The following is a 121,896-nucleotide window of genomic DNA, read 5'->3' as shown; positions in this document are numbered from 1 at the left end:
ACGTCCGTCCTACGCTAGCGCTTGCAAGGCAGACACTTTACCTCTAGCGCCACCTTCCCAGCCCCAGAATTACAATTCTTGATGCCTCTCTTTACTTAACTGTCCACTGGACACACCATACTGCCTGACTCTTGTGGCTACTCCAAAGATGGGGACTTAATACTTTCTTCTTCTTTTTTTTTTTTTTTTTGGCCACACCCGGCAGTGCTCAGGGGTTACTCCTGGCTGTCTGCTCAGAAATAGCTCCTGGCAGGCACGGGGGACCATATGGGACACCGGGATTCGAACCAACCACCTTTGGTCCTGGATCAGCTGCTTGCAAGGAATACCTTCTTCTTACTGGAGAACATTTTTCTAAGTAACAGTGACCTTTGGTTCTTCCAAGTTCTTCTTCTGGAATTGAGACCTAGTGAACAGGAGATAAGAAAGGTAGTCCCCTGACCCCCATGCCCACACATCTTATTTGAGATTGGTGGAAAGAACGGGGCAGGAATTTTTGGAATAAAGGGTTCCATAAGCAGGACTGGCCCTATCATGAAGGGGCTCAATGTTTGATGGGTTGGAGCCCCAGAAATGGAAGGGGCTGCCTTCGGGGCATACCTTAGACACTGAGCCTGTCGGAGGAAGTCTCTGGCCTTGGTGATCTCCTGGGCCAAAATCCTTAAGTCATCTCCTTCAAATTGTGGCAATGTGGGATCCTTGAAATGAGCATAAAGTTTAGGTGATTCAATGACTGACTAGGAATAAGAGCTCAAGAGAAGGATATGGCAGTTAGCCTAACGCAGACTCCCATCCCAGACCAGGCAGCTGTTAGGCAAAATGCAACATTTGGAGAGAAGATGCTTGTAGGTCATTGGAGGGCCAACCCAATATGGAGTCTCTGAACCTTGTTGACATCAGCCCCTCTCGGGGAAGTATGTTTATTTCAGATTATCCAGTATAATTTTCAAGATAATCTTAAAACAAGATGAATTTGCCTGTCTTTTAGCAAGGACAATCTATTCTCATCTATAAATGAGTACGTGACAGGGAATCTAACTTATGTTAACCTGAGAGCCCACAGGTATCAAGTCTGGTTTCCGGCGTTAGAAGAATACGAGTAAATTCTGATGACTGTCACTTGCTGCTCTTTAATGTTTGTCATATTTCACTCTAAAAGAGTGACATGGACAAAGAAATCATGTCACCCACTAGACATCAGAAATGATGCCATGAGTTGAGAAGATTGCTTTGAGGTTAGAGCATAGGCCTAGCATGTGTGAGGTGCTCAGAGCCCTGTTCCTGTCATGTCTGCACTGTCCCAGCACTGGCAGGTGTAGCCTTGATGCCCCCTACACCACCATGAGGAGTGACCCCTATAAAAATATATGTCATAGTCTCCCACAGTGTCTTTAGTCTCCTGAAAAATGAACTTATAAGTGAAATATCTCCTGCAAAGGCCAGAGCTGACAGCTTACAGGTACGAAAGGTACCTGTACATACGTACCTTACAGGTACAATTTTATGCATGGTTTTGCTTTATATTTGGGAAGGTCTGTTGCATTCATATCTCACAATTGTGGTGGGACCTATATTTCATTTTAGAGATTTTTCTTAAGGCCCTCATTTAAAGATCCATGTTTCACAAATTAAACTCAGACAGAAAAGTGCAGGAATTAAAGGATAGAGCTGAAAAGCTTAGGTCACTTAATTAGTTTGGAGGCCACACCCTGTGATGCTCAGGGCTCTGTTCTCAGAGCTTACTCTTGGCAAGGCTAAGGGCATCCTATGCAGTGTCTGGAATCAAGCGTGGGTCAGCCATAAGCAAGTCAAGAGTCTTAACTCTTGTACTATTTCTCTATCCTCTGCTTTACCATTTACTCTAATTTCAGATTTTTTCTTTTTTTCTATTCTTGTATATTTATTGTTTTTAAATTTGGGGGCCATATCCAGCAGTGCTCAGGGCTGTGTCCTGGTTCTATGCTCAGGGATCACTCCTTGAGGTGCTCCAGTCATAGATGTTAACTAAAACCTTGGTATGTTTCTTCATTCAGCTATTGGATGGGGTTGGTGAGGGTGGTGGGTGGAGAGAAGCCCAAGTGTTCACCGAATGAAAACTGGCCTGCTACTGAACATAAACATACCCACTTCCCCAGCCTCAAGGGAAGGCAAGCCTAAAGGGAGACCAGCAGCAAAACATGGTCCTTTTTGACCTCAGCATTGTCTTAGGAGAGGTCTTTGCAGGTAACAGGCAAAGAACACCGCTTCTGACATGCCACTGGGCCACACTGCAAGAGAACGGACTGGCAGCACCACCACTTACCCCTTCCTCAATGAAGCCCTTGGTGAGCAGGCCATGGATTCTTGAGAGCGACTTCTCATTTGCAGGGCAGTGGTAGCGCCCCCCAGTGAGGGAGGCCAAGCATCGTAGGAACTTCATCTCTTCCCTAAGGGAAGAAATGAGGATAAGGCAAGGTCTCTCTGAGTCTGCAGCTCAAGTCTGGTGATGGATTGCAGACCCAGAGGCTCTGTGCCACTGAGATCATTCATGCAGCATAGTCACCACATTGAGATCATTACCAAGATTCCTAGGTACTCCCCCGAGTCCCATTCCCCTGTTGGGTATATTGGAAGGGGTGTCATGGGATTTTCTCACACTGGGAGATACTGGGCCCCCTCTCCAAGTTGCTGGAATAATATAGATTAGAATGATCCAATAATAGCCTCTTCTGTGGGGCTGGAGGGATAGCACACCATTGTGTGTGTAGGGCGTTTGCCTTGCACATGGGCAATCTAAGTTCTATCTCCAGCGTCCTGTAAGGTACCCCAAGTCTGCCAGGAGCAAGCCCTGCAGAGTGTGACTTCATAACTAAAATTAAAAAAAAAAAACACCCTCTATTGTAATTGTGTGTGTGAACTTTCTGTTTATTTAATTAAAGACGCTTGATGTCCAGAGGACGCAGAGTAATTTATTTTCTAAAAAGGGGGCAGGAGGGCAAATCAGTTTGTGAATCTTTGTTTTAGTAGAGAGGAATGCTCATAAGTAATGGCTTTCCCAAGAATATTCTAGTGTTTTCACTTCCTGAAAGAACCAGTTCTCTTTCGTTTCATGCATATCCTGGGCTGATAAAAAAATAAATAAATAACCAGTACCTCCCCCCCCCCCAAGATTCACACATGTGCTTCCAGGAGAGATCAGGAGAGAAAATGTGTCTGTGTGACTGTGGGAATCCATTCAAAACCCTTTCCCCTACTAGACATATCTAGAGTATGAACCCTGCTGGCAAGAGTTAAAGGGGGGAAGAGCTACCCCTTCCCTCTGGGGTACACCTTCTGGGTCTTCTAATTTCTGGTGCACTGGCTTGGGCCTGATCTAGAGTCTAAGGTGAGCCTCTAGGTTAGATGAGATGCTCAAACCAGGCCCCTCAGACTTGGCACCCTAGAGAAGGACCCCCACCTCTGCCCACTCCCTCCTGCCCACCTGGCGGAGCAGCTGAGGGAGATGGTGTGAACCTTGACATCCTTTTCCTCCTTGAGTCTCTGGACAGTTCTGAGGACGAGGCTGCAGCTGGTGTCTGGCTTCCCATCTGTCAGGAGGTATAAGCCCTCCACGTCTTGGAAATTGAAAGCTTTCTGGAAGAACACAAGCTATGCTGACTACAATGAGTTCAGACCCAGTCTCAGGGAAAGTGTCTATCTGGATCCCACTGACTTGTCCTGGATGCTTGCAAGACTTCCCCTCCAGCCTGGACAGACTAAGGCAGTTGCAAACAGCACCACTTGCTTCCTTGCTGGTGAACTACAAGCAAGTCACTTAACTCCTTTGGTTTTTTTTCTTTTTTTGGTCCCACCAGGCAGCGCTCAGGGGTTACTTATGGCTCTATGCTCAGAAATCGCCTCTGGCAGGCACAGGGGTACCATATGGGATGCCGGGATTCGAACCACTGTCCTTCTGCATGAAAGGCAAACAAACGCCTTAGCTCCATGCTATCTCTCAGGCCCCCCACTTAACTTCTTTGGCCCCTGTGTCTTCCTGTCTCACCAGGAGATGGGGATAAAGTCACTGTCAATTTTCAAGTGCTCTGTTTGACACAGTGGTAGAGCACTTGCCTCACACATGTGAGGTCCTTGGGTTAAACCTGGCACCATAAAACTTTTAAAATAAATCAATCAAACAAAAAGGTCTTGGGGCCGGGAAGGTGGCGCTAGAGGTAAGGTGTCTGCCTTACAAGCGCTAGCCAAGGAACGGACCGCGGTTCGATCCCCCGGCGTCCCATATGGTCCCCCCAAGCCAGGGGCAATTTCTGAGCACATAGCCAGGAGTAACCCCTGAGCGTCAAACGGGTGTGGCCCAAAAACCAAAAAAAAAAAAAAAAAAAAAAGAGAGAAAAAAAAAAAAAGGTCTTAGTAATGCCAAAGCAAGGTACACTATCAGGAACAGAGATATAGCTTGAAGGGTCTGTGTATGTGCTTCACAGGTGGAAGTTCCCAAGTTTAATTCCTAATCATCAAGCTAGGAGTAACTCCCAAGCATCACTGGATGTGACCCCCAAACTCAAAAATAAATAAGAAAAAACACTGTGCTGAATTACTGTGGCAGGTGCCAGTGTTTCTGCTTTGCTACTTGGCCACACTCAGGGGTAAAACTTGCCAGTAATGCTTCCAGGACAGAAGTGCTTCCCTCAGCACTCAAGTGAGTCACCCACTGCATCGCCTCATGACAGGCTGCTTCCGTGGTCTTCACCAGCGTGTCCCGCCACAGTTGGAGGTCATCTGCAAAGCTGAGCAGGTTAAAACTGGAAAGAAGGGGGAACACTGATAAGAAAGAGGTGGTCCATGTGGAAGTTGGGGCCCTGCCCATGAGAACTGCTTGTGCTTCTCATGTGGACTCTTACAGTGAGCCCCAGGACCCCTTTGGGGGCTGTTATGGCACCTGAGAGAAAGAAAATGCACCCTGCAGATTCTTGGAGGCAAAGAGATTTCAAGTCAATTTGGTTTGGTTTCGTTCTGTTTTGGGGCACATCTGGTGATGCTCAGGGTTTATTCTTGACTCTGTGCTCTTTGATCACTGCTAGGGGGTTGAACCTGGGTTGATAGCATGCCCTAACTCCTATGTTATCTTTCCAGTCCCAAGGAAGATATTTCATGCTCACCTAAGGCACTGAGTGGGTTACATGCTCTTGGACACATTATTTCATCAAAGTCCTAGTTTCTACTTCTGAAAATTGAGCTAATAAGACAATACTACACAGGGTCATTGGAAAGAATGAGTGAAATAACATGCCATGAGTGTTTGGTACACAGAAAGTTCTTGATAGATATTTACTATGGAGAGGCAAGATGAGGCTCAACCTAGGACCAGAGTGTTCTGCTGCCTTACAGGAAATGCTCTGCATAGAGACCAGTAAAAGCACCAGACCATGAAAAGAGGCTGGAGCTATAGGACAGTAAGTAAGGCATTTTCCTTTCTTGAAGCCAACCCAATTTTGATTCTTGGCACCAGTATGGTACCCTAGACTCTACAGGAATGATTCCTGAGTGTAGAGCCAGAAAAGCCCTGAAGAATAGCCTGAAAAAAGAAAAGAAAAATCAGGTCAGGATTTGGGACAAGGGCTCAAAGGCCTAGAGCTTAACCTGGGCCCAAAATTCAGCTAAGCTGAGTAGCACAGGAGTAGCCCCATGGTCCCTGATTACTGTGTAAAATGTTCTTTCAGAAAAAAAAATGAAATTCTGGGGCCAGGTAGGTAGCTCAGAGGCTGGGATGCATGTTAGCACCTTCAGGTCAGATCAATGGGCCGTGCACTGAACCACCAGTCCCTTACTGCTGAGGCAGTACTGCTGGGAGGGGCAACAGGACCTCAAGCACCACTGGAGAGGTACCCCCCAAGTCCAACTTCAGAAGAACTCCACAAGTCAAGATTGTGCAATGATTTTGTGACTCTGTTAGCAGTTGGTCCTGAATCCAGACGCAGTTCTAAAACCCACCGACCTTTGCGGTTGAATCAAGGGCAACAGGCTTTTCAATGAAATATTTGGGGGGAACTTCCATGTACTCTGGAACTATGAGAAGGAGAAACCTGATTAAAAACTTCTGGCTCACCTGCCCTTACCTGTCACAGTGCTTCCGCAGCTGCTCCCAGATGAGCAGGATGAGCTGGGCCTTCACCTGCTGCAGGTAGGGACCCATGGAGCCTGACGTGTCCAGCAGGATGCACACTTTGCTCTCCAAGATGGCACCAAAGAGTTGGCGGCTCCCTGCTCCACATTGAGGGAGTGGAGAGGCAGCAAAGGAATAAAGGGTTTACTCCCCGTGTATACCAGACAATGGGAGATGATCTTTTCACTCCTGTGAATGAGTTACACAGCTTATGCCACCTCTCACTAAAAGCCCTATATAAGGCCTTGTGAGAAAAGTATGGCTGCAGAATTTGGGTCTGGGATCCTATGCAGTCACCAATTAATAAAACTCTGAAAATTTTATATTTTTGATGATTCTGAGTCTCTTTCTGACACTCCACATTATTGATGAGCAGCTGTTCTTGGAACATGCAGCCTTCCAGAGAAGGTGTGTGGGACAGAGAGAACCCATATGAGGGATCAAATACATGAAGGTAGACAGGCCAGTGTGGGGGCAGGGACAAGCTCTCTAGCTGGTGCTGAGACTCACTCCAAGGAGAGACAGAAAGGGCCAATGACTACTGACTCACACAGTCTGACTGGAGCAAAACAGACTTTCATACTGTGTGTGTGTGTGTGTGTGTGTGTGTGTGTGTGTGTGTGTGTGTGTGTGTGTTTACTTTCTGGGCCACACTCTATGATGCTCAGTGCTTGCTCCTGGTGATATGTGAGTGGTATTTAGGGGCCAAGAATAGAACCCAGGTCAGTTATATGCAAGGCAAACAAATACCCTACCCACTGTACTACTTTTTCTCCCTCCTTTTACATTTTGGTTTTTGGGTCACACCCTGCAGTGCTCAGCTCAGGGGTTACTCTTGGCTCTGTGCTCAGAAATCACCCCTGGCAGGCTCGGGGGACCATATGGGATGCTGGGATTTGAACCGCCATTCATCCTGTGTTAGTTGTGTGCAAGGCAAAAGCCTTACCGCTGTGCTATCGCTCCGGCCTCTTCTTTGGCCCTTTGGACTTCTTCCTTTTTTCAACTAAGTCATGCCCTGAAAGACAGTCTTGCCTCTTCTTTTCCAGGCAGAATCTGTTCATCCTTCTCATCTAAGCTAAAAAAATCCCTTCCTTAAGATGCTCTCTGACTTTCCTGTCCACACTCACAGCACCAGGCTCGTCTCCTCCCTATTCCTATCACAGCTGCAACGTGAAGACTTGCTTGTGAGACTCTGGCTAATGTGCCATAGGCTCAAGGACTCAGGTTGTTGTTGAGTGGGAGAACAATACTTATTTATTGAACACTGAACCCAGGAATCCGTATAATATCCTCTAATTCCTTTGGGAATAGTATACAGTGTTGGATTGACCCTATTGGGGGGTGGGGCCACAAAACTCATCCTCACATGTCTACCAGAGGGAATGTGAATAGGAACTGAAGAGAAACACACAGTTATACTCCAGCCTCTAACCTACTTCTATCTGGACCTCCTGGCCCCTTCCAGAAGCTTTCAAAAGCTCATTGCTACACCCTATGCCATGCAATACTTTTTCCAAGTTAGGCTGCACCAGTTTGAATCTAGTCCAACCCCAGAGGACCTCAGGAAGGCAAGGTGTGAAAAATGGCCAAGCAGGATGTGCATGGAGGGCCCTGGTGTGTTCTCTTTGGCCCCTGGTCCATCTTGTCAGAGGTCAGAAACTCTGTTCTTTGTGGATCATTTCCCAGCCTAATCTATTATTTGACCATTTTGTAAGTTCCTGGCATGGATGAACTCAGGTCCCTGGGGCTGGTCTTCCCTGCTTATGGCTCACCTGATAGCAGCCATTGCAGCCGCTGGACATAGCGCCTCATCAACTTTTCCAGGCAGGAGATGTAGATGTCCATTTCCCTGGGTGTGCACCGAAGGTGTTTCACTGTGCCCTGCATGGAGGCAATGAAAGACAAATTCAACTACTTCTTCAAATCCCTTTTGTGCCACCAAATGTTTTTTCTTTCTTCTTTTCTCTTCCTTGTTTTCTTTCTTTTTCTTTCTTTTTCTTTCTTTCTTTCTTTCTTTCTTTCTTTCTTTCTTTCTTTCTTTCTTTCTTTCTTTCTTTCTTTCTTTCTTTCTTTCTTTCTTTCTTTCTTTCTTTCTTTCTTTCTTTCTTTCTTTCTTTCTTTCTTTCTTTCTTTCTTTCTCTCTCTCTCTCTCTCTCTCTCTCTCTCTCTCTTTCTTTCTTTCTTTCTTTCTTTCTTTCTTTCTTTCTTTCTTTCTTTCTTTCTTTCTTCTCTCTCTCTCTTGTTTTCTTATTAAAGCAGTGAAAACAAAACAAAACAAAAAATCATTCCCCCTAAACCAGAATATAGAGATAATAACTCCCACACCTCATATTATAGCATTGCACTGCCCTAATAGAACTATCATCAGTCTTGAGTATGAACAATTTACATTCTCAGCAACTACTTCTTTTGTTGGTGGGGGGGGCAACATCTGGTGGTGCTCAGGAATTACTCTTGGCTCTGCACTCAGAAATTGCTTGTGGCAGGCTCAGGGGACCTTATGAGATGCCAGGGATTGAACCCGGGTCTGTCCTGGGCCAGCTGGATGCAAGGCAAACACCCTGACCACTGTGCTATTGCTCCAGCCCTCAGCAACTACTTCTAATTCTCACGCCAGTGAACCCTTCTAACCCTCAAGTGTGTTCTTAGATTTTTTTTTTCTGGCAGTGTTCAGAGCTTACCCTGGCTCTGCACTCAATAATTACTCCTGGTGGTGAACAGGCACCATATGGGTTGCCAGGGATCAAACCTGCGTCAGCTGTGTGCAAGGTAAATGCCCTCCCATTTGTACTATCACTCTGATCCCCTTTGAAGGTCTTATTTGGGGCGATCTTATTTGTTTTTGTTTTAGGGCCACACCTGGTGGCCCTCAAAAATTATTTCTGGCAGGCTCAGGGGACTATATAAGATGCTAGATATCAAACTCTAGTCTGCTGTGTGCAAGCCAGATGCGTTCCCTGCTGTGTTCTAGAGCTATTCTTTTTTCTATTTATGGAGGAGGGAAATTTAGGGTCACACTCAGTGGTATTCAGGAACTACTCCTGATGGTCCTCTGAGTCCCGATGGTGCTTGGAGAATTTGAGCATGGGTTATTTTGCACCATTAATTCCTGCACTGCCTTATTGGCCTGGAAGCCTGATTTGGGGGGAAGGTTGGACCACACTCAATGCCACTTGGGGGTTACTCTTGGATCTGCACTAGAGGAATCACTCCTGGCAGGCTCAGGGGACAATATGAGATGCTGGGGGGTCGAACCCGGTTAGCCACTACTGTGCTATTGTTCTGGCTCCCTGGAAGCATGATTTTTTTACTTTATATTTATTTATTGATTGATTGGTTTTTGGGACACATCCAGCAGTGCTCAGGGTTCACTCTCGGCTCTACACTCAGAAATCGCCCCTGGCTGGCTGGGGGACCATGTGGGATGCTGGGAATCAAACCGGATTCCTCCTTCAGGCCTACTATTTTGCTATCTCTCCGGCCTCCTGGAAGCATGATTTTTATTCTACAGGATGCAGCTCTTTTTGGAGGGGGGGGAAGGTCTTAACAGATCAGGAGAAGTAACCATATGTAAGTCTTCATAGAGTGCTCCCTGACACATTTGTACTTTATAGGTGGAAAGAGAAGGCATTTGGGGGCCGACGAAATAGTGAAGTGGTAGGGCATTTGCCTTAGACGCTGAAGGACGATGGTTGGAATCCCGGCACCCCATATGGTCCCCCGAGCCTGCCAGGAGCGATTTCTGAGTGTAGAGCCAGGAGTAACCCCTGAGCATTGCCGGGTGTGACCCAAAAACCAAAAAAAAAAAAAAAAAAAGAAAAGAAAAGAAAAGAGGAGGCATTGAGAGAAAGAAAAACAACAACAACACATGACTTACATTGATTTTTGGAGGGGGGGGTGGGCTGAGCCACATCCAGCCACACTGAACCTGGGTCCATCCTGGGTCAGCTGCATGCAAAGCAAATGCTCTACCACTGTGCTATCTCTCGGGCCCCCGACTTACGTTGATTTTTATGCTGGGCAAGATGCTGCAGTGTTTGGTAGATGCTGAACTCTGAATGGTATTTTGATGAGTGCATTTGGGACCAATGTGCCTGGAGATCTCCATCTTCAGTTTCTTCAGCCCATAATTTGCCAGCCACTTTGGGCATAAAGGAGAGAAGCATTAGCTTTGACAGTTCTAGCTTACTTGAGAACTTGCCTGATTAGTCTCTTCAAACCTCATGATTGAAATGTCTCATGTTTGAAAGATCGTTTTCTTAGTTCTAAGAATATGAGACACATCCATGTCCTTACCTGGGACAAAGAAGATGTAGGGGAAGAATATTTGTTGATTACCTACTACTCTAAGCAGCAATGCCTTCCCAATCTCTATTTTAAATCTTTGTACACAAAAAGTTTGAATAAAAAATCCCTGTTGGTCATTCTCTATAACATCACCTGGAGGCAATCCTCTACCAGGGAAGACCCTACTCAAAAGAGACTTCCCTTAACACTGAGACGACTTAACAACAATATTGTCCTGCTTACTGGACAGGGCTCTCTGCATTGCCCTTTAATTGTGAGGTGAAACTAGAGGACGCTTGACATTAGCCTGACTTCAATGTAGGATATTCAGATTCCAGGATCTTTTGCCAACAACAGAGACTGTTTGAAAAATAAAACTGTATTGGCACTACAGACAAGGACTTGAATTAGACAAACTATTTTGCCAAAGCCTAGAGAGCTGGTCTTATGCCAGGAAACTTATGGGGTAGGGTCTCCTTGTATTTAGGCCAAGGCTTTTCCTTTCCATGTCCCCCATATTTTGGTGAGCCTATGCAAACAATAATTGCCACTCTAACACTGTTTTTACTTTACTCCTTTGACTCTAAACCTTAAATAAATAAAAAAAAAAAACTACTTAAACTTTTGAGGTTTACATAAACTAATATGCATATGCATGGAAATGTAAAAAGTACTATGCCTTCAATGTTTAAGGAGTTACACAAATATCATGGCTTTAAATTGCTTTGTGTACCACTAAGAAATGTTATAATGTACATCTGGAGACTTGAGGGATAAAGTAATTGTACATGGGTTCTGTTTTATTTCTTCTTTTTTTTTTTTTTTTTTTTTTTTTTGGTTTTTGGGCCACACCCGGTAACGCTCAGGGGTTACTCCTGGCTATGTGCTCAGAAGTTGCTCCTGGCTTGGGGGACCATATGGGACACTGGGGGATCGAACCTCGGTCCGTCCAAGGCTAGCGCAGGCAAGGTAGGCACCTTACCTTTAGCGCCACCGCCCGGCCCCAATTTTTTTTTTGTTTTGTTTTTGGGCCACACCCTGTGACGCTCAGGGGTTACTCCTGGCTATGCGCTCAGAAGTTGCACCTGGCTTCTTGGGGGACCATATGGGACGCCGGGGGATCGAACCGCGGTCCGTCCTAGGCTAGCGCAGGCAAGGCAGGCACCTTACCTCCAGCGCCACCGCCCGGCCCCTATTTCTTATTTTGACTGTATGTTCAAAATTAAGGTGTCAGCAACAAGATTTCTTCTGAGAACTCTGTTTATTGGTTATTGTCCTTCCACGGTAACTTTACCTTGTCCTCTTCCTTTGCATCATTGTTCTCATAATTAAAAATTAAAAAAATGTCAAAAAAATCCCTCTTTTGGTAACACTGCCCAAAGCTACCTGGCCATATAAGGTAGTCTATGGGGAATGATACAAGGAAGTAGTAGGAAGGTACCCTACACAACAGCCAATCATTTTTAAAATTATCAGAAAGCTAGAACTTCCCTATTTCCCCTTCCTAGATAATCCCATTCATAGCCTTGGGTAGGGTTGGTCTCTTGCGAGAGAGACCCTGACCAATCAGTTGGAGCTGTTGGTAGAAGGATTAAAAAAAATTCCTATTGGGGCCTGAGAGATAGCACAGCGGTATTTGCCTTGCCAGCAGCCAATCCAGGACCTAAGGTGGCTGGTTCGAATCCTGGCGTCTCATATGGTCCCCTGTGCCTGCCTGAGGCTATTTCTGAGCAGATAGCCAGGAGTAACCAGGAGTAACCCCTGGGCACCGCTGGGTGTGGCCCCCCAAAGAATTTTTTAAAAAAATCCCTGTTGAGGGAGCTGGTATGATAGTACAATGGGTAACGCTCTTGACTTGCACGCAGCCAACCCAGTTTTGATCCCTAGCTTCCCATATAGTCCCACAAACTCTCCAGGAGTGAATTGTGAGTGTAGAACCAAGAGTAACACCTGAGAAATTCTGGGTGTGGCTCAAAAAAAACAGAACAAAAAATACAGTGGATTAGTACTTGCCTTGCATATGATTGACTCAGGTTTAATCTCTGGCATCCCATATTGTCCCTCAAGCCCTGCCAGCAGTTATTTATGAGCATGGAACTAGGAGTAAGCCCTGAGCACTCAGATGTGGACAAAAAAAGAACAAAAAACAACAACAAAAAAAAAAACAGAAACAAAAGACAACTCAGTTCTCCCTATTTCATTGAAAAGCAGAGAATGGGGCCTGGAGAGATAGCACAGCAGTGTTTGTCTTGCAAGCAACCGATCCAGGACCAAAGGTGGTTGGTTCGAATCCCGGTGTCCCTTATGGTCCCCTGTGCCTGCCAGGAGCTATTTCTTTTTTTTTTTTTTAATTATCTTTATTTAAACACCGTGATTACAAATAACAAATATAATTGTACTTGTATGATTACAGTCATGTAAAAAACACCCCCCTTCACCAGTGCAGGATTCCCACCACCAATTTCCCAGATCTACCTACTCCCCACCCCACCCACACCTGTACTCGAGACAGGCTTTCTTTTTCCCTCATTCATTCACATTGCTATGATAGTTTTCAGTGTAGTTATTTCTCTAACTGCACTTATCATTCTATGTGGTGAGCTTCATGTCATTAGCTGCACCTACATGGGAGGTTGGGGGGGAAGTAAGTGTTGGGACTGAGGCAGTAAAATATTAGAAATGAGCTTTGTAAGGCAGTATCAAGGTCCCAATACAAGATGGATATTATGCACACAATAATATGAATATGAAAAAAAAGAGAAAAAATTTCCACTGACTGTCCCAATATAAACCAGTGCTAGAACAGCCTGCCCTCCTCCCAGAGTGCATTCCCATTAGTGTAGGGAGAGATAAGGGGAAAGCCTGTTGACTCCTATAGAGTCCACCTAGACCGGTGTCCAGGGAAAGACTGAAGTCCAGGGGAGAAAAACCCTATACCTGGCAAGAGCTGGTCTCAAGAATCAAGGACGAAATCGGAAGCCAGATGTCTGCCCACCCTCCTCCCCATGCACCTCACCCCTGGAGTACGGAGGGAGGGGGGAACCTGGGGACCAGTGAGAGTCCACCTGAACCCACTTCTGAGCTGGCACCCAGGGAAGGGCCAGGAGCTATTTCTGAGCAGACAGCCAGGAGCTATTTCTGAGCAGACAGCCAGGAGTAACTCCTGAGCATCGCCGGGTGTGGCCCAAAAACCAAAAACCAAAAAAAAAAAAAAAAAAAAAAGCAGAGAATGGGTAGGATTGAAATAATGGAATTTGTAGCATCCAATTAGAGCCAAGCCAAGGTCAGACTCCAATGATTGGTTGTGGGGAGAAATGTGCATTATCCTTTGGAAATGAACCAGAAGACGGAATTTCTTCTGCCTTCGACTAAAAAAAAAAAGCATATAATAACACAAAGCATTTGAGACAAAGTTCACTTGATTGGGTCTTTAACTCTATGAGATAGGTAGCATCACCTTCATTTTACCAACTAGGATTTAAGATGGAATGTAGGCAAGTGAAGGTCATTCAACAAGATGTGTCTGACCATGTCTTAGAACTTTCCCCCATGGAGCTGCAACATGAAGGAGACATTCTAAGCTTGTTTGTCCTTATTTCCAAGTATGTCTACCCTCCTAGTTCAAGATACAATGATGGGGTGGGGGTGATGGGAAGAATTAATGCCTGGGGGAGGCCAGATAGTGGTGAAGACAATTTAATACCTCTCGACTTGAGCAGGCTGTATCGTTTTTGGGCAAATCCATGGAAGAACTGGTCCTCGCTCTTCTTCTGTTCTTTCCTAGAGAATATTTCTTATACACTGAGCCTGGAACAGAGTAAGGTCATCGTATGCATCAATCATCCTTCCCCTCCACTGTCCCTACTTTTTGTGTTTTGGATTATACCCATTGATTTTTGGGGGGACACTTCCTACATAACATCTTCACTTCCTGAGGTGCTAAGGGGACCGTGTGGTGCCAGGAATTAAACTGGAGTCTCCCACATGCAAAGCATTTGCATCCCTTTAAGCCATGTCCTGACCCCTTTATACACACACACACACCCTTACTCTAGAACCAATTTCTATCACTTTGGTCAGTTGTAAAATTCCTCAGGTGCAATTTACTGAGCAGTAGGATGGCGGCTGCAGGGTCATCTGGGAAGGATGCTTAGAAGTGCCCTTCTTGGCATGTCAGTGGCAGATGTACCAGGTCTCAGCTATGCAGCAGGATGGCCTGGGCCCCACGATGGTTGCTACCCCAGTGCAGAACCTGAAGAACTTTGCACGTCATTTTCTCAGGGCCTGGGGACCCCTGCATTCTGAGGTTTGCCTTCCCTGGGGGTGTTGATATCTCTGATCTTGCAGGCCCCAAGATCAAGGGGTCACCAACTTACCCACGCTGTTTCCCAGCTCCGTGTAAAACATCAAGAGCGAGGTCTCTGCGTTCCGTAATTGGCTTTTTCTCTGCTCTGCACTCCTTTCTTTGCCTGACTGGGCAGCCACTGGAGAACATGAGGGCCAGTGAGCTGACAGGCATGCTTTCGGCACCCCTAATCTGCCCCTTCTACCTCCCCCACAGTTTTCAGAGGGGTTATGTGGGTTGCAGTCAGAAGGAAGCAAAGATTAAATGCTGCAGATTTTATTAATTATTATTATTGTTTTTGGTTTTGGAGCCACACCCAGATGTACTCAGGGCTCAGTCCTGGCTCTGTGCTCAGGAGAGACCCTTGACAGTGCTCACAAGGTCCTATGCAGTGCTAGGAATCAAATCAGGGTCAGCTGCACGCAAGACAAGTGCCTTCCTTCCTGTTTTATTTCTCTGGTCCTGGTTCCATGCTCACAACAGCTGGGCTATGACCAAGAATCAGTAGTGCTGAACATGTCCTGTCTGTCACTATTAATTCGGTTGCCCCACTCCAACCGAGGCCTCCTGTCTTACCTGGAGGTTCACTTGCTTTGCTGAGAGGGTGCCAGATCTGAGTTTTCCAGGGGGCACTCTTCTTTCTATCAGGGCTGTCTTGAGTATTCTAGAAAACAGGCCATCTTTCCCCTGAGTAGCCCACTCTCTGGGGGCATCCATCACCCAGCCTTAGTCAGTCAGGCAGGAACTTTTCCATGGGGGGCTACAGGGCTAGAGGCTTCTGGTTTGCCTTCTCCTATGGCTGATTCAAATAACATGAGGAATTTTTTCTTTTTGGGGGCCACACCTTGAAGTACACAGAGGTAACTCCTGGTTCTGTACTCAGAAAACACTTCTGGCAGGTTCAGGGGACTATATGGGATGCCAGGGATCAAACTTGGGTCAATCGCATGCAAGGCACTACCTACCTGCTGTGCTATTACTCCAGCCCTAACACAAGCGAATTTGAAGTGACCGTGTGTGTGTGTGTGTGTGTGTGTGTGTGTGTTTATCTGTCTATACATGTGTGATATGAGACAGACATACACACTATTACAGAGAAGGAGAGAAACCAGAAGTTTCTTTACCTGTTTCCTCTTTCTTATCCTACTGGATTGGGACTTCTGGGCCTCCAGTGACATTTGGGTCACTTCTAAGCCCTAATGGACACTTCATCTAGTATTTGTCTTTCTCCCTCTGGCTTATTCCAGCGCATGCTAAGCTCAGTGGAGTGTGGCAATCATTTCACACAATGGCCTGGGGCCTTTGGGCTAAGCTATCCAAGTGCCCCTCCAGCCCTCCAAGGGCTTCCAGCCCCAATTCCAGGAAGCCCCTGAATTAGCAAGGTACCAAACCAAGGCATAGCCTCTGAGATTCTAGAGTTTCTTTCTAGAACCTGAGAAGGCTGGAGTGGGTGATGTTTCTAGATAGGCTCCTTGTGGGATTTCTTGTGAGATTGCCCAGGAAGGAAAAACACTACACATGACTCTGGTGAATTTTTTCCCACCAGGCAGCCATGAGACTACTGGTCAAACAACAAAAATGCTGTCACGCTCAAGTCCCCTGTGTCTTTTGCTCAAAAGTATCAGGATGCCCGACTCTTCCTCCACACTGGCTCTTGAGCCTTTCCTGAGTGTTAGGGTGAGCCTGCTGACTTATACAGGACAGATTTGTCTTGTTTTTGTTTGTGGCTACACCTAGTGATGCTCAGGAGTTACTCCTGGTTCTGCACTCAGGAATCACTCCTGGAAGTGCTTGAGGGGACCTATGGGATGCTGAGAATCAAACTCAGGTCTGCCATGTGTATGGCAAGCACCCTCCCCATTGTGCTAGTTCTCTGGCCCCTTACACAAGATATAGTGGGGACCTGCCTTTACTAAGCCCAAGTCTATCCCATGAAGCCTAGGATGAAAGTTGCAAGAGCTCCTTAGATACCTTGATTTTCTGTTGCCTTGAAGGATGAATACCCCCTGAGAGACCCTGTATTTCACCCCTCTGCCTTATAACTAAGGTGGATACCATGTCTTTAAACCCTTAACCCTTTGGGCTAAAGAGTAAAGGTTGGCCAGACAGGCCAAGTCAAAGGCAAGTGAGGGATAGAGTAGAAGGAATGTAGAAATGTTCCAGAGATAATAAGCATGTTTTCTGGGAAGTCCCTCCCTACCCACTGGAAAGTCAGGGACACTCACTGTTCCAAACCTTCCCACACCCTCCCTCTGGGTTTGGAGTCTGGGGACCCAAGTCTGTGTTTGGAGATCTGGGAAAGACCAGGAGACCGGGAGACAGAAATGCTGTGTTATTAGGGTGGGAGTCAAACCATTCTGGCCCCCGAGGGCACTGAGGGCTTGGGAGCGCAGGCTTTCCTGGGGTGGTTCCTGGATCTGAGCATCTTTGGCTTTTCCTTGTGTGGGCCTGAGCTCTCGGATTCTTTTCCAGACTGGTTCTTCAGAGAGGCGACAAGTAAGGCACACTGCAGCAGGGACAGGGAGGACAGGTGAATGGCTTGTCCACTAAAGTGTCCCCAAGCAGGGGACACATGCACATAAACATAGCACTAGACAGTGGGTCCACTAGGGCTTGGGCTCATCTTTTGGGTGCCTGTAATGTTTTCTTTTCTTTTCTTTTCTTTTTGTGATTTTTGGGGCACACCTGGCAGTGCTCAGGGGTTATTCCTGGCTCCATGCTCAGAAATTGCTCCTGACAGGCACGGGGGACCATATGGGACGCCAGGATTTGAACCAATGACCTTCTGCATGAAAGGCAAATGCCTTACCTCCATGCTATCTCTCCAGCCCCGTTGTTTTCTAAGACCAAGAATAATTGTGGATATGACCTACTGGTTATAATTGTGTATCTGATCTACAGTTCTAAGGAACCATCTGGCTCCTGGCATGCCAGCACTGCTGTTTACTGCCTGGGAGGGAAGGGGCTTAAGCCCTGATGTCAATAAGCCATGCCAACTGCCCAAGGGACAAGTGCTTCTTTTGTTGTTGTTACTGATTTGCCATGCTCAGTGGTGCTAAGGGCTTACTCCTGGCTCTGCACTTAGAAATTACTCCTGATGAGTTATAGATGGGGGATTATTCAGGGTCTGGGGTGTCATGAATCAAACTATAGGGTCACCCTACTTGCCTTATGATCACTCCAGTGCTTTTTTATCTCCATTTTGCAGAAAACTCAAACTCAAGTGTGAGGGACTTGGCCCCAGCCTCATTACTTGCATGTGGGTATATCTTAAATACAAAGCCAGATGAGTTTGCTTCCAAAGGCCACAATGCTATTTTCACAAATGCTGACCAGTTCATCATATGCCCAGGCTGACTCAGGTGCCAGCAGAATAAAGAAAAACCTTACACGTGTCTCAACTTTTCAAAAGCTTCCCTAGTAATTATTATCCATCAAAGCTAGACTGTTACCTCACAGGAGGAATGGGGTAAACCAGTGTGACCATTAAGACCTTGTGAGTGGATTAATCCTGAGGGAGTAGGAAGAGCGAGCTGGGTGCACCTGGGGATGAGGAGCACAAATAAGAGACACCCTGGGGGTGGAGAGTGAAGGAATATATGGGGATGGGGGGCAGATCTGTGACCCAATGATGTGGAGGAAGAGAGCATAAAGAAAATGACCATGCCCTCTGTGTGTTCTGTGTACTCAGGGATACATGGTGAGTTACGACCAGCTGCCTCCACAGTCCATGGTCTCCATACATGCCTATTCATGTCCAGACTTGCACAGCCCCAGAATCTCATCTCTATCCTCATCTTTTCCATCACAACTTTGCCTTAATCCTAAATTTACCCATCTGCTCTCCACAGCACATTCTCTTTTTTCTATGTCTGTCATGTCCCAGGAAAGGAACTTGGGATGCGTTCCTCACATGTCCTCCTACACTCCCTCATTCAACAGCCACCAGTATGGTCCATTTTTCTTCAGTATCCACATGTCCCTTCACAACTTCCATTCCATTGTTCTGTCTCCCTCTCTAATCCCTTCTTGAACTGCTCCAAAGTCTTTTTTTTTTTTTTTTTTACTTTCCTTTTCGGGCCACACCCGGTGATGTTTAGGGATTACTCCTGGCTATGCACTCAGAAATCACTCCTGGCTTGGGGGTTATATGGAAAGCTGGGGATCAAACCGAGGCCCATCCTAGGTTAGTGCATGCAAGGCAACTGCCCTACTGCTTGCGCCACTGCTCTGGACCCTGCTCCAAAGTCTTATTTATTTTATTTTATTTTTTGGTTTTTGGGTCATACCCGGCAGTGCTTAGGGGTTACTCCTGGCTCTATGCTCAGAAATCGCTGCTGGCAGGCACGGTGGACCATATGGGTGCCAGGATTAGAACCACTGTCCTTCTGCATGAAAGGCAAACACTTTACCTCCATGCTATCTCTCCAGTCCTGCTTCAAAGACTTATTAGTGACAACCAGGTCATAAGATGCCACCCCCCATGATGTGGGAGAGATGAGAACAGGAGATACCAAGGCCCTGAGTTTCAGAAGAAACCTGATGTGTTTGAAGCAACTCAGAGGACAGAATGAATATCCCAGGAACCTGTAACTTCAAGGAAATGCCCAGGAGTCAGCAGACCAGAACAAAAGGCAAGCAAATAATGTATGTAATGCATCCCTCCAAAAGATAAGATGACATATAAACTTCCAACTCCTGGAAAAGTGCTCTGATTTGAAAATAGGGCCTTTGTGGATGTATTTAGCTCTCAATTACTGGGGTTACACTGCACTAAAGTAGATTTCATTCTGTGGGTGACGAGGTATAGCTTCAAACACAGGGAGGAGAGAGGAAGGCTGAGATTAGAACTGGCCACCACAAGCCAAGGACTGTTGGTGACAAGGACCCTGAGTTCTTCTGAACCCTTGTTTCTACTAAGTTTAAGTGTTAACCTGCACTTTAGCCAACAGTCCTGTCAAGTCTTTCAAGTGACACTCACTCTCATCTTGACACTGAGTCAAAGCTCCTCTTAGTAACCTTCCATCACTAACCTTCCTCTGCTTCTGGGTCTAGATTTTGGCTGCCTCCACCACATTCGGAGTTGAACTCAATCTTTCTTGTTATATATGGTCTTTGCTCCCCCTCTTCCTAGCTGTCAATATTGTTACCATGTTGGGGCATCACATGTCTTGTAGTGTGCCAGAAATCCTACAATTGGCACTGTATCACTATAGCAATGCTCTGTAGATCAGACTCGGGGTGGAGAGGTACCAGGGGTCACATTTGTGACCTCACGTCTAACCTGCTGTTCTCAGTTGTGTAGCCCAGGGCCAAAAGTTTATTGTCCTTTCATATGATCTAGTCCCCAGTATTCTTTATATCTCATATTGAACGAATCCAATCTGTCTTTGTTTTTTTTCCCTTCAAGCTTATTTCACTTAACATGATATCATCTAGTTTAATCTAAGTTGCAGTGAACAGCATGGTTTCATCTTTCATATAACTGCATAGTAATCTTTTATGTATACACCCCCCTTCAATCCACAGAAACATTCATTCGAAAAGATGCATACACATCTATATTCATTGCAGCCCTTAGTACAATAGTCAGAGTATGAAAACCACCCAAGTGACCTTGACATTTTGAGTAAGCATTTCATGCAATTTTGGACAAACACACCAAGCCACCTGCAGGAAGTCGGAGGAGGAAAGGAGGAATTCTACCATGAGATAGCCTGGGATGTCTGGCACCTGGAAATCATGAGCATTTCCAATTCAAGAGCTATCTCTGTGCTCCTAGAGCTAAGACAGTGCAGCCCTTCCCAAGCAGACCACTGAACTCACCTTTTGGGAGTAGTTGAGGGCCTTTTCCATCTCAGATGTGATGGCCTTGATGTCGTCACTTTCATAAATGCCTGGAAACAAAGAGCATCACCAGTGTGCGGCAGGGACAGGCAATGTTTATATCAATATGGTAGAGGACTGCAGAGAGGGCTGGAGCCACAGGGATAAGACTAGGCTCTTGTGGGGTCCCCAAGAATGGTGCTGGTGTAGGGATGTGAAGGCTGACATCCAGGAAGTCCCACCCAAAAGGAGGGTTTGCTCTTCCAGGATGTAGGAAGACCCATCTTGACATTATTCAAAGTATCTCCTGTTGGGGCCAGAGAGATAGATAGCATAGTGGGTAGGACATTTGCCTTGCAAGCACCTGACCTGGGCTTGATTCCCAACATCCCATATGGTCCCCAGAGCCTGCCAGGAGTAATTCCTGAGTGCAGATCCAGGAATAACCCTGAGTGCCACTGGGTATGCCACTCCCTCCAAAACAGTAGTTCCTGCCTGGGGCCTGAGAAATTACTAACTGGGTTTAGTCGCTGACTCTGGTTTAATCCAAGCAACACAGGGCCCTCTGCACATTACTAGTCTAACCATGGTAATCCCTGGTACCCAGCAATCATGCATTCAAGTTCTTGTACTCAACTGAACAGCCTGGTGGGCTTAGACTCTCTCTCTGGGAGAGGCCCCTGGGCCCACTCAGCACTGCTTGGGAGGACTATCAAAGAAAAATGTGAATAAAAAGGGAAACTTTGACTGAAGGAATAACTCAAATTACAAAGCACGTGCCTAGCAAATGGTGAGGCCCAGAGTTCCATCCTGGCACCACATGACCCCTGAGCACTCTCTGTGGGGTTGTATCATAGATAAATAAGGGGCCAGAGAGATAGCACAGTGGTAGGGCATTTATTTGCCTTGCATGGGGTCGATCCAGGAAGGACACGGTTCAATTCCCAGTATCCCATATGATCCCCTAGCCTACCAGGGGTGATTTCTGAGTGCAGAGCCAGGAGTGACCCCTGAGCACTGCTGGGTGTGGTCCAAGGACCAATCAATTCTGTCACTGCTAGCAATAAGCACTAGCATTATTTTGGTGGTCCCTGGGATCATTTGGCCCTAATGATTAAAAATAAAAGTTAAAATAGCATCAAGAAGGCTGGGGAGATAGTACAAGGCTGAGCCCACACTCACGCACCAGTGTCTCCAAACCAGTGGAAGCGACCCCCCACAGCCTGGATGACCTCTCTGTAGGCAGTGGCTGTGTCCTGGCGACTGGCGTAGCAGGCTGGGGGAGTGGTGCCCATCTGTGGCTCGCCCGTGTAGAAGAGACACACATTGAGCTGGAGGTTGCAGCCACTACAGGTCTCGGCCATGTAGGTGCTGATCATGGTCTATGGGTGACAGGGCAGGAGAGGTCCCAGCTGAGGGTGCTTCTTGGCCCAGGTCTGTTTGGCCTTAGTGTCTTTCTCAAAGGACCTTCTTTGCCCCCCAGCTTGGTCCCGAGGCTAGAAGAGTTTTCTCCCTCTCTTAACAGGTTGTGCCTGGGGTACCCTCAGGTCTATGAGAGACTCTCAAGCCCAGGTGGCTTTTGAAATAGGAGCTACAGGTTCAACTGCCCCTTCAGGGCCCCCCCTCACCCCAGGGGTTTTGAGGAACTCAAGCTAGAGGAAGCAGGCTCACTGTGGGGAATTGGAAGGGTTCTGAAAGGTGAGGGGGCCCAGGACAAGTCTGCCTACCATGTCCTGGTCAGGGATGCCCCCTGTGAAGAGGTAGATGCCCTGTGATTCATATTTGTCTTTGTCCCTCAAGTCCACTTCCACAGCCTTCCGTAGAGCACCAAGGACATTCCTGCTGCCCTGACACTGCAGGCCCAGGGCCCACCTGGAAGCAGAAGGTGAGACTGAGGGAGGACAACTTGAGGAGTTTGTGCTGAGGGAGGACAGGCTGAGGGAGGACATTATGAGGGAAGATATACTAAGGAAAGATAGGCTAAGAGAGGACAGGCTGGGAATTCAGGCCATAGGGCAGGGGAAGGAAATCGGTTGCGTGCCAGAGGGCAGAGATTTTTGATTCCTATGGTGGATACTTATGGTGGAGAAGGAGGCAGAAACAAGAGCACTGAAGAGCATGCGCTCTGACCAGTCGGGTGCCACCCAGCCTACACCTACCTCCAGACACTTTGTAAGTTGTTGTGGTTCACAGCAACCATCTCCGGCATCCAACTCTCAATTGTGCTTCCAAAGCTTAGAGCAAGAAAGGGGATTGTTTCAAGGCAGGAGATATGTCTACACTGTTTCACCCTATCCCCTACTCTTTGTGATCCTTAGGTTAGCAGGGCAGGGGACAAACTTTTGATGAAACTCCAAGCATCAGGATGTCACTGGGTCCACCTCAAGATTTCTCTGCTGGTCATGATATGTGCATAAGCCCTTCATGGTAGGCTCAGAGGCCTGGGGCAGACCAAAGCAAGGACCCCAGTCTTCCCACAGACCTTCTGATAGAATACTAATAGTTGTCCCTGATCTGTGGTGTCCTGCACTCCAAGGAGGAAGTCATTTCTCCCTTCTATATACCCCACATTAATTTCTCCTCATGACACAGTTTCTACTCTCCATCTGTTCTGCCATTGAACACAAAAGGCATCGTCCCATTTTCTTTAAGAAAGAATGGAAATCCTTGATAAGAGGACAAAGAAAACGTGCCTCCTTTCTGACCTAAGGTTAATTCCTCCACTTGATTCCACCATTACTCATCTCTCTGAGACCCTGTTTATAGACACACCCCATTCACCCCACCCTTTATTCCCCTTTCTCTCTAGATGTTGAGGCAGCGTCACACCTATATAACAATAACTCCCACAGTCTGCTTCAGCCCTAATGGGAAAACAGTGTGGAGACTTCTTGAAAAATTAAGAATTGAGCTCCCATATGACTCAGCAATTCTATTTCTTTGTTTTTTTTTTTTTTTTTTTGGTTTTTGGTTTTTGGGTCACACCCGGCAGTGCTCAGGGGTTACTCCTGGCTGTCTGCTCAGAAATAGCTCCTGGCAGGCACGGGGGACCATATGGGACACCGGGATTCGAACCAACCACCTTTGGCCCTGGATCGGCTGCTTGCAAGGCAAACGCCGCTGTGCTATCTCTCCGGCCCGCAATTCTATTTCATGACATCTATCTCAAGAGTCAAAAAGCACTAATTTGGGCCCGGAGGGATAGCACAGTGGTATTTGTCTTGCAAGCAGCCGATCCAGGACCAAAGGTGGTTGGTTCAAATCCCGGTGTCCCATATGGTCCCCCGTGCCTGCCAGGAGCTATTTCTGAGCAGACAGCCAGGAGTAACCCCTCAGCACCGCTGGGTGTGGCCCAAAAACCAAAAAAAAAAAAAAAAAAAAAAGCAATAATTTGAGGATCTGGAGAGATAGAACAGCAGGTATGGTGTTTGCCTGTGATTTGCATGTGTTTGCATGTGGCTAACTCAGTTTCTACCCCTGACACTGCTTTTGTCCCTTCTAGAAGTGATCCCTGAGCACAGAACTAGGAGTAGGCCCTGAGTACAGCTGGGTGTGACCTTAAAACAGAATAAACAAAAAATTAGATAAAGTACAGATATATAATATTAGCTGCAGACTTAATAGATTTAAAGCACCCATTATTAAAAATTGTATAAAAATGTTTATTTCGGGGCGTTGGAGCAATAGTAGTATAGTAGAATAATAGTATTGCTAGGCATATGGCTAACCCAGTTTTGATCCCCAGCACCCCATATGGTTCTCTGACCCTGCCAGGAGTGATTCCTAAGCTCAGAGCCAGAAGTAAACCCTGTGCTCTCTCTCTGTCATCTAAACTCATAGTTTTACATGCAACTTAACTACATAGTGTTTCATATGCACACAAATATTTCATTTAATAGTATAGATATATATAATAAAAATATAGAATTGCAAATCTAAGCATTTTTCCTCATTTGGGGGGAGTTGGGATCATTCCTGGGGTGCTCAGGGTTTACCACTAGCTCTGTACTCAGGAATCTTTCCTGACAGTGCTTAGCACCATACATGGTGCTGGGGACTCAAACCCGTTGTCAGTGCCTTGCTCCCTCCCTGTACCCAGCAATGCTCAGTGTTTGAAATATTTCTGCTTGCTGGGCTGGGGTCCGAGCAGGGACCTTGCCTGAGTGCTATTCTTTTTCTCTCCGCTCTGTTTAGCAGTTGGAAGCCAAATAGGGCAGAGAGCTGAGTTACTTTATCAGGCTGATCAAGTGGTGTGTTTGGGGGCCCCTTATCACCTCCGCCCCAGTGGGCCTGTCCTGCCACCATTGAATTATTCAAGCCCCAAACAAGCTCATTCAAAATCAGATAAACCCCATGGCCATCCTAGGTCGCTCAGGGCATGCAGTGCCACCTCCTGCCTGCCAGGACCCCACAGACCTTCCCACCTCCCCCGGCACCTCAGCACGTACGCGATGACGTTGAGAGCGTCCTTGTTGGCCAGTTGCTCCTCCAGCAAGAGCCGAAGGGCGTGCTGGATATGAATAATGTACATGGAATTGGTCTCGGAGACATCAAGCAGTATAACCACCCTAAAAGGAAACACAAGCTTTACACGGAGAGCCAGATCGCTCAGATAATGTCTGTCGTGTTCCATTTTACTATTTAACCTGTTTTCCAGGGAAATTTGGCCTGCAGACTTAAAATTGTGAGCTGGCCCAAACCGGCTCATCTCTGGGGTTGGAGGTCAACAAAGGTGGGCTGAGAGAGATATAGTACAGTAAGGAGGGCATCCCAGATTCAAAAAAAAAAAATCCTCATAATGGTCCCCTGAGCCTAGCCAGGAGTGAGTGATCCCCAAGTGTATAGCCAGAAACATCGCTGGGTGTGGCTCAATTCCTCTCCCCAAAATAGTAAATAGCAGAGGTAGTGATGGTGGGGACTATGAAACACTCATGAATAAAGTCTCATGGCAGAGATAGATGGTTAAGGGAAGCGACTGAATGAATGACATGTACTGTCTGTCATAGGAGTCATAACTTAGTTCATTCAATATTACTAGAGTTGGGGATGTCTTTATTTATTTTGGTTTGGGGGCTACACTTGCCCCAGAATTAGTTGTGGGCAACTTCTAGCTCTATTTAGGATCACTCCCTGGGTGATGGGGAAAGGGTTTGGCTGTGTGATGTTCAGGACCTAACCCCAACTTCCTGCGAACAAGTGCCACCTCTCTGACTCAGAAATGGAAGTTTTTTTAAAAGAAAAACAAATGACTTTACAAACAAATGTTTTTTAGAAAGAGAAACAGGACCGGAGAGATAGCACAGCAATAAGGCGTTTGCCTTGCATGCGGCCAACCCGGGATGGACATAGGTTTGATTCCAGGTATTCCATATGGTCCCAAGAGCCTGCCAGGAGCGATTTCTGAGAGCAGAGCCAGGAGTAATCCTTGAGCACTGCTGGGTGTGGCCCCAAAACTAAAATAAAAATTTAATAATAAAATAAAAAAGGAAACAAATGAACCTGGGCCTTTGGGGTACTATTTGTATCTTTTTATTTTCTCACGGTTCTAAGAGCTCTAGCCTAATTTAACTTTTTCCTCTTCTACTTCAACTTTTATACTCCTGTCTTCTCTTTGTAGTTTTATTTGGAAACACATGATTAGTTTAATTTTAGGTGCTGAAGGTAAAAAAATCCAAGACTGCAAGGCAAGTGTCTTTACTGCTGAGCCACATCCCCAGCTCATTTGGAAACACTATGGAAGCAAAAAATACTACTGGATTTAGAGTTCAAAGACTTTCAGTTCAAGACGCACTTTTTTTGTTTGGCCTTAGGCAAGTAACAAAATCTGTTTTACCTAGGGCTGGCGTGATAATATAGGGAGTAGGGTGCTTGATTCTATCCTTGGTATCCCATATGGTCCTCTGTGCCCATCCAGGAGTAGTTCCTGAGCTCAGAATTAGAAGTAATACCTGTGCACTATTGGGTGTGGTCCAAAAATTTTTTGTTTTACCCTCATTATATTTAACTAGCAACCATTTACAATAAGACTACTCATTGTTGCATTGAGATGTGATAATGGTATAATTCTTTCAAAGTAGTAACATCAGGTAAGGTATGAATTTTGTTTTGTTTTGGGGCCACTCCCAGAAGCATTCAGGTGTTACACCTGGCTCTATGCTTAGAAATCACTTCTGGCAGAGTTGGAGGACCATATGGGATACTGGATCATTTGGAAACCTGGATCATTTGTGTGCAAAGCAAATGCCCTACCTGCTTTTCCTTTGGTGCTTTTTCTCTATTAGTCCATTTGATTTGGATGGGGTCAGCCCCAAGCTTTAAAAGAGGGTATTTTGGGTTCAGAAAGATAGTATATCAGGTAAGGGACTTGTTGTTCATATGGTCAACCTGGGTTAGATCCCAGAAAACTTATATGAACTTTGAGCCCAGCCAAGAGTAATTCCTGAGAACAGAATAAGGAGTTATCCCTGAGCATTACAGTATGGCAACCCAAACAAATATGTTTTTATTCTAGGTAATCAACTCTCTCTCTGACTGGAGAGAGTAGGTTAGGTATAGGTCCAGGCCAAGAGACATGAGTATGATAAACTAGTAGAAAGTAAATTAGGGAAGCCAGAGAAACAGTACAGTGGGTGAGCACTTGCCTTGCATGTGGTCTACCTAGGTTCAACCCCTGGCACCACATGTGGTCCCATGAACCAGCCAGAAATGATACATAAGGTCAGAGCTAGGAGTAAGCCTTGAGAACTGTATGTATGCCCTAGTAAGAAAGAAAGAAAGAAAGAAAGAAAGAAAGAAAGAAAGAAAGAAAGAAAGAAAGAAAGAAAGAAAGAAAGAAAGAAAGGAAGGAAGGAAGGAAGGAAGGAAGGAAGGAAGGAAGGAAGGAAGGAAGAAAGAAAGAAAGAAAGAAAGAAGAAAGAAAGAAAGAAAGAAAGAAAAAGAAAGAAAAAAAGAAAGAAAGAAATAGAAAGAAAGAAAGAAAGAAAGAAGAAAGAAGAAAGAAAGAAAGAAAGAAAGAAAGAAAGAAAGAAAGAAGAAAGAAAGAAAGAAAGAAAGAAAGAAAGAAAGAAAGAAAGAAAGAGAAAGAAAGAAAGAAAGAAGAAAGAAAGAAAGAGAAAGAAAGAAGGAAGAAAGAAAGAAAGAAAGAAAGAAAGAAAGAAAAAGAAAGAAAGAAAAAGAAAGAAAGAAAAAGAAAGAAAGAAAGAAAAGAACGAAAGGAAGCAAGGAAGGAAGGAAGGAAGGAGGAAGAAAGAAAAAGGAAGAGGAAGAAAGGAAGGGAGGGAGGGAGAAAAAGAAAGAGAAGAAAGAGACAGATAATACAAGAAAAAAGAAAGAAAGAAGGAGGAAAGAAGAAAGTAAATTAGGGATCAAAACTGGGCAGGAACCTGTGCTTCGCATGCTCAAGTATGATCTCCAATTTTCTATACCCTTGGCCCCTAACACCTTTGGATGTAGACCTGGAGTCTGACAAACACCTTTAGGGTTGTCCTGGTGACCAAGAGCAGTACTGCATCACCAGGCCCCAGACTGGCCTGATTGACCAAGTATCACTGGAATATAAAAGGTCCTGAGGATAACTATGCAATCTCCCCGCACAGAGAAAGTAAGTTTGGAGCTTTCCTGACACCTGAAGGCGACTGTCTGCTTGCAAACAAAAGCACCATGGAAGGAGGCAGAGCTGAGCAACAGAGAGAGAATCTGGACACCACAAACATCTAGATCAAGCCAGACTGTAGACAGTGTTTGAGTCTGTTCTAGACTGCTCAGTTACCTCACTCTGACATCCCTGCTTCTGACTATAAATTCATTGTCAGATTATCTCTGTGTTGCTTACCAGGAAGAACCACAGAGTTCTTGGCAGTGAGACTGATGGCTTTTCCTCTAGGGGTGTCTTAAATAATAACTCTGAATGAAGGAGATTTGTCGAGGTGTGTGCTGTGCATATACCAGACCCTCTAAGAACAGGACCCCTGCTTGAAAAGGTACCTTTTCTCACAGACAGTGCCCCAGATTCTTCTGCTGGCCAAGGAGAGCCACTCAATCCGCCTTTCATATACTCGCATAATCCTGTTGAGCTGTTTCTGCAAAGCCATGAAAACATAAAGTGAGTTGACCACACAAAGTATGGCCAGTTGAAAAATCTGGGGGTGGGGCCGGTGTGGTGGCACTAGAGATAAGGTGTCTGCCTTGCCAGCGCTAGCCTAGGATGGACCGTGGTTCGATCCCCTGGTGTCCCATATGGTCCCCCAAGCCAGGAGTGACTTCTGAGTGCATAGCCAGGAGTTACCCCTGAGCATCACTGGGTGTGGCCCAAAAACCAAAAAAAAAAAAAAAAAAAAAAAATCTGGGGTTAGGGGTGGGAGGAAAGGGCTTCTAGGAACCCTGTATCCAGGTCAGGCAGTATAGATACCACTAAATCCTAACTTCAGTGACTCCCAGAGATACTCAGGAGTTACTCCTGCACTCAGGAATCACCAGTAGTGCTCTGGAGACCATATGGGATGCCAGGGATTGAACCCAGGTCAGTGACTGCATGCAAGTAAGTGTCCTACCCTCTGTACTATCTCTCCAGTTCCTAAAATCTAATTTAAATGTGGGCTATGTCACTGAATGTGGGCATGGCAAAACAAAATGGCAACAATAAAATGTTTTTTTTTTTGATACAAAATGACTAAAAATCAAAATCAAAGTGGAACGATAGCATGATGAGGCTGAGGGGTTTCTGGCAGTACATACTCAAGTTATATTCTAGGGGGAGGGAAAATGGCCATAAGTGGAAAAAGTGTAAGAAGCCCCCAGTAAATCATGGACTAGTCTGCTACAAAGTCAGGAAGAGCCAAAGTACTCAGGAATAGGGATTTTTTAAGAGAACCCCAGGTCTTTGCCTGGGAGAGTATAGAGAAGGTTCCAGAGAGGGTGGATAGGTAGAATAATCTTTGTTTACAAGGAGATATTTAGTCACTAACTTGGTGTCCCCACATTTCCTGATACCTTTCCCCTTCCTATACTGATAGACCACTACTGACCTGGTACTCATAGAGGAAGGGAACATCCACATGAACATTCTTCATTGTCCCATCATGCCACTCAAACTGAACCATTGCCTTCTGCACCAGGAACCAGAAGGGGAGCATATGTGAGGAAGGATGTTAATTTGGGGATTGGGCTTTCCAGTCAAGTACACAAGCAGAAATAGATTCAGGACATATCTAGGTTGGTCACACCCCAGTGATTGTGTCTCTGGAGTTGGCAGCAGAGGACTTGGAGGACACGATTTCCCCAGATAAATTAGGTCTAACAGCAAGTCAGGCTGTAGTACTGACAAGCTTGTCTGAACATCAGGATCTTTAGTACAACTGACTTGGCGGTGTTAGGATTGGCCATGGGTTCTTTTGTTTGGGAACCAAAATTTGAGAACCTTCATGGACAGGTTGAAAATCACATTTGTTCACTCCTTCAACTCCACCAAGACATCATCTTCATATCTCTAGTCATTCCTTCATGTTCTGCCAAATGGCCCATCCTCAACTCTCTTTCCTTATTCTTCCAATGATCTTTCTAGTCATTATTATTTTTTTTATTTCTCCAACATTCCATCCTTACTTTAATATTTATTCTTTCATATTTTATTCTGTTATGTAACCCAACCTTCTCTTTGTTCACATTTCCTCCATCAATCCATCCACATGTCCACTTATCCATCACAAGATTTCTACCCATCAACTCCTTTATTCTTTTCCTTGCCTCTCTTCTACACATATACTTCTTTTGCTTCCCATCCTTTTCTTTTCCTTCTTTTCACTTCTCCCATTTCCCTCCTTTCTCCCTCTCTATTCTCTCTCCCTCCCTCTCTCCTTCCTTCCTTTCTCCCTTCCTTCCTTCCTTCTTCCTTCCTTCCTTCCTTCCTTCCTTCCTTCCTTCCTTCCTCCTTCCTTCCTTCCTTCCTTCCTTCCTTCCTTCCTTCCTCCCTCCCTCCCTCCCTCCCTCCCTCCTTCTTTCCCTTTCTCCCTCCCTCCACTCAGTTATCTAATAAATACTTTTTTGGTTGCTTATTTGTACTAGATCACAGGGTTACAGAGTTGTAGGAGAGTTTTTACCTATTTAAAGGACTCACTCTGGTGGGAACATGTGACAAACATGCTCATTAACATGCTTTAGGAACCAGAGTAAAAGTTTTTAAGAGATCAAGTTGAGACACAGAAATGGTCAAAAGATTGGAGAGAAACTTTCATGGAGCAGGTAGGCTGCCGTGGGACCAGACTGATTCTCTCATGTCCCATCTCACAAGCTTCATTTTCACACCTTGGAAACAAGTCTTTAGAGTGACTTTGGTGAGTATTCAACATCCTGGATGGAAACCAAGGATTCTGCCCACCTCAGGTCCCTGCTCTGGTAGGTCATGAATGTCTGAGGTGAGGAAAATGTCACCACAAAACTGCCCTGCTTAGGAGAGGCAGAAGTCTGAATCGTGAAATCACCTCATGGATAGTTGATGACACTGTTTTCTTGAGAATAGGCACAAATTCCTCCACGGGAGAGAATGCATTGGGTGCCAGCACCTGGTACAGGCTTAACTTCTTGGCTGTAAGACCAAATAACAGTAGAGTTTGAGGCACCCCCCCCCCACTTGCACACCCACGAAGTCCCAGTAGCTTTGTGCTTTCCAGTCAAGCCCCTGAGTCTGAATCTTGCCCCCTGGAGAATCTACCTTTTAGGCCGTAGGTCTTTAACCATTCTGCAGAATTCTTTTCTAAGTTTGGAAAAGCAATTGTGAGGGGGTCCTCATGCTTTGGGGGCTTAGTCGTGGAACTTGTGTCTGACTCTTTTGCAATCTGTGTGGAAAACAAAATGACATAACAAACAATATCCCTATGACATTTTTTTTTGTTCTTTGGGGGGGTCACACTCAGTGATGCTCAGGTATTACTTCTACCTCTGTACTCAGCAATCACTCCTGGCAGACTTGGAAGATTATATGGGATGTTGGGGATTGAACTCGAGTGCCACGAGCAAGGCACCTATCCACTGTGCTATCACTCCAGCCCCAACATATCATATTTTTAGAGCCTTCAGCTTCCCAGGCTACCCAATCTTCCCTTAGAACACCCTTCTTCTTTCTTTCTTTTTCTGCTTTTGGTAATTGAACACAGAGCTTCATCCAAGCACTGCTCAGTGTGGCCCTAATGGGCCCCAGTACTGCTGGGTTCAAGTACTGAACCTCCAGGTTAAATATTGTGGCAAGCGTACCTCAGATTCCCTGAGCACAACTGGGGGTCCAACTTCTCCCCCTCCAATAAAAAGAATAAATGAAAAAATAAAAAAGGGGGCCCGGAGAGTTAGCACAGCGGCGTTTGCTTTGCAAGCAGCCGATTCAGGACCAAAGATAGTTGGTTTGAATCCTGGTGTCCCATATGGTCCCCTGTGCCTGCCAGGAGCTATTTCTGAGCAGACAGTCAGGAGTAATCCCCGAGCCCCACCGGGTGTGGCCCAAAAACCAAAAAAAAAAAAAAAAAAAAAAAAAAAAAAGGAGCTCTAGATAACTATCAATAATATTGTTACAAATTTCAAAGTTGTTAAGTAGCTAGGTTTTAATGGTTCTCCACGCAGAAAATAAATAATTGTGTGACATGATAAGAGTATAAATGCTTGGTCACCTGAGCACATGAGGAGTGCAAAACCAGGAGTAACCACTGAGCATTGGTGGGTGTGGCCTAGCACCAGCCAACCAAACAAACAAAAACAAGACAAAGCATAAAGTGTGACTGTGTACATGTATCAAACATCACATATATACCCCAAATCACATAATGCTGCATGTCAATTCTATTCCAATTAAAGAATAGAGATCATTGCAGCACTATTCAGAATCCAGAAACAACCTGCCCTGAAAGTATTATTCTGAGTGAAATGAGTCAGAGAATGATAGAATGATAGCACTCAATATTGGGTTTTGGGTCACACCCAGCAGCACTCAGAAATTGCTCCTGGCAGGCTCAGGGAAACACATGGAATGCTGGGATTCGAACCACCATCCTTCTGCATGCAAGGCAAATGCTCTACCTCCATGCTATCTCTCTGGCCCCTGGGAGATATATATATATATATATATATATATATATATATATATATATATATATTTAAAGTATGGTAATAATATCCAGAGAAAATAGAGATGATGGTCAGGAATGCCAATTTATTGTTAGGAAGCTGTTGCAAAGAGTAGGGGAGTACAGTTATGGCAGAGAAGGGACCACTATGACTATAGTAGTTGGGAATGATCACTCTAGACAAGAACTGGATGCTGAAGGAAGGAAAGTGATATACATGACATTCTTCCATTATAGGACTGCAGACCACATTGTCTAAAAGAAAGAGGAAAGAGTGAGAGTATGTGAAAGAGGCTGGGGGAAATATCTGCTGCAGAGGCAGGTGGGAGCAAAACTGGGGACACTGGTGGCACAAAATGTGTACCAGTGAAGGGTGTTGAACATTACATAATTAAACTCTTTCATGAACAACTTTGTAGAGATTGTATAGAGATTGTAATCTGGGGGCAGTGAGACCAACTGTGTATCTCACAATGAATCAGTTAAATGATTTGTTTTTTTTGTTTTTTTTTTTGTTTTTTTTGTTTTTGTTTTTGTTTTTTTTTGGTTTTTTGGGTCTCACCCGGCAGTGCTCCTGGCTCCACGCTCAGAAGTCGCTCCTGGCAGGCTCGGGGGACCATATGGGACGCCGGGATTCGAACTGATGACCTTCTGCATGAGAGGCAAACGCCTTACCTCCATGCGATCTCTCCGGCCCCGTTAAATGATTTGTTAATTAAAAATAACGGAGAAATGAAAACCATCCTAACCAGACAACGCCAGTTATTGTATAAAGGTCATCAGCAGGAGGGCTGGAAGGAATACCTGAAACTCCAGTGTCCTGATGCCAGCTTGAGCAGAGGGCCTGCCGTATTCTGCCCAGCCCTCTCCTCTTTCCTTTTCCTTCTGGCTCTTGCTCTCTGGCTCAAGTTCTCTTTGGGCCAGAGATTTCATGGTGCTTGTGGCCAGAAACTGGTCAAATTCTTTTTCCAAGACAAAATGGACCAACTTATTAACAAGGAATGTTTTCCCTGAAGGATATGGCCTGCTGTGTGGGAGTCAGAGATACTCTGTGAGGCTGAGCTTTCCTCTTCTCTAAATTGTGGGGAGGGAGGACAGAAACCTGATGGCCTCTTCTCTGAAATAAATATTTCCATGAGAAAATCTAACCAGATCTTCCCAACTTTATTAAAAGCTCAGCCAAGTCAGAGTTTGGGGTACATGGAAGGTGGGGGTATACAAGTGGGAAGGTGTTCTGTGGCTGGGCCCTTGGATAGGTGAGCATGGAAACTGGAATGAAGTCAACTGAATGTCTCTGGGAAAAATTGCAGAATCTCCGCTCAGCACCTACCTCCTTTATCATGTTGGTGAGCTCCTCACTGGGGCTGCTGTGATGCAGGGATTGGATATGGTCCATCAGGCTTTGGGCGGCCTGGATCTCTTCCAGCAGTGACTCCACATCCTGATTGGCATTGATCTGGGGGCAATGAGACCAATCAACCTCCCAGAAATCCCTGGGCCACGAGCACGGCTGAATGCAGGGAAGGGCTGGGCTACCACGTCAGCTCCTAAAGCTTTTCCACCAGCCATTCCAAACTGGTGTTAGGGGGCAGAAGGTGCCTACAGATACATTTCTTCATTTATACAGTACAGGACTGGATTGCAATGTTTTTCTAAACAACTGAAGGAGTCTTTGACCTTTGAAAATGTGAAGAGGGACCGGAATAAATAGTACAGCAAGGAGGGCACTTGCTTTGCATGCAGTCAACCTGGATTTGATCCCCAGTCTCCCATATAATCTCTCAAGCACCCCTGGGAGTGATCTCTGAGCAGAGTCAGGAGTAAGTATTTTACACTGCTGAGTGTGGCCCCAAATCCAAAAATCAAACAAACCAAAACAAACAAAATCCCAACAAAATATGAAAAAACAATGTATGCCCCGAAGGGTGACTATGATACTGAAAAACAAAAATCTCTCTGAGTGTAGGCACAGAATATAGAGAATTGAAATGATCTCCTTCAGAGCTTTGAAAAGTCTGACAGTCCCTCCAAAACATTAAGCAGAGAATTACTATATGACCCTGCACTTTCCCTCCTAAGTACATGCCCCAAACAATGAAAAACAGTATTAGGGGCCAGAGTGATAGCCTGGCAGTAAGGTGTTTGCCTTGCATGCAGCCAACACAGGATGGACCCTGGTTTGAATCCCGGCATCCCATATGGTCCCCTAAGCCTGCTAGGAGCAATTTCGGAGCACAGAGCCAGGAGTAACCCCTGAGCACTGCCTGGTATGACCCCAAAACCAAAACAAACCAAAACCAAAAACGGAACTCAGACATTTGTCCACCAGTGTTCATAGTGGCATTACTCATAATAGTCCAAATGTTAGCTGCCTAAATGTCTATCAACTGACAAATGGACAAAAGTAAAAGTTAAAAAGAAAATCCAGAGAGAGGAATATTATTCAGCCATGGAAGGAAGGCCCACAGTAGTTCAATTACCCAAAGCCGAACCTGAAAATGTTCTACTAATGGAAGGAAAACAAAAGCACATGGCTTATCAGTCCATATTTGCTCATATTAAGAATACCTTACAAATTGCTGTATCACTCAAGGCCAGAGTGATAGTTACAGTAGGCAGAATGCTTGGATTGCATGCTATTGATTTGGTTCTGATCCCCAGGATCTCATAGAGTTCCCCAAGCCCTGCCAGGAATGATTCCGAGATACCGGATATGGCCCCAAAACAAAGCAAAACAAAATGTGGTGCCCATGTCAGCATCCAGAGCAGACGAACAGAAGTAAGCCAAGAAGGCTGTGGGAAAGAATGTCTCAAACCAGTCAACTCCATTCACTTCCTCTACCACAACACCAACTCCTTTCTTTCTTCCTTCCTTCTTTTTTTTTTTTTTTTTTTTTTTATTTTTGGGCCACACCCGGTAATGCTCAGGGGTTACTCCTGGCTATGTGCTCAGAAGTAGCTCCTGGCTTGGGGGACCATATGGGACACCGGGGGATCGAACCGCGGTCCGTCCAAGGCTAGCGCAGGCCAGGCAGGCACCTTACCTTTAGCGCCACCGCCTGGCCCTCTTCCTTCCTTCTTTGACAGTGTACAAACAGTAAAATGGGCAATGTACGTGGGCAATGCAGGAAAGAGTGATGGCCAAGGAAATGGGGCCCAGCCTTGACCCTCTGGTGTGAAATGTGACCCTGAGTATTTATGAGATGCTAATATTCATTTACTTCCGTTGCTTCATAGTTCAGCAGACAAGATGTGAGTCTCTCAGCAATCAAAGGTGTGCCCTGAGCCCCCAATACACATGGGTAATGCAACAGCAATAAAGGGAGGGAGGGGAAGAACCAAGGCCTCAGCTTTCACCCACATTGACCAAAGGATCTTTGGAGTGACTTGGTGTGCTCTTTCTCTATTTGAGGCTCCATAACTAAACCCCATGATGTTCATGAGTGACCCCTGGTGATTTTAGGGGACCAGATTGGGTGCCAAAAATTTGGTTGACTACATGCAAGGTAAGCTCCTTACCTGCTGCCCTCAAGAAACAATTGTTTAAACCTGAATTTGCCCGAGTGACCTCGATGAATACAAAATGGGGTATGGAGAGAGGGGGAGCAAAATCACAGCATGTTCTGCTGGGACCCTGTGCCCTTCGCAGGTCTAAAAGCAGCAGGGAGAAGCACACGGGTGCTAGGAGGGGGCTCACCTCCTGCTCTCGGTTGTAGCAATGGTAACAGGCCCCGAGGCCTTCTGCAAGGTTCTTCAGGACAGCCTGCAGGGATAAAGCAAGTCACTTCACGTGGGGACACCAGTCTCCTTACACACCTCCTCCTCTTCCGTGACCCTCACCCTGCTAAGTGCTTCCCATCCAACCGAAGGAGCCATGGTCCTATCCACAAGGGGCCGTATTCTGATCTCCACCGTGGTGTGGCCAGGCTCACTGTGGCCCATCTAAGTGAGGACTGGGAGAAATTCCCTGTGGTACTTACTGGAGGTACCTGATTGTCACATTTGTAGGTGACAATGTGGATCATGATGCTCCCACCCAGCACTGACTGCTGGATGTAATCAGACAGGATTTCCGAAGACTGGTCTGGACTGAGGGTAAGAAGATGGGGAAGGAGACATGGGGCACCCCACGTCAAATAGGAGGACATTCTACAGAAAAATGGTAATTCTCAGAGGCCCAGAGAGAAAGGCCAGGTCCTATAATGTTGCCAACACTGGTTTGAATCTCCACCACCACATATGGTCCCCCAAACACAGTCAGGGGTCACTCCTCATCACAAAGTCAGAATTAGCTCCTGAGCATGTGAGCAAGGCATGCGCGCGCGTGCGCACACACACACACACACACACACATACACACACACATACACACACACACACACACAGGGGGGGGGGACAATAGGTAGGTGCTTGTTTTGCATGAAGTCAATCTATCTGATCCCTAGTGCCCCATAAAGTGGGCGTGATCTCCCATTTCAAAAAAATTAAGAAGGAAGGAAGGAAGGGTGGGAGGGAGGGAGGGAAGGAAGGGAGGGAAGGAGGGAGAAATGGAGGGAGGGAGGGAGGGAGAAAAGTAGGGAGGGAGGGAGGGAGAAAAGGAGGGAGGGAGGGAGAAAAGGAGGGAGGGATGGAGGGAGAAAAGGAGGGAGGGAGGGAGGGAGAAAAGGAGGGAGGGAGGGAGGGAGAAAAGGAGGGAAGGAGAAAGAGAAAAAAGAAAGGAGAAAGAAAGAATGAAACAAAGAAAGAAACAAAGAAAGAAGAAAGAGAAAGCTAATTCCTAGGTTTTTGTTTGGCTTTGGTTTTGGGCCATAACCAGTGATGCTCAGGGCTTACTCCTAGCACTGCACTAAGGAATTATTCCTGGTGGGGCTCAGGGAACCATATGGGAGGCCGGGCATGGTTGGCTGTGTGTAAAGCAAAGGCCCCACCTGTTGTACTATTTCTTGGGCCTCTCCCAGAGAATAAAGGCCCATATGCAGACCAGCACCTATGTGTGAGAAGTTGGGTTGAGAGCCTTCCCCCAGCCCCACCCAATAGCCCACTTAGCAAGGCCCAGGGGCCCCAAAGGGCAGTTTTGGTGAGGGTGCACCTAGGTCCTGCTTAATGGTCTTAGTTCAGAAGACTGGTTCTCTGGCCCCTCTGAGGTCTGCTGCCCCTCCAGACACCAACCAGCTTCCCATGATGGTCACCAAGGAATCCAGCTCCTTCAGAGTAAAGATCTTCCTCAGGGCCTGCAGGAGGTTGCTCCCTCGGTCAGGCTTAAGTTTCCGCAGCCATAGCTTGACTTCCTGGAGGCTGCGAGAGACAAAGATGATATCATCACAGCAGCCCGGGCCATACTGAGGGTACTGGAACACTGCAATCTAGGAATGCCTTTCTGGTTTGTTTGTTTTGGGGACTTACCTGAAGGTGCCAGGGGTTACTCTGACTCTATGATCAGAAATTATTCCTGGTGATACTTGGGGGACCATATGGGATGAAATGGCTCAAATCTGGGTGGGTTGAGTGCAAAGCAAGTGCCCTACCCACAGTACTATTGCTCTGGCCCCATAAGAACATTTTGAGGGCCAGAGAGGAAGTATGGTAGGTAAAGCACTTGCATCTTACTCTCTCTTACTCTCTCTCTCTCTCTCTCTCTCTATCTATCTATCTATCTTTTTCTCACACACAGACATATAACCGCCCTCCCAAAGGACTACTCAAGTAAATTACAGTTCATCTAAATAGTAGGATGTAGACAGAAAAAAGATGAGAAGGAGGCTGAAATGATAGTACAATAGGTTGGGGGTAGGGTGCTTGCTTCGCATGCATCCAACCCCAGTTTTATTTCTGGTACTCCATTTGGTCTACCAAGCCTACTAGATGTGATGCCTGAACACAGAGCCAGGAGTAAGCCTTGAATACTGCTGGGTGTGTCCCCAAACAAACAAAAAACAAACAAAAACCAAAAAGAGCAAGAAGAGAGTATTAGGAAAAGGGCAATTCACTTGCCACAATACTGCTTGAATTTTAATTTTTTATAATCTAATATATTTTTGAGTCATACCTGGTAATGCTATGGGCTTACTTCTGCCTGGGTCTGTGCTTAGGGGTCACACCTGGAAGGGCTTGGGAGGACCCTATACAGTGCCAGGATTGAACCCAGGTCAATTGCATCCAAGGCAAGAGTCTTATTGCTTACTGAACTATCTTTCTGGCACTATAGCTGTAATTTTCTTTTCATTTTTTTGTTTGTTTTTTTGGGTCACACCCAGTGGCGCTCAGGGGTTACTCCTGGCTCTATGCTCAGAAATTGCTTCTGGTAGGCTCGGGGGACCATACGGGATGCCAGGATTTGAACCACCGTTCTTCTGCATGCAAGGCAAATGCCTTACCTCCATGCTATCTCTCTCTGGCCCAACAACTGTAATTTTCTTTTTTTCTTTTTCTTTTCTTTTCTTTTTTTTTTTTTTTTTTTGGTGTGGTTTTTGGGTCACACCCGGCAGTGCTCAGGGGTTATTCCTGGCTCCAGGCTCAGAAATTGCTCCTGGCAGGCATGGGGGACCATATGGGATACTGGAATTCAAACCGATGACCTCCTGCATGAAAGGCAAATGCCTTACCTCCATGCTATCTCTCAGGCCCCAGCTGTAATTTTCTTAATGAACTATTTTCTTTTTTTTTTTTTGGTTTTTGGGCCACACCCGTTTGACGCTCAGGGGATACTCCTGGCTAAGCGCTCAGAAATTGCCCCTGGCTTGGGGGAACCATATGGGACGCCGGGGGATCGAACCGCGGTCCGTTCCTTGGCTAGCGCTTACAAGGCAGACACCTTATCTCTAGCGCCACCTTCCCGGCCCAATGAACTATTTTCATAACTAGGGAACTCTGCCTTGTTTGTTGAATCTAAACAGTGTCAGGGCTCAAAAGGCTGGAGAAGTTGCTTCATCTGAAGTTGTCCATTCCCTGGACAACATCCCAGCATGGCCAGGAAGTCCCTAACACTGCTGAGTGTGCACTTTCCCCCCACTTTTGTTTTTGTTTTTGGGTCACATCCGGCAGCACTCAGTGGTTACTCCTGGCTCTACGCTCAGAAATCGCTCCTGGCAGGCTCGGGGAACCATATGGAATGCTGGGATTCGAACTACTGTCCTTCTGCCTGCAAGGCAAATGCCTTACCTCCATGCTATTTCTCCAGCCCCATCCCCCCTCTTTTAATTACATTTCAACATCTCTTCCTTCTCTGAACTGGCCACTTCCCTCTACCCTTGTCAAAGTGTCCCTTCCCTGATGTGTCCCTGACACCACCACAGGCTGTTTGATCATGCAGGACTTCCCGAGTGCAGGGCAGAAACACTGGGCCAAGGCAGGGGGCCACTCACGTGGAGGCGCTGACATCCACAGGACCTGGCCAGAGGTCGCTGGTAGAGCTGCCGAAGGACAGGACGTAGAGTTTCTCCTTCTTGCTCAGCTGCTCCTCCAGGAGGCTCTGATGGACACAAGGACCCACCACTGGTCCCAGAGCCAGGACCAGGCTGGGGGGCTGCTACCCATGGCCCTTGTCCAGTTTGCCTTTTGAATCATGCTGAAAGGGGCCAAGTGGCACAGGCTCTCTGCCTGGGTGGGGTGGCATGAACTCCCTTGAGCATGCCAGGCTGTGGGGGAGGGAGTGCTGAGTGTGAGGGCTGGTCTCACTGCTTGCAACCCCTGAGTCACTGGCATCTTCGCTACCCATCATGGGGTGCCCTACTGGATCCCTAACTGTGCCCTAGTAGTTGGGGACAGAAGCTTCTCATCAAACCTTTTGAGTTGAGGTGGAAGCAAAAACAAAAGCAAGAATGTTCACTGCTCATAACACTGGACTGGAAATATCCAATAGTTCTAAATGCTTCTTCCCAGGCAACTCATGTAACCTGTGGACAGCTCACAATAGCTAGACCCTCCAGCATCAGATCTGGGGTATCTTCAGAAACAGCCTGAAGAATAGTCTCCAAGGGGGCTGTGGTCACCTCTGTGGCCTGAAACGGCTGACAGGGACCAAGCACAGAGAGGTTATTTCTATGAGGATCCCAGGGCAAAGCTGTAGAGATCCCAAGAGAAAATGCACCCAGTGGATAGGGCTCCTGTCTTGTAAGAGATGGACCAGGGTTCGATCCCCGAATCCCATATGGTCCCCTGAGCATTGCCAGGAGTGATTTCTGAGTGCAGAGCCAAGACCCAATCCTGAGCATCACTAGGTGTGGGCCCTAACCCAAAACAAAATGAAACAAAAAAAGAAAATGCATACCACTGCCGCCATTTTCTTCCAGGGACTATAGAGGTTCCCTTCATGTTAGGCTCTACCATCAAGGAGTTTGCTGAGTAGGGTTCTGTCGGGCTGAGTCAAGTCCAGTCCCTGTCCTCTTGCCTTTCCAGGGAAACTTGGCAGTGCCAAGTTTAGCTCTAGGCATTGAGGAGGTGAGAATACTAGAAGCTCTCACCACCCCCCAAATGACTGTGGACCTCACAAGGTTATCTCCTACAGGAAGGTGCTAATGAGGTATAAACTGAGAGAGGTGGGGTGGGGACAAACACTTCATTTTGCATTTGTTGGTGCTGTTCTCCTCAGCCCACTTTACAGAGCTAGAAGAGTCGGCCAATGAAGCCTGGGACACTCACCTCCAGGTCTCCAAGGAACACCTCCTTCTGAGGGCTGCTGCTGACCACCGACTGGTCGATGAGGATGCCAACCCTCTTCCCCTTGATCAGGCCAAATGCCTAGAACCAGAGAGGTTGGTGGGACCCCCAGCCCAGCCCTGTGCTTCTCTTACATCTGCTGCGTGTAGCTCTCATAGTGCAGCAGCTATGGAACAGTCTATTCTTGGAGAGTTTTCTCTGCCTTCATAGCAAAACTGTCCATTCTTAGGGAGAGATAGATGTTCATTAATAATAAACTGGAGGAGTTGACCCAGTACCCAATATGGTCCTCTGAGCCCTCCAGGAATGATCCCTGAGGGCAGAACCAGAAGCAAGCTCTGAACACAATGGGTGTGGTCCCAAAACATCATCATCATCATCATCATCATCAGATTGTAGCAAAGCTAAAACACAGCTATCCCAGCTGTCTTTGTCTTTATATAGCTGATATTGTACATGCTTTTTTGTTGTAATTGGGGGGGGGTTATTTCCAGGTTGGTGCTCAGTATGATGTGCAGGATTAAATTTGGGTCTGCCATATAAAATGCATGTGCTTAAGCTGCTCTCTCTTTCTCTTTCTCTCTCTCTTCCCTGATCTTGTACCTAATTGCTGGTTTTCTCACATCTGTCCTCCCTCACTGGACTCACTGGGCTATAAATTTCTTGGTAATGAGACTATTTGGACCCTTAATCTTTGAAAGGACCTGAGTACCACAACCATCCTGTCAGTATTTGTGAAATTCATGATCCAGATGAGGTCAGTCAGAGGCTTCTATGATATTGTAAATAAATTTTCAAGGCTCAGAAAAAGTTCACCTTTGGAGACAACTAACTTTTTCTAGAAAGGATTGAGAAAGAGAGTTCCTCAGACAGTGTATGCCCTGTATTGACATGGCTCAGGCCCAATCTCCACTACTGCATGGTCCCTGGAGCACTGCCTGGCTTTCGGGACTCCAAGCACTGCTCCCAACTCAGCTTGAAGCTGGGAGTAGCCCCTGAGAGTGTGCCCCCCCCAAAAAAAAAAGAAATTGAGTGTTTTAGGAAAATGAGTTTTGACTTCTGGCTCATACTATGCCATTGAAATTACTGGCATTTATCTTATTGAAATAATTGGTTCGTGGGCCCAGAGAGATAACACAGCGATGTTTGCCTTGCAAGCAGCCGATCCAGGACCTAAGGTGGTTGGTTCAAATCCTGGTGTCCCATATGGTCCCCTGTGCCTGCCAGGAGCTATTTCTGAGCAGACAGCCAGGAGTAACCCCTAAGCACCGCCAGGTGTGGCCCAAAAACAAAAAAAAAAACAAAAAAAAAGAAAAAAAAAGAAATAATTGGTTTGTATACAAGAGGGAGAACTAATTCCCCCCCCCCAGGGAAAAATTCCTATTTTTTTCAAGGGAAATCTGAAAACACACACAAAAATAAAATGTTCATATTTTAGGGGTTTTTGGTTTGATTGTTTTTGTTTTCTTGGTTCTAGGGTCATATCCAGTGGTGATCAAGGCCTATCTCTGGCTCTGTAAGGCAGGTACCTCACCTGCTGTCTCCAACCCTGTCAGTATTTAATTAATTTTTGGGGGTTCACATCAGGTGATGCTCAGGGCTTTCTCTCTCTCTCCTTTCTCTCTCTCCTCTCTCTCTCTCTCTCCCCTCTCTTTCTCTCTCCTCTCTCTCTCTCTCCTCTCTCTCCTCTCTCTCTCTCTCTCTCCTCTCTCTCTCTCTCTCTCTCTCTCTCTCTCTCTCTCTCTCTCTCTCTCTCGGTTTTTGACCCATACCCAACTCAGGAGTTACTTGTGGCTCTGTGCTCAGAAATTACTCCTGGTGGTGCTTGGGGGATTATATAGGATGCAGGAGATGGAACTCTGGTTGGCTGCATGTAAAGCAAATGTCCTACCCACTTTGTTGTTATTCTGGTCCTCTGGACTTAATCTTGGCTCTGTGCTCATGGATCACTCCTGGCAGTGCTCAGATCATAAAGAATGCCCAAAATTAAACCCCAGGTCAACCATATACAAGGCCTCCAGATCAAACCAAATCAAACTATCCAGAAAAGTTATCTCAGGAGAGCATCAAAACTGGAAAACAAAGTTCTGTGCAAAGTTTTCTGTAGTCATAGCTGATGGATCTTAGAGATATTGACTGTTCTCATTGTGCAAGATATACCCCCTCTTCTGCTAAGAGTATTCAACCTCCCTATTTATCTCCCCTTTCAGTCCATGAGATCTGCAGTGATGGTACCCAATATTCCTCCCACCCCCCACATTTCCTCATCTGTATCATTGCCATGAGTGAGCCAGGTTGCAACTTCTCTTTAGTTTGGGGCCAGATCTTAATAGGCCAGTGAAGAACAGAATGGATTGCTCAAAGGACTGGACATGGGGGCCTCAGGATTTTATTCTCACACAGCATGGTCCCCCAGTGGCACCAGAGCTCTCCCCAGTGAACAAATATATTAATTTGTCCAACGAGAGTCAACTCCAAAACTTGGGAGGCTGCACTGAGCAAAGTGGTGAGATTCCTTTCCTGTCAACTTGGAGATCATCTTTCTGAGCTTCAGGGGACACTTTCAGGGAATAAAGCTAAAGCAGCATTTAGAAGCAAAGAGACAGTGTTGCTTGCACCCAGGTGTCTATGTTTCTGGCTTTCCTCTCAGTAGGTTTAGAAATGTCTCTTTCAGCCTTCTTTTAAGCTGGAATGTCTACCATTCACAGGGAAAGGGTTCTTACCAGTACAGATGAGAGAAAAAGGGGGAACCCAAGAGTGAAATACATTTGTTACCTTCCTACTGTGCTTCTTGAGCCACTGAATCCTTTGTTGATAGAGTTGAATCACTCTGTCAAAACAGACACTTGTCACCGGAAGTCAGCCTCATCATTGAGCAATATACAAACACAGGCAAGTAAGGAGTAGGCAGGACATTGTTTTGACTGTGGCCAAGATATTGGGTTAATCTGAAGCAAAAAAAAACAAACCTAACAGAACAAAGTGACATCAACGTGCTGGGGTAAAGCATGCAGATGTGGCTCAGGGAACTGGGGATATGATGAGTTGGGGTGGGTCTGTGGAGGGTGGAAGGGGGTCCTCTTGAGGTCAGGGAAAGCCTATTTGATTCTTCCCAAAGGTGTATATTTCTCAAATATATGGTCCCCTGGAAATGGTCCACATTGGAAATGGGTGGACATTAGTTTCTCAGGGGACTGAAAAGCAAGAGAATTGAGCCTTGAAGTAAGCAGCCAGAAGCTGGGCTGAGAGCCCAAGACAGGAGCTCACAATCAGCACACAGTCACTTGAGTTAAACAGGTATGATTATATGCCCAGACAAGGGAAATCATGGTCAATGAATGGTGGGTGATGCACGATGTGTAAAGCTGAAGGGCCTGTAGGGATATGGTTAGAGCAAAGAAAGTAAGTGTTATAAGGAGACATGCTTGTGCTTGAGATGTCGCTCAGCCATTTATTCACTAGCTATGTGACCTGGTGCAGATATAGTGACCAATCTGAGCCCTGGCTGGAGAAGTTCCAACATGAAGATTATATTAGGAACTGGAGATGTGACTCAGTGGCAAAGCAAATGTACCTCACATGTGTGGGATATGCCAATTTCCAGTATCACAAGAAAGTAAAATCAGGTGCCATAGTGAAAGCACAGGAGATAGAGTTTTGCCTTACATGCGGCTAGCCCAGGTTCAATCTCTGGTATCCCATAAGGTCCCCTGAGACCACCAAGGGTAATTTCTAGGCACAAAAATCCCTGAGTAGGGGCCGGAAAGGTAGCAGGGAGGTAAGGCGTTTTCCTTGCAGTCAGATGGACGGTGGTTCAAATCCTGGCATCCCATATGGTCCCCTGAGCCTGCCAGGAGCGATTTCTGAGGATAGAGCCAGGAGTAACCCCAGAGCCAGGAGTAACCCCTGAGCGCCGCCGGGTGTGACACAAAAACCAAAAAAAAAAAGAAAAGAAATCCTGAGTGTGGCCAGGTATGGCCCCCAAACCATAAATGAATAAGAAAAGAAAAACAATAGAGATCTCTAGCAAACCAATTTGCCCACAGCCAATGTCCTAGAAGCTAATTTTCAAAAGTAACCTATTCATATTAATAGAGCTGAACATTCATTTAAATACTGGATTTGCAATTAAAACAAATCAACCAGGGGCCAAAGCGATAGCACTGGTGTTTGTCTTGCATGCGGCCGACCCATGTTTGATCCCCATATGGTTCCCGAGTCTACCAGGAGTGATTTTTTTGTTTTGTTTTGTTTTGTTTTTGGGCCACAACCCACAGCACTCAGGGGTTACACTTGGCTCTGTGCTCAGTAATCATTCCTAGCAGGCTTGTGGGACCATATGGGATGCCTGGAATCAAACCTGGGTCTATCCTGGGTTGGCTGTGTGCAAGGCAAATGCTCTACCATTGTGCTGTCCCTCCAGTCCCAGGAATGATTTCTAATACACAACCAGGAGTAACTCCGAGCACATCCGGGTGTGGCCCAAAAAACCAAAAACCAAAAAGAAAAATGATCAACCAGATGTTTGAATTCCATAAGATCTGTTCACCTTCCAGCCAATTAAGAATCAGGTGAAAGCTGCAGTTAAAATGTTTTGATACACCTGGCAAATCAGTCATTAAGTTCATTGTTTCTGGTGAATCAACATTAGATTTCAAATTGTTATGAAGATTTAGTAAAGATCTTTCATGCAGCCCTTGGCAAAACTTCTGACATGTTATTTTGGACAGATGTTTGCAAAAGTATCACATATCAAAAGAGGGTGAGGGTGGGGCCGGAGTGAGTGATAGTACTTGTCTGTACTTGTGCTTGCCTTGACCATAGGCAACCTGTGATCCCCAGAACTCCATATGGTCCCCTGAGCACTGCCAAGAGTGATCCCTGAGCTCAGACTCAGTAGCAAGTCCTGAGTACTGCTGGGTGTGGCCCGTAAACAAAGAAACAAAATCTCAAATGAAACTGAGTTTTGTTGTTGTTATTGTTGTTTTGTTTTGGGGCCACACACGGTGACGCTCAGGGGTTACTCCTGGCTATGTGCTCAGAAATCGCTCCTGGCTCGGGGGACCATACAGGATGCGATGGATGGAACCGAGGTCCATCCTGGGTTAGCCACGTGCAAGGCAAACGCTCTACCGCTGTGCTATCTCTTCAGCCTCTCATTATCTTTTTGTTTTGTTTTGTTTTGTTTATTTTGTTTTTTTGGGGCCACATCCGGTGATGCTCAGGGGTTACTCCTGGCTATGTGCTCAGAAATCGCTCCTGGCTCGGGGGACCATACAGGATGCGATGGATGGAACCGAGGTCCATCCTGGGTTAGCCACGTGCAAGGCAAACGCTCTACCGCTGTGCTATCTCTTCAGCCTCTCATTATCTTTTTGTTTTGTTTTGTTTTGTTTTGTTTATTTTGTTTTTTTGGGGCCACATCCGGTGATGCTCAGGGGTTACTCCTGGCTATGTGCTCAGAAATCGCTCCTGGCTTGGGGGACCACATGGGACACCGGGGGATCAAACTGTGGTCCATCCTAGGCTAGCGCTTGCAAGGCCTTACCTCTAACACCACCGCTGGCCCCGAAACTGAGTTTTTTACACTCAACCCAGAACAGAATTTTGGAGTGTGGACATATGTAAAGATGGTCCAGTCTCTTTATGAAGGAAAAGAAGAAATGGGCTAAAAGTGGGAGAGGTCTGTCCCAGTTCCCAAAGAAACTGATGTTTGCATAGTCATTTTGGGCTGGAACACTGGGCTCTGAAGTTGCTGGGAAGTTGTATGAGATGCAGACTTACTCATTGAGCTTTGATTCGAACTGGTAGAGGATCTGAGCCGAGAAGTGCATTTGCTGCTTGACACCTTGTCCCTTCTCCTCCCTGCAGAAAGCTCGATTTAGGAAGGGCCCTCCGAGCTCTGCGGCTTGGGAACCGAGGGCACTCGCTTCAGACTTACTTCAGAGCCATGCCCTGGCTTATGAGGTCAGCCAAAGTGAGTTTCCAAGACTTTAGACTGTGAGTGGAGAGCCAGTCTTGCTGATCCTCCCAAGCTGAGGGTGGACGCTCATTCCCCTGCAGTTTCTGTGGGACAATCGTCAAAATCAGCCAGAAAAGTGGAAAGAGGTCAGCCCAAGACTGTGCTCAGCTCCCTGGGTGCTGCCAGCTCTGAATGGTCCTCCTTAGGAGGGAAGTGCTTGAAAAAGCACCAGTGCTCATCAGTTGCCTGGAAATACCCATCCTCATTCTTTACCTCACCCCACTATGTTAGAGACAGGGGGCACTTACTGCGTCCTGTCTCAGATAGATTCAGTGAGCAGAGAGGCCAGACTCTAGGTGCCTATAAAGCTTTGGGCCATGATCTCTGCCAGAATGACCAGGACTGGATCAGAGCTATCCTACAGTGGGTAAGACACTTGCCTTGCACATAATTAACCTAGGCTCCATCCCTGAAATCCCACTAGGAGTGATGATTGAGTTCAGAGTCAGGAGTAAGCCCTGAGCACAACAGAATGTGACCCCCAAGCAAAACAAAACAAAACAAGATTCTAGAAGGTCCAGGTCTGCCCCCTTTCCTACCTGGGACTGATATGAGAAGGCCAAATACAAGCCCCCTCAAAATATCCTAAGGACATCGACATTCCAGCTAGCATTCCCCCTATCCCAGATTAACTCTCAAATTACCCCTAGCCAGATACTGTTTCCTGGCACACCTATGGTTTCCCATCTTGGTGGTGCTGAGTGAATGGACTCTGCTTGTTTGGGGAGTCTTTGTTTATTCACATACCTGCCTTGAATATATCTCATGAGGTGCATGAGCTCTGCTCTTCCCCAGTGTGGGACATGACCAACACAGGCTAAGCTGATGAGAGAAGGAGTAGGTAGCTTTTCCCCCAGCCCAGAAGCCAAACGCCACTGAGTAAAGGCTGAGAGGAACATCCCTCGGCCACCATAGGGCCTGACTCAGCTACCTCTTGAGGCCTGTGCTGCTCACAGTTGTGCTACTGGTTGGTGCAGCAGTTTTTCATGGGCAAGAGTATGACTTTGGAAATGGGAGCTAGAACAAAATGGTTTTGTTTTAGTGGAGGGGTCTCTCTCTCAAACAACACTCAGGGAGGTCAAGGGCCACTCACAGTGATTCTCAACCAAACAAGTACTTGGGTCAGTGTTCAGAATCAATTATAGAAGGTCTTTAGGGGATCATGCTGGGAGCCAGGGATGGAACTTGGGTTGATCAAGTACAAGCCAACTGCTGTACTATCGCTCCTCCCTAATATTTTTTTAAGTGAGGTTTTTGTTTGTTTTGGCCATACCCTTCTGTGCTTAGGGCTTATTTCTGGCAGGGTTGGGAGACTGAACTAAAAATTAACTTTCTGATTAAGAGAGTCTATTAAAAAGAAAAAGTCTATCTAAGTAACATTTAGCCCTTGGACCAAATTGCTTGAAATCTGGGCCAACACTCAGCAACTACATCATATGGACACTAGATGTCACTGTTCCCAAATGTCCAGAGGCCATTCCTTGGTCGACTAAAATTCTTCTTTTTTGTTTGTTTGTTTGTTTGTTTGTTTGTTTTTGGGCCACACCCGGCAGTGCTCAGGGGTTACTCCTGGCTGTCTGCTCAGAAATAGCTCCTGGCAGGCATGGGGGACCATATGGGACACTGGGATTCGAACCAACCACCTTTGGTCCTGGATCGGCTGCTTGCAAGGCAAACACCGCTGTGCTATCTCTCCGGGCTCTCGACTAAAATTCTTTTCTTTACTGCTTTACTTCCACATGAAATGATCTACCATGTTTGAGGACATGGCTGTCCTGTCATTCCTATTTGAATATCCACAGTCAAATATATTCTAGGTTTTAACATATCAATATGTCCATGGGACATAATGTTTTATGAAAAGAATACTAAGATCCTGCTGTTGGTACAATCCTTAGATTCTTTCACTTGTAGTAATTGCTAGTGAGACCAATATGGATGATATTCAGAGGGGTCCTGGCACATCTGGAAAATCGGGTGTTTGCTAATTTGGTTTAGGTGCAGAGCTTTAAAGGGCTGCACCCCTGTTTGTGGTTCCTTCACATCCCTGGGTGTGGGTGCAGTTGGAAATTATCGGTGGTACTTAGGGGCTGTTCATGGCTCTGTGCTCAGGAGTGACCCCTGGTGGCCTTATTATGTGCTGCTTGGGATTCCAAATGGAATTCTGGTGGGAATGAAGTGATGCCAGGAAAGTGCCTTACCTCCTATACTACCTCTCCAGCCCAGCAACAACTTGGATTTTTAAATTATTTTTAGTGAACATAGGTAGTTTTTATTGACTGGAACTTACTGAGCAATACAGGGAAGGAGTGAAAAGAAAGGAACAGTGTTCAAGAGAGAACATGGGGGCCCGGAGAGATAGCACAGCGGCATTTGCCTTGCAAGCAGCCAATCCAGGACCAAAGGTGGTTGGTTCAAATCCCGGTGTCCCATATGGTCCCCCGTGCCTGCCAGGAGCTATTTCTGAGCAGACAGCCAGGAGTAACCCTTGAGCACTGCCGGGTGTGGCCCAAAAACCAAAAAATAAAAATAAAAATTAAAAAAAAAAAGAAGAGAGAACATGGGCTTCTCCAGCATGTCTTTAAAGAAAGAGAACAGACAATGTCACTGAGAAGCCCTTAGGACCTGCATGGGGTTGGAGCTGCTCAGGCAGAGCTGGAGTCAGCTGGACAGGCCAGGAAGGGATGAAACACTTTGGTGAGGCCTAATGTGGTACCACTGTACTCCTGTAAACCAATGTTAACCCAATTTTTTAAAAGTTGGGAAATTCCACACTGCAATGTAAAGGGCCAGGCATGGTTTTGCTCTCTGGTACCACCTAAAACCTGAGCATCTAGGGGAAGCACTGGTGGTCCCCAGGATTCTCTGGGCCCAACACCAAGTATGGCATAATTGGCCAAAGATTGCTGGGAGTGGCTTGGGGACCCCCTCAACATTCTTAGTATACCCCCAAATTACTTTTCTTGTTGAGTTCTGAATAGAGCTGGAGTGCATGCTGTGAGTATATTGGGGGACACTGCAATGTCTCCTAAGCACTGCTGGGAATGACTGAGCATCAGGCCAGGAGTAGTCCATGAGCACATCCAATTGTGCCATAGATACAAAAACATAAAAGCACAAAGTCTTGATTTTGGGTATTTCAAAGGTGTCATAGTCAAACCTTAGTGTAAATTAGATGGATGGATGGTCAGGGGCTAAGCTTGACCCTGATGATGAATTTCTGTGGCAGAAAGAATTCTGAGTTTTATCCCATGCACACAGCATCTCGGGAAGATGATGTTCATTGACATATGAAAATCAGGATAACTCCTGGTCTGGATATTCTAGAGGCTAGAGGATAATTCTGCCTCTTTAACATTCTTGTTCCACTAGTTCTTCCTGAAAGTAAATTTTGGGGTCTTGATGATAGCAAATTTGAAGGGAATAAAATCTGGGGAAAGGAAACTTAAGAATTTAATTATGGGGCTTAAGAGATAGCATGGAGGTAGGGCATTTGCCTTGCATGCAGATGGTTGGTGGTTTGAGTCCTGGCATCCCATATAGTCCCCTGTGCCTGCCAGGAGCGATTTCTGGGCATAGAGCCAGAAGTAACTCCTGAGCACTGCCGGGTGTGACCCAAAAACCAAAAATAAAGAAAACAAAAACAAAAGCAGAATTAAATTAATTAGACAAAATACTGTATGTTCAAAAACATTTAAAGATGTGGCCAATTGTTTATATAATTTTTATAAGCAACTTAGAGTGCCAGAGAGTATAGAAGGTAAGTTGCTTGCTTTGCATGTTACTGGCCCTGATTTGATCCCTGGTACCACATATGGTCCCCTGAGCGTTGTCAGGAATGATTCCTGAGCACAGAGCCAAGAACAGAGCCGAGTTTTGCCCCCCAACCAAAAATAAACAAGCAATAAGCCTTTTTTTCAGTCACTTCTGAAGGCAAGGGATTAGAGATAAATATGTAGCTTGTGTGTAGATAAATCCCATGTTCACACATTCTGTATCCCCCTGACTACTGTGTATAAGCCCTGCCACTGAGTCAGGTGTCTTTACCAGTAAGTCTTGCGTCTGGTTAACATGTGTGACCAGTAGTCCATTGTCTGGATTTTGGCCATGTCCACGGGCTTCCCTCTGGTAAAACAGCTTTTGTGGATTTCTGTCATTGTTTGCTCTGGTGCTATAAAACACAAAGTGATTGGATCAGTAACCCAGCCCTCAGAGAACAGCCCACACTGCCAAGGCTACTTTTCTTTCCCGTTTTCCCTTCCACTTCCGTTCCTCTGTCTCTGGCCACCCCACCCCACCAATGCATCCAGGTCATCCACATGCAAGGCACACACTTATCCACTCAGTCACCTCCTTATTTCCTTAAAAGAGTTCCACAGAAATAAGCATCCTGGGGTCAGAGCAATAGCACAGTGAGTAGAGCATTTGCTTTGCATACGGCCAACTCGGGTTCAATCCCTGACATCCCATATGGTCTTCTGAGCCTGCCAAGAATGATTCCTGAAAGTAGAGCCAGGAGTAACCCCTGAGCACTGCCTGGTGTGATCAACAAAACCCAACCAAACAAAAAAGAAATGGGCGTTTGCACATTAGTCTGGAAGGTTTCCAGTAGAGTACTGAGAAGAGGTGGTGTTCAAGCTCATGAGATATTTTATTCAGCACTTTTTGGAGGGCAGCACACCTGGCAGTGCTCAGGGTTTACTCCTGCATTTATGTTCAGGGATCTTTCCTGGCAGGTCTCAGGGAACCATATGGTACGCCGGGGACTGCACACAGGTTGGCTGTGTGCAAGGCAAGTGCCCTCCCCATAGTACTATTGCTCCAGCCTCCAACTGTTTAACTTGGGCACCTCTGCTAACAATGATGACAGGGGTAATAGTGATCACAGGATTCCCCATACAAGAGTTGTCATGACCTTAGCATGTGGCAGGCATTTCCTTTTGGCTCTCTTGAACAGTTTCAAAACAGTTATTTAAAAAAATTTTTTTATTGGATCACTGTGAGATGCAGAGTTAAAAACTTGTTGATGATGGGCCTGGAGAGATAGCACAGCGGCGTTTGCCTTGCAAGCAGCCGATCCAGGACCAAAGGTGGTTGGTTCAAATCCCGGTGTCCCATATGGTCCCCCGTGCCTGCCAGGAGCTATTTCTGAGCAGATAGCCAGGAGTAATGCCTGAGCACCACTGGGTGTGGCCCAAAAACCAAAAAAAACTTGTTGATGGTTGAGCTTCAGTCATACACCCATTCCTTCACTGGTGTTCATTTTCTGCCACCGATGTCCCCAGTTTCCCCCTCCCTTCCTCAGCCTGCCTGTATGGCAGTCACTCCTCTCACCTCTCTTTCCTTCCTGAGGCAACATAATTTGCAATACTGTTACTGACAGGGTATCATGCATGTCATTTTACCTCCTTTCAGAAGCATCAGTTCTTGTCCAGAGGGATCATTTCCAACTATCCTTGTTATATTGGTCTCTTCTCTGCCCTAACCACACTCCCCTCTCATTTCTATTGTCTTTGGATATTATTCTCAGACTAAAGAACACAATTATTTTTCCAGAAAAATCAGAGTCATTCTATACTTACCTTTTTCTTTCTGAAAGTGGACTATCCTGACCACGGAACACCTGACTGGTTTGCGCAGACATTTTTTAAAAACACTTATTGTTTCTTTTCCTGGGGAGGGAAAACGTAGGCTGAATAAATGGCAAGTATTGGTCAACATCTTTGGAAAGTGTATCCATATGCAACTCTATGTTTTTCATTCATTCATTCATTCATTAAAAATGTATTCAGCACAGGGGGGCAGAGAGATAGCACAGCGGTAGGGCCTTTGCCTTGCAAGGACCAATGGTGATTCAAATCCCAGCATCCTTGTGCCTGCCAGGAGTGATTTCTGAGCAGAGAGTCAGGAGTAACCCCGGGTGTGACCCCCCAAAAAATACTTTTCCAGCACAGATCACACTTTGTGCTAGATGCCAACAATCCTTCACTTGAGGGCCTGTGTTGTGCAAAATATTTAACAGCATTTCTGTCCTCCCACATCTTTTATTTTAAGGGGGGCCTTTGCGCTATACTTTGCAGTGCTCAGGGATCACTCCTAGCAGTGCTTGGGGGACTATATGGGATGCTGGGTATTGAACCCAAGTCAGTTGCTTCAAGGCAAGTGCCCTAACCTACTGTACTATCATCCCAGGCTCAAGTTCTGCCAAATTCTATCATCTCAATATGGCCTAAGATACAACTTAATGTCTCTTGAAGGTATGATCATCCCCAAGAGAGAACCACTGAAGTAGACATTTGAATTTGTGGGAGTTAGTTTTTGTTTGTAGGGTTTTTTTTTATTTGTTTGGGTTTTTTTGAGTCATATCTGGATGTGCTCAGGTGTTACTTTGTGCTTAGAAGTGACCCCTAGAGGTGTTCAGGATCTAACCCAGGACTGCAGCCCCACAGTGTGGAAGTGTCTTACCCTCTGTACTATTTTTTTTTCATTGTCCTATTCATCTACCCTTAAATCATTCATTGTTTTATCTTCTCCGAGCTTCCATGTTTGAGGAGGGAGAATGATACAGAATAATTCATCATGGGATTTACAGGCTGTGGGAAAGCACTTGGAAGAAGCAAGCAAGATATGATATGGTAGAAAGTAATCAGGAAAGGAATCCAGGGATCCATTTTGCATAAATAAGATAACTAGTCATGGTGTCTTTCTGAACTAAGTCCTTCCAAAGGATAAAAAAAAGAAGAGTTTGGGTAAGAATATGGGAAAGACTAGGCTAGGAAGAGAGACAGCAAGTGACCAAAGGATTTGGGAAGGGAGAGAGAGAGCAAACACTGAGAGAAAGTTGGGTTCTTTTTTTTTTTTTTTTTTTTTTTTGAGCCCACCCGTTTGACACTCAGGGGTTACTCCTGGCTATGCGCTCAGAAATCGTCCCTGGCTTGGGGGAACCATATGGGACACTGGGGGATCGAACTGTGGTTTGTCCTAGGCTAGTGCTTGCAAGGCAAGCCTTACCTCTAGCACCACCGCTCCAGCTCCAGGTTAGGTTCTTTTTATTTGTTTGTTTGTTTTGTTAATTTGCTTGTGAGTTCTTTTCTCTGAGCACAGCATCTGCCCACAAAGAATTGGTCCCATGGCAGGAGGGACGACAAGGCATAGGAGTGGGGAGATTCTCTCTCTCAGCCTGATGTTCACCACAGATTCTTAGAGAGTAGAGAGAGGGCCACTGTCCCTAGAGGTGAGTTTGCTCTCTCCTATCTTCCAGGTCTTTTTCCAGATCCTTCTGTTTCTCCCCAGCCTCCTCTACCCCCATGCTCCAGGTTGGTGCTCCTCTAGGCTTACTCTATCTTTCTGCTCTGCACTTTCCTCAGGATTTTACGTGTTTGTGGTTTAAGAACCTGCCAAGCACCAGTGATTTCCAGCTGTTTATCAGAGCTTGGACCGGCTCAGACCTGTGTGCACACTGACACATTGACATGGTGCTATTTCCACACGAGACACTCAAGCTTGACATGCAGGAGAAATTCATGTTCCCTATAGACCTGTCCTCCCTCCTCTTCTCCAGCTTGGGGGGGAAGAACCACCATCCATTTACTTCTGAGTCTGCAACCTGAGAATTAATTCTGCTACTGCTTCCCGCTCCAGCAAATTTGTTACCCAATCTCTCCTCTCTGTTTCCACTGACAACTCACTCATCCAGGCCATCTTCGTCTCTGCCATCACAACTTTTAGAGCTGTCTGCCCCTCCACAGCTCACCCCAACTTCATCTTCTCTATGCAAGCAGGATCTTCTCCCTTTTTTTTTTTTTTTTTTTTTTTTTTTTGTGGTTTTTGGGTCACACCCGGCAGTGCTCAGGGGTTACTCCTGGCTCCATGCTCAGAAATTGCTCCTGGCAGGCACGGGGGACCATATGGGACGCTGGGATTCGAACCGATGACCTCTTGCATGAAAGGCAAACACCTTACCTCCATGCTATCTCTCCAGCCCCAGGATCTTCTCCCAAATCCAATATCACCTGCTCTTTTGCTTGACACTGCTCAAAGAAGCTCAAAGGGTTGTCGAATGGCTGCCATGCAGTGCTGATGTCCAGGGTTTGATCCCAGCACCTTTCACATGCCAGGTGTCTACAGATGTCCCTGAAGTTTGGGATCCCCTGATTACCCTCCCCAAAGAAAGCATGTGATCTCTGGCACAGGGTGTACCACAATCACAGTATCTAAGCCTGGTCACACAGCAGCAGAGGGGAAGGCAGGGAGACTCCAGAGCTGCCTACTTGCTGCTTTGTCTTCTGTGCTCCACAACCCTAACCCTTCCATTCAGGGATCCTGTCGATGGTTTTGTTGTCTGGAAAACTTTCTCTTCCCAAGTACTCATTATTGACAGACTGTGGGGTCTTTGGCTCCTCCCTCAGCATCTTCCTAGCTTGGTAAATCTCCAAAGCATGGTGCTTCTTTCTTCACATCTCTTCATTCAGAACTCAGCACTCATCAGCGTGATTTATAAGAACTGCTGACTCTCTCCATTAGACTGTAGTTGCTAGAGGTCAGGAGACTGGCAGACAATACGTGTTTTGAGGCAGGAAGGTGGAAAGAGGTTGAGAAACAGCCTTGGTCCCTGCATGTCTAAATACTCAACTGAGCCTCTTCTGACAAACAATTTTATTCTCTGCTCTTGACTTCTGAGAGCTAGGCCCTTCCAATAGTCCCTGTCTAGATTAGTCCTGCTACAAATAACCAAAAAATGTTGGTGACATTGTGGCAGAAATTCCATGTGTAGTTACAGGGACCCTCTGGTTAGAACAGGGGTTAAGGCACTTACTGTGCTGTATGTGGTCCCTTACTGTATATAGTCCCCTATACAATACCAGGCACCAATCCTGAGCACAGAGCCAGCACTAACCCCTGAGTGCCCCATATGTGTGCCCTTGCTCCCAAACAGATTAGATCAAGAATGGAGTTGCAACTTCATGAACTCTTTTTGGCCACACCCTGTGATGTTCAAGGCCCTGCACTCGGAAATCACTTTTGACAGGCTCAGGGGATCCCATCGGGTATTGGAAATCAAATCTGGGTCAACTGTGTTGACCAGGTAGGCAAATGCCCTACCTGCTGTGCTATGGCTCCAGCCCAATATTTTTCTCAGTATGCTAGAGAATGCTTCTTCCTATGGCTTTGGTCCAGGGAACACCCAATAAAGTTTACTTCCATTACAGAGGAATGAGGATGATTTGAAGAACTGTTTTATCTCAGTTCTTTCCCTTTTTCTAATAATAATGGAAAAAGAAATCCATGGGGTTGAAGTGCTAGCATGGATGGGGTGTTGGCCAATATAAGGCTGATCTGAGTTTGCCCCTGACATCCCATATGGCCTCCTGAGCCATTAGGAGTACTTTCTGAGCAGAGACAGGAGTAATCCCTGATCATCCTGAGTGTGGGCCAAAAACTAGAAAAACAAAAAAACAAAAAACAAAAGTCCCTGGCTCTCCCCTTTTAAAGTTCAAGACAGGAGTTTGGACAAGAGTATCCCACAGGTATCTGCTTATCAGTGAACATTTTTCCATCTAATAAACTCATATTTTCACCCAGAAGAAAGATGAGGTCATCTCTTTTTTGCATCAAATCCCAGCACCCTCCTCTCCTTCATGCCGCATTCTTATTTGGGGATGGGGGTTAAACCTAGCTGTGCTCAAAGCTCACGTCTGTTCCTTCATTCAGGGGTTTCTTCTGGTAAGACTCAGGGAACATATATGGTGCTGGAGATGGATTTTGGGTTGGCTGCACATATGTACCCCACCCACTGGATTCTTCTTCCTTTCCTACTTTTCTTTAGAATTTACAGCACTGTTACTTCTCCAAAGTATGTTAGCCAATTTGACCCATTTCTCTAATTTCTCTTTCTGATGTTAATTTGTGCTCCCTGCCGTAGAGAAACCCAGGGTTGGTGGGTGAAGAGTCCCTGCACCCTAACAGAGGATGAGAATGTAGTCCAGTGGAGAGAAAAAAGGAGGAAGAGAACATCACCAGCTTCCTGTGTGCTGAGGCCCAAGCTTGGAGTCTCTGGAGCATCTAGTAGGAGAGTCATTCCCAGGCTGTGATTTCTTTCTCTTTTAAATCTGTGGCCTCCCAAGTGGTGCTCAAGGAGCCCAGGACTCTTGGGGTTCCTTGGCCAATGAAGACAGTGGTTTAATGCAAGATCCTGGGGCCATGAGTAGAAGGACACCCCTGCCATCAGGGGCCTGCAGGGCTCCACCCTGTGATGCTCTGCAGATCACATGGCTTGCATGGTCCCTCACTCCTGAATGATCTCCTGGCCCCCTGTAGGACACACACACAACACACACACACAAACACAAACACACACACATACACACACACCTGTATATACTAATGTATACATCTTTCTCTATATTTGTTGTTGTTAGTTTTGAGGCCACACTTAATGGTGCTCAGGGCTTACTCCTGGCTTTGTATTCAGGGATCACTCCTGGCAGGGTTTGGGGAACCTTATGGGGTCCCAGCGATAGAACCCGGGTCAGTTTTCATATCAGGAAAGAGCCATAACCACTGTACTATCTATCTGGTTCCTAGGGTTTATTATTATTTTGTTTTTGAGGCCACACCCAGTGATTCTCAAGGTTTACTCCTGACTCTGTGCTCAGGGATTATTGCAGATAGGCTCAGGAGATCATATAGGGTGCTGGGGATCAAATCCAGATCAGCTGCATATAAGCTAAGAGCCCTACCCTCTGTGCTATCTCTCTGGTCCCCATATATTTATATTTTTAGCTGCAAACAACCTTTGACCTTGCTTCCTCCAATCCACTGATATTCCTGCAGACTGAGGTTTGCCCTTGGCAGTGTGGCTCCCACCGACTGTACAACCAGGCTTTGTTATTTCATCTTCATCTTGGCCATTAGCCAGACCTGCTAGAAATGCTTTTGTCCTTTGTTTGGACAAAAAAGTCCCGGGAAGATCTTCCTGAACCTGCTCTCTCAAGCCCATTCCCTCCACTCACTCTTGGCTGTCTTCTGTCTGGCTGCCATGAAGATTCCCTCCCTAGGAGCCTATTCCTTGTCTATGGATGTAACCCCAAAGACGTAGCATTGGACCAGGCATACATCAGAAGGAGATGCTCAAACCTGATTTCCCAAATCTCCCTCACTCCACCCAGACCTTAGTGTGCCTACACTGGGGTCTCTAACCACTTAGAATCTCTACCCTTCTGGCTACCCAGCGTGCACCCTCACCTGCTTGTCTCCATTCATTTCTCTGCCTTTGGGAGAAGTGTCTCTGGATATCCCTGCAATCAGCTTTTTCTGGGTGCAGCCTCTAGTTCCTCCAGGCTTGTGTGCGGCAGGAAATTGTTAGCTGGTCTCCCAGGTAACAGGCCACACCACCTCTGAGATGCAGGGAGAGCCTCCCAGGCCTCACCAGAAAGGATTGATTAAAGGACTACAGGTTGATTTTTGGCTTGTCTTAATCCCCTTGTCCTGGCCACTTTGCTCCTCCCCACCCCACAAAGGCCTTCAAGCTGGGCGGGGACCTTGTCCTGTGTTTTAGAACAATTTCAGGGGCAGCAGAAAACTATGGCTAAGATCAGCCGAGCCTCATGCCTGCTGGCTTCCTGTGGCAGGAACAGAGAAGAGATAGCAAAGGTGGTGACCTTCTCTTCCTTCTCAGATTCTTGGGATCCCCAAACACTCACTGTGGGAGACACCAAGGTTGCCCCACAGGCATGAGTACGAGCCCCACCCAAAGCTGACTGATCTGGTAGCTGACCTGGTGGCCTCCTAGCACTGGAAGCAGGTACTGCCACAGTGGTGCCCAGACCCACTGAGCCCACAGAGCTATCCGGAGTTGTCTGCAATGCAGAAACATATTAGTTCCCTTCTGGAAGATTCAGATAGGATGGCAGGAACCTGATTCTTCAACAATGGGCCCTGGCGATTGTGATGTAATTGGCCCCTGGTCTGAGACCTCTTCTACATTCGTTTGCTTCCTTCTCCGTTGGATGTTCAGAGAGATGGGCTGATGCTACCTCCTGCCAACCAGTGTGCAAGTGCCTGAGGCATCTGCAGTTAGTTTTTCTTACCCAGGTCAACTTGGAAAAACTTGAAAATAAATCAGTCTTCGCTTTCTGAAGCTTTCTTGTAATAATTCAGGAAATAACCCCCTGTGGGGGCTGTCAGATGGCAGAGGCTGATTTTTAGGAGGCCGTGACTCCTAAAAGTGAGAAATGGGCAAAAGTTCTCAAAACCCAATCCTGTCACCTTGCACTATGAGCAGCAGTATGGGCTGGAGAGCAAGACCATGAACCTAGAGTTCTGGGACAATACTGACCCAGCAGGAGAAGAGAAGTGAGAGGGAAGAACTGCCAAAGGCTCAGTGCAGCCAATCAGCGATGACTCTGGACCAAAAGAGCAGGTCCCTTTACTGCACATTGAAAGGCCAGGGTGGAAGGGGCTGCCTAAGTTTGGAGGGACCATGGATTTGAAACTTGGAGGCTTAGACTCTCAATGGAGTTGGAGTGGTAGTACAGTGGTAGGGCACTTGCCTTGCAATGTGAGCGATGTGAGTTCGATCCTCAGCATCCCATCTGTCCCCAAGCACAACCAGATATGATTCCTGAGTGCAGACTGAGGAGAGGCCCCTGATCATTTCCAGGTATGAGCCCAAAACAAACACAGAACAAATAAAAACCAGTATCACTCTCACAACTTTGTACTGGATAGCTAGCTAGTTTCTGAATTTTACAAGTAAAAACCCAACCTTACAGTCACCATTTCATCTTTCTTCACCTGTGCTCAGGGCACACATGTGTTTTGTCCTACTAGCACCAGGTGGATGAAGCAGGGAGAGCTGTCCAGGTGTGTGGGCAGCCCAAAAGAAGGCTGTGGGTACCACCTGTCTTGACTCCCCACAGAGAGTCTGTGGTACTCTTGAATGGTTCTAGGTAAGAGGGTGGAGAGCAGCAGGACTATCTCTATCCCCCCTTTGGTTCCCAAGATCCCGTTAGGGTCAACTCGGCTCTGATCTTGATCTAGGAGTGCTCAATAGTTCCGTTGCTCAAGACATTTTTGCTCTCATCTGAATATATGTTTTCTTCTCCCAGTCTCCTGATATTGTCCTGAGTAGTGATGGGATTAGCCTATGGGGGGCATTTTTGGGGTGTGTGATTAGGTCCTGAGAGTAGAGCCCTCAGCCTCATGATGAGATCAGCATCCTAACATGACCCTGATGGAGCCTGGACTGGACTGGTACAAGGCACCACCATGCTTCCAAAGGAATAGTGCTGGGTGCCAGGGAAAAATAAGTAGGGTTGAGGGAGATAAGGAAGCAGGCAGGCTGGTAGGGAAGGGTTCTTGAGACATAATAAAAGTTCTTGGGATGTTGGGACTGGAGCAATATCACAGCAGGTAGGCCATTTGCCTTGAAAATGACCAATCTGGGTTCAATCTTCAGCATCCCCTATGGTTCCCTTAGCCTGCCAGGTGTACTTTCTGAAAGCAGAGCCAGGAATCACCCCTGAATGCTGCAGGGTATAGCCCAAAACCCAAAACCAAACCAAACAAACAAACAAAACAAAAAAACCCACCCAAAAACATTTTAGTATATAATAAACCTAAGAAATGGGATTGGGAGAAGGAATTACGTCATCACTGATAAATTCTTTTATTTATTTATTTATTTTTGGTTTTGGGTCACACCCAGCAGTGCTCAGGGGTTACTCCTGGCTCCAGGCTTAGAAATTGCTCCTGGCAGGCTCGGGGGACCGTATGGGATGCCACAATTCGAACCAATGACCTTCTGACACACTACCTCCATGCTATCTCTCCGGCCCCTCTGATAAATTCTTTACATGGCTCCTCTGCAGAATAGAAAGTCAAAGAGGACCATCAACTATTATGACCTCCCCTCTCCCCCGCAACCACTCTGGAAACAGGACTCTAGCCCAGGCAGAAAGGCCCATGGAGCAGTTTGGGAAATCCCTGTAAAAGCCAACTTAGAACAAAGGAGGTGAGCACATGTGTGATGCTGGCCCATGCACAAGGTGCCTGTTCACATGCCATCTGCATCTTCCCTTTTGAGATGGGAGCCTTCATGCTTTAAGGCTGGAATGTGTATCTCTTGGGGCTCTACACTTCTCTCTTTCTTTGTCTCTTTCTCTCTCACTCTCTCCTTCCTCAGAATGTCTAAATAAAGCCTGTTTTTATTTCACTGCTCCTAAAATTCTTTCCTGAGAGAAAGGCGATGGCCCTGAAAGGCCTGACTTGGCTTTCCTGCAAAGAGCAGGGCCTGTAGGCCTAGATCTCCGCACCCACTTTCCCAGGTGGCAGAGGCAGGCAGCAAGAAAGTGGCACATTCCCTTCTTAGGGATACTGCTTCTCTCTTCTCCACTTCACATATGTCACTCGAGGACTCCTATCTGCATCAATAAAGAGGGAAACGTCATGGGTGCCTGGGCCGTGTCCCCTGAAGCAGCACCTGCAGGAGCTTCCAGAGACTCCCACCCATTTCTGTCTCCTCCATAGTCCTGAGTACCAGGTCTAGTCTGCTGAAGAGACAGTGTGAAGGTAGGAAGAATGCCTAGAAGACAGAGAAACAGAAACTAATATTCTCCCAATAGGGGACACAAAAAGCAGACCAAGGACCCCAGTGCTTCCCAAGAGTTCTCCCAGGGCCTTTTTCTCTTGATGTTCTAAGGACTGTCTCCTAAATCCCAGGAGAAGGGCCTGCCAGTGCACTGCCTCTGGGAGCTGAGAGATGGACATTACTGCTTCAGGACCAGGCCCCAATAACAGACAGACAAAAGAATATGGCCACACACAAGGCTAGAGAGAAAATCAGATAAGGCTGAACAGGGCAAGACAAAGACAAGACAAAAGAGGAGGAATAAATTGTGAAGTTTTGTATTTTGCAGGGTTGGTTGAGGGGTTGGGCTGTATATGGCTGGCCTAGGTCGGGCTTGTTCCTGGGCTCTGTGCTCAGGGATCATTCCTGTTAGTGCTCTTATCACAACTATACTGTGCCAAGGGTCAAACCAAGGTTGGCTGCATGCAAGGCATGTATTATCCTTTATATTGACCTTTACAGCCTGGGCTCCTGTACAGCACCATTTTTGAGGAGGTATAGCTAGCAATACTCAAGGGGGCCACTGCTTGGTCTGCACTCAAGAATGACTCCTAATAAGCTAGGGTGACCATATGGGATGCCAGAGATGAAACTCAGGCCAGTTGCGTGCAAAGCCTAAGCTGTACTTTGTCCTTGGCACTCCCTGTACAAGTATCTTTTTATTTTTAATTTACTTTTTTGTTTGTTTGTTTTGGGGCAGTGCTCAGGGATTACTCTTGGCTCTGCACTCAGAAATCACTCCTGGCAGGCTCGGGGGACTAAATGGGATGCCCGGAATCAAACCTGGGTTGATCCATTTTGGCCAAGTTCAAGGCAAATGCCCTACCATTGTGCTATCACACCGGCCCCCCAATTTATTATTTTTTTGTTCTGGGTCTCCCCACTGTACTATCACTCAAACTCTACCTTCATGTGCCTTCATCTTTTCTTATGCCCAAGTAATTTTCCATTGTGTATTTAGCATTTTCTTTATCCATTCATCTGTTCTTTGGTTCTTGAGTTGTTTCTAGATCCGAGCTATTGTGAATAGTGCTGCAAGAAACATAGAAATGCAAATGCTTTCTGTTTGTTTGTGGTATAGTCAGAGAAGTGGAGCAACCTCATTAAAAAAATAAAAAAACCCTCTAGACCAGAGCACTAGTATAGCAGGTAGAGCATTTGTCTTGCCTTGGGATCAATTCCTGGTAACCCCTTTGAACCCTGAAGCACTGCCAGAAATGATTTCTAAGTGCAGAGTCAGGAGTAAGCCCTGTGCACCACTGGGTGTGGCAGGAGAATGTAGGGCAGCAAGGCTGGGGGAATATTACCACTGGAGATTACCACTCGAGATTCGGGCTTCTCTCTTATGAGATGTTGCTGAACGAATCTGATGAGCAATCTCAGTTCTTTTTTTTTTTTAATTGTGTTTACTTACAAGCCCTCAGAATGTCAACAAAACAGCTGCTGCTTTTTTCTTTTGCAGTCATGGAGGAAGTATGCAGTTCCTAACAATTATTTTCTACAAGCTGCATCAGAGATGACTGGAGATGTAAAAAGTACCACCCTGTCTGTGCACAAGAGCCTGCTTTAGATTCTATTTCCAATTCATACCCTTACCCCACTCCCATACTGTACCAGGAGTTTAAAATACCATCAAGATGCTTTTGATAATGTATTGACTTTTCTTTTTTTTTTTTTTATTTTTAAGATACTGTAAAGGCTGAGCAGGTTCGATCCCCAGCCCCATTTGGTTTCTAGAACCCAGCAGAAGTGATTCCTGAGTGCTGAGTCTGAAGTAATCCCTCAGCACTACCAAGTATTGTTCACCACCACTACACTAGGCCACTGGATGGGTTGGGGGAGAAGAAAGGGAGGGGACAATATCTATTTAGGAGAGAAGTGCTTAGCAGGGGGTAAGGTGTTATGATTGAAAATCTATCAGCAACAGTGTCAACAACATCTGTATATATAAAAAGCACCTCTTGTAGAAGCAGATGTGGGAGGGAGGTAAATGAGGCAAATTTGGGGGTTCATTGATGGAGGGAGGTGAACACCGGTGGAGGGATCTTTGTTGAATCATTGTATGCTTGAAACTGGCTCATGAGTAACTGTAATTTCGCAGAGTCTAAACTAAAAAAAAATTTAAAAAATGATATTGCAATGAATATTGCTTTACTTTTTTTTTTGTTTGTTTTTAGGTAACACCTGGCAGTGCTCAGGGGTTACTTCTGGCTCTATGCTCAGAAATCACCCCTGGCAGGCACGGGGGACCATATGGGATGCTGGGATTCAAACCACCATCCTTCTGAATGCAAGGCAAATGCCTTACCTCCATGCCATATCTCCGGCCCCTACTTTACATTTTTGTGTACTAGATCTTATTCCTGGGAGCTAAAGATACAGAAATAAAGTATATTTCTAAAGCAAGGGGATTTAAAGATGGAAATATACAGGTTTCTTTTCTTTCTTTCTTTCTTTTTCTTTCTCTCTTCTTTCTTTCCTTTCTTTTTCTTTCTCTCTCTTTCTTCTTTCTTTTCTTTCTTTTCTTTTCTTTCTTTCTTTCTTTCTCTTCTTTCTTTCCTTCCTTTCTTCCTTTCTTCCTTTCTTCCTTTCTTTCTTTCTTTCTTTCTTTCTTTCTTTCTTTCTTTCTTTCTTTCTTTCTTTCTTTCTTTCTTTCTTTCTTTCTTTCTTTCTTTCTTTCTCTCTTTCTTCTTTCTCTCTCTTCTTTCCTTCCTTCCTTTCTTCCTTCCTTCCTTTCTTTTTCTTTCTTTCTTTCTTTCTTTCTTTCTTTCTTTCTTTCTTTCTTTCTTTCTTTCTTTCTTTCTTTCTTTCTTTCTTTCTTTCTTTTTCCTTCCTTCCTTCCTTCCTTCCTTCCTTCCTTCCTTCCTTCCTTCCTTCCTTCCTTCCTTCCTTCCTTCCTTCCTTCCTTCCTTCCTTCCTTCCTTCCTTCCTTCCTTCCTTCCTTCCTTCCTTCCTTCCTTCCTTCCTTTCTTCTTTTGGTTGTTGTTTTGTTTTTGGATCACACCCAGTGGCCTCAGGGATTTATTCCTGGCTCTGTGCTCAGAAATTGCTCCTGGCAGACTCCGGGATCTTATGGGATGCTGGGGATCTAACCCAGGTCTGTTCTGGGTCCATCTCGGGTCAGCAGCATGCAAGGCAAACACCCTACTGCTGTGCTATCACTCCAGCCCCAGAAAAATAGATTATTTTTTCTAAGCTCACGAAAGTTCATTTGGTGATAAAACCTGAATGAACTAGCCTAAGGCTGCTGACTGCCTTCCAGTCAACGCAGCTCTGTGGTCACAGTCACATTTGACCACTGCAGTAGGGTGTATCCCATTCTCCAATGGAGAATACGGTTAAGAACCTTATTCATCTTTACATTAGAAAAATGGAATGCCAAAGCTTTTTGGCAAATAGGATAGTGATGTGCTATAATTAATACCTTTAATACTGTATGTTAAAATGAATAAAGCAGTGTTTTCAGCTTTTAATCTTTTCTTTCAAATAATTGAGACAAGTACAGGAGAAAGTGTTTGCTTTCCATGCGACCAACCCAGTACTACATATGGTCCCCTGAACACTACTATAAATGATTCCTGAACATAGTCAGGAGTAAGTCCTGAGCACCACTGGGTATAACTCAGAATAACCTCTGTCACAGACCGATTGGTCTTGACACAAAGAAATCTTCTGGGGTTCCTTGAAAGGTGTGTACTGGGGTTGGCTAATGGATAACAGAGGCCAAGGAGTCAAGTTGGGTTCAAGCTGTTTTGTTTATTCAAAGCACAAGGTGGAATACTTATACTCAAGTTCTTGACAGATCATAAGGCAAACTTACCAAAAAAGGCAGAGAGGCAAATTCTTCAAACCACATTTCTGAGGCAGGATAGTTTCACTTTTGAGGCTGCTTCTTGCTATCATAGTTTCTCAGTAGCAAGGTCAATTGAGAATTGTTTGGTGCCTGCCTTGCCTGCGCTAGCCTAGGACGGACCGCAGTTCGATCCCCCGGCGTCCCATATGGTCCCCCAAGAAGCCAGGAGCAACTTCTGAGCGAATAGCCAGGAGTAACCCCTGAGCGTCACAGGGTGTGGCCCAAAAACCAAAAAAAAAAAAAAAAAAAAAGAGAATTGTTTGGGTTTTATGCACACTGAACTGGGGCCTGAAATATTAACTCTTACGATGGCTGTACATAGGTTAAGAGCACAGTTAGATTTGAGGGTAAATAATTATTCTGTAAGACTAAATAAAAATACTGGAATCTACGCAAATGTTCCTCATAAGGTGTGTTTATATATCTGAGTAATTTTTGAGAGGTTCTAAGAAAAGTGAATAATAATTATTAATAAAGAATATTTGAACCATGTAAATATTAAATCTGAGTAATCTTAGACTGTCAGCTGAAGGCATGTCTCAACTAATATTTATGCTACATTCCTTTATTTCTCGAATGCCTCTTGGACAGGCAACCAAGGTTTTATTCAGGGTCCTAACGCTTGTGATTACAGGTTATTTTTTCAAGCATCTTTTCTTACAGGTGCTACTTTTTTTTTTTTCAAATGTCCTCTCTGTAAGTACAGACTACTTTGAAAAAGTTCCTGTAATAGCAGAAAGCTTTTTTAAAAAAAAACAACAAAAACCTCCTATTGGCAATTAAGGCCTTATAAATATGGTGCCTTCCTAGGTCTTAGGATTTGTTAACACAGGGATGTAGCAAACATATAGTTTCATGAAACATTAAATTAGTCTTGGTGTACAACGTTTCCATATGTGAAAGGCTCACCCTAATGTAATTAGCACAATTAAGTTTATGTTTTGAGAGGCTGGGTAGTTTTTCATGTTTCATCACAGAGTTCTTTTCTGTCTTCTGTAAAAAGCTCATGCTAATAAAAGAGATTAATAAAGATAAAGTGAGTTGTGAGTTGAAGGATGTGTCTGATATCAAGAAGAAAGCGTATGGGCCCGGAGAGATAGCACAGCGGCGTTTGCCTTGCAAGCAGCCGATCCAGGACCAAAGGTGGTTGGTTCAAATCCCGGTGTCCCATATGGTCCCCCGTGCCTGCCAGGAGCTATTTCTGAGCAGACAGCCAGGAGTAACCCCTGAGCACTGCCGGGTGTGGCCCAAAAACCAAAAACCAAAAAAAAAAAAAAAAAAAAAAAAAGAAAGCATAAATCAAGATTCTTTCTGTTAAAAGAGATAGAAACCCGGCTCAAACTGGCTGAAGGGAAAAAGATTTGTAGAACAGAAAACTCCATGTTCTGGTTTCAGACACGTCTTGATCGAAAGAGTAAAATGATGTTAACAGAAAACCATTCATTTCTCAGCTTCCTTTCTCTGGTGATAGATTTATTCTTAGGCTGGCTCTTCATTCTTCGTGAATGGTTGGAAAACTTTTTTTTTACGGGGATTGTTTGGCCACACCCAGCCATGCTCAAGGCTTTATTTCTGGCTCTGAGCTCAGGGATCACTCCTGTAAGGGTTCAGGGGTCAAGGATAGAATCCGGCTGGGTCAGTGTGCAAGGCAAGTGCCTTCCCTACCGCACTATGGCTCCAGTCCCTGCCTCCTTTAGTCTGGAGCAGTTGGTATCTGAGAAGTAATGATTGTTGCAAAGAGCACAAAAGATTGGAAGGGCCTCCCTCTTAGAAGGGCCTCCCTTACGTATGCACCATGTTTCTAGGGTTCCCCCCAACCCCAATCTTCTACTTGCTAACAAAGTACAAGGAATCTGGCAGTTGCTGTTCCTTAGTAGCCCTGGTCATTTCCTATTGTGATGACGGGATTTGCTCACACTGTCTGTGCATGCTATGAGTGGATGGTTGCAGAGCTAATGCATCTGTTTGCCACCAGCTGTATCCCTCCATCTCTCTGTGGTGCTTACACAAACCTCATTGCAGTGCAGCCAGAAATCAATTGTGGGGCCAGATTATAGAACAGAGAGTTGCCAGGATCAAGTTTTGTGAATCAGGCACATGGGGGATTTTTGTTTTGTTTTGTTTTGTTTTTGGACCACACTTGGTGGTGATCAGAGGTTACTCCTGGCTATCGGCTCAGAAATAGCTCCTGGAAGGCACAGGGGACCATATGGGATGCTGGGATTCGAACCAACCACCTTAGGTCCTGCATCAGCTGCTTGCAAGCAAACGCCGCTGTGCTATCTCTCCGGCCCTGCACATGGGGGATTTGAACCTGTTACCAAAGGCTTGCAAGGCAGGCACTACAAATTCCTGTACCAGTCCTCCTGGCTCCCGTATTAGATTTAAAGTGCATCATTAGGTGATGTCATCTAGTTCATCAGAGAAATTTGGACTATAAAAGTCCATAGCAACGACTGGAGAAAGTTGGATGTGAGAATTATAGAATGTGGGATACAAACAACTAAGTAAATTACATCTTTTTCTTCCAAGAAAATATACTTACAAATTGTTTTTTAGTCGGGACTACCTTTCATTTTGGTTTGCATTTCACATGCAGAAATAAACCATAGATTTAGCTGTTTATGACTGAGCCAAGCTATATTTTTTATGACTGGGACAAGCTATTTTTATTTCCAGTAGACTAGCCAAGCTGGTGATGTGGATCAGGGAAGTCGGCCTAGATCTGAAGTCAGAGAAGAAAGGTCTGAAGCCCATAGTCATCAGTTTCTAAGTCCCTCTATTTTTCCCATCTCTAGAATATCTCACAGGAGGCTAATAAAATTCATGTGGAAAAGCATGAATTTACTCATTCCTGCTCTAAGTCCTTATGTCTTAGCCACTTTACTTAAAAACAAAAACATTAAAGATTTTAGAGTAGTTGATATGTTTTTGTTAGGATGTTACGTTATAGTATTTGTGAAGTTGCTAAGGTCCAACCACATATATATATTTTTCAGCCACACCTGGTGACACTCAGGGGTTACTCCTGGCTATGCGCTCAGAAATCACTTCTGGCTTGGGGACCATATGGGACGCTGGGGGATAGAACCGCGGTCCGTCTTAGGCTAGCGCGCACAAGGCAGATCCTTATAGCTTGTGCCACCGCTCCGGCCCCAACCACATTATTTGTAATAGCAAATGTATCTCCCAAAACACACATCAATGTATACATATAGGAGCCGGAGCAAGAGCACAGCGATATGTTTGCCTTGCACCCGGCTGACCCAGGACGGATCTGGGTTCGCTCCCCCCAGAGTCCCATATGGTCCCCTGAGCCAGGAGCTATTTCTGAGTACATAGCCAGGAGTAGCCCCTGAGGGTCACCAGCTGTGGCCCAAAAACAAACAAAAAAATTACACACATATACTATATATATTTTTTTTGGGGGGTGGGGTCACACCAAGCTGTACTCAGGGTTTACTCCTGATTCTGTGCTCAGAGCTCACTCTTGAAAAGGTTTGAGAACCATGTGGGGTGTTGGCAAACACAGGTCAGCTGCATGTGAGGCAAGAGCCCTACCACCATTCTTTCCAATCCTATATATTTTAACATAGTCTTTATACATTCTCTCTCTATATATATTACATATATATTTATTTATATATTTATAGAATATAATTTATATATTTATAGAAGTCAGTATTGGGGGACTGGAGAGATACCACAGTGGGTAGGATGTTTACCTTGCACAGCTGACCTGATCCCAGCATCCCATATGGTCCTTTGAGCCTCCAAGGAATAATTTCTAAACAGAGTCAGGAGTAACCCCTGAGTGCCACTGGGTGTAACCCCCAAACAAAGAAACAAGAAAACCGAGATAGGCTGGTGAGAGAACTCAAAGGACTAGAGCTCATTCCTTGCTGAGTTCAATGGGTGAGGGCAGGCATGAGTAGTCCCAGCATGACAGCCTTGAATCCTCAAACAGAACTATCAGTCCTGCATCGAATATCTCAGGAACCTATTACTAGGAAACCTTTCACCTCAAAAAAGGAGAAAATTGGGGCCGGAGCGGTGGTACTACAGGTAAGGCATCTGCCTTGCAAGCACTAGCCTAGGACAGACTACGGTTTGATCCCCCAATGTCCCATATGGTCCCCCTAAGGCAGGAGCGATTTCTGAGCGCATAGCCAGGAGTTACTCCTGAGCGTCAACGGGTGTGGCCAAAAAAACCAAACAAACAAAAATATGAAAAAAAATTGAGGAGAAAATATACTAATACTGGAAGGTCATCACCAATTTAGGAATGGCAGATATGTGATATGCTTTTATTTTTTGTTAGAAGAATTAAACAAGACACACCTCTAGTAAATATAAAGTATTGTAAGGACAAAATGTCTGGAAGGATACTTGACAACCTGTTATCAATGGTGGGCAGTGAGGGAGGAAATATAGGTGGTTAGATTTTTTTTTGGATGGAGCTGGAGTGACAGCACAGCGGTAGGGTATTTGCCTTGCTTGAGGCTGAGTCAGAGATCAGGTTAGATCCTCAGAATCCCAGATGGTCCTCCAAGCCTGCCAGGAGCAATTTCTGGGCAAAGGATAACCCCTGAGCACTGCCAGGTATGTCCCAAAAACCAAAAAACTACTTGGGGGCGGGGGGTTTGGGCCATACTTGGTGGCACTCAGGAATTACTCCTGGTGGGCTTCCAAGACCATATAGAATGCCGGGGATTGAACAGGGTCAACTGCTTTCCAGGCAAAAGCACTACCCGTTGTACTATTGCTACAGCCCTAGGTGATTAACATTTGGATTCCCTATCATCATTAGAACTTTTTTTATTTTGTTTTTGGACCATACCCGGTGACGCTCAGGTGTTACTCCTGGCTTAAGGACCATATGGGACACCGGGGAATTGAACCACAATCTGTGCTAGGTCAGCTGCGGCACCACCACTCTGGCCCTTTAACTTTTTTTTTTTTTAATGTGTTGCTGTAGGGAAAAAAAAGCCTTCTGGCCCAGTTTAGGGTCATAGTAACTTTCTTTACATTTAGATACAATATTCGATGTCCACGAACACGGAAAGGAGTATTAAAAAAAAAGAAAAAAGAGTATTAACATAGATTTGCTACTCAAAGTTTTTAGTTATATAGATTATATTTCCTCCTCTAGCAATTTTTTTCCTTTCCTTTCCTTTTTTTTTTTTTTTTTGTGGCAGTGTTCAGGACTTAACTCCTGGTAGGGCCCAGGGGGTGCCAAGTTTATGGGGTGCCAGATATCTAACCCCGGCAGGTCACATCCAAGGCAAGCAACACACTACTTACTGTATTATTGTTCCAGCCCCAGACCAATTTTGAATAATGGAACTGGTTCTTCAACTGCAGTTGTATTGTGCCACAGGGAAAAAAATGGAATAAAATGAGTTATTATTTTTTAATTGAGGAACCTTGAAGTGGCTTCATCAGCTGAATTAGTTATCTAAACAACATCAAAGTGTGCCAGCCTTATTTATTTAGCTGACTTTTCCTAATAAATAATAATCGGGGGCTGATTTAATAGTGGCCAAAAACATTAAGTAATATTGAACAAAGTGCCATAAAAATGACTCACTGAAGATAACTTCATCTAAAATGAGACCAAATCTTTCACTTCTTTTTAACAGAAATTAAATAGTCATAGCAAAAATAAGTTTTCAAAAGCAAATCAAGTGTATGAATGCATAACCTCCAGATAGAAAACCCACAAGCTTGGAAGTTTCCTCAGTAGTTGCTGGCTTCATCCTGGCCCTCAGGCCTAGTCTTAGAGCACTGATAATTTAATATAAAGAATCTTGAGTCGAGAGAAATATTGGGGGGGGGGGCTGTGTTTCAATTAGATAGGGATATTATATAATATTTAGCAATAAAATAACCACATGTACTCATTTGGAAAATACTCTGCTTTCAGGAAAACTTCCCACAAGACAATCCTGGCAGACAGGTGACCAAGTGTTCCAAATCTCCAGGAGTCTAGTTCCACGCTGGTCTTCTTTAGAACCTGGTGCCAAATTTATTTGATAATCCAGGTATAAATCGTTATGTTGGGGGTGCTTCTTGTATTCCAGACTTTCTAGCTATAGAGGAATGTGTAAGAGTAAAAGCAAAAGCAACTAATATTTGAGTACTTAGTAGGTAGGTGTCAGGCACTTTCCATGCTGCCCTTTACTTAAAATTGACTAAAACCTTAGGAAGTAAGCATTGGTAAACCTCATTGGAAACTAGCCTTCATCAAGGCATACAAGGTTAAATGATTCAGGGGTCCCACTGAACTGTGAAACTGAAATTTGAATCCAGTGGCCTGCTCCTCTCCAGTAAGTTGTTCCTTAAGTATAAGAAAGCACACAAAGTTAGATATTTCTTAGGGTGGGAGGTTTTAGGAAAAACTTCAAGGGTGCAGTACAGACTCAAAAGACAAGTAGGTATAGTGAAAGAATGGAGAATAGTTGGCCTGTCATTAAGAAGGGAGACTGAAGAGTCTGCCACGGACCAGGAAAGATTTTCATGTGTAGAGATGAGTGGATTTCATTCTGTAAAATGGGACTGACACGAATTAAAAAAAAAAAGATTTATAAAGGTTGAAGTTGTTGGAGATAAAAACAGATCATTCAAAAGGCTACATAATTGTACTAGACCTAGGTCCGTAGGTGTCCAAGGCCCCTTTATCAAAGATGTTGAGGGCTCTGTTGAGGCTGAGAAAATGACAATGAATTTTTTTGAGTCCTTGAGTTCTTCATCTGGAAAATGGGCCCTGAAAATGCAGCTTTAATATTTAATGAATCTCATGAACAGTTTCTTCTGTTTTTTTTTTTAAGGCTACAAAAACTGACTGGTAAAAAAACAAAACAAACATCATGTGCTTGAAAATTTCACCGCAGTGTTTCTTCTGCTGGAAAAAGAACCAAAATTCTAAAAAAATGATACAGCATTATGTTTTCTATCTTTATTACCAATTATAAATAACTACTTTTATTTTGTTGCTGGGTAACTATGACCCAGAAGAGTTGGCTTTGCATGAAAGAAAGTCACTGTAATTTAGACTTGATGTTTTTCCTATAATCTTTCGGTAGCTAGAACTGAATTGATGGAAGACCAAGTCAAAAGAGGATAGTTTAAAATTGGTTTTTGCTAAATATATTTTAACATTAAAAAAAAAATCAATGTGTTGTGATCAGAGAGTAGTCAGGAAAGGTACTTGTCTTACATGCAGCCGTCCTGTGGTTGAACAGTCCCCTGAGCACTGTAGGGTGTAGTCCCCAAACCAACCAACCAAACAAAAACTTGTGTTTTTTTTTTCCCTATGGTTTTAGCCAAGAGAAAGACATAAAGAAAAGGGGGGTACCCCCTTTTTTTTTTTTTGGTTTTTGGGCCACACCCTGTGACGCTCAGGGGTTACTCCTGGCTATGTGCTCAGAAGTTGCTCCTGGCTTCTTGGGGGACCATATGGGACGCCGGGGGATCGAACCGCGGTCCATCCTAGGCTAGCGCAGGCAAGGCAGGCACCTTACCTCCAGCGCCACCGCCCGGCCCCAGCCCCCTTCTTTTGGAAGTCTACTATGATGATTTCTAATGACCTACTTATTAATGTTAATAGAAAAGAACTCTTCAGATACCTCAATCTATGTTACAAATCAAGAGTAGGATTTAAACTCTACCAGGCACAGGATCATCACTCTGACTGATGCTTTTGTATTTCTAGTATTAAAATGTTATGCTCTGGGAGACTCTCTAGTTCAGAAAACAAACTGGTTAGCCTATGAAAATGACCTGAAAGCTCTTACGATCTGAAATCCAAAAATATCTGGGTCCAAACTTGTTCTTATATCCTAACTTTCCTGAAGAAGCTATATAAATTAAGAGTACAGAAGGTGCTTTAACTGTTCAGTTGACTTAATCCTGTTAATCTGAGCACAGTAAAAAAAAAAAAATAAATAAATAAATAAATAAATAAAACTGTGATGAAACATGAGGGTTAGTCTAGAGGCCCAGGGCCTCTATATTGCTCCTTGAGGCTGCAGGACAGCAGAAACAGAAAACCACTCAAAGATGAATGAATGGCCTTAGATATTCACGCAAGTTAAAAAAAAAAAGTGTCTGGCTTTAGGGGCTCTGGATCATGATGTAGAAGAAATTTAAATGTAGCTGCATTTTTCTTTTTTTTTTTCTTTTTCATTTTTTTTTTTTTTTTTTTTTTTGGTTTTTTGGGTCACACCCGGCGGTGCTCAGGGGTTACTCCTGGCTGTCTGCTCAGAAATAGCTCCTGGCAGGCTCAGGGGACCATATGGGACACCGGTATTCGAACCAACCACCTTTGGTCCTGGATCGGCTGCTTGCAAGGCAAACACCGCTGTGCTATCTCTCCGGGCCCTCTTTTTCATTTTTTTGGTTTTTGGGCCACACCCGGTGATGCTTAGGGGTTACTCCTGGCTGTCTGCTCAGAAATAGCTCCTGGCAGGCACGAGGGACCATATGGGACACCGGGACTCGAACCAACCACCTTTGGTCCTGGATTGGCTGCTTGCAAGGCAAACTCCGCTGTGCTATCTTTCCGTATGGCTGCATTTTTCTTATGGACTCTTCTTGTATTTTATCTACTTACGTTTTGCCTTTTTTGTTTTGCTTTGGGGCCTCATTTGACTGTGTTCAGGGATCACTCCTGGGGATTTGGAAACCATATGTGATACCAGGGATTTAAACCTGGGTTAGCTGCATGCAAGGCAAGCACTTTACCTGCATCTCTCTAGCCCTGAGTATATCCTTCTTATTGTTAAAAAAAAAATGACCTAAGTTATGTTCTGGAATATTAATGGCATCTCCTTTCTAGGGTGGAAGTAGGAGTGAAAGAGAGATCTTCCCTAGGCATGATGCTAATAACAAAAGCAAACCAAGAGAGGAGTGTCACTATTAAAGTGTGTAATCTTTGTACAAAATAAGTATTTAAAATAAAATCAAAGCCTATATTTTTAAAGTAAAAGAAGCCTTTTTAGTTTCTTTAGTAGACAATTTATTTTGATAAACTTGCTCAATAACAAAAATACAAGTGAAGAAAATTATGTTCATTTTATACAGTTTGTATTAACAATTTGCTTTGAAACTATTAATTGAAAAATGTCATAACCAATTAGAAAACAATCCTTAATAAAGTCTGGGGTAATATACAGGCCACAATCACAAACTTTAAAACCTTTTAAGGTGATACAACTCTTAAGTCCCGTGTAAGAACTCCAGCCTACACAGGACACTTTTTTCCCTCCATCCATTTCTATCCTTCCAAAATTAGTTCTGAATGACAGCTACTGCTTTTGAGTTGTGAATGTAAATTGAATTTTTAAAAGATCAAAGTGGGTGGATCAAACAGTCACTACAGTCAGAGTAACTTGTGGCTAGTAGTCTTTTAATAAAGACAAAAACAAATGCAACATGTTCTTCCCTTGAAGCCCACGATGCAAGGTAACAGCTAAGAGTCTATCCAACGTTAGTGCCAATGCTTGCTCTGGGCCTTACCTCTAAATCAATAGATTGTATGTCACCAGGACTATTCTTTAACTTCAAAGATTTAACAGTGAAAATTCACAGAACATCAAGTCGGATATCAAAGCTTTAGGTAAAAGGTTAAATAAAAAAGTCAATGAAATGTTTTGGTCATCTAGAACATTAAAAAGAAGAAAAGAGCCATCTTTCAAAAACAAAACAAATGGAAAATAGGTCTAAAAGAAATGGAAGAGGCAGAAAAATTACATACACACATTAACAACATAGAACATAGATTACCTTTGGAAAGAATCATACTGATAGATTTGCTTTTAATGAATTGAAGATTTCTCATGTTTACAGATGTTTAGACATGTTCAATAGGAGCTTCCAAGAATTTCAAATTAAGTCTTGTGCAAATAAAACCTATAAATAGTTTTCAGCAGATTTTACAGTGATGTTCTTAAGTATGAGGAGAATGCACACTCTAAAAACAATGTAACAGACAAAACGTTGACAAATGATTGCACCATAAAACAGTGTTTTATATACAGCTTACAAGATATGATTTCCTGCTATAAGTTAATACTGTACTATATAGTACTTATTATAGTGACCTCTTTAAAAGCAACTGCTGGCAGTTGTCTAACTTTTCACTTACAGGATTTACATCATTTTATACGAATGAGTTCATTGCAATGTTTGGTCTGGAAGAGTACAAAGATCTGACTTCACATATTACTAGATGAAACGATTTAAATCCGGGTCAAAGTGCCGATGGGCTGGAGGGAATTTCTCCTTATCCATCTTCTATGTACTAGACTTCCTCAGATAATGACATTAAAGAGAACTTAGTAGTTGGGGTTTCAGATACAAATAGACCTTAAATTTTGGAATAACATATGCAACACCACTGTAAGTGAAAGAAATAAATGGGGGGGGGGATTTTTAGCAGCTGAGAAACATTCTCTCCCCATGCTCATGATCCAGTTAAAATTATTTTTGAGAAACTATGTACAAGAAATTAATCTTTTGGAAGAGAAAAGTTCTTGGTCATGTTATAAGTTAATTTGAATCATACTTTGCTAACACTTTATCTCAGTGGTTGATTGATGACAACCCAAGTTTTTCTTCACAGTGATCCATTTGACTGAGGACCAAATTATGATGGGAAGGGCAATCCCAAATGGCCACAGAACATGTCCAGTGATACTCTTGGAACTGACTAGTTATAATACTTGGGGGGGAAATGGTCTCCCTCAGGCCTTTCCCAAGGGTTTCTTTGACTCTGGGAGGAAGAAGTGTGACATTTCCCCAGAACACTCAGAAATGTCCCACAGTGGTGATCCACCGTTTTACCTCAGCTCTTGAGTGAGCCCAACACTGGGGCTTTCTTTCACAATAAAATACTGCTGAAATAACAGTTATATATATGTGTGTGTGTGCATGTACATATATATGTGTTTATATATATATATATATGAATGTCAAACAAGCCAGTCTGAAGCATCAGGCTCTTCCATTTCATATGCTGAATATTTGAAGAAGCAACCCCATCTCTGCAGTAACCATTCTATAATTGACATCCTAGCTTCTTAAAAACAGTGCATTTGTTTCTCTTTGTGTAAAAATGTGAAATATCTAGGAGTCTAATGCTATTGATAGGGGCATTTAGGTTGCTGTTTCACTACAAAGAAGAAAAACTTAGCTTCATTGCCATGAAAGACGCTCCTGCCCCATAGTGCAAACAGGAGACGATCTTGAGTGGTTCACGGAAGAAACATTGACATAAAGGCATGGAAATGTGGAGAAGAGAAACACTATACTTAAAACTATTCATAAGTTCATGGACTAGTTGTAATGCTTCTTTTAGGGAAAAAACAAAAAAACCCAAACAAACTAAAAACAACAAAGCTGTGGGTTTAGTACAGCCCTTTAAAGGAAATGCAAAAATGTTAGTTTTGAGCAAACCATGGTGCCTATTAAAAAATACTGTATTGTTCAGGTTTTTGATAAAGAAAATGTAGTGATAATGATTACAGATGAAAAGAACATGAAATTTAATCTTATAGGAGATGTTAATGTTGCAACTAACCAACAGATTACTAGTGTATGTATAGCTATGCACTGTATTTCTAGTATACTTTGTATTTATGTAAAGTTGTGTGCTTGAACATAGAAAAAAGCATTATTAATGTAACAGACTGCCGTAGAAAAAGAGAACCTCTGTACAACAGACAACAGTTTCCAATAATTTAAATAGTGTCAGACCCCCGCCCCCCCCGTGATAAGGATTGACATGATCTACCTTCTACTACCATATACAAATAAATTAAACCTACAAAGAATTTTAGTTTAACTTAAAATTGCACCTAGAAAGGCATGGAATTATCTGTACCTATTACAAAAACCTGTTAAAATCAAGGGCTGCTACAAAGAATGAGGTAAATTGAAGACTCTCTCCACTATGCAGCCTTCAGATAAATGGCTTTTGTTTGTTTGTTTGTTTTCTATTGAATTCTAGGTTTGCACACCACAGTGTTTTGCTAGCAAAGCATTCAGAGTTCTCTTCCAGGAACTGTTTGCCTGTGTGTGCATATAAATTTACACACACATACACACGCGCGCACACACACACATATATATACACTGTATACTGCATCAGCAAAATATATATATTATATATATTTATATAAATATAAGGAACATTTCCCCCACCCACCCACACCCAACAACATGTTTCTTAGTGTTTTGACTTTTTTTTTTTTGTACATAGAGAATAGGGAATTTCAGAATTTTTACATACATTTTAGCAAATAAGTTTTGATCTATTGGCTTCTTGGTACAGTAATGCAATGGCAATCTATCCTGGTGCTGAGGGTTCATACCATTACAAGGAAGCTGTGAATACTAATTGCTTAGGAGGTGAGGCCAGCCTCACGTGAACTTGTCTTTGCATCCCTCTGGTCCATAATGACTCATAAATACTTCTAGACTTTTTTTTTCTCTCCAATGACTCGGTAGAGGTTAAAAAGGAAACAAGAGTCATCCAGGGCCACCTGCTTCTCAGTATACAGCATTCTCTTTCTCTAGGTTGCTATCACAGTGCAGACCCGACTGCCTGAAAATGCTCAGGAGATATTTAGTCAATATTGTCTGTATTTGGTTCTGGAAAAGGCTCTCAATTTTTGTTTTAAAATTCAAAGTGCATAGTGAGAACAAATCAAAATTTTTTTTCTTTTTCTTATTTTTTTTTTTTTTCCTTTTTAGCATCAGTTTCATCTAAGTAGCTTCCTAGGAGAGGAACTACTCAGATGTTCTTGTCTTTGTCCTCCCACCCTCCAAAAATTAAAAAATAAAATAAAATAAAAATTAATAAAAGTCAAGCAATTTTGACATTCATCAACCCGGTAAACAAACTTTGCCAGCAAATAAAAGTCCGACTATTGTAAAGAAAATGGATAAGACAAAAAGTACGTATGATGACCCAACGACTGTGTTGTTGGGTAATTTATAAGGTTGACCTCCGACTTCATTGATGTAAAATCCTATTGGAAATATTAGGGCAGCCATACAGAAAAGGATCACTGTAAAACAAACCAAAACACAGTTATTAGTAATATGTCTGATGACTGAGAAAACAATGAAAATTTGGCACAACAAAATTCTTGAGAGGGGTGTGGACAAAATGTCCACACCTGCTGAGATGATCTGCATATATTGCAGATTACATGATATCCCTAACATCTAACAACATAGTAATATACTTCTGAGTGTGTGTATAAGTATATATCTTAGTATTTTATTTAAGGATGGGGATCCTTTATTCTGCCAAGAACCATTTGAATATGTTTAACATCGTTCATGAATCATACACTATGGTAGGCTGTGGAAAGCAGATGAAAAGCAAAGAGACCTGTCCTGTCATGTACTCAGGTCAGACTCCACTCTTTGCTACACTAAGTATTAGGATAATTTTCAAATATGATCCTATACATACTATTTTTAGTACTTGCACATACTATTTTGACTAGGGCACTGGTTCGAGTAAGCGAGGGCTTAGTTCTTATCTACTACTAATTAGCTGTATAATCAGGCTTCTGAGTCTCTTTTTAAAATCTCTTAAGTATGATGCCTTGGAACGTGGGGTGGCAATACGGTGAGTCTTACACACACATCAAGAAGTAAAGCTGTATTCTCTAAACTGCTCTCATATTGTAAATCAATCGAAAAAGCAATAAAATTTCATTTGATAAAAAAATCAGTTCAGGGATTAGAGATAGTACAGGAGGGCAGACACTTGCTATGCACGTGTTACAGCTGACTCGGTTTTGAGTCCCACCAAGGGTAACTCCCGAGGACAAAAAAAATAATCAGGGGAAAGAACCTTAGACTGCTGAAATATTATTTAGCATATTATCATTGATTATCTTTATATTATCATTGATTATCTTTTCTCGGACAATACTTTTTCAAAAAAATTAAATATACTTCAGGGTTTTATTAATATATAGAGGTTAAGTGGGGAGAGTGGAGAAATCCACATATGATTTTTTTTTGGGGGAAGGGGGGGAATTTTGGGTCACACCCGGCAGCGCTTAGGAGTTACTCCTGGTTCTACACTCAGAAATCGCTCCTGGGGCCGGCAAGGTGGTGCTAGAGGTAAGGTGTCTGCCTTGCAAGCGCTAGCCAAGGAACGAACCACGGTTCAATCCCCCCGGCGTCCCATATGGTCCCCCAACCCAGGGGCGATTTCTGAGCACGTAGCCAGGAGTAACCCCTGAGTATCAAACGGGTGTGGCCCAAAAAACCAAAAAAAGGGCCCGGAGACATAGCACAGCGGCGTTTGCCTTGCAAGCAGCCGATCCAGGACCAAAGGTGATTGGTTCGAATCCCGGTGTCCCATATGGTCCCCCGTGCCTGCCAGGAGCTATTTCTGAGCAGACAGCCAGGAGTAACCCCTGAGCACCGCCGGGTGTGGCCCAAAAACAAAAACAAAAAAAAATCACTCCTGACCTTCTGCATGCAAGGCAAATGCCTTACCTCCATGTTATCTCTCCGGCCCCAGAACTACTCGTTTTTTTTTTTTTTTTGGTTTTTGGGCCACACCCGGCAGTGCTCAGGGGTTACACCTGGCTGTCTGCTCAGAAATAGACCATATGGGTTGCCGGAATTCGAACTAATCACCTTTGGTCCTGGATTGGCTGCTTGCAAGGCAAACACCGCTGTGCTATATCTCCAGGCCCAGAAATACTCTTCTTTAATTCAACAAGCTGCCTATAGATTTGGCTAAAAAAGTGTTTTTTTTTGTTTGTTTGTTTTTCGGACCACACCTGTTTGATGCTCAGGGGTTACTCCTGGCTAAGCGCTCAGAAATTGCCCCGGGGTTGGGGGGGATCATATGGGACACTGGGGGATCAAACCACAGTCCTTCCTTGGTTAGCGCTTGCAAGACAGACACCTTACCTCTAGTGCCACCTCGCCGCCCCCCCCCCCAAAATGTTTTATGTGCTTTGAAAGCAAACATTCTTAATCCTGCAATGTTTTATGCAGGCAGAAATATTTTTTTAGTATTAAGGAGGCAGATTACTAGGGGCCGGGCGGTGGCGCTGGAGGTAAGGTGCCTGCCTTGCCTGCGCTAGCCTAGGACGGACCGCGGTTCGATCCCCCGGCATCCCATATGGTCCCCCAAGAAGCCAGGAGCAACTTCTGAGCGCATAGCCAGGAGTAACCCCTGAGCGTCACAGGGTGTGGCCCAAAAACCAAAAAAAAAAAAAAAAAAGGAGGCAGATTACTATAGTTATTATATTAAAAATGTTGGAATTTTCCATTATTGACTGAATCAGAAAATGTCCCAAATATAAATAATAACAATACTTGTTCTAAATGGTTTTTCTTTGCTAATCAATATTCAATTGCAGAATTCTTAAAAAAGTCAATTAGGAAACCTTTCCTGAAAAGAAGAGCTCTAAAAATGTATGAAAAAGTCAACATTTTCTTATATATATTTTTTTCTTATATATATTTTTTTCTTATATGTATTTTTTTCTTATATATATTTATTTATATACACACACTAATTTAAGAAATACAGCAGCACTTTTTCTGAAGATACATGAATTAATTCATATTATATAGACATTAAGTCCACTTCATATTTAGCAAACAACCACACCAAATAACATTAAATAAGCAATGTTGGATTCTTTGTTATTGTTGTTCTGGGCCACACCAACCTATCCACAGGATTTACTCCTGGCTTTACTTTCAGAGCTTGGCAGAGTTCAGAGGGCCAGATGTGGTACTGGGGATTGAACAAGTACCCTACTATCACTCAAACCCCTGGTTTCTAAAAATAAGTTCTAAGTAGCTATAGAAAAATTAAAATATTTTAAAATTGAATAAGATAACTGCCTTAAGTCAACTTGTTGCTTAAATGAGGGCAGGAGAGAAAATACAACAGGCATTACCATGCATGAACCAGCCTGTACCACATATGGTTCTCCTACCCATATAAGTAAGCCCTGAGCACTGTCAGATGCAGCCCCAAAAGAAAAACCAAACAAAATCCAAGCTTCAAATGGAAAAATTATTCAAAAATTGTATTTAAGGTAAGGTCTAATAGGGAGGAGGGCTGGTGCTCAGGGGTTATTCCTGACTCTGCTCAGAAGAGATTCCTGATGGCACTTAGCAGGAACCATCTGTGTGTTTCTAGGGAATAAACTAGGGTAGCCTACTAGACAGGCACATGACATTCTTCTAGACTATCTCTCCAGCTCTAGGTTGTTTGTTTTGTTCTTGGGTCACATCGAGTGGCATTCAGGCATTATTTCTGGCTTTTCACTTAGAAATCACTCTTGGTAGGCTCTAAGGACCATATGGAATGCTGAGGATTGAACTTTGGTTGAGCATATGTAAAACAAATGCCCTACCCACTGTGTATCACTCTGGCCCTAGCCCTAGACTTTAACGTTTTTATAATTTTTTTAAATAAAAAACTTTTTTGGTTTTATTTCTGGGCCACATTCAGCAGGATTCAGGATTTATTCCTGGCTCTGTGCCAGGGATCACTCTGGGCAGAGTTACCAGCTGTACTAATGTTCCATTCTCAAAATTTCAAATAATAAAAAAAATTTTCAAAAAGAAATTGTCAGTAATAACTTAATCATATTTCAGGGAAACATTTAATTCTTATTTAACCTAGTCTCGTTTGTTGGGTTGGTTTGTTTGGGGATCATACCTGGCAGTGCTTGGAGATCACTCATGGGTGGCTTGAGGGACCAAATGGGGTGCCAGAAATTGAATCTGGGTCAGCTGTGTTGAAGTGCATACAGTATAGTATAGCTGTGTTACCTGCTACTCTGTCTCTCTGGCCCTTAATCTAGGTTTTAACTCTAAGGAATTAAGTTATCTATAGTCCCTAGGGAGATTAAAGCTGGTGGATGTGTTTTCTTTTTCTATTTTTTGGGGGGAATCACACCCGACAGCTCTCAGGGTTACTCCTGGCTCTGTGCTCAGAAATCGCTCCTGGCAGGCTCAGGGGGACCATATGGATATGCCCGGATTCAAACCACCATTCTTCTGCATTCAAGGTAAACACCTATCTCCGTGCTATCTCTCTGGCCCCTGGATGTATTTTCTTATAGCTATTGAGAACAATGAATTTACTTTAGATCTTAAAATATTAATGTCAGTAATGATGCTGATAGGTATTTATTTCTATTCTCTTATTGGTTAACTTAATTTATCTTTTACTTATTTTGGGGTCATACCCAGAGGTGCTCAGGAGCTAATCCTGGTTCTGTGATCAGGAATCATAACTGACGGGCTCGGGAAACCCTGTGGGATGCTGGGAATCAAACCCAGGTTGGTTGCATGCAAGGCAAATGGCCTTCTCACTGTGGTATTGCCTCTGTCTCTTATTAAGTTCTGTGTTTTAAATAAGCTTACAAGGACACAATGACAGAGCTCTATTCTAGTCTCTCTCTCTCTCTCTCTCTCTCTCTCTCTCTCTCTCTCTCTCTCTCTCTCTCTCTCTCTCATTTTTAGACCATGCCTGGTGGTGCTTAGGGTTTACTCTTGGCTCTGTGCTCAGAAATTATTCCTGGCAAGCTCAGGGGACCATGTGGGGTACTGGGGATTGAATCCACCCTACCCACTGTGCTATCACTCTAGCCTGACAGAGCTCTATCTTCCATGGCTCATATTTCCTGATGGTGAGAAATATCAGGTATTCTGTGAGATTATGCAAATTGGGGCTACTAAAGAATAACAGTGAGACTTGAAGTCAAACACTGTGTACTTTGGGCAAATTATTTACTATTCTTCTATAATAGCTGTTTTTCTTTTCTTGGTTTTTGGTTTTTGGGTCACACCCGGCGGTGCTCAGGGGTTACTCCTGGCTGTCTGCTCAGAAATAGCTCCTGGCAGGCATGGGGGACCATATGGGACACCGGGACTCGAACCAACCACCTTTGGTCCTAGATTGGCTGCTTACAAGGCAAAAGCCGCTGTGCTATCTCTCCGGGCCCTGATAGCTGTTTTTCTACTGTGCAAATCCAACAAACATGGTTAGCTTTACATTCTTTTTCTTTGGGCTGGAGAGAGAGCACGGAGATAGGGCATTTGCCTTGCATGCAGAAGGACGGTGGTTTGAATCCCGGCATCTCATATGGTCCCCGGAGCCTGCCAGGAGTGATTTCTAAGCGTAGAGCCAGGAGTAACCCCTGAGCGCTGCCAGGTGTGACCCAAAACAAAACAAAACAAAAAAAACAAAAACAGGGCCCGGAGAGATAGCATAGCGGCATTTGCCTTGCAAGCAGCCGACCCAGGACCAAAGGTGGTTGGTTCGAATCCCGGTGTCCCATATGGTCCCCCATGCCTGCCAGGACCTATTTCTGAGCAGACAGCCAGGAGTAACCCCTGAGCAACGCCGGGTGTGACCCAAAAAACAAACAAAAAAACAAACAAACAAAAAACAAAAAAAACAAAACAAACAAACAAACAAAAAAACATTCTTTTTCTTTTATTTGCCTTTTGGGTCACACCTGGTGATGCTCAGGGACTACTCCTGGCTATGAGCTCAGAAATTGCTTTCGGCTTGGGGGGCCATATGGGATGCCGGGGAATCAAACCGTGGTTCGTTAGTGCATGCAAGACAAACTTCCTACCGCTTGCACCACCACCCCAGCCCCAGTTTTACATTCTTACCCAAATTATGACTTAACTGGAATAAAAAATGTATATGATCAAATACATTTTCCAAGACTAAAATAAAACACTAGGGGGAGCCCAACCTCTCAGTAGACTAGCTCCAGTAGCTAAACCAAATCCATTTATTTGGAGAAGCTAAGAGTAAGGCTCTTCTTTCTGTGCTTAGATGACATTCACTCTAAGATACACTGTTAGACTAAAATAACAAGATACAGAATAAATAAATATTCATGGAATTCACAATAACACATGTTTCTATGCACAGAACATCTCTAGGCGGGAAATCACAGAGCCCACAAGGAAAGGGATAATAAGAGATAAGTTGAGACTTTACTTGGTAAAGAGGAACTCTTCACAAACATTGAAGTATGTCATATGCATATATTATTTTTAAAATTCAAACTATTTAACTAAGAACTAAGGAAAGCACATTGCACTTGGGGGCGGCTACATATACTTAATTATTCTCTGTTGAAGAGGAAAAAGAAAATCAGAACAATTCTAGTGTAAACAACTTTTGGGGGGTGTTTAAAGGAACGAAACCAGTGCTCAAGGACTGACTCCTGGCTCTGAGCTCAGAGATTATTTCTTGTGAGCTCAAGGGACCATGCGATGCTGGGAATTGGACTTGGGCGGCTGGCAAGCAACCTACCCTCTGTGTATTATTACTTCAGACCTCTTAATTCTCCCTTTGACTTTGCTAAAGATTTTTGGTATTCAGAGCATATGAATTCTTAAACTTCAACTTAACCCAGTGAAATCCTTCTTTGATTTTATTTCACATCTCAGTTCCATAAAATCAAATGGTTTGGCCCTGGTACACGACCGGACAGACAAGTTTGCTTCTTCTACAAGCTGCCCAATACACCTTTACTGCACAGTTCAGAAATGATAATAAATATCCAAATGGTCTTTGGTAGAAAAGAATTCCCCATCTATCTCAGAAAATGAATTCTATCTGGATAAATGACTCTACCTGTGCATAAGAGTCAGATTCTTTTTAAATTCCTGAGCAGTATCTTTTGTTTTTATATAGTTTTTGGCTCTGGAGTTGCATAGAAGAACCATGAAGTGTGGATTCGATTTGATTCAATTCAATTCAATTCAATTCAATTCAATTCAATTCAATGTATTCCAGCATCCTCTCAAGCTACAGGTCCCAACATTGATCTGACTGAAGGGCACTGCAGACATGGCAGGGACAGCTGCACTGTCCCTGAAGCTCTCTCTGAACTCAGAGAACTGTCTCAGAAAGTTTTTTTTTTTTTTTTTTTTTGTTTGTTTTTAAGTTTGAGAGATGTATTGCACCCTCTATCCCTTTGGGTGCAAGAGCAGAGGAACATAAACTTTACCATTTTCATCCTCAATTCAGGAAGTCTTTTTGATCTTAAACATCATTAACTTGTCTTACATTCCTTAGCAAGGAGAAGAAAGATTTTCTATCAAAGGCAATTTGATCTAAGATTTAAAACTAAGGGAAAAAGACAAAAATAAAGTAGCCAAAACACATAAAGAGAAGGGTCTCTGGAGAGATGGGGATATAGTCATGAAATGAAATCATAATCTATGGTCTTTAAGAAGAATTGATAGTCATAGCTTCGAGGCAACAACCAGCAGTGCTCAGAGCTTATTTCTTTATCAGTCAATGCTCAGGAGTCACTCTTGGGGATACTAAAGGGCCAATGTGTGGTACTGGGATGAACCTATGTCAGCTACAAGCCAAGCATCTATTAACCAGAAAAGAACTTTGCTGTGTGTCTATCTCTGTGTAGGGAATGTTTAGCAGAGCCCCTGGCTTCTATTTACTATATAATAGCACTTTCCCTCCTCCATGGAATTGTGATAAAACTGTTTCCAGATATTGACAAATGTTCTGAGAGTCAAAACTGCCTTAGTAAAAGATACTATTTTTCTTTGTTTTTGAGCCATACCCGAAGGCACTCAGAGGTTACTCTTGGCTCTGCACTCAGAAGTCACTTCTGGTAACCTTGGGAACCATATGGGATGCTGGGGATCAAACCTAGGTTGGGTGTTTGTAAGGCAAACGCCCTACCCACCGTTCTATCACTCCAACCCCAAGATAATCCTCTGATGTGTACTGAAATGAAATCTATGGTACAAGAGAAAGTATAATTATTAAATACCCAAATGTGTTACTATTTCAATGGTCATACAATTAACGGTAAATACTCAAATTCTATATTAAAAAGCAAATCACCACCTTAATCTAAATTTATGTCTTTTTTTCTATCTAGCTTTAATCTTTATTTGATATAAGACATCAATGCCTTCAAGAAAAGAAAAGGATTCAGGTTAGTACTAGCTCTGATCACAGACCAGGAACGCTTATGTCACAATGTGAGAACAAACCCATTAAAATAGCATTTTACACAAAGCAAATGAATATAACTGAAGTTTTGGACGTCCTGGTCTTTTGGTGAGAATTCTGGAGAAGTGATGGGGCTGCGTGGTCTGTCTGACGGCCATATGAAAGTGGTGCTCTGTGATGCAAATGGAGTCCTTGAATATCTTCAAAGAAATACATGCGTGTGCGCCTTTTGGACAAATTTAGTAAGCCTGGGTTACTTACTTCCAGTGAATGCTATCCATCGAGCATATTTTGTTGCTTCTCTTCGCCAGTGTGAAGCCACCAGCAAACCACAAGTGACAGTCAATGAAATGATTCCCATGATGATAAAAAAGAGTGTGGTGACCCACTCTGGGGGAAGCCGTGGTGGGATGCATGTCCGGTCTCGTCCGTGGATTGTTTGACACTGTCGCACAAGGCCAACGGTGAGTGCTCCTGGGGACATGCAAAAGGTGGGAACTGTTTAGAGGGTTTGCACTCCTAATGAAACATTTTCCCAAACAATTGCTCTTTGCTCTTTCGACAGACAATTCATAAATGAGCAGTTCCCTCACTCTTTAAGTGAGCACTTTTCCAAGTCCTTGTGTTAGCGAAATAACAGTGAGCAGGACAGGCAGGATGCCTGATCTTGCAGAGTTATACACTAGCAGAAGGAATGGAAATGTATCTATTCCCCGATTGCCTCATTGCATACAATTTTATCTTGGCTCAGGAGAAAAATACTTTTCAGTAAAGCAAAAACAAACTACTATATAAGAAAAATTAAATAATGGAATAAATACTAGAACCAGTGGGAGTTTGGTTTTGTTTTGTTTTTGTCACTTCGTGAATCTCAGGAATTACTCAGGAATCACACTTTGCGATGCTCACAGGACTATATGGGATGTTGGGTATCAAACTCAGAAGGCTGTGTGGAAGACAAGCACCCTCCCCACTGTACCCATCACACCAACCTTAGAATTAGTGTATTTTATTACAGATAAAATGGTTATGTGTTTTTCCATGATAGTCAAGAAAATGTTTATTTTATTTTATTTTTTTGGGTCTCACTCAGTGGCACTATGGGGTAACTCCTGGCTTTGTGCTTAGAAATCGCTCCTGGTAGTCATGGGGAACCATATGGGATGCTGGGATTCGAACCACCATCCATCCTGGATTGGCTGCGTGCAAGGCAAATGCCCTACAGCTGTGCTATCTCTCCAGCCCCCTCAAAAAAATTTAGGAAAATTAGTTTTCCCATTTGGTAAGCACAATTTTTATACCATATACAACTGTTCTCATCGCCAGACTTGTTACTGGCGAACTTTAGCAGGAAAACAAAACATTAGTGACAATTCTTTTTCTTTTCATTTTGGGTCACACCCGGCAATGCTCAGGGGTTACTCCTGGCTCTGCTCAGAAATCGCTCATGGCAGGCTCGTGGGACCATATGGGATGCCAGAATTCGATCCACCATCCTTCTGTATGCAAGGCAAATGCCCCACCTCCATGGTATCTTTCTGTCCTAGTGACAATTCTTAAAGTTTCCACCTTCAAATTAAAGAACATGAAAGTGGGGCCCAGGGATAGCTCAGTGGTAAACAACAACAACAACAACAACAACAACAACAAAAATCTGCTTTGCAAGCCCCAGGGCAGCGAGGCCCCAAAATTCAACCCCTGAAACTACCTTATATGTTTGAGTAAAACTGCTGTTTGGGGTACTTAGTGATGTTAAAGTGCCCCACAACCTAACATGTGTGAGTACTGCCACCACTGTGCTAGAGTACCACAAGAGTGTGATCTGGAAAGGGGGGGGGGGTGTCAGAGCAACTGATTTGGGTTTGATCCCTGGTATCCCATTTAGGTCCTCTGATCCTGCCAGGAGTAATTTTTGAACATAGAGTCAGAGCAACCTCTGAGCACTGCCAGGTATGACCTCCAAAACAAACAAACAAAACAAAACAAAAATAAAAATGTTTAAAAAAGAGTGTGATCCGGGAAGTATTTGTGCAAATACCAAAACCAAGTATGGTAACCTCCGATCATCCCAAACTAAAAGAGGATGGATGGTACCCATTCTGGAGTTCCCCCCACTCCAGCTCAGCTTGACATAGGTAATTTCTCTTACTTTATGAGACTCTTTCCCCTTTCATATTTCCTAAATGCAACTGTTTATTTAAAAAGGAATGTGTGAAAAAGTATTTCTAGAATACTTCAAGTGTTGTTCTTTTTTTTTTTAAACAATAACATGTTCTTGTGTCAAATCCCAAGAATCCTTCAGGACCAATTCATTTCTAGAAACCTAGATGAGAACAGTGACAAAAAAATTATTTTATAAATTCTCCCCCACTAGTAAGAATAATTAACATGCTACTTTCTAGTAAAAACTTAATGGTTTCCCCTCTTATGTGAATTGGAAATGAAACACAATGCTCTCAGCAAGAGCAATAAGGCATTAGCAATCAAAAATTGTAGTGCTAGAGCCACAGTACTTTTTTTGTTTTGTTTTTTTTGGGTTTTTTTCTGGGCCACACACACTCAAGGGTTAATACTGGTTATGTGCTCAGAAATCACTCCTGGCTTGGGGGAACCATATGGGATGTCGGGGGATCGAACCACAGTACGTTCTAGGCTAGCGCGTGCAAGGCAGACGCCTTACACCCTGCGCCACCACTCCGCCCTCCGCCCCTCTTTTAGGTAGGATAGTCGGTAAATCTCTTAGAGGGATTTAAAAAGCTGCCTTGAAGGGAGAAGGAAAGCCCAGAATGATGCTGGGCAAGGGGTTCTTGCAGGGTTATGCAACTTGTTTTGCCACTGATACATTTGTAGAAATAATGCAACTATTCAAAGAAATGAGAACTAAATATCTGTGCTCCATACCCTAAAACTGTCTCAGAGTTAAAGATGTTAACTTATCAAATCATTATGGCATCAATTTTAGCAAAACAAGAAGATGTGGGGGTAGAAAAGGAATAGAAAATGAGCAAACTTTCACAGTTAAGTCTCACACTATTACTCCTTCTTGCTGCTTCTTCAAGTTGAGTGAATCGATAGAAGTAAATCCATTCTAAGACAGGAAGCCAGAAAAGGGCTCGGAGAACATAGGGTAAGTTCAGGCCAGAAAGTAGCACTATTTTAAATTTAAACACTAAAAAGTTTCCTTGGAAATAAAAACCAGGAGCAAGGGGGAGGGGAGCTATTATGATAAAGCTTTTTTCTTGTAATTTTTAAAATAAGACATTTATGAGGCTAAATAAAATTGAAAGAAAATAAAATTTATTATGATAAAGCTTTTCTTTTTGTTAATTTTGAAAATAAAGAAGACATTCATGGGGCCATAGCGAGAGTACAGCTGTAAGAGCACTTGCATGCAGCTGTCCCAGGTTTGATCCTGGCATCCTATATGGACCCCTCAGCCCACCAGGAGTGGTCGAGTGATCCCTGAGCCAGCATAAGACCTGAACACCATCAAGTGTGGGTCAAAACCCAGACCCCAGAAAAAAGGACATTCATAGGAGTATTCAAAAATTTCTAACAGGAACATTCCCGAGTGTTTAGCCAAAGATCTCTATCAAATCACCTTTTGTATTTACTATTCCATTTAGATAACTCTAATGTTGGCATAGGAATAGGCAACAAAAAATTCAACATTATGAGTTGTGATTATTACTTTCACAACTTAATTAAAAATATACAGAAAATTTCCATGCTAGGTCTTTTTACTGAGAAAACAGTTCTATATTTAAGACCCTCCCCTACCAGGAAATAATTAAAACTGTACATTCAGTTATCTCCTAACTAAAATATTCCTCTCTTTTAAGTATGACTAAGCATCCTTATGCTCCCTCTTACTGTCCCTTTCTGATATGGCAAGATACTTCAGAGCTGAAATTGAGTTTAATCTACAGACTGTTACTCCCTACTTTTTCCTTCCTCTTCTGACTGGCATACTATAACAAGTGAATACAAAGAAAACAAGAAAATGAAAACTATGTGTGCCTTATAAAAAATGGAAATAGCCTGAAATGTATTCAATCTGTTCTTTTTGTCTCCTTTTAATTATTTTAAACTGAGTTTCAGTCATATAATTTTTCTTTCTGGGGTCACAGGAGTCTGAGTCCTAGGCAACATTTAAGAATTTGAAGGAGGGGCCGGAGCGGGGGACTCAAGCCATAAGGCATCTGCCTTGCGAACACTAGCCTATGACGAACCTCGGTTTGATCCTCCAGGGTCCCATCTGATCCCTCAAGGCAGGAGCGCATTGCCAGGAGTAACCCCTGAACGTCAAATGGGTGTGGGCCCCCCTCAAAAAAAAAAAAAAAAAAAAAAAAAGAATTTAAAGGAGTTTTATGAGCTGGTGACTGCACGGGGTTGCAGACCCAAATCTTGCAGCCTGATCAGTTGTTCCAGGCCTTTTAAAGAGGAGACCATCCACCTAGAGCAGATGTGTGCCCAGGTAAGTGGTTATCTCCACAAGGTGACAACTGTCATAATGTCCTGGGGACACGATTACAACTTCAAGGCTAGGTAGTAATCAGAAAAACTATCTTTGGTCGTGATTATTTACTTAGTGTTACAGTTTTATTTGACACTTCCCAGTGGGTTGCCAATCACTGGTCATAAGGGTTACTTATGGAATTTAAGGAAGATAAAACAGCAAAACAGTAGTCTGGGGATGAGATCATAGCCTGGTGTTAAGCCACAGCGACAACAGCCACCCCTTCACCAGTATACACTTCTCTCTCCTTTTTTTTTTTTTTTTCTTTTTGGGTCACACCTGGCGGCACTCAGGGGTTACTCCTGGCAGGCTGGGGGACCATATGGGATGCCGGGATTCGAATCACCATCTGTCCTAAATCGGCAGTATGCAGGGCAAATGGCCTACTGCTCTGCTGTCTCTCCGGTCCCCAGTATACACTTCTCAACACCAGTGTCCCCAGTCTCCCTCAGAGCCTGCCACTGGCTGACAGCCAGAAGATATACTGTACATACTTGGCTAAATGCCTCTCATGTTCTCCGCATTGTTACAGCAGTTTGAGATTCTCAAACATTCTGCCACACTTTCAGTGAAAATAAACTTTCTTTAATAAATTACAAAAGCGCTGGTGTAAACAGTTAGGTCAACATTTTTGCAAAAAACACATTTTCGTGAGAAAAGTGCTATGTCACCATAATTTATATAGTCACATACTTTCCATTAGCTGTTTGCGGGAGGTAGGGGAGTAAATCTGCAATGACCATTGCTCTACTACTACTACTAAATCTTGTAAATTTAGGCTGTTAATATACAAGTGTCTACTAGTCTTTAAAACTCATATTTACCTCAAAGAATTATCTCCTGCCTAGATATTTAAAAATGAGTCAAGACCTTTCAGATTATCTGTGCACCACAATCGTGTACTTGATTTTTAAAGTAATCACTTTTTACTCCAAACAGAAAATGAGCTTTTCTTTTTGTTTGTTAGTTTAGTTGGTTGGTTGGTTTGGGGCCACACCCAGCAGTACTCAGTGGTTACTCTTGGTTCTGCACTAAAAATTACTCTTGGCAGGCTTGGGGAACCAAGGCAGGAATCAAACCCAGGTTTGTCCTGGGTCAGCAGCATGCAAGGCAAATGCCCTACCACTATTGCTCAGGCCCCAGAAAATGAGCTTTCCACAAAAGAACTGAACCTTTAACTTCTCTGAAAACACTAGAATGGCCTGTAGTAGTAAACAAAAGCAGAAGTTAATAAGCATTAGGTGAACATAATTAAATGAATTAAAATTTTACTTTAAAATCACTGTAGGGCTGAGAAGAACACAACAGGCAGAGAGCATGCTTCTACATGGAGGAGGCATGAGTTTAATCAAACACTATGTGGTTCTCCAAGTTCTGCTGGGAGTGACCCTAGAACAGCTCCCAGCCTGGTTGGGTGTGGGTCAAAATGAACAAAACAGGGGCCGGCGTTTGCCTTTCATGCAGAAGGTCATCAGTTCGAATCCCGGTGTCCCATATGGTCCCCCATGCCTGCCAGGAGCAATTTCTGAGCATGGAGCCAGGAGTAACCCCTGAGCACTGCCGGGTGTGACCCAAAAACCACAAAACAAAACAAAACAAAACAAAACAAAAAACAAACAAACCAATTTTAAATTAAAATCACATTTCATTAGGGACAAGAGAGAGAGTACAGTGGGTAAGGTACTCCCTTTCATGAGGCCAACCTCTAGGATTAATCTTGGTCATCCCATATGGTTCCCTGAGCCCACCATAAGTGATTCCTGAGCATAGAGTAGGAATAACCTTTTAACTGCCAGGTGTGAAAACCAGCTCCACCCTTCCCCCCAAATCACACTGCATTAAATAGGTTTTTCCCCCGTTAGAACAATCTTAGTGTGATTTCCTGAAACACACTAATTAAGCCCAAACAAAACCATTCACTAAATTTTGTTTTATCCACCAACTTCTAGCTTCTAGTAAGGGTCTATAATTCCATTTCCCAAACAGCCAATCCATTTCACCCTGTAACTGTTTCCTAGGTAACCAGTTCAGACAAATGAAATACTTGCACACAACAGGAGAAAGGAAGCTGGATTAGGAACCAGAACATCCCACATGCTCCTCAGCATCTCGCCTGTGTCTCCTAATACACAAACGAAGGCAGAAAAGTCTTGCTCTGTTAAGTGGGCATCTTAACCAAGGGGGTCTCTGACATTTCTCACCTATGGACACAGACACACTGGAAGGATTTGGTATGGTGGTCTGAGCAAGTCTCTGCCACCATGAGGAGGATTATAAGGCAGGTCGTCACTACATAAAAGCCTTGGGGGGGGGAGCACCCACCCACCAGAGTCCGTTAAGAGTAGATCTGATGCCGGAACCAACCTAGCAGCAGCATTTCCTCATCTTCTGTTGAAATGGGAAAAAATAGTGAACACTCCCTCCTCTCTATTATTTCCCCCCTCTTCACATATTCATCTCACAGGGGTTGCCTCGTCACTTGTAGGCATTCTTATTCAGCCCCATCAGGTTCCTACTGTGGAGATGGAGCTCTAGTCTGTTATCTCCCAGGGGAAATGATAATAAGGCAAATTTTCCTATTGGTAACGGATATCCAGCTGGCTTCACAGACCAGATGCACTAGTACAAATCTTTTACTAACTGAGAAATGCTTAACATATTGCCCTAAGAGCATCTGTACTTAAGCAAAGAAAATATTCCAAGTTAAGTGAAGTTAATGGGGTTTCATGTTTAAGTGATAGCTTTGGCAAGGGAAAGTCAGGCACACTCAGGGCAGAGCAGGCTCCAAGGAGACTGAACAGGAAACCCAAGGCAGGTGATGACGCAGGCATCCGGGTGATAGCCATACTCTGTGAGCTTTCAAAGAAGTTCAAGCACCAGGAAATAGCCTAGAGGTAATTGGAAAACTTCACAATTTTTTTCAGAAGCTAGAAGTAATGACTTTTATCAGCTCTGGTTTCTGATTCCTACCTTACTATCTGGTTGCTCACAATCTGTCCAAGAGTAAACAAAACGGAAATTTTTATTAATCATGCAGGAACAATTTATGACAACCTGAGTGACTTAATAGATTTCAACCATCACTAGAGTCCAGTAGAGTAAAAGTCATACCCCCTTCATTAATTCTACTTCTCTTGCACTTCCATCGACCTCTACTTGATTCCCTACTGTTCTGACTTCTCTTCCTATCCTAAAAGAGAACCCTTGACCACATTACTACCTCTTCTATTGCATCCACCTGGCAAAAACAGATCCCTGACTCAACACGAATTTTTCACTTCCTGCACTTTACCTTCAAGCTCCTAATAGTGAAGGAGAGAGTCATAATACTTCAGAGCAGCTGCAGATGCCATTATAAATTCCTAAATTCCACTTTCAGTTCATCTCCAGTATCTAGGTTTCCCTAACTCAGTACTTCCTCATTCTCTGCTCTGGTTAGTCCAAGTTAACCTCCTTAAATATCAAAACCACCCATCATTCTTTTCATGTTTAGTAAGTGCATATGCTGACAACTTTTCAGAAAAGAAACCACTAAATAGCAACACCTCAATTTTCCATTATTGAAACTTAGAGTGTACGAAACTTAGAGTGTACACACATTCATCTTTTCATTCAATTCTTTTAGTACCTAGAAACTCAGTTCTGTTCACTTTCTTTGAGATCTTGCTCAATTTTCTTTTTGATTCTATATTGCAATTGGGGGTAGGAACCACACCCAGTGATGATCATAGCTCTGTATTCAGGAATCATTCCTGGTGATGCTTGGGGGACCATATGGGATGCCACAGATTGAACACTGGACAGCCTTATACAAGGAAATATCCTACCCATTGTACTGTTCCTCCAGCCCCTGAAAAACTGTTTTAATATGCCCGTGTCCTCTAATCATAAAACAAAATCAGATCAAAGACATGGTGCAGGGGTTAAGGTGTTTGACTTCCAGGGGCCAAACCTGTTTTAACACTCAGCACTGATATGGTACCCCAAAGACAACCAGGGGTGATCCCTGAACACTGAACAGAGAGCCAGGAGTAAGCCCTGAGCACCACAGTGTATAGTCAAGACTGCACCCCCACACCTCAAACCTCCAAACTATCCCAGTATACCATCATCTTCCAGTGTCATAATGCTTGTGTTCTCTCTCTCTGCTTAGCATCCTTTAACTTCAATAGTGGGCCAACGGTGTGGGACTGGAATGTTTTATATATATGAAATCCTATCATTAAGAATATTGCAAGTAAGTGCCTAAAATTTAAAAACAAACAAAAACAGATTTCCTATCTTTATGTCTCTGAGTATATGATCCCTTCACTCTTAAATCTACAATTTTTATGATAGCATTCTGCCCCAGAACAGCTCTTGACAAGCTCACTCACCTACATCTGTATCAATGACTTCAAGTCTTTATCAACAATATCTGATACAGTTGCTAACACATATTTCCTCTCATATTGGTGACTCTTTCTAGGTTCTCCTGGTTTTATTCATACTCAGAGAACTTTCAATCTGCCATCATTAAAACTTAGTGCACCAAGAGATCATTCTTAAATCTTGCTTCTAATTTTTCTTTCGTCTTTTCCTACTTGCGGCTTAATTCTTTTGTTATTGTTTGGGTTTTTTGGTTGTTGTTGTTTTTTTTATTTTTGTGCCACACCTGGCAATAATACTCAGAAGTTGCTTCACACTCAGTTATCACTCCTGGTAGGTTTGGTGGCCTGTTGGATTAACTGAGTCCTATCCTACTCAGTGGTCCTACACTACCCAAGTGTGATCTGGTATTGGATTTCTGGGTTCCATCTTACTCAGTATTCGTTCTCCATCATAGGGCATGGTCTGGTTCTTGCTAATAAAAAGCCTGTGTCTCAGAAAGGTTTTGCATTCATTCTCTGGTCTTCCTCCACTAATCTGCCTACCTCAGGAGCAGAAGGGCTTGTATATTGAATTCTCCTGGCTTGTGTATTGGAATTCCTAAACCCGTTTTTTAACCCCTTTCACATTATGGATTATTTCCTGCAATGGCATTTGCTTCCAGACCCATGTCTCTCCAAGTCCTGGTTTTGCAGCCCAAGGCTTCCTTCTCAGTGGACTGTTGGGGATCAAATCCAGATGGGTATCTTGCAAGGCAGGCATCCTTTCTGTTTTACTATCTCTCTGGTCCCTGTGTCTTTATTTATTTTGGGCCACATTGGCAGTGCTCAGGGCTTACTCCTGGCACTATGTTCAGGATCACTATGCTTAAGGGGGTTGGGTAAATATATGAAGTACTGGGGATCAAACCTAGGTCAGCTGTGAGCAAGGAAGCACCTTACCCACTGTATTACCTCTCCAGCCTCTTCCCAATTAATTCTTAAATAATATCTCTCTAACACATACCAAGTCTTCATATGTTTTTTTCTTCATATCTGCCTTCTCTCTATCTTCAAATCTTCTACCTACGACCATTAATGGCTAAAAATGCCAGAAGCAAGTTAGAAGTCACTTCTGTGAAGTCTTTTCTGTGCCTCTGTCCCCCCTCCCCATCTCTCCTTCTGGCATCTGTCCTATGTGCTTTGTAGCCCCTATCAATGTTCTAGTAACTGCCCTACTTATGAACTTGATGGATGGGATTGTGAGAAAACCAGTCAGCCAATGGTGAGCCTGGGGAACCCCCTGAACCATGGCAGTATATATTGGGGACAGTCTTGTGAAGGACTAAGCACTTAATGTATGGGTCTGAGCAAATTCCATGTAGTTAGAATTAAAAAAAAAAAAAGAATCGAACTGGCTTAGAAAAACAACCAGGTAGGCTGTGGCACAACCAGATGAAACAAGATTTTTTTTATACAAAAACTTGTACTTAAATAAATTTTCACAGTAGTATTATTCATTAAAGAAAAGAAAAGTAAAGAAAAGAAACAACCCAGTTTCAATTGATAAAATACATTCAATGAAACATTATTTAGGAGTTCAAAACAATTAAGTACAGATAGAGGCCACAATATGGATAAACCTTGATGACACTATGCTAAGTAAAAGCAGCAAAAAACCAAGGCTAATCACATGGACAGAACAATTAGTGGATATCAGGGGTTAAGAAAAGAAGAAGCAAGAACTAAAGAGTTTCTTTTTCTTGGGGAAATATAATACTAGGATTAGTTGGTGCTGGTTGCATAACATGAAAATATAATAAAAAGCACAGAATTATACACTTGAAAATGGTGTCTTTAGAGACTGGCGCACATCACAAAGAATGAGAACAAGCAGCTCTGGTGGGGGTGTGGAGAGAAAGGAACTCTTATCTACTGCTGGTGGGAATGCCGTCTAGTCCAACCTTTATGAAAAGCGATATGGAGATTCCTCCAAAACCTGGAAATTGATCTCCCATTCGATCCAGCTACATCACTCCTAGGGATATACCTTAGGAACACAAAAATACAATACAGAAATCCCTTCTTCTCGCCTATATTCATTGCAGTGCTATTTACAATAGCCAGATTCTGGAAACAACCAAGATGCCCTTCAACAGATGAATGGCTAATGAAACAGTGATACACATACACAATGGAATATTATGCAGCCATCAGGAGAGATGAAGTCATGAAATTTTCCTATATGTGGATGTACATGGAATCTATTATGCTGAATGAAATAAGTCAGAGGGAGAGAGGTAGACACATAATAGTCTCACTCATCTATGGGTTTTAAGAAAAATAAAAGACATATTTGCAATAATTTTCAGAGACAAAAGAGAGGAGGGCTGAAAGTTCCAGCTCACTACAGGAAGCTCACCACGAAGAGTGATGAGTGCAGTTAGAGAAATAATTACATTGAGAACAATCAGAACAATGTGAATGAATGAGGAAAGTATAAAGCCTGTCTAGAGTACAGGCAGGGGAGGAGTGGGAGTGAGATTTGGGACACTGATGATGGGAATGTCGCACTGGTGAAGGGGGGTAGTCTTTACATGACTGAAACTCAACTACAATCATGTTTGTAATCAAAGTGTTTAAATAAAGATATAAAAAATTTCTTTAATAAAGATTTTTCTCTTATATTAAAAAAAAGAAAATGGTAGATTATATCCCAAATGAGACAGCTTAAAATTTCCAGTTTAATTTTAATAGAATAACAAACCTTTGCTCCAATATTGTCCATTCCTTCTCTCCCTTCTGTATGATTATAATACAAATTACACTTTGACATATAAGCTCATCAACAATCAACAGCTTTGCAACTATTGGCTTATTTACAATAGAAAGCAGTTATAAACATAAGTACATCTATAATGTTTATGCCCATCTATGTTGTTTTATTTCCTTGTGTGAAATTTTTTTCTGTGTGAATCTGAAATGCTGCCAAGAGTTGTTTTACTTCAATTTGAGACCCATTTCACTCTTTCTTAGGACAGGTCTGCTTGTGATCAATCTTGTTTTATTTTAAATAGAATTGTTTTTTATTTTCTCCATTTTTAGAGGGCAGTTTGTGTGGGGAGGGTGTGTGTGTGTATGTGTGTGTGTGTGTGTGTGTGTGTTGTATGTGTTTAATAGAATGCTTCTTGCAGCATTTTGAATTTGTCATTCCCACTGCTTACTGGTGTGTGTGTGTGTGTGTGTGTGTGTGTGTGTGTGTGTGTGTGTGTGTGTGTGTGTGTGTGTTTAATAGAATGCTTGTTGCAGCATTTTGAATTTGTCATTCCCACTGCTTACTGGGGTTTGTGGTTTCTTATGGTAACCACTATTAAAAGTATTGAGAATCCCTTGGATTCAAGAAAATTCACTTTTTTTCTATCCCACCCCTGATTCTTTTAATATCTTTGGCTTCTGACTGTGGTATTCCTAGTGTGAAACACTAAGTCTATATTACTTGGAATTCGTAGCCATTCTTCAAAGTGCAGATTAAAATATTACTTTAGTCTCTGGGTTTTTTTTTTTCTTTTCTCCCAAGCAGCACTCCAGAAACCTGAAACCTTCAGGGATGCGGTGCTTAGGCCCTGTGGTGCTGTTAGGGACTTGCAGTGCCAGATGAGCCAGGTCACTCCAGAGCAGAGTTCAAGGATCTCTAGGCCAACACTTGGTAGTGCTTAAGGCCTCCCACAGTCATACTCATAGTTTTTGGGAGGACTGTGAAGTGCTGAGAATAAAGCCAAGATGGGCCACATATAAGTCAGCACCTAAACCCTGTTTTATTTCTCTTCCAGTCCCCATATTAAAGTTTTTAGAAATATTTGGAAAAGATTTTGGCATCATCTTATCAAATATAGTTACTGCTGGGTGTGGCCTCAAAATAAAACAAACAAAAAAAGCAACACACACACAAAAGTAGTTTGCATAATTATATACAAATAATACAGGAAATCAAGAGAAAAATTTAAAAATGGATACTTCATTTACAATTATGTTTAAAAACATCAAATTACTAAGAATCAACTTGACAATGGATTTGAGGTTCATATTGAAAATCAGAAGTCAGAGGACACCAGAAAATATTCTATGTTTATGGATGTCAAAAGGCCATCAAAACCCAAACATTATACATATTCAAAGCAATCTCATTTAAATTCTGATGGAGAAGGCAGTGTCAAGATCTCCCAAAGCACATCCCTAAGCAGATCTAAGGCCACACTCTATCCCACTAAAATGCTACACAGGAGAGGACTATAGAGGCTGGCTAAACACCAAGCAGACATACCTAGGCATTGTCATTCCTCAACAGAGCTTCCTCAGAGATTTCCCTGGTAGTGGGGAGGATACTGAGTGAAGTGAAAAAAACCACCTCAGACTACAAAAGGAACCATGACAAAACAGCACACAAAACAGGTAGTGGGAGAAGACTAATCCATGATGCATTGAAAATAGAAGTTAATCACAAACAGAAATAGAGAAATAACTCATAACTTTCAATTAAAAAGCTCATTACTGAACAACCAGTTGGTCAGAGAGGGGATCAAAAGATTCCTGAAAACAAACAAGAATGAGGAAATGACTTACCAGTGCTTGTGGGAGAAAGCAAATTCATCACAAAGGAAAAAAGGGCCACATAAATAACTTGACCGTACAACCTAAGAAACTGAGAAATGACAAAAGCAGTTCAAAGCAAGCAGGAGGAAGAAAATAATAAAACTTAAAGCAGAAATGAATGAACTTGAATTTTTCAAAAATCCCAAAGCTCAATGATACAAAGAGCTGATTCTTTGAAAAAAACAAAGAAAGAAAATCAATAAACCACTAGCAAGGCTCAGAGAGAGAACCCTTATAATCCACAGAAATGAAAAGGGGAATGTCACAACAGACACCACAGAAATAAAAAGAATCATCAGAGATTACTTTGAGAACCTTTTTACCATGAGAGGAGAACCCCTAGAAGAAATAAATAAATGCTTGGACTCCATAACTTCTCAAGACTGAACCTATTAAGATATGGAGCACTTGAACAGACCCATCACTTTAAAGAAATTGAAATTATAATCAAAAGACTAACCAAAAACAAAAGCCCAGGCCCAGATAGATTCACTAATGAATTCTTTCAAGTCTTTAAAGAAGACCTAGAGCCAATCCTTTCCAGGCTTTCAGAAAATAAAAGAAACAGAAACATCAAATAAAGTAAGTATATAGTGTGTATATATATATATACACATATACATATACATATACACACATGTTTATATGTATATATGCGTCTATATGTATATAAAGACATATAAATGATGGAGTATTATACAGCTACAAAAAAGATGAAACTTGGCAATTTGCTTCAAGGTGGAGAGAACTGGAGGACATCTTGTTTACATGATGATGACCCTTAGGCCTAGAGAGGCCAAGCGCAAGCTAAGTGCCTTACTGAACTAGCTCTCTGCCCTCACTATTTTTTCTTTGATGTTTTTTAGGCCACACCTGGCAGCACTCTTATTCCTGGCTCTGCACTCAGAAATTACTCCCAGCAGGCTTGGGAGACCATATGGGATGCTGGGACTGAAACCAGCTCAGTCACATACAAGGCAAAACACCTATCCACTGTGCTACTGCTCCAGCCCCAGCTGATTTTTTTTTAATAAGTGGCTTGGAATCAGATAGAGCAAGCTCTAAAATTGAAGTTCTTTTTATTTGGGGGCCGGGGGCCGCACACCTGGCAATGCTCTGGGGTTATTCCTGGCTCTGCACTCAGGAATCACTCCTGGTGGTTCTAGGAAGACCATATGAAATGCTGGGAATCAAATGCAGGTTGACACATGCAAGGCAAATATCCTACCCCTCTGTACTATCACCCCTGCTCCAAAAAATGAAATTTTAAGTGAGGTGCCTAACAGATTAAAACAGTCTGATTAGTTTTGTAAAATCATGGCTGTAAGGAGCATAAAACCTGTTTTGCCATTCAAGTGGTTTATATAGTCACCACAATGGCAAGGCTCTTACTACTATTACGAAAACTCAAAGAAATTGTATTTAACACTCTGCTGTTTTAGACCTTAATTTTCAGAGATCCAGTATATCAGAAGGACATATTCTACTACACCAAAGGTTAAACCCAATGGTCACAATCTGAAAGGAAGTTTTGTCACAATTGGTCGAGTTAATATTACATCTTCCTGCTAAAGCTGCTTCAGCAGGAACATGCTTTGTCATTTATGAGAGAATTAAGATGCTTAGATAGTACCTTTAAAACAACTGTAATTCTGTACTAAGTGTTGAATAACTATGTGTTTTCAGGAAATTAGATTTTCCTTCCATGCCAAAAGCTTGCTAAAAACAAACATATCTAGTATTCTAGAGAGTTCATATTGGGGGAAGGCGGGGGTGGGGGGAACCACACCCAGCAGTTCTAGGAGGACCACCAGGTGCCAGGGACTTTCTGAGTGCAAACATGCACTCCAGTTCTCTGGCCCACGGCACATCTCTTAAAATGGTCTCCATATTTGTTTTATGGATCAATAAAAATGTCCTTCTTTCTTAAGTAGCTATAAAGAAAGATGTAGAAAATTCAGAAACAAAGAAGTTGGTGATCATAGTTTGTATCTAACACTTATTTCACACTAACAATGGCAGATTCTTCCCAGGGCCCTCCTGCAGATCGGAGAGATTCTGAACTTCTAGAGAGCATGAAGTATAGTGCTAGTGGGAGCTCAGAAAGGGCAGGGAATAAGGGCAAGAGAAACAGCAGGTTCAGATCCAGTCCTCTCATTTTATTCTCAGGACTCTGCTCCATGGTGTGTAAGGACTTTTGGGAAGACGATTAATAGGGTGGTTTTTTATTTTTGTTTCTGTTAAAAAATTACATACGAAGAATAAGAAAACACAATAATTTCACACCATAGTATATTCATGAACTCATTTTCCAAAATAAAGAGTGACATTTGAAGGGTGCTAAGGCATCTCATCATAAAAAAAGTACTCAGGACATAATTCCTCTGTCCAACTGTCTTAGTGTGTAATTCCTGTTGAAGGTTGAAATAGGCAAGCTCAGACTTGCTGAAATAAAAGCCCAAGTAGCAGATTTGATAGGAACAGCCGTGCCAGGAATACTGGTTAAGAGAAAGAAATCACAAAATCTTTTGTCAGTAAAAAAAAAAAAATAATGATTTAAACTTTTTTTTTTCATTATGAAATTTCTTTTCTGCAAAAACCAAAAATGGCTGTTCTCTCCTTATTTAAAATAGAACTTTTTTACCAGAAATTCAAAAGACTATTACTAACTGTTTGTAGTTCAGGGGGCTTATCTCATTTGACACTTGACTAAATCATACCCAATACAGACCTCTTACTTCTTTTTTATATTTTGCTTTGGGGCCCACCCCTGGCAGTGATCTGGCATTATTCCTGATTCTGCACTCAGTGGTCACCCTTGTTAGGGCCTGGGCGGGGAGACACTAGGCAGAGTGAAGGATCAAAAGTAGATTGGCTGCATGCAAGGCAAACCCCTAACTCACAGTACTATCTCCTCAGCCCACACTCTTATATTTATTCTATCAGTTCTTGGCTCATAAATGTCGACTCAGATCTAATTCTATAAAGACTTTAAACAAATGAAGAGTGAAGTTCTATTTTAAAGTTCGCTTTACTGACCAGTGTACAACATGGCAGCAGAATGTGTCCTACTTTTCTCCCCCGCACAAAAGTTCTGCTATATTATGATCTCAACCCTAATGGAAAAGGATGGAAGGGTGTGTGACTTGGGACAGAAAACCACTCTTTAGAGTGTAGATAAATTAGAACACTTTATCATTTCAAAAAGTGTCTGGAGGGGCTGGAGAAATAGTACAGAAGCTAAGGTATCTGCTTGCACATAGTCAGCCTGAGGTTTGATCCCTGGTACATCTGGTCTCTGGAACACTGTTAGAAATGAGCACTGATCACAGAGAAAGGAGTAAGCCCTGAACATAGTAAGCCCTGGCCCAAAAATCTACCCCTCCACAATGCAAGTGTTCACTTATTACAAAATTCTAAAAATTTGCTAGAATTTTGCACATTAAATTTAAACATAACATAATTGCATTTATATTATCCATGGAATTCTTTCATTCATGAATGTACTCACAATCTCAAGATAAAAAAAGAGACTACAGGAGGAAGGCTTAGGATATAACTCAGTCACCAAGCAGGCACGAGGCTCACATATACCTGAGCACCATACCAAGAGATGTACAAAGGAGAAGGAGCAATAGTGCAGTGGGTAGGACACTCACTTGATATGTGGCCAACCCAGCTTCAATTCCCAGCATCCCTTACAGACCCCCAAGCTCCTCCAGGAATGACTCGTGATTCCTGAACTCAGAACCAGTTGTAAGCCTCGAGCACTGCCAGGGTTTCTACATGATTTTTTTTTTTAAACTGAGAATAGTTCCTGAGCACCACCAGGTATATGGTTCATCAAATGAGAAATAAATTAAATCATGCAGAAATCATTAGAGGAAAATAAACAGGAAAAGGGGGCTGGAGAGATAGCATGGAGGTAAGGCATTTGCCTTGCATGCGGAGGAATGGTGGTTAGAATCCCAGGATCCCATATGGTCCCCTGAGCCTGCCAGGAGTGATTTCTGAGCATAAAGCCAGTAGTAACTCCTGGGTGCTGCCGGGTGTGAACCAAAAACCAAAAACCAAAAACCAAAAAAAAAAAAAAAAGAAAGAAACAGGAAAAGTAGTTAAAGTCTTTAGGGAAAAAAGTATCTAAGTAACTAGGGTCCAAATAATTAAAAATCACGCAGAAGGGGATAGAGAGAGATTTCAAAGGGCTGTATGCTCTGCATGCAGGAAGCTCAGCTCCAATTCCTGGAACGAAGTCATTCCCTGAGCACCACCACGATCGACCCTCGAGCATAATGCTGAGAGTAACTCCTGAGCACTACCAGGTACATGGTCCACCAAGTCAAAAATAAATTAAATCATAAAAAAATTAATTACTGTCTTTAGCTTTCTCTTCCATTTCCCATGGAGGAATTTAATAAGCCAAATCAGCATACTTATATATTCTTCCTGATGTGGCTGCAGAGACCTCAAAAAAGGTTAACATTTCACCTAAGTAAATTATAGTGTCCACATTTTACATGTAAAAATAACTGACTTAGCCAGGTAATATTAGACTAGATAATAAAATTGATCGGGCTCTATCAGGTCAAATAAATCTCTGAAGTATTTTAACAAAATCTGAACATTAATTACTCCATAGTCTTCAATCATAGACAAGACTTTTCTGTGAATAATGTCAAAGAAGTAAATAAGCAATGGAACAAGATCAGCTCTTGACCCACCAAAATTGGCCCAAACTGGCCCAAACAGTCATAGAATTTGGACATTAAACTATGAAAGGAGAGGCTGGAGCAACAGCACAGTGGTGTTTCCCTTGCACATGACTGACATGGGACGGACCCAGGTTCAATTCCAGGCATCCCATATGGTCACCCAAGCCTGTCAGGAGCAATTTCTGAGCACAGAGCCAGGAGCAGCAACCTCTGAGCATTGCCAGGTATGGCCCAAAAACAAAAACAAAAAAGCAACAACTACCCACAAAACTATGGAAGAAATCCATCTGATCTATCTCCCCAAACTGGGATTTGGGGAGTGTAAATCCAAGAACACAAAGTAACTATTAGGACTTAAAACCCAAATTTTCTTTATCCACTCATAAACTATTCCTACTAGACAACGCTGACTTCCTGTACAACATTCACCAAGAAAATGAATAGTACCTAAAAATATCTCCAGGAACATTCAGATTCATATCAGAGCAGACTTAATTACAACTTGGTAAGCAGAGTGACAGTGAATCTAAGAGGAACCTTTATAGGAGGTCAAAATTAAATTGCCATACTAAGGGAAGACTGTAGAGTTTTTCTTGTCAGCTCATAGGACTGAGTCCCTGGGCTCCAGTCACTCTAAAATATAGGCTCCCTCTCACACCAACCACACATTCTCATAGTTGCTCAATCAATACTTTACTCCTGGCTCTTCCTTAAAAAAAAAAAAAAAAAAAAAAAGTTTATTTGTCTACACATCAAAAAGATTTCTTGCTTTAAGATCTCAACCTATCCTCAAGGAACCTGACTATTTATAGACTGCAAAACAATGACCACACAGATTTGTCTTATTTTTCTGGTCAGTAAAACATGCACAACTACTTTCTTAAAAAAGAATTTGTAGACAGGTCACAACAAATAACTCTCCCCTGAGAGTAAAACAAAAATTCTATTCTATAAGTTTCAGATCTTATATCTAGCTTTATATATAGTTATAGATATACCAGGATATTAAATAATTCTAAATCACTTTTCTAGTAACTTGAGCTATTTTAATAAGTTTAGTAATTCCCTGTTTAGCCACATACCCATTGACCTAACTTGGAAAACTTTCCAGTTAGTGACTGGAGAAACAGTACAGTGGATAAGGTGTTTATCTTGCATATAATTAACCAATCCTTACTCAAGTGCTGCCAGAAGTGACCCTGGGTACTACTGACTGTGACCCAAACTACAAAACAAATCACAGTGGTTAGGATTCAGACTCCAGGCCCAACACACACTGTGAGTTTTAGGCAAGTTATTTAATCTCTATAGGCTTTATTTCCTTGGCTGTAAATAAGGAAGACAACAAAAAGGCCTATTGTGTGTTATATGAATTAAGAAAAAGGAATGTACCTCTCTCATATGTGGGGTATAAAGAAACACAGTAAGGAAATAACAAATGGCTAAAGGCAAGGGAACTTGAGAATAGGTTTACAGAACTGAGTTTACCAAGGGGAGGCCTAAGGGGGTGCTAAATTTGGGGAGCACGCTGGTGGAGGGCATGGCATTAGAATAATGTATGCATGAAATCCTATCTTTAACAGTATTGTATCTCAAAGTACCTATATTTAAAAAGAAAAGGGCCTGAGAGAGAGTTCAACTTGCCCTGTAGACTAGTGACCAGCTTTGATTCCTAGCAACCCATATGGTTTACTGAGCCCATCAGGAGTGAACCCTTCCTTAGCAGTCAGGAGTAAGCCCTGAACACTGCTTAATGTGCTCATGCACAGACAGACAGACAGACACACACACACACACACACACACACACACACCCCATATGTCACCATATATGCCAAGAATTAGAACAAATTGGGTAGCAGAGATACTGTAAAGGTTGAAGAGCTTGCCTAGTTTGTGGTTCTTGCCAGTCTTTGTTCAAATTTGGCACTAACCATCACTTAGGTGTGACCCCTGAATTTAATAAATACAACACATTATTCATAAGATAGTACTATCTTATGAGAGAGAAAACCTAGGGCTTCACACATACAAAAACAAGAACTATATTAACAAGCCACCATATATTGCTATTTTGCTAGCTACATTTTACAAATGACATGGGTTTGAACAGCATGAATCCACTTATATATTTTTTTAATCCTCTTGTTCTGCCTTCATGCATTTAAACAGCTACTGAGGTTTAGTGTTGAATACCTGGATAAGGAACCTGCAAGCATGTATCATGCATGGAGGTACAATTATAAACTACCTGGATTTCAGATTCCAATGAGACTGGTACCCTAAGTTGTTCAAAGGTTGGTCTGTATTTCCTAAACAGTTGCTTATAATAGTATTATTGTGATATAGACAGTCAAATTCATTATTCTAACATGTACAATTCAGTAAGTTTTATCAAGTATAAAGAACTATCTCAGTAATGTACATGAATATCTGTACATTATCGCAAAAAATTCCCTTGTACTACTCTGCAGTAAACCCCCTCCCAAAATTCCGAGATAGATGTTCTCTATGATGACTGTGCCTCTTCTAGAGTCTCACACAGATAAAATAAAATTATTTGTATTTATAAATAAAGCCGCTTTTAAAACTGGTATATGTTTTTTGGGTAAAACAAGGGATGTATTATGAGTGGCTACCAGAAGGTTCTGATTAAAACAAAAGGCAGAGAAAAGCGGAATTTGCCCCCCTTAGTCCCTATCTGGCTGTTTATTCTTTTCCTGTTCTCAGACTGGGATTTACCTGATTGGCTCCCCTGGTTCTCAGGCCTTTCATTTCAATGAAACTTTATCACCAGCTCTCCTGTGTTTCCAGCTTATAGACAGCAAATCATGGAACACAGCTTCCATAATATGGAGAACCCTGACAACAGGACACATTTTCATTCCCCTGTGTTAAAACCCAAAAATAAAAATATACGGTTATATGAAAAGTGTATGTTTAATTTTATTTGTTTGTTTTTGGGGGGCTACACCTAGTGATACTCAGGGGTTACTCCTGACTATGTGTTCAGAAATCTCTCCTGGCTTGGGGGACCATATGGGATACCAGGGAATTGAACCAATGGTCAGTCCTGGGTCAGCCACATGCAAGGCAAATGCCCTACCACTGCGCTATTGCTCTGTTTCCGAAAGTGTATGTTTAAATTTAGAAAAACCATCAAACTATTTTCTAAAGTGGTCAGACCACAAAGCAATATATGAAAATTCCAGTACTTCCCATACTCACCAACATTTGACATTATCAGTCTTTTAGTTTTAGCCATTTTTGAAAATGCAGAAGTGAGTATGTAGAAATTGATTTAACCTGTGCTTCCCTAAAGTTTAATAATTGAGAACATCTTTTCATGTACTTGTTTTCCATCTTTGGTCTGTTCAAATATTTTGCCTATTTAAAAAAAAAGTTAACAGGGTCAAAGCAATAGTACTAAGAATAATGTATTTGTCTTGAATGTGGCCAGCCTGGGTTCGATCTTGGTATCCCATATGGCCCCTCGAACCGAATCATGAGTAAGCCCTGAGCACTAACAGGTGTGGCAAAATATATATATATTTTTATATTTAATATTGAATGTTATATTTTATATATACTGAAACACAAGCTCATTATCTGACATGCTTTACAGATATTTTCCATCAGTCTGTGTTTAAGTTTTTCTTAAAAGCTTTGGAGGACAAGTAGTTTAATTTAATAAACTCATGGTTAATAAACCCACTAAGTCTACAAGAAGATTCCCAATGACTCGAGGAAAAAGGGGGGCAAAGAACACTGTTTCCCTTATAAGTCTAGTTGTGGATAAAAATCATGCCACCTCAACTATTTACAAAACAATAGTATTTCCTCCCTAATTTAGATAAACTCAAGGCCTAACCCAGATGCTTAAGATCTATTATATTACCTCTGAAAGATCAAGTAATTGCAAAGTCTATTTACTGCATAAATAATAAGTATTAGAAATGACATATCTGGCAATCAGGAATGGGAAGTTTGAATACTGACGTTGGTACAGTACTTCAAGTGGCTAACACTATGGCTTAACTAACACAAACTGAGGCACCATCATCAACATGTTCAGTTAAAACCAAAGTTATGAAGCCAGAGAAATAGCACAGGAATCCAGGCACAAGCCTTGCATGGCATTTGTGGCACTACATGGTTCCCCTGAGAAGCACCTGGTGCAGCCCTGAGGACCCACAGGCACCAGGAAGGCAGCCTGGGTAATCCCTAGCACAGCACAGTCCAAACAGCATCTCATCCTCATGCCCTTCCATTGCACCAAGACCAGTTGGCCAAGAATTGTCAGGAGTGTTCCCCAGGTTTCATAACACTACTTGGGAAGTATAAATAAATAAAAAATAAAAAAAAGATTATTACAAGCATAATTATAGTTTAAACTTGTCTATAATAAAAAATATACTACTTCAATAAGTTACTCAAGTTCATCACTTAGCCCTATTATCTCACTCCAAATTCTTTCTAAGCATCTCAATTAAGTTTATAGGTTCATTTATCATCTATGATTCATTGCCATGCATGATTCACAAAGCTAAGATCTCTATCCAAAGCTAAGGTATTTCTTTTAAACTCCAGATTCCTGACTAAGAACTGTTACTAACATCTCCACTCATTATAAGCATCTTAAGCTCGACAAATACCAAACTGAATTCACCAAACCTGGCTCTCATGTCCTAGTAGTCAATATCACAACTATTTTTGAAGTGTTTAGATCATCCATTTGCAACTGCTTCTAATACCTGTAACTCCCCATTCTCTTTTCACATAGCCAAGTGTAATCTATATCCAAACCATAAAAATCTTCTCTCCACTTCCAGCAATTTCAATCCAAGTCAATATAAATTCTCATCACTCAATTCCTGTTCAATGTAAGACTTTCTTCCTCATACTGCAGAGTATGTAAAATTTAAAACCATAAATAACTTCTCTCATCCACTCCTGCTTACTATTTTTAATTCTTCTTTTTTTTTCTTTTTTGGTTTTTGGGTCACACCCGGTGACACTCAGGGGTTATTCCTGGCTATGCACTCAGAAATCGCTCCTGGCTTGGGGGACTATATAGGATGCCAGGGGATCGAACCGCAGTCCATCCTAGGTCAGCCGCGTGCAAAGCAAACACCCTACCACTGTGCAACCGTTCGGCCCCTATTTTAAATTTTTGAATGGCTCACACCAGTCTATTAAAGTCAATATCCCTATAGGGGTCTGCTTTATGCCTGCTCCTTATTCCCCTGTTGCCCTATTCTCTTCTCTGGGCTCTACCACTGTTCATCCTGGTTTTCTTTAGCTCTTACATATGGCAATCTTTCCTGTTTCAACCTTTACATGTGTTCCTTTAGCCTGCTGTACTATTTACATCTTTTTTTTTTGTGTGTGTGTGTGTGGGAGAGGAGGTTTGATTGAAACCTCGAGGTGCTGGGGGTGTGAGACACTTTCCACTGTACTCAGGGGAATGTGCAGTGCTAGGGTGAGCCTTAATCCCTATATTTTCTCTCTAGCTCAAATGTCATTTTCTTCAGTAAGACTTCTCTATTATTTCCTTCCTGTTATATGTTCCCATTAAATTATACTTATTCCTTCAGAACATTTTTAGTAATTGAGTTTATTTTCATGATTGATTTATTTTGTCTTCTATCACTATGCCCTGAACTTAGTGTATGGCCTGCATCAATCTTCTTTACCAATCTTAAATTAGTGCAGTGTTAAACATATAATATGCCTTTGATAAATACATAGGTAATTCCAATCAGACTAAAGTGTAATTGACAAATTAAATTATACATATGTATTCATAATGTATGATTTAATACTGTGCATACAGTGTGAAGATAGCACATTTAAGTCAATTAACACATTTACCACCTCACAAATAATCTTTTTGTCCTCTGTGAAGAGAACTTATTACAGTTGCCATGGTATAAATTAGTTCATCAGAACTTTTTCAGCTTGTGATTCAAAGTCTGTGTACTTTGATTAATGTCTATTTTCCCCACCCTTAGGACCTGTTTGTATTACCCAAAGCAACCTGAAGATTTAATGCAATCCAGACCAAAGCTCCAATGGCATTTTTTCACAGAAAAAAAACCCTTCATTTATATAAAATCACAAAAGACTTCAAATAGCCAAAGTAATCTTGAGAAAGAAGAAAGCTGGAGGCTTTACCCAATAACATTTCCCAATTTTAAACATCTCAAAGCGACAGTAAACAAAATAGTATTATGTTGGCATAAATCAGATGAACTCACGAACTAATGAAACAACAAAATCTTAAGACCAGAAATAAAATTACCCATATATAATTCATCTTTGACTAAGGAGCCAAGAACACACAACAGCTTCTTCAATAAATAATGATGGGAGAGGGGCCCGGAGAGATAGCACAGTGGCGTTTGCCTTGCAAGCAGTCGATCCAGGACCAAAGGTGGTTGGTTCGAATCCCGGTGTCCCATATGGTTCCCCGTGCCTGCCAGGATCTATTTCTGAGCAGACAGCCAGGAGTAACCCCTGAGCACTGCTGGGTGTGGCCCAAAAAACAAAAACAAAAACAAAAAAATAATAATGATGGGAGAACTGAAGACATGATTCAGACAAGCTGGGGCTGGTACACAAGCACTGCAAAGTCCTTGGAGCACTGATGGGAGCACCAAATCCCTGAGTACTGCACAGGCCCTGAGCAGTGCCAAGTGTGGTCTAAGACAAACAACATAAAAACAATGTTGGGAAGAGTAAATATTTATTTGCAAGAGAATGGTACTGGACCCCGATTTTCTAACCACTCACAAAAATAAATCAAAATGAATGATAAGGATTTAAAAACATAATCTGGAACTGCAAAACTCTTTCTCTCCAACTTCTTCACAAAAGCAGAGGAAAATTTCCTTGATATTAATTTTCATAATTTTGGGGGGGGGGAAACACCACCAAAAGCAGAGGGGAAGAAAGGCAAAAAAAAAAAAAAAAAATAAGACTACATCAAGCTGAAAAGCTGCACTGCAAAGCAAGCAATCGACCAAAAGGAAACGGAATCTATGTAATGGAAGAATATATTTGCAAACAATATGAGGGGTTAATAAAATATGCAAAGAACTAATAAAATAGCAAACACAAATATATTTCAATTAAAAATAGGAAAAGAACTGCAGATATTTTTCCAAAAACAATATATTAACTGCAAACAGGTCATGGAAAGATGCTCAACACTAATCAGTCAGGGAAATGCTCTAAATCAACAGTTACTGAAGGAGCAGGGACTTTTGTTGTTGTTGTTGTTGTTCTGTTTTGTTTGGGGGCTACACTCAGCCATAGTCTGGGCTTACTCCTGGCTCCATGATCAGGAAACACTTCTGGTAGTGCTCAGGGGAGGGAACCGGAGTGGGCTGCATGCAGGTCAAGTGACCTACCACTATACCGACACTGACCATAGTCAATCTTTTCTACCCAACCTTGAAATTTATTTTGTTTTGTTTTGGGAGTCATATCAGGCGGTGCTCAAAGTTTATTCCTGGTTCTGCACTCAGGAATCACTCAGGACCATTTGGGATGCCAGGTCAGCAGCACACAAAACTTTTATTATTTATTAATGGCTCACATTTGATACATCTCTCCCTCCAAAACAAAGATAAACTTTTTTTTTTGGCCACAACCAGCAGTGCTCAGGGGTTACTCCTGGCTCTGTACTTGGGAATCACTCCTGGTGGTTTTGGGGCTTGAATCCAGGTTGGCCTCATGCAAGGCAAATAAATTATCTTACCCTCTGTACTGTTGCTCTGGCAGCAATCTCTTATTTATAAGTATTCAATTACTTTTCAGTTTAGGGCAATACTTTCATTTTAGGATAAAAGCTTTCCTAAGCCCCTAAAGTTACTTGGTTAATTAACTATTCAAAGGGAGGAAATAGAAAAAAATGATCTAAGTAAATATTTATTTTGACAAGTCAACAAAATGTGTTACAATTAATGATATGTTCTCAGAGCCGGAGCACAGCAGTAGGGCATTTGCCTTGCATGTAACTGACTCAGGAACGACCTGGATTCTATCCCCAGCATCCCATATGGTCCCCTGAGCCTACCAGGAGCGATTTCTGAGTGCAGTGTAAGAGAATATAGGTGTTCCTAGAGTAATGTCAGAAACCTATTTTTAACAAGATGTGTCAAATGTTAGCTGAAATGTATCATGAGAAAAGTATTAGTTCTCAAGCATTTACAATGAAATAAATGTAAATATAGAGAACCCCCCAAATTCTTTAATTTCAAAGAAGAAAGCAGCAAATAGATACTCGAAGGGAAAAAGACATAAAATTAAAAAGTAGGGCCCGGAGAGATAGCACAGCGGCGTTTGCCTTGCAAACAGCCAATCCAGGACCAAAGGTGGTTGGTTCGAATCCCGGTGTCCCATATGGTCCCCCGTGCCTGCCAGGAGCTATTTCTGAGCAGACAGCCAGGAGTAACCCCTGAGCACCGCCGGGTGTGACCCAAAAACCAAAAAAAAAAATAATAATAATAAAATAAAATTAAATTAAATTAAAAAGTAATTAACAATTAATCTTAATTTCAGACCCAGTGGTAAACCCTAATATCAATCTGTCTCCCAAATGGGTTTCATTTGTCAAACAAAAGGTTTTTTAATTAGGACTAGATAAGCCTAGTTCCCAAAGAAAGGTTCAAGCTACATGGTCTAAGACAACTTTGCTTTTGTTATTTCTAGGAAGCTTAGATGTTCACCTTCATTCCAAATGAAACAAAATGAGTTCTTTTAGGCTGTGTTTTTAGTCCACTACTTTGAGAGAACAGGAACAAAGAGCTTCAGAACAAATAGCTTGACCCATGCTTGGTAACTGCCAATTTTAAAAGACAGTTTAACTTTTTTAAGGTTAGTGGGAAAAAAAGTAAAGGATATAGGAAAAGGATTGTTCCTTTTTAGTATTCTATCTTTGGAGGGCTTCAATTCTATCAGTATTTAACCTACTGAATAACCTACCAGACTAGTGGATGCTTGGTGGCTGTAGCACTACTCATCAGAAGCAGTGGTGACTAACAAAGTGACTTAAATGCCGGGGTAGCTAGTACCAGAGCATAGCACTATTCATTGGTACGACAGCAAAGTTGGAAGTTCCAGAGAGCAACCAGATTTATTCTCCCTCAAAAACAGCTGGGAGAAGGTGAGAGAGAGACTACAGGAGACTGAAGTCTTATAGTAGTAACAGAAAGCATGAGTCAGCTAAAAACAGGTTACTTGTATAGAGCTTTCATCATTTTTACTAAAAATATGGAAAATAAGAGGGAAAGTCCTATCTTTATAAAGGCATATGGATTGATACTAAACTAAGTATTATATCATCCTTAATGAAGAAAAAATCTAATTAAGTCAATTTTTAAAAAAAATTCAAGGTATAATGGCTGAATTTTGTCTCATCATAGTGATGCCCAAATAAATATTTTGGGGAGATACAGACATATTCCGATCGCACAACACTAGTCTGACATCTGCAATATAAGGAGAAGCAAGGTGAGGCTTTGAGGACTAACAGTAAAATATTTGTCTATGATTATTATTATATTCCAGGGACTTACTTATTTAATCGAGGATAATTTGGCATGAGAATTAAATACAGAATCAACTAAAAGTGCTTTCATTTTACATGGTTTGGCAAAACTTGCAAAGTCACCACACAGAGAAATTATACTAGAATTTCTCCAGTCATCTCTCACAAATGATAAATGACTTTCTTTTTCTTCTATGTACACATTTTTAAAACTATGAGTATGTAGTATAAAACATGGCTACAAAACTTTAAGTTTGGTCTGGCGTGTTAATACACCTTGTAAAGCATGCAGCTGACCCAGTTCAATCTCAGCCATACCATATGGTTCTGAGCCCTGCTGGGAGTGAACCCTGGGGGCAGTCAGAAATAAACTCTGATCACAGCTGGGTATGCCCCCCAAAACAAATAAAAAATTTTAAAGTTACAAAAGGGTCTTGAACTATTTAGTTCCTTACCCTTGAAGCAACTGGTTGCATTTGTTAGTTGTTTTTACAGAGATCATTGTATGCTTAAACACAAACACATGTACAGCATGTGTGTTTTTTATTGGTGGTGGGGGTGAGTGGATTTGGGGACACAAAGCATGCAAGTGGTCATGGTGTTTTAATCCTAGACTCTTTGGCCCATGTATGTTAATTATTTCTAAGAGGCCCTCACAGGAGAAGGCCCGTGTAATGGACTGGTGGCAGAATTACCTACATGGTTACCTACGTGGTTACAAGTATGATCTCTGAGGCTGTAAGTTTGGTTTCCGGAACCGCCCACTTCAGACAAGCATATCCCCTGCAGCTCTGCAGGGCACCTCAGAATTCGGTCTCTGACCTATGGAACCAGGTGTGTTGGAGCACTGCAATCCAAGTTTGGCCACTCACCATGCACCACAACTAAGACAGGTGGCAACCACCGCAAGGAGTGTGACCCCTGGGGAACAGCCACAACTCAAGTACCGTATTTTTTCTACCAAAAAAAGAAATCAAAGTTCGGGTGCACGTTATAAACAAGGGCTAGGGTGGGTGGCAGTGGCGGCTGGTTCAACGAGGACGCAGGCGAATTGTGAGTTTGCACAGCGCCTTTCCCGAGCTGCAGCAGCACTGTATGCGAGGGCGAAGGGAAAAAAAAAAAAAAACTCAAGAAACCTGGCCTATCTCTCGTGACATCCTGGGTTAAAACATCATGGGAAGACATACCAAAAAAATGATCATCGGGAGTTTTTGGAAGACAGGCATCAGCAATCAACTGGACGGCACAGAAGACGACCTGCTGTGGAATTCAGACTCAGAAGAAAGCGAAGAAACTGGAGAAACAGATGTTCCTCCCAACTAGGACAATGATGAAAATTTAACTCAAGAAGAATGGGAACAACTCTTGAGTGTATCTGATGATGAATCTGACTTGGAAGCATTTTAAATAAATATCGTTACCGGTAATTTTATTTCGGTATTGTGTTTATACCAGTTTACGTTGTCAATAAATGATTTTTATCATGGCTGCACGTGTTCAACAATTTTTTCTATCAATAACAATGCTTGGTGTGAAACAAAAATTTATACCGATTTTTAATCGAAAATTAGGGGGTGCATGTTATACTGGAATAAATGCGGTACTAAACCCTGCTACTGTACACAAGCACTCAACTGAAAAAAAATGCTGCCATGACAGCAACAACATGATTGTGAAGAACTTTTACTGGGACCACAGAGATTTGGGGTTAGACAACTTAGCATGCCTGGAGCCTGTGTTGGTCTTATGCCAGGATACTTCATGGGTAAAGTCTCCCTGTTTTTAGGCCAAAGGTTTCTCCTTTCTATTTTCCCCCAAATTTTGCTGTGCCTATGCAAACAACAATTGCCATACCATACACACACCTTTTTTATTGTGCTTTTTTTTTTATCTCTTATCTTTAAAAAAAAAAAGAGAGTTTACTAAACCTTCTGCTATTATATGTTATTACTTTATTGGAGATACAATAACTTCCACAAATATACTTGCTACTGAGCTTTCTCTTCTTTCTTTTTTCTTCTCTTCCATTTTACTTTTCAGTATTTTTCTATTTTCTTTTTATTTTTCTCAATAACTTTGCTTTCCTTTATCTTGAAACAAATGTATTATAATCAGTTATGTCAACTATGTGATATATTTTCTTACATAAAAAATTTTTTAAAAAGTCTTCAATGTTTTGTTTCACTCTGATTTTGAAATTATATGGATGTTCTGACTGCCTGTTCAAATAAAAATATGGTATCTTCTAACTTGAAAAAAAAAGCTGCCATACCCAGTGAGTACTGAGCCAAGTGTGCAACTCCCCATCCTGACACATAAGCAGTAAAATCACAAGTATTAAAACTGAATGTTGGTGACTGTCACCGGTGTGTTTGTCCCCCAACCTCAGTCCCATCAATCTAATAACAGCAGAGTAGGGAGGGGGGGAATTAATGTAAAGAAGAAAAAGACCTATGTAGCCATGATAACATTATACATATTTCATCTTCCAAAAATTATTTCTATTAATTTTTAGTAAACAGTTAATTTTATTAATATAATTGGGAATAATTATAGAGTATATGTAAGGATAAAAAGCCATGATATGCTACGTATATGTCAGTTTAAGACTATAAATTTTTCATTGTTTTTTGAATTGAGGGTCACACCAAGTGCTCAAAGCTTACTCCTAGCAGGGGTTGGAGAACCATATGAGGTGCTGTGGGCTGAACCCAGGTCAGATGCAGGCAAGGAAAATGCACTGCCCTCTGTACTACCTGAGAACAGACACAGATGCTGAGTAATCGCTTACACAAAGACACTGAACCCAAGGAATTTGGCTCTAGACTCTGCTTGCTGATTCTTGCTATACTATATAATACTGCAGCAGCCACCAGAGAAAAGAAACACTTTTTACAACTCCCTTTAAGACAACTCAGTTCAGCTCCAAAGCACACAGTTAACCCCAGCTAGTTGTTAGTGCCTAGAGGGGCTAGATTGGTGGTGCAAGCGGTAGAGCATTTGCCTTAAGCGCAATAACCTAGGACAGACAGCGGTTGGATCTCCAGGTGTCCAATATGGTCCCCAGGCCAGGGGTGATTTCTGAGTGCATAGCCAGGAGCAACCCCTGAGTATCAACAGGTGTGGTCGTTTCCCCTCATCCCCCAAATCGGAGAAATAATAAAAAATTTCCCATTTAATAAATTCTCCAAATTGCAATTTTTATTTGTTTGGGGGTCACACCAGGCAATCAATGCTCAGTGGTTACCCCTGGCTCTGCATTCAGGAATCATTTCTGGCAGTGCTTGGGAATCTCATGGATCCAGAACTAAAACTATTGGCCTTGTCAAGGCAAGCCCTTTACCTGCTATACTAGCTCCCCAAACCCCAGGATGAATTTAATTACTGAACTGTGTTGAGTAATAAACAACCTGTTTCCAACTAGAAATCACTCATTAATCAATAGTCCTAACATAACCCTGGGTGTGGGTGACAAAAGCCCAGGAAGAGTGGGGGCACAGGGGAGATGACTATTTGATGACAGAAGAGATTTCTAGCAATGCAATGTGATATTTTTTTTTTTTTTGAAAAGGAGGTTGCTAGGCCAAATGAGTTCGGTAATCCCTGAATTAGACTATATCCTACCCAGAACAGCACAGTATTCAAAGGAGGATGGGGGATGGAGTAAGAGAATTGAAGACTTACATCTTAGTCAACTTAAGTCTCAGTTTCCATATTTGTAAATGGTGATATTTTTCTACAGCATTGTTGGAAGTATTTAGACAGTGTAAAATAAATACCACAGTGCCTATTCTTCCCCCACTTAAAATTTATCCCCAATTACTCAGCCCTGTAGAAAACCAAGCAATCTAGTTTCTCTTGAGTTAACATAGGATGCTGCATCTATTTGATATTAACTTCTGGTCCATAGGCAAAAATAATCTTCACAAGGCTAGTCAAAGAAATATAAATCTTTAAAATCATAGCATGCATCTTATGAATCGTTATCAAAACTCATTAAAAAAAACTGGGGCATCCAGAGGCAGGTGGGGATAGGGGTGGGAGGGATACTGGGGATATTGGTGGCAGGAAATGTTCACTAGTGAATGGCAGTATACAGTCTATGACTGAATCATGAACAATTTTGTATCTGCAGTGCTTAAATAAAATAATTTTATATATGTATAAAAAACTGGGCCAGAGAGATAGTATAGTGGGTAGCGTGCTTGCCTAGTACACAGGCTACCCAGGTTTCAATCCTCAGTTCCCTGAACCCTGAGAGGAATGAGTCCTGAACACCTCTAAGTGGCCCCAAAACAAAACAATTAAATAAAAATGCTTAAAAACAACAACAACAGGGGCCGGAGAGATAGCATGGAGGTAAGGTGTTTACCTTTCATGCAGAAGGTCATCGGTTCGAATCCCAGCATCCCATATGGTCCCCTGTGCCTGCCAGGGGCGGTTTCTGAGCATAGAGCCAGGAGTTACCCCTGAGCGCTGCTGGGTGTGACCCAAAAATCAAAAAAAAAAAAAACAACAACAACAACAACCCTGAAGAGTGTGGAAAAATGAATGTTCTAGCAAGTAACAAAACTATCTTTTGAGTTGAAAGTTAGATAAAGTTTAGCTACTTTATAACATATATAAAATATGTTAAGTTCATTATTTGCTAAAAAAAAATTTAAGAAAGGTACCACTTCCCTTTCTAGAGTACAGCCTGTCTAGAATACAGGCCTTTGTGGGGTGGGGAGGAAGGACACTTGGGATATTGGTCATGGGAATGTTGCAATGGTGAAGGATTTTATATATATATTAAAAAATAAAAAAAAAAAAAGAAAGAAAAGATAAGGTCTCCCAATTCTTACCATAGGCTGTGTTCTTTACACTGACTGTATAGAAAGAGGAGGTACAGTAAATGCACCCCACATACACCTCAACCCAGGCCCTTTGCCTGGTCTGTATTGTGAATTGGGGGACAAAAAAAAAAAAAAAAAGAAAGGTACCACTTACAGGAAATGGGGCTTGATGAAACCTTAAGAGAAGAAACATGCAAGCGGTAGGGCATTTGCTTTATGGGGCTAACCTAGGACAGATCGAGATGTGACCTCTCCCCCCACAGCCAGGAGTAACCCCTTAGCATCACCAGGTGTGGCCCCAAATGCAAAAAGAGAAGGGAGAGGGGAGAGAGGAGAGAGGAGAGAGGAGAGGAGAGGGGTAGAGAGGGAGAGAGAGAGAGAGGGAGGGAGGGGGGGAAAGGCAGAGAGAGAGAGGGAGAGGCAGAGAGGGAGAGGGAGAGGCACAGAGGGAGAGGCAGAGGGAGAGGCACAGAGGGAGAGGGAGAGGGAGAGGGAGAGAGGGAGAGAGGGAGAGAGGGAGAGAGGGAGAGAGAGAGAGAGAGAGAGAGAGAGAGAGAGAGAGAGAGAGAGAGAGAGAGAGAGACAGAGAGAGAGAGAGAGAGAGAGAGAGAGAGAGAGAGAGAGAGAGAGACATAGACGTGCTTGTTCTCCAGAGCTATCCTCTCTGAAAAACATCAGGTAACAGCTGCCTGGGTCATCTAAGTCTCTCCTCTGTCTCGAGTAAATCACTTGTGCTTAGAGTTACTGGCAAAAATAATCAATCCATCACTTGCACACTCCCTGAAAAACTTTCTTCTTTTTTTTTTTTTTTTTTTTGGTTTTTTGGACCACACTCATTTGATGCTCAGGGGTTACTCCTGGCTAAGCGCTCAGAAATTGCCCCTGGCTTGGGAGGACCATATGGACACCGGGGGATCCAATGGTGGTCCTTCCTTGGCTAGCGCTTGAAAGGCAGACACCTTACCTCTAGCACCACCATGCCGGCCCCCCTGAAAAACTTTCTGAAATTTAGCTTATCATCTCAAATTTGTCAATTATCTTGCAGTTTATTTTAAATAGGAATTTCTTCCAAGGTTTACCCCTACAGACTGAGGAGTGAAGACAAGTCAGGCACAAATCTCAGAACTTTCCTCCCAAAGACGAATACTCCCAACAAGTGTTATAATTTCAGATAAAATAGAAAGAAAATGTCTAAGGAAGTTATTAACCTTTAGTTAAAGAATTTCATAGTGGGGGTGGAGATGGCAAAGAACTTGTCTTCCATGTGGCTGTGAACCACATGGAATGTTCAAATAACCCTTGCACCGCAAAGGGTAGCCTGGGGCTTGTCAGTCATTCCTGTTTTTTGTTTTTGTTTTTGAGCCACAATCAGTGATGCTCAGGTGTTACTCCTGGCTATGCGCTCAGAAATCGCTCCTGACTTGGGGGACCATATGGGACGCCAGGGAATCGAACAACAGTCCATCCTAGGCTAGCAAGGGCAAGGCAGATAGATGCCTTACCCCTTGCGCCACTGTTCCGGCTCTCCCTTTTTAAACAAACAAACAAACAAACAAAAAAAAACAACATTATTTATTTATATAGGTTTTGGGGCCACACCCAGCAGCAGCTCTCAGGGATTACTCCTGGCAGGCTCAGGGACCATGTCTGATGCCGGAAATCGAACCCAGGTCCATTCTGGGTCAGCTATATGCAAGGCAAATGCCCTAGCTCTATGCTATTGCTCTGGACCCTAACTGTCAGTCATTCCTGAACCCTAATGTGACCCCAAGCCCCATCCCACCCAAAATGAAGTACTTCAAAATGGTCAACTTTCACCATATCTCCACACGGCTCAAAACACACACACACACACACACACACACACACACACACACACACACACACACACACACACACACACAGAACTTTAAGTCCTATAAGCCTCTAACTAGGACCTCTTGAGGACCCGAATATCTTCTCTTTTTGTAGACAGCTCTTCCTCTCCTATTCTCTATAGTACCTGCCTCAAACTTCCCATTCCTCAAATTTATTACCTAATCATATCCTTTTTATTGCTAACAATAAAATCAGTTCTCATAGAGAAAATATAAGCATCTGATGTAACCTCTTCCAACTTCCTAACACTGCTCCATCCTTGCTTCCTTTTCTCTTGTCACACAAGAATCTTTCTTCTTGAAATCTATAAACCTATTATGCTATCAACCCTCCAGTTTGGAACTACTAGGATCTTTACTCAGAATTCATCAATAACAATGCATCAATAACACCTTCCTCATAACTGATTCCTTATTATCATCAAAATAAGCCCAACTCTTCTGAGTCTAAAGATGACCCACTATGGGTCTCACAAACTTCTTGTCTCTTGTATAGGCCAAATTCTATTGCTTCTTA

At 43.1% G+C, this 121,896-nt stretch overlaps 2 protein-coding genes and 1 non-coding gene across 3 annotated transcripts in view; 1 reads left to right on the top strand and 2 right to left on the bottom strand.

Annotated features, from left to right (window-relative positions):
• Positions 1–325: 325 nt before the first annotated feature.
• VWA3A (von Willebrand factor A domain containing 3A) lies at positions 326–62,144 on the bottom strand. Its single transcript, XM_049788152.1, has 37 exons — positions 62,018–62,144; positions 61,785–61,959; positions 60,204–60,321; positions 59,078–59,233; positions 58,620–58,701; positions 52,958–53,047; positions 51,423–51,546; positions 47,138–47,293; positions 44,129–44,183; positions 41,336–41,434; positions 40,060–40,166; positions 37,868–37,993; positions 36,679–36,787; positions 36,396–36,461; positions 34,029–34,154; positions 33,530–33,564; positions 31,300–31,400; positions 31,070–31,173; positions 29,618–29,698; positions 28,578–28,672; positions 25,043–25,162; positions 22,754–22,828; positions 22,322–22,466; positions 21,781–21,976; positions 20,595–20,665; positions 17,122–17,274; positions 15,357–15,432; positions 14,800–14,931; positions 14,127–14,230; positions 10,140–10,277; positions 7,909–8,017; positions 6,090–6,234; positions 4,627–4,775; positions 3,461–3,608; positions 2,303–2,426; positions 601–698; positions 326–406 (listed from the first exon to the last, which is right to left on the bottom strand). The coding sequence occupies exons 1-37, from the start codon at positions 62,142–62,144 to the stop codon at positions 355–357; spliced, it is 4,167 nt and encodes a 1,388-aa protein (XP_049644109.1). The 3' UTR covers positions 326–354.
• A 12,708-nt stretch (positions 62,145–74,852) lies between these two features.
• Positions 74,853–121,896, bottom strand: part of MOSMO (modulator of smoothened) — a 90,995-nt gene continuing 43,951 nt past the window's right edge. Inside the window, exons 2-3 of the mRNA XM_049789576.1 lie at positions 87,147–87,359; positions 74,853–78,930 (exon numbers count right to left, since the gene is read on the bottom strand). Coding sequence (XP_049645533.1) covers positions 78,746–78,930; positions 87,147–87,359 — 398 coding nt within the window. The 3' untranslated portion in view covers positions 74,853–78,745. The remainder of the gene's footprint in view (positions 78,931–87,146; positions 87,360–121,896) is intronic.
• Positions 119,495–119,627, top strand: LOC126031926 (small nucleolar RNA SNORA51). Its single transcript, XR_007503732.1, has one exon. It is a non-coding gene; the product is annotated as a small nucleolar RNA SNORA51 (small nucleolar RNA).

Source organism: Suncus etruscus, chromosome 15, assembly GCF_024139225.1.
Source record: "Suncus etruscus isolate mSunEtr1 chromosome 15, mSunEtr1.pri.cur, whole genome shotgun sequence".
Classification (NCBI taxonomy): domain Eukaryota; kingdom Metazoa; phylum Chordata; class Mammalia; order Eulipotyphla; family Soricidae; genus Suncus; species Suncus etruscus.
Note: the sequence above shows the minus strand (reverse complement) of the source record. Positions and strands in the feature narration are given on the sequence as shown.

Bases quoted from the DNA above. Each gene is read 5' to 3' on its own strand.
- VWA3A (XM_049788152.1), bottom strand. From the start codon at position 62,144: ATGTCCATCTCTCAGCTCCCAGAGGCAGTGCACTGGCAGGCCCTTCTC. The intron at 60,322-61,784 runs GTGACATATGTG...CCTCTTACCTAG, and splicing joins ATGCAGATAGGAGTCCTCGA to AACCATTCAAGAGTACCACA. The intron at 41,435-44,128 runs GTAACAAATGTA...CTCTGGTTCTAG, and splicing joins TCAAGAAGCACAGTAGGAAG to GCATTTGGCCTGATCAAGGG.